The sequence below is a fragment of the Amphiprion ocellaris genome, chromosome 15, assembly GCF_022539595.1.
Source record: "Amphiprion ocellaris isolate individual 3 ecotype Okinawa chromosome 15, ASM2253959v1, whole genome shotgun sequence".
Taxonomy (NCBI): Eukaryota; Metazoa; Chordata; class Actinopteri; family Pomacentridae; genus Amphiprion; species Amphiprion ocellaris.
In genome coordinates, this window is record NC_072780.1 from 32386444 (window position 1) to 32508339 (window position 121896).

The 121896-nt window shown below is 37.8% G+C and overlaps 3 protein-coding genes across 3 annotated transcripts in view; all 3 read right to left on the minus strand.

Annotated features, from left to right (window-relative positions):
- The window catches only part of LOC111586496 (zymogen granule membrane protein 16-like), a 7149-nt gene extending 1390 nt beyond the window's left edge, over positions 1-5759 (minus strand). Inside the window, exons 1-4 of the mRNA XM_023296224.3 lie at positions 5674-5759; positions 5536-5573; positions 2906-2958; positions 491-611 (exon numbers count right to left, since the gene is read on the minus strand). Coding sequence (XP_023151992.2) covers positions 491-611; positions 2906-2958; positions 5536-5543 — 182 coding nt within the window. The 5' untranslated portion in view covers positions 5544-5573; positions 5674-5759. The remainder of the gene's footprint in view (positions 1-490; positions 612-2905; positions 2959-5535; positions 5574-5673) is intronic.
- Positions 5760-13994: 8235 nt separating this feature from the next.
- abrab (actin binding Rho activating protein b) lies at positions 13995-17448 on the minus strand. The gene is made up of 2 exons (XM_035941997.2): positions 16524-17448; positions 13995-15848 (listed from the first exon to the last, which is right to left on the minus strand). The coding sequence occupies exons 1-2, from the start codon at positions 17300-17302 to the stop codon at positions 15365-15367; spliced, it is 1263 nt and encodes a 420-aa protein (XP_035797890.2). The 5' UTR covers positions 17303-17448; the 3' UTR covers positions 13995-15364.
- A 14869-nt stretch (positions 17449-32317) lies between these two features.
- angpt1 (angiopoietin 1) lies at positions 32318-121340 on the minus strand. Its single transcript, XM_023292824.3, has 9 exons — positions 120691-121340; positions 84589-84744; positions 83971-84092; positions 81279-81511; positions 73228-73355; positions 68946-69047; positions 62797-62963; positions 41559-41689; positions 32318-34925 (listed from the first exon to the last, which is right to left on the minus strand). Exons 1-9 carry the CDS (start codon positions 121081-121083, stop codon positions 34762-34764), a joined length of 1596 nt encoding a protein of 531 aa, XP_023148592.2. The 5' UTR covers positions 121084-121340; the 3' UTR covers positions 32318-34761.
- Between the last annotated feature and the right edge of the window lie 556 nt (positions 121341-121896).

Consider the following 121896-nt stretch of genomic DNA (forward strand, 5'->3'; position numbering starts at 1 on the left):
TAAAATATGGTTAAAAACCATTACCAGAAAAAGAGCCTTTAATAAATCAGCTCGAGTAGAAGAAATGTTGAAATCATAAATTTATGTCCAGATGCACATTTTAATTTCCAAACCACATAAAAGAACTTTAAATGATCCAAAATGTCACAGAACTAAAAATAAAGTTTGATAATGAACCTAAAAATGCAGTTAATTCACTAAAGCAGGGCTGGTTACCAGAGTATACTGGAGGAAATGCTGCTAGTAATTAAAAATATGTAACATAATAAAACCATCATTCATTGATTTTAGTGAAATATTATTGGAAAATCTAGTTGCCGTATTATACAGGTACATTCTCATGTTCAGTTATAATTTAATTAACTGTAAATTATAATACTAAAAATGAAAGTACCGAACAGTGTCACTATTTCACTGTAATAATTCCTCATTAGTATCTAGCAGTTGATAAAAATGTGAATATGAAATAATAAAATAACTAAATGTTCACCCGAAGATGAAGCTGTTGTACCCGGACCACATCCGGATCGCTGTGATTCGGCCTCTTCCTCTCAGAGTCGTCTCCTCGCCGAGGGTCGAGCCTCTAAAGGGAGAGTACGAGTATGGGGACACTGAAACCACAAAGAACACCAAGGTTCATCTCATGAACCTCAGAACCTCCTGCCTCCAAAAGCTGCCGAGCCACAACCAGAATCCACTGCAGAGCTCAAAAACAGCATGGTGAAGTTTTTAAGTCAACAAACCTTTTAAAAATCAACTTTCTTCAGTGGTTTTTGTTTTTGTTCATTGATCTGCTTTATATTTCAACACCTGCATCATATTTTAATCTCAAAAGCAAAAACAACACAATTTTAAAATTTTCCCCGCAAATGATAAACATGAAAACTCGATGAAAAGTAGATTTTTAACATGAAACTTTCTGAGTAAATAAAAACCAGATGCACTGTTTAAAAAAAAAGAAAAAAGAAAAGAAGTTATTTTTACGGTAAAATTTCAGCAGAATGCTGCCGTAATTTACTGTAAAACATTTTCTTCATTGAAGGTGAAGAAATGTCTTCATATTGTTGCTTTTAGGGTTAAAAAAATGTGCTTCATTCCATATTTTATTGTAAAAAAAAAAGTTTTAACTTGAAAAGAAATTTTACTTTTACTTTAAAATTTACATGAAAATGTCATATAAAATAAAGATTGTGGGACCTATTATAATATTACAGCTTTTTTACATCATCAGCCCAACAGTTAGTGGGTTTAGCATTTGAAATGTGTATTTTTAGCAAAAATATTACAGCATATGTCCATTAACGCAAAAGTACATCAATTTGACCGGGACAACCTGTATTTTTTACATGAAATAAATGCAAAAACTTTGCTTGTTATAAATATTACAGCCATTTCCACTATGAGCATAACAATATGTCCATTTAACTGGGAAAAATGGTGTTCTTTTCAAGACATAAATGCAATAATAACATTATTTGTTATATGTACTATGGCATTGTTTCATTAAATAACTGTGCAAGAGCAGGGAAATGTATTTTTTCAAGAAAAAAATTTAAAAATACAGTTTTCTCCTAATTAAATTATTTAGGGTGATGATGCTGCCACCACCGTGCTTCAAAAAATAATGCTGCCACGTCAATATGTCCATTCTTAACTCAAAAGGGCATCAATTTGACCCGTACACATTATATTTTACATGAAATACATGCAACAATCGCTACGTTGCTTGTTATAAATATTACATCGTGTTTCCACTATCCGTGCGTACATTAAACTGTGAAAACTGGCATTCTTTTTGAGAAATAAATACAAAAACTACAGTATTTATGTTTTATGTATTATGACATTTTTCCATGAAATAACTGTGCAAGAGTAGGGAAATGTATTTTTTGAAGAGAAAAAATGTGAAAAGTACAATTTTCTCCTGATTAACTTATTTACAGTGATGATGCTGCCACCACCGTGCTAAACGTCATGATGCTGCCACATCAGTATGTCCATTATTTACTCAAAAGTACATCAGTTTGACTGGTACAAACTTTATTTTTTACATGAAATAAATGCAAAAATGTTTTTTGTAATAAATATTATGGCATGTTTCTGGTTATCGGTACGTACATTAAACTGTGAAAACGGGTATTCTTTTCAAGAAATAAATGCAAAAATTACAGAATTTATGTGTCAAACTGTTTCAGAGTTTACATATTTTTACAGTCATGGTTTGACAGCTTTAGCATGTAACTTTTTTTTTTTTTACAGTATTTTAACATTTTAAAACGGTTTCAAAACTGTCATAAAAATGTCTTTTTAGCTGAGATTTTGATGGAACTGAGGAGAAACTCAGCCTGGGTTAGGCTTAGGTTTCTGATCAATTCAGGCTCAAATCAAGAGAACAAAAGCTCAATTTGTAGAAATAAAACTCCTATGTGCATTTTAATGTCAAATTATGTGCTTTTCGGGACCAATATGCACAATTTTGAGCAGGTTAAAGTTATTTTCTCATCTCAGAACAACATCAGTCACATGAAATCTTCAAAAAGCTGCAGAAAACCATGAGAAGCTAATATTCTTTAGCATCTTCTGCCCCAGTTGTGGCTGCATTAATGACATTGATGTGCTTTCTAATGCAGATTTGAAATATTTCTGTCTGAAATGCAGACAGAAGAAAATGGAAAAACAACAAAACAATAAAAATAATGAAACTAAACACGAGTGAAGCTGCTAAACCTGATTCAGGCTGAAAATGGAGCCGTTTATGCAAAATCTAGCAGTGATAATCTCATTTAAAACATTAATTTCCTGAGTTACGTGCTTTATCTGTAACACACATCCAAGAAACATGGTTCAAACTTAAAAAATCCACACATTAAAAATTATATTTACAACCTTTTTCATGCAAACTTACTATCAGCCAGGATGGAGGCAGTGAGCAGAGCAAAGATCACACAGGAAAACATTCTGTGGAGGAAATTAATTCATTAAAAAAAGCATCAGAGGTACTTAAGAACTAAAACTTTTCACCTGCAGTCACAAGTTTCTAAAATCTGTCCAGAATGACTCAAATGTGTCCAAAATGCATTAAAAATTGTCCAGAATGACCCAACATTAGTCCAAAACATGCAAACCAAAGAAAGAAGGTGCAAAAATAACAAAAATGGATCCAAAGTTACAGAAAAAAAGTCTAAAATGTTTCAAATGTGTCCAAAAAAAGTCAAATTGTGTCCTTAATGACTACAACGTTCTCAGAATGACTCAAAATGAGTCTAAATGACATAAATCTTGTCAGAAATATTTTTCTAAACGAATAAAATGTATCTAAAATTCCTAAAATTAATAAAATAAATCAGATGAAATCCATCCAAAATGACGTACATTTATCAAAAATTTGTTCAACACGAATAAAACTTGTCCAAAATGCTTAAAAAATTGTCCAAAATGACCAACACTCTTCTAAATTTCATAAAATGTTTCTAAAATTCTGTGAAATCTGTCCTAAATGACTAAAATGTCTACAAAATGCATAAAATATTTTCCAGAATGACTTAAAATTAGTCCAAAACATCCAGAAAGAAGAAAGTGCAAAAATAACATTTTCTTGTGTGACTATTCTGCTTCTAGTTGCACACATCATTGCAAAGACACAAAACTAGGCTCAGAATGTGTCCACAATGACATAAATCTGGTCAACAATTATCCAAAAATAGTCAAAATGACTAGAACTTTTCGGAAATTCCTAAAATTTGTATAATTTGTGTCAGAAAGAAGCTGAAGTCCAAATAAATGGTTGATGTTGATCTAAAATGACAGCTGACAATGACAGAAAATGACTCAAATGTGTCCAAAATAAAGTCAAATTGTGTCCTTCGTGACTACAACGTTCTCAGAATGACTCAAAAATGACATAAATCCTGTTAAAAATATTTTTTTCTAAATGTGCAAAATGACTAAAACTTCCAGTCCAGTCCAGAAGCAGAACAGTCACTGAAGGACGTGTTATTTTTACACCTTCTATCTTCTATTTGCACGTTTTGGACTAATTGTGAGTGATTGTGGATCTTTTTTGTACACTTTGTGTCAGGCCTGCCCTTTGTGTTTGGCTCAGAGGCAGGATCAGCAGAAACACTAGCAGGTGGATTCGAGCCACTCAGAGTCACTTCTGCTGCCCTAAAGACCGACTCCACTCATCCATGGCTGCTGGACTGTGAATGATACTCGGTTCTGTGCACCGTTCTCTCCAGCCTTTGTTTCTCCTGAACTCCTGGTAGCATTTGTTTGTTTTTCCCTAGTCTGGATGTCTGCCTGCTCGAGCACCTTCAGTCCCTGGTCTTCCTGGATGCTCTGCTTTGTTTCTGACAGTCCTCCGCTACTCCACACCTTCCAGACCTTCTGGAAATCCCTCACCTGATCCACCTCCAGATAACCTCCTTCCCTCAGCAGCAGAACACCATCCCTCTCTGCTGCTTCTACACGTTCCACCTCAGGGACAAGGTTCTCCGGTTCTGCTGCTCCTCTTGCCCAGGCTCTGTCAGCTACCGTAAGTTTCAGTCCTGACGTTCCAGACTACAGGTTGTTCACGTTTCATAGCATCAGTATTCTGACTATCTGCTTCTAGTGCTTTGTATTGCTTTGCTCTCAGGTTACTATATCTGAGTATTGTGCAATTCGAGTCACTCTTCAGAATTATAGTTCTGGTTTGGATGGTTCCGACTCAGTACTGAATTTGAATTTGCTGAAGGTTTTTATTGAGTGTTGACACTCTTCTGAATTATGGTGCCTGTTTAGTTGAGTCCTGCTTTGTTAGCTGCCTGCCTTGGTGCTTGCTATTACCTTCCATCGGTTCATTTATTCCCATATTCAGTTTCTCTGCCAGCCTATTAGGGGCTCTCCTGAGTATTCTATAGTTGAGGAAATTTGTTTCCACTTCTGGTTAGCATTGTACTTCTGAGTTTCTGTATTCTGTCCTGGCAAAATAAAAGCCTTTATTTTACAAACTCTGGTCTCATCTCTTTCCCTGCATCTGAGCCTCTTGAAACCATAACATTTTGGACAAGTTTTAGTCACTTAGGACTAATTTTGGATAAACGCTGGTCATACTAGACAGATTCCACCTAATTTTTGACATATTTTAGGAATTTTGGATGAGTTTTAGTCACTTGGAACATTTAGAAAAACATTTATGACAAGATTTATCTGATTTTTACACTCATTTTGGATAAATTCAGGTCATTTTTTATGGAGTTCACCTAATTTTGGACACGATTTAGATGAATTTTAGGAATTTCAGAAAAGCTCTAGTCATTTTGGACTATTTCTGGGTGATTCTTGACCAGATTTATGCCATTGTGGACACAGTTTGAGTCTAGTTTTGTGTATGCATTGTCCAAAATGCATAAACTGTCCGGAATGATCCAGTATTAGTCTAAAATGTGTGAATAGACGAAACAAATAACACGTCCTTGTGTGCAATGTTCACACATCGTTGCATTACTTTTCCAGCTGCAGTCAGTAGTTTCTATTTAAGAAATGAATTCTTACCTGTTCATCTTTTCTCTCGTACAAAAACGACAAGATACCTGCAGAAAGTGAAGAGAAAATAATGTGATTTCCGCTGAATATTTCTTCTCAAAGCTTCCAAATTCTCCACTGAGAGGATTAAAATGAGCAGAAACTTACAGGAGATGTTTGGAATAAGTCCAGAGTTTTAGCATTAGTGTATTCAGTTGGAGCCTGTGGTCTGTGAATGATGTTTACCTGCTGTTAACGTGCTTAAATAGTTCCATGATACATTCCTGACTGCGCCTCCCTCCCATCTATTATCACTGCAGCTTTAATCATTACATGAGCTTCGTGGCTGCTGCCTGCTCAAAGAAACGCTGGGGTTGATGTGGTTTTTATTCCAGTTACGTCCTCCTTTTTGTTTTTGTCATTTATTTCTTCTGATTATAACTAATAATGACATTTTAAAAGAATTTTATGCACCATGCTGTCTTTAAATTGTGATTTTCTGACTTTTTTTCTTTTAAATTTATTTTGCTGCCTTCTGAAGCGCTTTGGACTCTGAAAACATTTTCATAAATTAAGATTATTATTATTATTATTATTATTATCATCATCTGTGCACAGTGATCTTGTTAGTGGGTAAAACACAGAATATAGTTGAAATAGTTTGGTATTTTTCATTTAGAAATGACAGAATTCTCATGAGGGCTGCAGAAAGACTCAAAATATCACCACAAAAAGAGGTAAATATACCACAGAAAACACAAAATCTCCACTGAAAGATGCAACATTACCACAAAAAGGCCAACACTACTGCAAAAACAGACACAAAATCAGCACAAAAAGAGACAAAATCACCACAAACTGGGTCCAAACTACCACAAAATGACTCCAGATCACCACAGAAATGGGTGAATATTCCACAGAAAGACACAAAAACTCCACTAAAAGAAGCACAATTACCACAAAGAATCAGCAGATAGACACATGACATTTAAGGAGGAAAAGCACATCTGAGTTCTGGCAAAAACTGCTACTAAAATAACTACAAAAGCTGGAAAATTACCACAAAAAGAGACCAAACCACCAAAAAAAGGGCCAAAATTACCGCAAAGAAACACAAAATCAGCACAAAAAGAAGCAAAAATGAATCAAATCTGAGCTTGAATTTGAGATATTTCATCAAAATGGCTTTAAAGTACAAAAACAAACCATTTAAACTGAACAGATTCGACTCTGTTTTGACTTCTAGTTGGACTGTGAGGTATTTTACGGTTATTCTTAACCAGGAAACATTCTTTAACTCAACTGTTAAACTGGAACATGATGGATTTATTCACTGGAAGTCCCATCAATCCACCTGCTGTGATAGATATCACAGTTTTCAATCATTAAAACTATAGTTAGACACATTATTTTCACTTACAGATGTCAAATGCTCATGAAACAAACATTAAATCAACATTTTTATTCAAAAAACTTCTGTAATTACACAAGATTTCTCTCATTTGACAAACAAATCTGTGTAAAATTACAGAACCAGGACTTGTTTTCCTGTTGATCGTCACTAATTGTGTCTAATTTTTACCAATCTGATGTATTAAATAAAAAATAAAACATAGCTGAGTAAGTAGATGTGAAAATATGTTTTAATTTCTCTTTCAAAAATGCTAATTTATACAGTTTTTATGATGTTATTTGACATTTGAAGTGTAAATTCACTTTGTCTTTTTGCTTTCATTAACATTTCCCCCCTCTAAAAGCCAGCAGAAGGAAAAACTAGGATAAAAGTGCATTTTTAACTTGTTTTTATGTTATGCTCACATGCAGCAGCCATCAGGTCTGGCTGGATTGAGGAACGACACCTCCCTGGGTGGTGCTTCACATCAAAACATGTCAGGAATGTTTTCTGCACGTCAGCTCGTCAGTTTACAGAAAATTGTTTTGTCACGCGAACTTCAAACTTTACTGTACAACAGTAAAGTGTTCAGTGCAAACAATGAAGATAATGAACACGTAAAAGTGATAAAATTTAAATTATTTCATTAGCTGCAACTGAAAAGCCTGAGCTTTAACTTTTGTAGACACCAGTTTTACTTTCTTTGACCAAACACAAGCCACCAGTGAGCAGTTCTAGCTCATGTTTAAAACCATTTTTAGTATTTAACTGTGTTTTCAATGAGCAGATTTTGCTTCTTTAGTTTAGTAGTTTTAGATTTATGAGCTCCGTTTTTGTGCAGAAGCATGAAAAACCTCAAACGTTGCTTTTCCACCTTTTAATTTCGCTTCACTACAACGTGATGCTCAGCTGGCACCGAAGTGATCGTCATATAATCAGCACATAGCTCATCTGCATTTACTTCACGTCATGCACTATTTTTATTCAACTCTTCCTGGAACCAGTTCTTGCTACCGGAGAAACCAGTGATGGACAGTTTAACTCTCTAATAAACCATAATTTAGCTGAATTAGCTGTTAAGAAAAAGCATAAAATCTAAATTAACATGGAGTTGGTAACAGTCTGGAGCCAAATTTAACCAGAAAACAGCATCTGGAAGATCTACAAATGGAAAAACGCTGCAGTTTTTAGATCTGCTTGTGGCTAATCGAAAGCAAAAAAAACAACTTTTGCTTGGAAAAAGTTAAACTTGCCACATGACACATAGACAAAATACACCGACCAGACAGAACATTCTGACCAGTGACAGATGAAATGAATAACGCTGATTATCTCTTCCTCATGGCTCCTGTTCGTTGGCTGGATATATTAGACAGCAAGTGAACATTTTGTCCTGAAAGTTGATGTGTTAGAAACAGGAAGAATCGTGAAAAAAGAAACATTTTCTCAAAAATGACTCCAGACTCGTCCAAAATGACTAAAATCTTCTCAAAAATGACTCCAGACTCGTCCAAAATGACAAAAAAAATTGTCCGGAATGACTAAAAAATGGTTTTCAGTGTCTCAAAAAAACAGGGTTGCACCAAGCTCTACTTGTTTTTGTCAGATTTTAGTGGTGAGAATGATCCAAAATGGCTGAACATGTCTATAATGGCTAAATTGGTCAACAATGACTCAAATTTGTACAAAATGTGTCCAAAATTCTGTGAAATCTGTCCAAAATGACACAATCCTTGTGTGCACTGCTCTGTTTCTAGCTTCACACATCACTGCACATAAACAAAACTAGACTCATAATGTGTCAGCGACATAAATCTGGTCAGCGATTCCCAAAAATAGTCCAAAATCACTAGAACTTCTCTGATAGGTCTCTGGAAATGTAAATTCTTTTCATTTATCTTCTACTAAAACAAATATAAAATGATGATGAGATGTAATGTGACATTTTTGGCGGCTCTGTAGCATCACAATGCTTCAGTTAAATCTGTATTTTACAACACATTTTACTTTAATCCAACAGAATGCAGCGGTTTGAACTCTGCAGTTGGGATTCTGATAATATTCTGATCAGTTTCACTTCATTAGAGCCTGATCAGAGAAGCACCACACCCTCCTGATGCATCCAGATGGACTGAAAATGCTGCCAGGTAACTCGGTAACTGCGTGTTCGTGGGGATTCCTGCTGCAGCTGTTTCTAGAACATTCACACCTGATGGCAGACGAATGAAACACAACCAGCTACAGTCACAGCTGGTTGTGAACACGTTATTCTGCTGTAATCCTTAGCATAGCTTTGTTCATGACGGCATAATATTTGAATCTTAATTGCTACAGGAGACGTAAGTATGTTAATTAAACATACACTTATGTCCCTGAATCTAATCACATCTTCTGACAAATTGATTTTACACCTGGACTTGTCAAACTGCCCTAATAATGGCCACAATCATTTCACCTCTTGGGTTCCTTTGTGCTTTTTTTAATTCAATATAAATGGATTCTTGCTTGTTTTCATCTGACAGTTGCCACAAAATGTATTTCTAAAGTGTGAGAAAACAAGTAAATTAATAAGTAAATTACATGCTGCTATTTGACCACCTGTCTAATATTGTGTTGGTTCGCCTTATGCTACAAAAACAGCCCTGACTGCACACACACCCGGCCATCCATATTGATTTTGAGTCATTCTGGACAATTATTTATGGCAGAAAAAAGTCTAAAGTCACTCAAATGTGTCCTCAATGACTGCAATGTTCTCAAAATAAGTTTAAAATGACAGAAATCTCCTAAAAATATTTGCCTAAATGTCCCAAATGACGAAAAATTATCCAATATTCCTAAAATGTGTCACAAACTTGGTGAAATCCATCAAAAAAGACCTGTCTTTGTCCAAAATTACTCCGAAATGACCAAAACTTCTCTAAAATCCATTAAAAATTGTCCAGAATGGCCCAAAATTCAGGATGGTACATCATTTACCTGAGGAACACATGGCACCAGGATGCATTATGGGAAGAAGACAAGCTGGAGGCAGCGTGATGCTTTGGACAACGTTCTGCTGGGAAACCTTGGGTCCTCCAGGTGGTCAAATAGCAGCATGTAATTTACTTATTAATTTACTTGTTTTCTCACACTTTAGAAATACATTTTGTGGCAACTGTCAGATGAAAACAAGCAAGAATCCATTTATATTGAATTAAAAAAAAGCACAAAGGAACCCAAGAGGTGAAATGATTGTGGCCATTATTAGGGCAGTTTGACAAGTCCAGGTGTAAAATCAATTTGTCAGAAGATGTGATTAGATTCAGGGACATAAGTGTATGTTTAATTAACATACTTACGTCTCCTGTAGCAATTAAGATTCAAATATTATGCCGTCATGAACAAAGCTATGCTAAGGATTACAGCAGAATAACGTGTTCACAACCAGCTGTGACTGTAGCTGGTTGTGTTTCATTCGTCTGCCATCAGGTGTGAATGTTCTAGAAACAGCTGCAGCAGGAATCCCCACGAACACGCAGTTACCGAGTTACCTGGCAGCATTTTCAGTCCATCTGGATGCATCAGGAGGGTGTGGTGCTTCTCTGATCAGGCTCTAATGAAGTGAAACTGATCAGAATATTATCAGAATCCCAACTGCAGAGTTCAAACCGCTGCATTCTGTTGGATTAAAGTAAAATGTGTTGTAAAATACAGATTTAACTGAAGCATTGTGATGCTACAGAGCCGCCAAAAATGTCACATTACATCTCATCATCATTTTATATTTGTTTTAGTAGAAGATAAATGAAAAGAATTTACATTTCCAGAGACCTATCAGAGAAGTTCTGTTGATTTTGGACTATTTTCTCCTCCTACTTAAGTCTGACCTCAGGTTAGCCGTTCAGCATCAGTTACCATGGCGATGTACCAGGTAAGAGCTGAATCACCGTCATGGGAACAAAAACCCAGAGTTAAACCTAAAGTTAATCTGAAGTCAAACCTGAAGCCAGACTTGAAGTTAAACTGGAAGTTAATCTGAAGTCAAACCTGAAGCCAGACTTGAAGTTAAACTGGAAGTTAATCTGAAGTCAAACCTGAAGCCAGACTTGAAGTTAAACTGGAAGTTAATCTGAAGTCAACCCTGAAGTCGGCATTGAAATCAAACACTGAAGTCTAACCTGAAGTCAACCCTGAAGATAACTCTGAAATAGACCCTGAACTCTAACCCGAAGTCAACCTGAAATCAAACCTGAAGTGAAGCCTGAAGTACCCTAGATAACTTTAAATCTTGCTTTGTAGTTCAGAGCTCAGGAATCTGGGCGTCGTCATTAACTGGAATGAAGTTCTATAACTTCTGAAGATGAACGACGTCAGGGCAATACTGAGGAACGTCGCATCACTTAACCCTTGTGTGGTGTTCATATTTTTGTTCCTCAGCCAGTGTTCACGGGTCTGGTGGACCCGTCGCATTCTGGGGTTTTCAATTCAACAAAATTAAATAATTTTATGTTAAAATACTCAACAGATGTTTTCCTCAATCCAATTACAAGCAATATAAACAACATAAATGGTAAATATTTGCTCTTTGCCTTTGTTAGATCACATTCATGAATTAAAGTGCTGCTCGTTTTTTATGTTTCATTGATCAAATGTAGTAAAAAAGGAAATCAATTCTAGTCACGGTAAGAGTAGAAAAAATAAACATTTACAAATGAAGGACGGTTTTTCATAACTGCTGACTTTTGTTTTTTTGAACTTCATTAGAAATTTAACCCATTCAGGTCAATTTATGCAACACAAGCTGGACACACACAGTAACCATGTCAGTCAACACAACACATCAGCCCCATTGAACACATTGTCTTCAGCCTATACAACACATGAGGAGCAGAGTTATACTGTGTCTGCTGCATATGTACTTCTTGTACTTGATGCAAGTAGCATCACAAACAGCCCAGATCTTTGTACCATATTTTGCAGGTTTAGATGGTAAATACTGTCTGAAGGGGGAAGCAGCCCCAAAATGGCATCAGCTGCTCATCATAGTGACATTAGGGTTCATCATAGTGATATTAGGGTTGTAAAGCAGGGGAAGGCAGTTCATCCACTGGTCCCACACTGTCCTGATGGCAGCTAGCTTGTCTCTACTGTCCAGCTGGTCTGTCGTCTTGGTTATCTAACTGGAAGATCCTGGAAATTATGTGGAAGTTTTCCAGAAACATTGTCGCAAGGAAAAGTTCTCTGCCAGTTTCTGCATCCCACATTGATTCTGTGGATTCCTACTTGGACCTGAGAACTCCAGCAAGGATAAGAACCCCAAAATAAGCATGTAAATGGGTTTGGTCCATCTCCATCCACCTCTCTCCAAAAACATGTCTTCCTTCTGAATTAGTGCAATCCAGAATAATTTTCTGGATGGAATCCATGATGAAAAGCTCAAAAGAAGACTTGATATCCTCCACATGAGTAACTGCCATGTGTGTTGGCCCTGGTTACATCCTTGTCACCTTGGCAACCATGCAGGGTGGCTCATTTCAAGAAGGCAAGAAGACCGTTCAATGTTATCATTTACTGACATCCATATTTCTTCACTTGCTAGCTGCTGATGGGCTTGTTCTGGTCCTGGACTGGCTGCTGGTGGACTGGTCCTGTGGCTCGTCTTTGTTATGGAGCTGGCTGATGCTCACTCGCATTCTCTTCTTCAAAGTCACTGTCAGACCCTGACTTTTCAGAAATGTGTTCCTCAGATTCTGAAACCTCTTCCTCTATGTCGTTATCAAATGCTTCCCTCTCTTCCAAAACCAGTTGTAAGGCCCTCTGAGCAGAGAATCTTTTGGCCATCTTGATCAGTTGTAATAAGGAACCACACTGGCAAAGCTATATTTATTGTGTCCCGGCCCCAATCTGCAGCTGGGATAGAGTCTGAGAAAATACAGATTTGTTCCTGCAAGAGAGAGAGATTGGTGCTTGAATTTTGCAACAATGCTGCAACCTTATGTGGGAACGGTAGGACGGACAATTCCAATGTTGTCTCTCACACACACACACACACACACACACACACACACACACACACACACACACACACACACACACACACACACACACACACACACACACACACACACAGAGGAGGCCCAGAAAGGCGGAGGACAGAGTGAAGGTACACAGAACCTAAAACTTCCACACTTTCATTGGTCCCGAGTCCAGTAGATGTGTGTGTGTGTGTGTGTGTGTGTGTGTGTGTGTGTGTGTGTGTGTGTGTGTGTGTGTGTGTGTGTGTGTGTGTGTGGGGTGGGAGGGGGTGTACGGTGTGCGGTCATTGAAAATGTGTTGTGATATATGTTCTTCACAGGAAATGAGCCAAGGCCAATGAATCTGAGTTTGAAATAAAAAAAATATCGTATTACTTTTCTTTGATACAAAAATGAAAACGGGTCCCACAGACCTGAACACCATACAAGGGTTAATTACTTCCTGTCATCAGCACTTCTATGTCCTCAGGGTTGGATTCCTTCACCTCAGTACCTGGATATCAGCCAGACCTCCCTGTTTATCTGGTAAGTGCAGCAGTAATACTTTCAGTTCCTGACAACTGCAAGTGTTACTGCTGTACCTTCTCTGGGTACCTGTAAAGTACACAACTGATCTAAGGTTCTTTTATTTGTAAAGCTTTGTAAAGTACATGTGTTGGTTCCTGGGTCGGTTTTGAAGCTCTTCTAATACGGAGTTATATAAATTACACATTAGCATCTGGAGGCAAAAAAGGTCAATAATGTCCACATTAAAATCTGTATATTTTCAGAAATGTATGAGTGTAAAATAACACTTTTAATGTATTTATATTAATCATATAAATATCTTTTTTAAACAGATACTTGCAGTCGTTGTCAGCTTTATAGTTATGTCTTGTTTTTACAGTTGAAGTTTGAACATTATTGTATTTCATTTTTTTTACGATATTTTAGGCCCCTTGCAGCTAGATTTTTACTTTTAGAGATATTTTTAGAGTACAGTTTGTCCCAATCTGCAGACTTTCTGCCTAAATGGCTTCAAAACTGAATTCAGAAATTATCTCCAATTTATTTGATGCCAAAATAACACTAATCTTGCCTCAATCTTCAAATATTCAAACATTTATTTGGAAAAGAAAACTCTTTTTCCACCATTCTTTACATTCAAACAGCTTCAGTGTTTTAAAGCGCTGCTGCAGTTTAATGAACGCTGAACTGCAGATATTCAGGCAGTGAAACCGATTCCCCGTCTGAGTTACTGTCCTGCAGAATCCTGCAGGCTGCTGGTTATTTGGTACATTAACACGTAGTCAAGGATCTCATTAACAGAAGCCATAAAGAAAAGTGCCAAAGAGACACTTCTGAAAATCTGCAAACTGAAGGGAAACTGAAGGAGCCTGAAGCAGGAACTTTATCTCTGCAGCTTCAAAGTCTCAAAACGCTGAATTCAAACATCCACGACACAAAGAAACAATCTTCAAGTATCTACAGAACTAGCAGCAAAATATTCTCTGGATTCTAAACAAAGACTCCAAGTTCTGATGATGTTCTTCAACTGGAGACTCTCAGGTCAAACTAAAACCCTCTGGTGGTGTTTCAGGTCATTTACAGGCTCCAGAGTATCGTCCAATCAGCTGTGAGGATTCCAGAACATCGCCCAATCGGGTGTGAGAAGATCTGAGATGATTTCACAGGTTCCAGTGTCGTCCAATCAGGTGTGAGATCATTACAGGTGATTTACAGGTTTCAGAGTGCCGTCCAATCAGCTGTGAGGATTCCAGAGTTTTGTCCAATCAACTGTAAGAGGATTATAAGTGTACAGGTTCCCAAGTGTCATCCAGTCAGCTCTAAGAGGATTCCAGGTGTACAAGTCCAGCTGTGTCGTCCAATCAGCTGTGAGGATTCCTGAGTGCCGTCCAATCAGCTGTGAGGATTCCTGAGTGTCGTCCAATCAGCTGTGAGGATTCCTGAGTGTCGTCCAATCAGCTATGAGGATTCCTGAGTGTCGTCCAATCAGCTGTGAGGATTCCTGAGTGTCGTCCAATCAGCTGTGAGGATTCCTGAGTGTCGTCCAATCAGCTATGAGGATTCCTGAGTGTCTTCCAATCAGCTGTGAGGATTCCTGAGTGTCGTCCAATCAGCTGTGAGGATTCCTGAGTGTCGTCCAATCAGCTGTGAGGATTCCTGAGTGTCTTCCAATCAGCTGTGAGGATTCCTGAGTGTCGTCCAATCAGCTCTTAGAGGATTCCAGGTGTACAAGTCCAGCTGTGTCGTCCAATCAGCTGTGAGGATTCCTGAGTGTCGTCCAATCAGCTACGAGGATTCCTGAGTGTCGTCCAATCAGCTGTGAGGATTCCTGAGTGTCGTCCAATCAGCTGTGAGGATTCCTGAGCGTCGTCCAGTCAGCTGTGAGGATTCCTGAGCGTCGTCCAATCAGCTGTGAGGATCCAGGTGAGTCCAGGTGTGGCTCCTACACCAGCAGAGTGATGGTGACGGCATCGTCCTGACCCTGCCACAGCATCTCTCCTTCGAACGCCACCTTCCCGTGTTTCCGGGCTCTCATCAGGATCCCCACCACCTTGTCGGAGATCCGGACGTACCTGTCAAACAGCTGGCCGAAGGTGACCCTCGTCTTGCCGTCCGGATCCGGGTCGGCCATGGTCCTGATCACGTAGCACATGTCGTCGATCTCCCGGTGGATGTGCTGCTCGGCCCGTTTGGCCCGTTCTGCCGTCCTGGTTCCCTCTTTGGGCCGACCGTAGCCGTCCTGGCCCTTCTGCAGCCTCAGAGACATGGAGTAGTTGTAGTCGAAGTACTCGCTGAACGGGTTCAGCTTCTGGCCCACCGAGTGCTCCGAGGCCCAGGTCTGCCAGCGGCTCTTCAGGTTCCCCACGGCGCTGAACTTCTTGGAGAGAGCGTTGATCCTGTTGGCATCCTCGGCCTCCTTTTTGTACCTGCGAGGCAGAAACGGATCAGGTTACATGTAAACAGAAATGAAATTAGACGAACAAGAGCGTCGGTATCTGAACCTGCAGGAGCAAAGAGAAGTTCAGAAAGAAGGCAATGTTTAGATCAGAGGTGTCAAACTGGACATGTATAACCACAGCTAATGATCTATAAATAACCACAACGCTAAGTATTTCCTTTGTTTTAGTGCAAAAATGTTCACATTTATAGAATTCTCTTTTTACAAAACACCAGGAACAACCTGAAATTAAGAAAAACAAACTCAATTTCAACAACACAGAATCCAGCAAATTTCGCTGGATTTTGGTTGTTTTTTTGTGAATGTTTTTAAATATTAGAAATTTTACTAATTCATTTTAGATATTTTTAGAATTTTTTGTAAGATTTTTACTCGTTTTTGGAAAATATTTACAAGAATTTTCTTGCCAAATTTGAGGGATTTTAAAAAAAAAAATCTTACTTTTAAGGGAAACTTTTAAGGAATTATTGGAATTTTCTTCCTGAAGGTTTTTGCAAATTTTCAAAAATTTGGGGAATTTTTTTGCTAAATTTTGGGATTTTTTTCAGACAAGGAAACAATATTTTTTGGTGCCTGTAAATGAAGACAACAGGAGGGTTAAGGAAGTTTTAAGGATTTTCCAGATGAAATCATCTCTACTCACACTGGAGCTGAAGGTCTTTTTATCCTCACTGCAGATTCTTCTTCAGAGCTCATCTCTTCTTCTTCTTTATTAAAGTTCGTCTTTAGTTTGTCCGCCACGTCCAGCTTCTTCTCCACCTCCATCCATCCTCCATCCTCCGTCCTGCTGGTTCTTCCTCCTCCAGATCTTTCATCCTCTGTCCTGCTGGTTCTTCCTCCTCCAGATCTTTCATCCTCCATCCTGCTGGTTCTTCCTCCAGATCTTTCATCCTCCGTCCTGCTGGTTCTTCCTCCATCTTTTCCAACCTTCTGCTCGGTCTCCACCTGCTTCCAGCTCTTGGTCAGAGACGACACCATGTTGGAACACTTCCTCCTCCTCGTTGGAGAGCTCTTCTTCTTCAGCAGCTTGTCGATCTCCTCTCCGGACGGCGGGCGTTCCTTCTGGATCTTCTCGGTCAGCAGTCCGACGCCGGCGCTCTTCTCCTGGACGCCGCTGGTCACCGTCTTCACCACCTGCTTGGTCTTGATGCGAGACGGAGGCTCAGCTTTGGCCTCCTCAGCAGTTGGGGCCTCTTTGGGAGCTTCTGCAGGAGGTTTCTTGGGGACCCAGGTCTTCTTGGGCTTCTCCTCTGGTCCTCCCAGGGAAGCAGGCGACCAGCCGCTGGGCTCGCTGGCCTGCTTGGTCTCGTTGTCCGACACCCACTGCTGCCAGCTGCTGGTCAGGCTGCAGACGGCGCTGATGGCCCTCAGCTTCTTGATGTTCTTGTTGGCGGACGCCTTCCTGACCTGCTTCTCCGACATCTTGATCCGTCAGATTGACCACAACCAGCTCATCTTTTGAGCCGCTTCCTGCCTTCAAGCCTGCAGCTCTGAAACAGAACAAACCCGAGCGGCACGTGGAAAGTATTCGAGTCATCCCGAGCCGATCGTCTTTCTGCGACAGCCGTCAGCCCGAAGCACTCGAGTTTCACCACAGAGCCGTTTGTAACTGGAGGTGGACGGCAGCGAGAAGGAGCTCAGACACATTTACAGGGAAAATAAGAACACAGGAGGAGTGTTTACAGCCATTCATAGATTCAACTGTTTATAATCTGAAGCTAAATGCAACAAAAACTGCTGACAAGTTAGAAGAGCTGCAACATAAAGACACATGATCTTAAAACTTAAAAACTAGTAGTTCATTCCAGCTTCCTTAACTGGCAGTTTTGCAGTTTCTGCTTAAATCAACTTCATGTTTCTGGATATTAAACAGTTTGACCAGCTTTTTGTTTTTGAATTGTGCAGTTATTATATTTTTACATTTCCATTAAATACCATCTCGTCATTGTGGATCAACATTCTGGCTTCTAGTAAAATAATCAATAATAATACATAGTGGTGGAAGAAGTACTCATATTTTGTATTTAAGTAAAAAATAATCAATAATAATGATTAATTTTAAGATTTTATTTAGTTGAAAGCACAACCTATAAAATGCACCTAAACCGCAAAACAAAATAATAATAATAATAATAATAATAATAATAATAATAATAATAATAATAATAATAATAATAATAATAATAATAATAATAATTATAAATAATTTATTTTAAAAATTGTGCCAAGGCTGCTGGAATATAACTTATGCATCCTTAACTCAGATGCGTATTATTATTATTATTATTATTATTATTATTATTATTATTATTATTATTAACAATAATAACAATAATAGCAATTCTAAAATAAAAAATTAAACAAGATAAATACTTTTTGGGCCACAGCTGCTGGAATATAGCAGTTTATTATTATTAATGGCATTAATATTATTAATGCTATTACTAATACTACTAATAGTTGTATTCTAAAGTAGTTTTTTTGGGCCACAGCTACATTGTAATTTTATTTATTTATTTATTTATTTATATACTTATTTATTTATTACTTTGTTATTATTACTATTATTTATTATTATCACAATTATTTCTATTATTATCATTATATATTCCAGCCAAAAAAAACCCCAACAACTACACAATAAAAGAAAATAATCGTTCAATAATTCCTCATAGCTAAAGTAAATTAATTTTACTTGATGCATTTGTTTTGGCTTTTTAAATGCTTATTGAAGTATATTTGTACATTTAAGAACTGCAACATTACACCATTTTCTTTAGTAAAATCTGGAAAAAGAATTTCCTTTAAGATGAAAAAAGTTTGTCTAAACTGAATATGATTGAATATTTTTATAGTACAAATAATCAGGCTTCATAACAAAGGTAAGAACTATAATAGGTTAATTTTACTGCATTTAAAGCAGAAAAAAATACAATAACTTGACATGTATTTACTAATAATGAAGCTATTTGAGAGAAAAATTCTGGTATTATGGATTAATTTCTTTAAAAGTAAATTTACAGATTGTTCTTGCTTTGTGAAAATTCAAAATAACTGGAAAAAAATCTGGAAAAAAGTATTAATTTATAGATTGAATGCATAATCAGAAAAAAGAAACAGTGTGAGGCACTATACATTATATATTTTTTTTAAAAATGTGTTGAATTTGAATCCAAATATTTTAATTATTCAGCTAAATTCACATCATAAATAACATTTTAGGGTCTTAGTCTTATTTCTGTACTATAAAATTTTTTTAATTTAATAACTTGACTCTGAATCTGCCACTGTATTCTTCCCTTCCCATGTCAAAATTATCATATTTTATATCATGCATTATGATAGAAATGAGATTTTCTCAGATAGAAGCCTTTAATGTTCAGCTGAGGACCTAAACAGAGAAACATAAAGTTAAACCTGCAGCTTTAGTTTCGATCTGAGCTCAGTTATTTAAGTCCTCAGCGGTTTGTTTTGTGGCATACAGACTCTTAACGGAACTCCAACACGGTGTTGAGTTCTGCGTTTATGTAGCGACTCTTAAAGCACTTTGTGTGTTTTCATTTCTCATGTTTGCAGGAGGATCTTTATAAATAGAATCAGCTGCTGCAGTCAGTCAGAGAAAAATGAGTCACAGCATCAGGACTGAAAGCAGCCAGTAGAAGAAACCGGTTTATGCTGAGAGGAGGACGCAGCGCCACCAGCAGGACAAACAGGAGCACTGCACTCTGAGAAGAAAATTAGATGAATATTACTTTATTTAATGATCAGAGTTCTACCTTCATCCTGTGAATATTTCCAGAGTTCCAGGTCCTTGAAGTCCATAGAGGTGGATCCAGATTTACCACTTTTTAATGGACTTTTTCCATCATTTCTGAGCCTCAGAACTTCATCAGTCCAGCAGATAGAACCATGAGATTTAGGAGGAAAAACACATCTGAGTTCTGGTAAAAACTGACACTACAGTAACTGAAAAGCTGAAAAATTACCACAAAAAGAGATGAAATTGCCTCTGAAAGACGCAAAATGGCCACAAGTCATGGAAAAACTCTATCGAAAGGGGATAAATATGAAGCATTTTCCTCAGTGATTTGGAAGTTTTTTGTGACGATTTTGAGATGTTCAGCTATTTTGTGGTGATTTTGTGTCTCTTTGTGGTAATTTTGGTCCATTTTGTGGTGATTTTGCTTTTTTTGGTTTTTGACCATTTTGAGTTTTTCACCTGTTTTGTGGTGATGCTTTTGCTGACAAATTTGAACTTTTCAGAATAGCTTTAGCTCTTCTGGGGCTGGTTCTGTGTCTTTTTGTGATAATTTTGGCTTTTTTTGTGGTGATTTTGTATGTTTTTGTGACAAATTTGAATCTTTGGGGTAGTTTTGCCATCCGTCTATCTGCTGGACTGATGAAATTCTGAGAAATGATGGAAAAAGTCCATTAAAAAGTGATAAATCTGGATCCACCTCTATGGACTTGAAGGACCTGGAACTCTGGAAATATTCACAGGATGAAGGTAGAACTCTGATCATTGATAAAGTTACTGGAGATTAAAAGGAGTCTGATGGGTTTTTAATGGAGTTATCTTAGAACTACTGCTGCGTGTAGAACAGTAGTCACAAATGTAAATGTGTTTATTGTTTCCGTCATATCTGTCATTTCTTTCAACCACCGGTATTTTATTTTAGAGCTTCCTGCTGTCAGAGTGTTTCCTGATTGTTCAGATTCCCACACAGTAAAGAGACATTTAAAAAGTCCCGTCAGCTTCCTTCTGTCATTTTTAGCTGCAGGTGTGTTCAGAATCTCTGATGCAACCAGATCCACATGACTTCCTTGTTTTCTAATCACACGAACTTAATGAACGTTATGCAAGTAAACACTCAAACTGGGTTTCTTTTCTGCAGAAAAATGTGGATTTTTCCTGAAGTTTGCATTTTCCCAGCATGGATAGAGGATATTTCACACTTCTGTTGAGTCAGATGGTTAAAAAATGTCAGTGATGGAGGAAATTCTCTTTTCTTGAGGTCAAAATAACAAGAAGTGTCAGAAATTGAAAGTACAAGCAGCAAATCGTCCCTAAACAAAAGACAAACCCTTTAAAAATATGATATTCTAATTTATATCTGCACTGTAAAAGAAAAAATGTAAATATTCCAGCAGCTCAGACACCAAAATCTACTGTAAAATAAGAAAATCCTCATCATCTCATAAGAATACAACAATTCCTTCAACTACAGCACATTTTCTGGTTTTAAACTGGAAATGACTAATAAAAAGGAACTGCATTTATTATATAATTTAGTTTTTTCTGAGTAATATCTTGCAATTGAATTTCTTTCAGTAATATTTAAGTTTTATTTTATCCTTTTCTCATCCTAAATATGGTTGAATATTGTTCTAATGCAAATAATCAGGCTTCATACTGCAAAAAAGTGGCATTATTAATATCTTTATTGTATTTAAACTTGCAAAAGTGAAAGAAAATAGTATTAATTTTAATGTTAAATGCAAAATAAGTCAACTTTACACCTCATCTGGACATAAAGAATCAGTATTTTATACATTTTTGTTGGGTTTTTACCAGAATTTTTGAACTGTTCAGGTAAATTTGCATCATAAATACCACTGTAGGGTCTTACATTTTCAAAAAAATGTCTGTTCTTGATGAACTGCATGACAAAAAGTGAAGTTTTTTTAACCATGTGGGGTGAATGTGAGGCTGGTGGTGGACCAGCGGAGGGCGCTGTGACTCCAGCAGTGGAGGATTCAGCAGCAGGAAACTGATTTCTAAACTCTTTATTCAGTATTTTCACTCAGAATAAACCTTTCTATTGATAAATGCGCTGTATGTTGAATTAAAGCTGCTATAATCTGCAGTTTTCTGTGGTAATATGGATAAAATAGTGCAGCTAAAAACAGTATTTTCTGATATAATGCATGAAAAACAGCAGGATTTCTTTCTAAATAGCAACACATGAGCTCTTTTTGTCTCTGAACAGATGAATGCTGCAGGTATGAAACCAGATTTCCTGCATTAAATGATTAGAGTTAAACTGAAGCTGAGTTTCCTGCTGCAGTTTGTTCTCAGGCGGTTTTATTTGGCTTCACATCTGAATAAATGTTCAGTAACTGCAGAGGAATCCATCAGCGACGACCTCAGGCTATAAACTGACAGCTTTGTTGTTCTTGAACATAGTTTGAATGTTAAAGAAGGGTGGAAGAACCAAACAGATTGTATAAAAGTCCAGGTCAGAAGGTGGGTTTGGCCTTTTCTCCTCATCACTTCTGTCTTTTGGACACATTTATAATCTTCTTTCCTGCAGATTTTGTGTTTTCACCTTCAAGGTACACCTTTAAAGCCATTTAAAGGTTCAACATCTCCAAAAATAAAACTCCAGCAGCCATAAAATGGATTGAAGACTCAGACAGAATAATTTCATCAGATCTGAATGATTGAATGGATCCAACAGAGGACACAGTTTGAATTATTGAAAATGGAAAACAGTGCAAAAATCTTCAAACCAGGCTGGTATCGTGTCTCCATAAAGTTCCTTTTAAGTGTATTTATCTGCATGGATCCATATTCCTCCTAAAATACAGTCTTTGGTCAACATTTCACCAACTTTCGAGGCTCTAACATCAGTAGAATCTGATGTGAGGAAAGTTTGACCAGACAAGGTTAGAGGTCTAGGTGTTGATTTCAGATGTGCAGAGTTGTGTTTCTTTTAAAACATTTTGTCTCTCTGTGGTCATTTTATTTCTCCTTTTTGTGTTTTGAGTCTCATTTCTGTTGATTTGTTTCAGCTTTTTGCTTTTATTTTGTATCCATTCTGTCATTTCATGTCAGTTTTGTCTCATTTTTCTCATTTTTTGTCATCTCGTATCTTATTTTTGTCTCATATGTATTTAAACATAAAATTTCAAGTAGTTTATGAACACATTTGCTTGTTTCAAGACTTTTTGATAACAGCATGATGTTCATGTTGTAAATTATGGTCCCATTTAGAAGAGAATGCATGACGATGCAGGGTTCTTATTCTCATCATTTCAACATGGTGACAGATAAATGCCAAACTTGCTGCTTAAAACTGGTCCTCCAAGATTCAAGAGTTCCTTTAAGATTTACAAAAAATACAATAAGGCTAAAAATATAATAATATTTTCAATAATAATTTTAATAACAATTCTAATTCAAATAATTCTAATAATGCAAATAATAATTCTAATTCTAATAATTGTAAATAATTCAGATAATTCTATAATAATAATTTTCCTCCTCAGACAATACATCAGGCATGATTAATCTACATGGATGGAGAGAATTTACACTTTTTTCCCCAAAAAATCCCCCAAAACTCCAATAATGATTGAAGTCATTGTAGAAGTCAGCAGTTGACAGTTAACTGTGTAATAGTTGGAGCTCAACAGGCAAACTACACATAGAAGCAAATGTTAGCATGTAAAATAAACACTCTGAACCCCAAAACCAGCAGGTTTAAAAGATGACTTAACGTTAAAAAAAAAAAAAAAAAAAGCCAAAATGGTGACTATTATCAGCCAGCAACAGTAAAAACAGACATATTTTCAACTTTGAATGCATCTTGTGACATCACCTTCCATCAGGGAAAAAAGTCGGAAGTGAAATTAAAATTGTGATAATTCCTTTTGGTTGTATAGGAGCAAACTTTGATTGTTTACGAAGAGCTGTAGATGAAAAAAAGAAGTGATTCAAGAGGATATTCATACTTTTAGTGCAATAAAATGCAAAGTCGACAGTTCTCCAGGCTGTGCAATGACAACAAGACATTATAAAACAAAATTATTTTAAAAATACAACAGAAATTAGAAAAAAAGTCCACAAAACTACAAACATCCATCTTTTATAAACCGACTACCAGGTTCCTGACGTCCTTTAAAGCCATAATCATTGATCAGTGACACTCAGACGTCTCATTTAAAAGCTCCTGTTTTCTCTTTTATCACATTTCTTCTTCTTCTTCATATGAATCTCTGCCTTTTAAATCCAAACCAGAGGCCTCCTAATGGACGGATTCGTCTCCAGCAGCTTCCCTCTGCTGGACTCACTTTAATTTACCGTCTCTCCATCTTTATTTATCAGAACTAAGAGGCTGAACAGAACAATAACATCCAGCCTCGTCTGCAGGAAGCTTCAGTGGATTCCATGCTGGTTTATTCTTCCTGTGCCAGAACACGTTCATGCAGCTGCTTCAGTCAGGAGATTCTGCAGGATTTGTTTTCACTCTGTTTATTGGTCTGGAAATTAAAATATTAAAGTCTTCAGATGAGAAACAACCAGCTGCTTCATTCAACTTACTGATGCAATCGAGATCGTAGTTTATTTCCTACATGCTGAGATGTAGGTCAGATAATAGCGCTGTTTACTTATTTGTTCAGTTCTGTGAGATGTTTTGGGGAAATTTTGAGTTTCATGTTTTCAGACCTTCTATTCATCCTTAGAAAAACATCTGTGAAGCCATTTTCGGGGTTTAAATGAGGCATATGAGATAGAAAATAAGAAAAATGAGACTGAAAATGACCACAATGAGACACAGAATGAGACAAAGCTGACATGAAATGGCAAAAAAGTTGTGAATAAAGGCACAAAACGAAAAAAAATCAACAGAAATAAGACACAAAACATGAAAAACGAGACACAAAATGACCAGAGACAAAATTTTCTGAAAGAGACACGAACAAACACCGAGACACAACTCTGTACATCTAACACCAACATCTAGACCTCTATGAACATCTAGACCTCTATGAACATCTAGACCTCTATGAACATATAGACCTCTATGAACATCAACATCTAGACCTCTATGAACATATAGACCTCTATGAACATCTAGACCTCTATGAACATCTAGACCTCTATGAACATCTAGACCTCTATGAACATCTAGACCTCGATGAACACCTAGACCTCTATAAACATCTAGACCTCTATGAACATCTAGACCTCTATGAACATCTAGACCTCTATGAACATCTAGACCTCTATGAACATCTAGACCTCTATGAACACCAACATCTAGACCTCTATGAACATCTAGACCTCTATGAACACCTAGACCTCTATGAACATCTAGACCTCTATGAACACCAGGTTCTGGTTCCTACCAATGAATCCACATCGACATTTCATCTAAATATCCAAAAACTGGAACCCTGTCTGGTCAAACTTTCCACACATCAGATTCTACTGATGTTAGAGCCTCAACAGTTGGTGAAATGTCGACCAGAGATTATATTTTAGTCCTTTGAGTCCTTTCAAACAGGGTTTTAATGAATTTTGGATATTTTTGAGTAACTTTGGACATGTTTCAAGTCATTTTGGACACATTTTGCTAAATTACAGGCAGCTTTTGTTAATTTTGGACAGGTCTTTAGTTGTTTTGGGACAACCTGGACAAATTTTGGAAAAACTGGAACCACACATCAGATTCTACTGATGTTAGAGCCTCAGAAGTTGGTGAAATGTGGACCAAAGACTGTATTTTAGTATGAATATGGATCCATCCATATATAGACACTTACAGGAACTTTATGGAGACGCTATACCAGCATGGATTGAACATTTTGTACTTTCCTTCTATTTTTAGGAGCCAATAAGTGTTTATTTTGACATTTTGTAACGCTTTAAGTCATTTTTAGACAAGTTTAAAGTAATTTTGGACACATTTTCAGTTGTTTGGGACAAAATGTTGGTGGTTTTGGACAGAGATCAAGTTAAAATCATAAAAAAAACTAGAACATTGTCATACTTCATTTCAGATTCTACTGATGTTAGAGCCTCAAAAGTTGGTGAAATGTCAACTATATTTTAGTAGAAACATGGATCCATCCATATATAGACACTTACAGGAACTTTATGGAGACACTAAACCAGCCTGGATTGAATAATTTGCCCTTTTTTTTTTTTCCATTTTCAAGATCCAATAATTTAAACTATGTCCTCTGTTAGATGCATTCAATCATTCTGATCTGATGAAACTATTTTGTCTGAGTCCTCAACACATTTAATGTCTGTTGGAGTTTTATTATTGGAGATATTAAACCATTAAAATGGCTTCACAGGTTGTTTTTTGTTTATTTTCTGGTCTGAAAACATGAAATTCTCAAAATTCTGCCAAAATATTTGAAAAAAACTTAGTTTCGGGTCCCAAAAACCAAATGTATTGACCCTGATGTGGCTGCAGCTGATCTGTTCTGTGAAATAGAGGAACTTGGATTATAATGAGCTCAATGAACTGTGAAAATCAACCATGAATCCAGCTCCAGTTTGCACAAACTACCAGCTAAAATAGTCGAGTTTTGGCACACAATGGTTGACCCTCCAGCATAACTGAACATTAGCATATGTGCAACCAGATATGTGAGTTTATCCTCCTTGTATTTGAGTTAAAAGGCCCTTTGCATGCTTTTCTGAGGTAAAATTAACCCACTTAAGATTGGAAATAAATGTGCTTTCTGCAGGAATTAGACATATCTCTGTATTTAATGTTGACTTTAGTTGTAGCAGCAGTTCTGTTTTTAGGTTTCGGTGCACAAATAAGAGATAAATGTGAGTTTTCTGATACAGAGACTCTGACTGTGAACCCTGCAGATTGTGATAAAATGTTTATGTGCAGATTATGATAAATCCGGCAGGTTTTCTCAGTATTCCTGCCGCTCCTTTCTGTGTATTTCAGAGCACCGGTGAAGCCTGCGAGCTGTTATTCCTGCGACAGGCTCTTGTTACCAGATATCTTGCGAAAACATGTTGCTTTTGGCTGGCATCGGCCTGTTCGCTCTCACACTTCATTATTTCTGACCGCAGCAGCCTCCAGAGCATCGACCGACCGCACAATCCTCACTTCTTACAGCGGCTCCACTGGAAACCGAGCTGAGAAATCAAAAGCCTCAAATAGACTCTTTATCCAGAGTGTCACGTTTTCTCACATCCAAAATACTTTCCCAGGTTTTCTTTTGTTTCTTCTTCAGATTTTCCAGCATAATAAATTAATAAATGTCACATGAGGGAATTAAAACAGCCAAACACTGTAAAAAATAATCAGTTAAACATTTTTTAAAAAAAAAAACAACTTAATGTCATTTTACAGATTTTCCCTGTTTTGTTAAATCACTGGTAATATCTAGTAAAATCATGGAAAAAAATGAAAAGATGAAATTATGTGTACTAAATTTAAATCTATTAACAACAACATTATTTTATAGATATTTGCCATAATTTGGAAGAAAAATTCTGTTTATTAAAGACTGAAAAAAAGTCTGTATTTTTACAAATGGAATCAATTCTCTGACAGCAAATTATTTTTGTTTTACTGTATTTAAATCCCTTAATAACATTTTTTAAAAAAATGTATGTATGCATGTATGCGTGTGTGTGTGTGTGTGTGTGTGTGTGTGTGTGTGTGTGTGTGTGTGTGTGTGTGTGTGTATATATATGATTAATGGGTCGTTGTGTAACAACGTGGGAGGTTTTGAACACAGGTCTTGTTAGGAAATACTGCTGCTCCTTTTCTCAGGTTTTATAAGGAATTGTTCCATAGTTTGTTAGCTTAGCGGCGGCTAACTGGTTAGCAAACAACAGTTCAACACCAACCTCTGATCACTGATGCTGTGTCCTACCACGTTAGCTGGTGTAGCCTTCATAATATTAATGTGGGACTACTGTAGCTGGTGTATTCATAGCGGGCTAACAGCAGGGTGTTGGAGAAATAAAACTTACCAGGATCAGGATCGCTGGTCTGCATGGCAGACTCGTAGTGCATCAAGTCCAGCACGACTGTTGCGTTCAGGGCCCCGGCTGGAATCACAGAATGCAGCCGGTCAAAGCGGGATTGTTTTGGCTGATAACTGCTGCGTCCCCAGGAGCCGGTGGTTAGTTGGTGGAAACACAAGGAACTGGTGCTCAGTCAGACACTGGCTCCGAACTTGCACTGGAACCAGCTTGCTCGAAAAGCAGTATCGTTTATGTGAAAACTGTGCCTCTTGTTAAGCACTGCTTGAATGTCTTTGTGTTTTAGGCCGATTTCAAAATAAACCTCAATAAAACTCTCGTACAGGTGAGTGTCCTCTATTGTCGTTTCGCCATACCGACATGTCCCTTCCGGGGCTCGGTAGGAAAAAAAGTCGGAATATATGGAATGAAACTCTGACATATATATATATATATATATATATATATATATATATATATATATATATATATATATATATATAGTACTGCAGGTTTCTCTGATTCCTCGTCTGTTTTCTCCCACCATCACTCAGACTCCCTCAGACCATCAATCAGTCGGTCAGTTTCTCTCCATGAGGGAATCTTTCACCTCAACACGTTTACATTCTCATTCTACTCCATTTATTTTCTTAAACACACCAGTCTGCGCTCCAAACCAGCTTCATACAACCCAGATTACTTTATAATTGCCAGTAAAATAATCTTTTTGCTCTCCACAGTCGGACATCAGATCTGTTAATTTCAACGTGTGCCAACAGAAACTATTCTATGAAGTCAGAACAATGCCGATAAAATGCGGAAATCTGAGATATGACAACATGGAAATGTCCAAAATACATTAACTTAAATGGAGATAAAATGTTTGACAAATTCAAAGTAACACTGAGAAATCCAGTGTTCAGTCTGTAATGAAAACTTTAACAGCTCTATAGAGACTCATTATATATTCTACAGACACTTTATAATAATTTCAGAATGATTTTCTTCTGTTAAATGTATAAGTTTAGTTTTAGGACCAAGTTCTGCAGCTTTTTAAAACTTTTTGTAACACTGAAGATGTTTAAGACTGAGTTATATAAAACAAAATGTCACAGAAGTAGAAAGAAAAACTGTTGGGATTTCTTCTAAGAGATGATGGTATTAAATAAGAGAAGGTGAGCTTTAATAATAAAAGAAAATACCTGTTTCTATTAGAAACTATAGTCCAGATAAATCAAAACACACAGAGGTGGAAAAGACGAACCAAAAATCCAAAAACACAACAAAAGCACAAGAAAACGGAAAGGTTCAAAAAATCTAAACATACAAACCACAGACAGATGATGGACACGAGGAGGACGTCAGGCAGGTGGACAGGAAGTCTAAGAGAAAGTTAGGCAGGTGGACAGGAAGTTACACAGGAAGTCATTAAGATAAACAGGAAGTCAGACAGGAAGTCAGGTAAGTGGACAGGAAGTCTAAGAGAAAGTTAGGCAAGTGACCAAGAAGTCAAACAGGTAAAGAGGACGTCTAAGAGGCAGGCAGGTGAACAGGAAGTCATTAAGGTAAACAGGAAGTCAAACAGGTGAACAAGAAGTCAGACAGGAAGTCAAGCAGATGAACAGTAAGTCAAAGAAGAAGTCAGGCAGGTAAACAGGAAGTTGGGAAAATGAACAGGAAGTCAGAAAAGAAAGTCAGCTAGGTCAACAAGAAGCCGAACAGGAAATCGAACAGATGAACAGGAAGTCCATCCATCCATCCATCCATCCATCCATCCATCCATCCATCCATCCATCCATCCATCCATTTTCTTCCATTTATCCAGGGTCAGGTCCCAGAGGCAGCAGATGAAGCAGGTGATTCCAGACATCCCTCCACCCAGCAACGCTTTCCAGCTCTTCCTGGAGGATCACGAGGTGTTCCCAGGCCAGATGAGATATATAATCCCTCCAGTGAGTTCTGGGTCTACCCTAGGGTCTCCTCTCAGGTGGACGTGTTTGGAAAACCTCCATAGGAAGTCTCCTTGGAGGCATCCGAATCAGACGTCCAAACCACCTCAACTGGTTCCTTTAGAGGTGAAGGAGCAGCAGTTCTACTCCGAGCTCCCTCTGGACGTCAGAGTTTCTCACCCTATCTCTAAGGCTGAGCCCAGACACCCTGCGAAGGAAGCTCACTGCAGCCGCTTGTATCCGCAATCTTGTTCTTTCGGTCACTACCCAGAGCTCACGACCATAGGTGAGGGTTGGAATGTAGATGGACGATGGTTCGGTACAACACCTTCATTACTGTTGATGCCGTACCAATCCGCTTGTCCATCACTTGCTCCATTTTCCCGTCACTCGTGAACAAGATCCCGAGATACTTGAACTCTTTTGCTTGGGGTAGCAACTCCCCCCCAATTAGGAGGGAGCAATCCACCGGTTTCCGGCAGAGAATCACGGCCTCGGATTTGGAGGTACTGATCCAATCCTCTTCACACACGGCTGCAAACTGCTCCAGGAACAGGAAGTAAAACAGGTAAACAAAAAATTTACAGAAAGTCGGACAGATGAACAAGAATTCAAACAGGAAGTCAAGAAGGCAAACAGGAAGTCTAATAGGAAGTCAGGCAGGTGAACAGGAAGTCACACAGGAGGTCAGGAAAGTGAACTAGAAGTCAAACAGGAAGTCCAACAGGTGAACAAAAAGTCACAGGAAGTCAATAGAAGACAAGATCATTTACACACAGAAGAAATGTAGAAAACGAGCACGAAGTGAAAGTAATGACGGAAATCAAAGCAGGAGGGAAACATAGACAGGGGGAAGAAGTAAAACTGAAGGAGACACACGAGGACAGGGATCTTGTCAAATTAAAGCAGGAAATAAACCAAACAAAACCTAAGATAATGACAAGAAACCAAGGAAAAATAAGCCTTGTTGTGTCATTGCTGTCCTTTCGCATCTCTTTGTGGGATCTTCGACGTCCTTTCACTGAGTTGAACCTCAATGAGGCAGAATTCCAGTTTGAGATCCTCCAGCTTCATTCTGAGCAGTTCAAGCTTCATAAAAACATCGAAAATGGACGCTGTAGATGAATTAAACTATCGATGTCTGTAATGAGAAACACATGAAGGTCAAAGTGACATCATTAGTCCTGGAAGAATGACAGAGTTGATATGTGAAATGCTGTTTCTGACGATTAAATTACAGATACAGTCCAGATATTAAGAGTCTTTCATATCAAGCGCTACATGGACACGAGGACACGCCTCTGACAGCCGTCGTTCCACAGATGGAGGTTTCCAGCAGATCTTTGGGGTGTGGTTGTGCTTTCAGACAGATTTGTGGTCTCCATTACATCCAGACTCAATCTAAACTTCCTCTCAGCCAACATGTGACAAACCACGTTAGATCTGGGAGTCCAGGACCTTTTATTTCTTCTATTTCACATGAGAGCGTTTAGCCTCGTTGTCATTTGCGGTGATTAACAGCTGCTTTGGATTTGGGTGAACGTCGTCTACTGACATCACTCAATTAGTGCTCGCTTATAATAACGGAGGTAAAGTGAAGCTGTTTGTTCAGGTTGTTGTTTCAGTTAATGTCATGTACAAATTACTGGTGATGTCACACTTAATTAGAAGCTGCTGTTTGATACGAAGCTCACAGTGACGGACTGTTGAAGGTCTCACCGACAGGGTCTTTGTGGTTGTTTTGTGGATTTTTTTGCAGTTGTTTTACATCTTTTTGCCATTGTTTTGCAACTGTTTGTGGTCGTTTTATGTCTATTTGTAGTCATTTTGTCTCTTTGTAGTTGTTTTGTGTCTCTTTATGCTTGTTTTGCATGTTTTTGTGGTTGTTTTGTGTCTCTTTTTGGTTGTTTTACATGTCTTTGAGGTCTTTTTGTCTCTTTGTGGTCGATGTGTTGTTTTTGCAGTTGTTTTACATGTTTTTACCATTGTTTTGCAACTGTTTGTGACTGTCTCCATACTTGTTATGTACATCTTTGTTCAACGTTCAACCTTCACCAAGGACACGAGCAGCACATTCACAACATTTTTTGGGAAAATTTTTGAACATTTTTTGGTGGAAAAAAAGAAATGCTAAAAAAAAAAAATTTCTTTCACATTCACATAAAAATCAACCAAAATCCAGCAAAATTTGCTGGATTTTGGTTGATTTTTTTGTTAATGTTCTGAAAGAAAATATTAGAAGTTTTACTGATATATATGGAATCACTTTAGATATTTTTGGGATTTTTTGGGGAAAATTTTTACTCCTTTTTGGAAAATATTTACAAGAATTTTCTTGCCAAATTTGGGGGATTTTTTTAAAATAAAACTTTTAAGGGAAACTTGTAAGGAATTATTGGAATTTTCTTCCCGAAGGTTTTGCAAATTTTCAGAGATTTGAGGAATTTTTTTGGATGAATTTTTGGATTTTTTGCAGACAAGGAAACAATATTTTTTGGTGCCTGTAAATGAAGACAACAGGAGGGTTAAAGTGAAACACGAGGAGACGTTGCAGCTCCTGATAGTTGATGAAGGAACGTCTGAACCTCTGGACAGTTTTATCTCTGCACTATCTTGGGTTGGACCTGAATACGACGGAAGAGTTGCTTTATCTCCGATTTATCGCATGTCTTCCTGAGCCAGCGAGCTTCAGACACACAGTAAACGAAGATGTTATCATGTAAACTTTTAAAGAGTTGATTCTGAGGCAGGTTGAAAACATTAGTGCATCTCATGCTCCTTTATTCAATCCAGCAACACAACACTGACCACATGTTAGGAAAGAGGTTTAAATAAATCTGCACAACGTAATGAGGTAAAAGCAGAGTTATCGGAGGCACATTTTTCCAGGGTTATTACTCCAACTTCCACATTTTCTTCTTCTTTTTCTCCTATGAGCTGCTTCCCTCCTGTTAAATTACAGCCTTTAGTGTGATAATAAACACGTCAATTGTACTTTTACAGGCTCCAGATACACTTTATCTCGTATCTCCACAGTAGATTGTGTTGTTGTGAAATACGTGTTCACATGGATCAGTCGGTGGAATCGTTAATTTCATGCCTCGTGTCCAAACTTCTTTTTTTCCCCTCTTTCTAGGCTGATGAGAAACAGAAACTGGATTCATAATGTTCTGGATGTGATTAATGATGTGGAAACACGATGAATCCGACACGACGAAACGACCCCCAACCTCATTTTTTGCGAGACGTCGGCTTAATATAAGCATTTAATGAAGCACAAAGCACAAAAATGTGCTAAAATGACAAAATATGACACAAAAGAGGTGAAGAAGATGGTAATATGACAAAAAAGACACAGAAATTACACAGAGAGACACAAAAAGACACAAAGAGAAGCCAAAATGACACAAAAAGAAGCCAAAATGACACCATTCGTCAGAGCCAGAGACCAGTAAAACATAAAGAATCACTTGATTTCCAACCCTCCTTGAACTGCTCATCTGTGAGGTACAAAAATTACAGTAAAAATGACACACAAAGACACAAAAAGAAGCAAAAATGACACAGAAGAATGATAAAATGACATGAAATGACACAAAAACAAGCAAAAAAAGACAAAAAAAGAAGTACAAATGACACAAAAGAGACACAAAATATGCTAAAATGACATGAAAATGGCACAAGACGAAGCAAAACTGATACAAACGAAACACAAAAAATGCTAAAAATGACGTGAAAATGGCACAAAAAGAAGCAAAAATGGCACAAAAAGACAGAAATCACACAGACGCAAAAATGACATGGAAAAATGCTAAAATGACTCAAAAAGAAGCAAAAATGGTACAAAAGAAGCAAAAATGACACAAAAAGACACAAAAAGAAGCAAAATTGACACAAAAGATGCTAAAATGACATGAAAATGTCAGAAAAAGACACAAAAATGAACCAAAAGCGACACAAACAAAACACAAAAGATGCTAAAATGACATGAAAATGACATGGCAAGACATAAAAGTGACAGAAATGATGCTAACATGAAATAAAGACAAGAAAAAACACACAAAATGACACAAAAATGTGTTAAAATAATGCAAAACGACACAAAAAAGGCATAAAACAGGCACAGAAGATGCTAAAATGACAAAAAAAGAAGCAGAAACTGCACAGACACAAAAATGACCCGGAAAAATGCTAAACTGATATGAAAATGTCAGAAAAAGACACAAAAAAGAAGCAAAAATGACAAACAAAAACACAAAAGATGCTAAAATGACATGAAAATGACACGACAAAAAAGTGACAGAAATTATGCTAACATGACACAAAAAGACAAGAAACAACACACAAAATGACTTGAAAATGTGCTAAAATAACGCAAAAAGACACAACAAGGCATAAAACAGGCACAAAAGATGCTAAAATGACAAAAAAGAAGCAGAAATCGCACAAACAGACACAAAAACGACCCAGAAAGATGCTAAGCTGATGTGAAAATGACACAAAGAGGAACAAAACTTTGACCACAATAGGTTTTACTGCATCTGTACACAGTAAACGTGCTGCCTGTGGGGTGGAAACACTCGCAGATCTGAGTTTTCTACGTCCTGCTGCCGTCACACCATTAATCTGAATGAATGTCCTCGTCTTTTTGGGAGGTAAAACGATCGCTCACCGTCTGAAGTTTGGCAGGTTTGAGTCGTTTCTCGGCCAGGAGACAAAGAGAGTCCAATAACAAGCTCACATGTGGAGCTCCAGAAACAATAATCACTCCGTCTGAAGAGAAAGTGTGTAATTGGTGTAATTCTTACCGAGTGCAGGAGCGTTTCTGTTCAGTACAAAACCATTCATTCACTTTGGATACTGCTGGGATAACAAAACAACAAAACGTTACACAAAATATAACACAGTCGCAGCATTTATGCTTCTGCAACGTTTGAGTAAAAAAAATCTTTCTGTCCTGCAGGTTTTCAGTCTCTGCTGCTCAAAGAGTTCAGTTGAAAATGGAAAAGTATCGGCGCCGCTGGTTGCCCCGGCAACGCCTCCAACCTGAGCTCAGTTTAATCAGTTCAGGTGCTTCACGTCTTTGTCCTCACAGCTGCTTTGTCTCAGTCCGGTGAGTTTAAAAGGTAAAAGCTCCATAAAGCGCCGGCTGGACGCCTCCAGGTGAGGGTGGAACAGGAAGTGGAAGGTCAGGACTAGGAGAAGTCCAGTGGGCGGAGCATCATGGCCGTGGCCTTCAGGGAGTAGCTTGGTCCTTTAAAGTAGTGCCACTTGATGCCGTTGAGCTTCCCCACATGTTGGCCGTGAGTGAAATACATCCCGTTGAGGTTGGACGGACCGCAGGCGTCGAACCACCAACCTGAGCACGAGAACATGAGGAACGTTAACATGGAACTTAATGACGTCTGACAACAATATCAATGTCATCTGCACAAGGAACAAAACAACAGCTGGTTAAAGATCTGTTTCAGTTCATGTCCAATATTTATTTATCATGTGAAAGACTTCAGTTGGATGTGTAACATTTTATTACAATTAAATGTGTAATATTTCAATTTAATATGCAATATTTCATTTTAATGTGAAATATTAGTTGCATGTGTCATTACTGGGTTCACTTTTTAAATTTCATGTGCAATATTCTAGTTTCATGTGCAATATATTTTAATGAAGACTATTTTCATGTGCAGCATCTCAACTTCACATGCAATATTTCACTATCATGTAGAATATTTCATTTTCACGTGCAACATCTCAGTATCGTGCAATATTTTATTTTAACCCTCGTCTCGTCCTGCGGGTCAAAATTGACCCATTTAAAGCTTGAAAATGTGGAAATAATATGTACATTTTCACAGTGAAACTTCTGATGTCCACATTTTCAACATTTTTGGGAAATCTTTGAACATTTTTTGGTGGAAATAAAGAAATGTTAAAAATGTTCTTCAAGAAAATATGAGAAGTTTTACTGATAAAAATTGAATCACTTTAGATATTTTTAGGATTTTTTTGGAAGATTTTTTACTCATTTTTGAAAATATTTACAATAATTTTCTTGCCAAATTTGGCGGATTTTTTAAATCCAAATTTTCAGGGAAACTTTGAAGGAATTATTGGAATTTTCTTCCTGAAGGTTTTGCAAATTTTCAGAAATTTAGGGAATTCTTTGCTGAATTTTTAAATATTTTTTCAGACAAGGAAACACTGTTGTTTGGTGCCTGTAAATGAGGACAACAGGAGGGTTAAAGAACCTGCAGAGTTCTGATGTGTTTAATCAGAACCTTCCAGTCTTTGTGTTGTTGTTGTTGTTGTTGTTTTTAAAAACACCTGCTGATCTCCTGCTCATGTCCTTGGTGAAGGTTGAATGTTTCCAGACACATTTCTCTGCTATCTGCTGTCAGGACGAGGTTCTACCTGCTGCTGGACGCTTCGTCTATTTAAAGCTCAGTAACGAGAAGCTTTTATTCTGCTCACAGGACGACACATTTCCTGACCTCCCTGAACTGTCCCCACCTCCAGCCAAACACCAAACCTCATTCAGAGTTTCACACAAACCTGATCTGTTGAGACATAAAAACTTGAATGGTTTAAATCCTTCATACTGAGCTGAATGTTGAGACAAAGACAAGAGAAATGTTGTATTATTCTGCAACAACCTGCTCAGAAATATCTTCTACATCCTTTTATTGAATGTTTGTGCAAATCCATTTTTATTTATTCTTGTATTTGTTACTTCAATTATAATAATTAAATACTAAATTTACATAAAATAAACAAATCAAATAACATTTAAAAGAAAAAATATAAAAAGAAATTAACAAATACAATAGAATAAAATACAAATATAAACTAAAATAACCAAAAATAAAACAAATGAAACTATTATGTCATATTTGCACTAGTATGTTACTAAGTTGTGTTTTTTCTTTTCTTTTCTTGTCATTCTATTTATATTCTTATTATATTACTTGTTCTACATTTGTATATACATTTATCCCTATTTGTTTGATATAGGTTACTTATCTCTAATTTCTTGTTTTTTACTCAATTTCTTACGTCATTGTTGCTCACATGCCTCTTTTTTTTATTGCCCCCTGGGAACAAATAAAGTTTTCTGAATCTGAAATTAATAATAAAATGCACTTCCTTGCATTGACCACCAGGCGGAGCAGTTTATTTATTATACTGATTCACGTACATGAAGAAGCGCTATGTGGAAATGAGTCATATCGACATAATCATGTTGGTTTCAACACCAACTTAATATTTAGTGGACTTTAAACTAAAATTTGTGCGTTTCATGATTGAAAACAAACGTGAGGTTGTTGTAAATTCATTAAACTGGCTCGATAACTCCAGTTTTCTCAATCTTGAGACTTTCAAAACTTCAAAAACTACCAATCATTAAATAAGTTTAATAAACAATAAATTCTAGTATTAATAGTCATTAAAAACACCTCAGACTGCAAAGAAAAAGCAAATTCCTCTAATTCAGTGTCGCTTGTTGGTCGAAAATAATTTTATTAGAAATTATCTGAACTCAAAATACTGACACGAACTTTTTATTTAGTATTTTATTATCCTAAACCTGTTGAGTTGTGCTTTGTTTTGTTGCCTCTTTGTTTTTAGTTAAAGCCCTGCAGCTTTAACTGGACACGACATTTAGTTATTCAGGTGTTAAATGTGAATTATCTGTAATAAACCTCGGTGTCTCAGATACAGAACATGTTGAGAACGTGTTGAGAACGTGTTGCCGTCACTCCGACAGGTTTAAATACCAAACAGCTCTGACATTGCAGCAGCACCGGCCGCTAATCAGCAACAAAATTCTGTCCTTGTAGCCGAACACACGGATGAATTTACAGTCTGATTACGGCTGAACACACGTGACCAACTACACGGAAACTAGAGGACAGCTGGGGACAGTTTCAGGTCAGAAAGACAGGAGGACGGAAAATATAAATTCATTCAGTATAACTGCTTTTTTAAACTTCACATTCAGTGAGGAAGTCTCATTAAACAGAATAAATAAAATAATAGTAAAATAAACAATATCACATAAACATTAAGAAAAAAATAAGACAATAATTATAGAAGAAAAGATTAATAATTATAAATACATTAACTAATAAATAAAATACAAAAATTTGGGAAAAAAGAAAATAACAACAAAATCAAACATAAATAATTAAAAATAAAAATTAGCAAATAAATAAAATACAAAAAGTATGACAAAAAAATAAACAAAAAAGAAAAGAAAAATAGACAAAATCATGAATAATTTAAAATAAAGTTAACAAATAAATTGAATACAAAAATTAGGAAATAAAATAAAAAATAATAACAAAAGAAAACATAATTCAAAATAAAAATCAGCAAATAAATAAAATGCAAAAAGCATGAAATAAAATAAACAACAATAAAGTAAATAGTAATAGAAGAAATCAAAAAAATTAAAGTTATCAAATAAATTTAAAAAATTATTAAATAAAATAAATAAAAAATAAGGAAATTAATAATAAAACAAAACACAAATAACTTAAAATAAATTTAACAACTAAATAAAATCAAATTAAACACAAATAATATGACATAAAGTTATGAAATTAATACAATGATTATAAAATGCTAATTCTACATAAAAATAACAAATAAAATAATGATAAAATAAATATAAAACGAAAATAACTAATAAACAAAATAGAATAAAATACAAAAATGAACTTAATAAGCAAAAAAATAAAGGAAATAATAAGAAAATAAAAGAAACATTATACAAAACTAAATCAACAAATTAAAAAAATGTAATAAATTACAAATATTCTAAAATAAAAAATAATAAAAATAAATACAGTAAAAAAGATTAAAATACAAATAATAAAAAAGAAAGCAAACAATAAACACAAAATAATCCAAATAAAATAAAAACGAATTTGGATTAGTTGGATTTGCATGTGTGTTTTTAAAAGGATGTAATTTTAATTCAAAATTAGTCAGAATAATCTCTGTGATTATTATTATTAGGGTCTTAGTCTTTGTATTTAAATAATCGGATTAAACTTAGTAAACATTTACACCATTCGATTTAATTTACTCAGCTAAAATATTGTTTTATATATTTTTGTAGAGTTTTAATAATCAGATAAATTCACATCATAAGTACATCTGTAGAGTCTTAACCTCAATATTTAAACTTGTCAGATTCATTTTTATAAAGTGATTATATATATTTTAAATAATGTATTTTATTTGAAGATACTGATAAGTTTATTACCTCACGTTCAACCAGTTTTGCACTTTTCTGTCTTGTTTTTGGCTGCAGCTTCTTTTTTTCAGCTTTTATTATACTTTTAAACTCTGCATGTTTATTTAGGATTACAGTCTATTCTTCTGAGAAATACGAGGCTCCTGTCCATGTTTTTCATTGAAAATCTTCTGCTCGGAGCCACATTCATAAACCCTGGTTGATGCCAGAAATACAGCTGAACGTAAGCGAGAGAATTAATCATAACAACCCCGTAAAGAGACGATTTATAACTCAGCTACAGTCAGGGTGACAAGAAAAGCACAATATTTACTTTATTAATGTTTGGAAATCAGAGTTTCTTCGTATGTTTTGTCTCAGAGTTCATCTTGTGCAACCTGCTGCTTTATTTTATTAATATTATAAGTTTTTTTTTTTCAAACTTCATGGACAAAGCAGAAAACAGGAAGTTGTGAAGTCTGTACCACACAGTCGCTGTTTAACGGAGCCGTAAAATCACTGAATGTGACGTTCTGCAGTTTGTAGACAGGATGAAGCGATTCCTGCTGGTTGATGTATATGTTCTATTTATATATATGTGTGTGTTTTGATATGTTGTTCATGTTCTCGGTTCTGATCCGGGTTCTTAAAAAGCCTCGCTGTGCTCGTCCTCTTAAAGTATTTTCCTCTTGTACATTTCAGATGCTTGCATCAGCCCGTGTCAGCTCTGCTCTTGTAAATAAATCACATGATAAACGGCGAAAGCTCCGGGTCAGAACCAGCCTGGTGTTGTCCCGGTTCTGCTGCTCGTCTGAATCAGGCCCGGCAGAGCGTTGACGGGCGGTGGGTTCGCCAGCTGCCTTCAGCCGGCGGAGTGACATCAGAGCTAACGCCGATCTTAAATCTGCTCTCGGAGATGCTTGATTAGAACCAGGTCAGAACCTCGGAGGTCAGCGGCTCCGTTTACAGTCACTTTAAATCTCTCTGACACTTCTTGGTGCGTCGCCCGGAGCTTTCCCGCCGCCGTCCAACTGGACCGGCCGCTCAGAAAGACTAATAGGTGCAGATAGATGTTAAAGTGGCCCGTTTGTCCTGGAAGACGCAGCAGGTTCTGATCACACCGACCCAAACTAATGAACGCTGTGGTTTTGGTGATGAAGAAAAGGAGAAAATTGCCTTTGGAGCAGTTAAGTCTCCGCATTTCTTTCTCATAAATGTAATTGTTTTTTCTGCCTGGTGCCATGCAGAGACGGATGACGAATCACTTCCCGGGTTTTTTGTAGTTTTAGTAATTTCCTGCTTCTCAAAGTAACACTCCAGTTTACAAAGTAATTTGTTGAGATCTGGCAACGTAGCAACGTTACTAAAAACACGTCAGAAAGGAAACAAAACACAAGTTGGAACGGCTAAAACTGCAAAACAAAGTCTGATGATGTTTGCTTTGACTGCACCAAACTTAAAAACTGACTAAGCGAACACGTTCCTAACACCAAGTCCACCTAATTAATCAACTTGTTGGAGCGTTTAGAAGCTAAAGAGTCAATTATTTGTCTCTGGACTGGATGAGACGAAGGTATTAGAATGCAAAAACACAACTCGGACTTCGAAGATGAAGGCATTAGGACACAAAAACACAAGGACCAAGAAGATGACGTTATAATGACGTAAAAACACAACAAGGACCTGGAAGATGAAGATGTTAGGACGTAAAAACACAAGTAGGACTAGAAAGATGAAGATATTTGGACACATAAACACAACCAGGACCAGGAAAACAAAGATATTGGGACGTAAAAACGCAACTAGGACCAGGAAGATGAAGTTATAAAGACGTAAAAACACAACTAGGAACAGAAGAATGAAGTTATAAACATGTAAAAACACAACAAGGACCAGGAAGATGACGATATTTGGACATAAAAACACAGCGAGGATGACAAAGATGAAGGTATCTGGACATAAAAACACAACTAGGACCAGGAAAGTCTATTATTCGTCTCTGGAGCTGGATGAGAACAAAAATGGAGCTAAAAGAAAGAAAACACTGGACTCTATGGCTCTAAATAATTGTTATTGTTGCTCTCTGTGTTTGCTGGATGTGAAAAAGCAACTGTTTTTTCAGAGTTTAACTGTAAATGTGTTGGTTTTATTTCTGCACATGTGGAATTTAATCTGAAACTCCTCGTAGTTCTGGTGAATTCAGACCATCCAGAGCCTGAAGATCCTCCATCGTTATTAAAATCTGCTGTTTGGGAACAAAACGGTTCCTCAGTGAACTACAGTGATGATGGATAAAGTTATATGTAGTTACAGTGAGTTTAATACAAACCGTAGCAGGCTTTTACTAAAAATTCAGACCAAATTAGCGTGATAATAAACTCCACAGTTGTTTTTAAAGCAGCAGATTTGCGACCAAAATCTTCTTCTGTTGACTTTTAAACACCCAGTAAAATGAAACAAAGCTCAGTAAGTCAGTAAGTTGCACTTTTGATGTTTGATAATATATGAGATGAGCTACATTTCAGGTTTACCTCCAAATAAATGTTTTCATAAAATGATAAAAATGTTGGTTTGTTGCCTGAGTTGTTGGACTTTACTGCAAAAATGTTCCAGTAATATCACCTTTCATTCAGGCCAGCAGCATATTGTCAGTGTTTGCATGGTGCAGAATTACATTAAGGTTGGTCGTTGTTGAAGAAGGACATAACAAGGATGAATTTACGACTATCTGAAGTGAAATGTTCTTACCGCCGGTTAGCATGAGGGCGCACTTGCACATGCAGTTGTCGTTGTCCATGTCCTTGGTGCTGAAATCGGCTCCGTGGATCACCAGACTGCTCTGTCGGCCAGCAGTCCCACTGTGGCTCTTCAGAAACAGCCTGAAACACAGCAGGAGGAGGAAGACGAAGGTATTAGGATGTAAAAACACAACCAGGAGGAAGAAGACGAAGGTATTAGGATGTAAAAACACAACCAGGAGGAGGAAGACGAAGGTATTAGGATGTAAAAACACAACCAGGACCAGGAAGACGAAGGTATTAGGATGTAAAAACACAACCAGGACCAGGAAGACGAAGGTATGAGGACGGAAAAACACACCATCGAGGAAGACAAAGCCATGAAGACATTAAAACACAACTAGGACCAGGAAGTCGAAGGTATGATGAAGTAAAAACACATCAAGGAGGAAGATGAAGGCATAAAGGCAAAAAAACACAACTAGGACCTCGAAGATGAAGGTATTAGGATGTAAAAACACAACCCTGACCAGGAAGACGAAGGTATTAGGATGTAAGAACACAACCAGGACCAGGAAGACGAAGGTATTAGGATGTAAAAACACAACCAGGACCAGGAAGACGAAGGTATTAGGACGTAAAACACACCAAGGAGAAAGATGAAAGTATGAGGACTTAAAAACACAACCAGGACCAGGAAGATGAAGGTATTAGGATGTAAAAACACAACTAGGACTTTGAAGATGAAGGTATGAGGATGTAAAATCACGCCAAGGAGGAAGACAAAGGTATTAGTACATAAAGACACAACCAGGAGCAGGAAGACGAAGGTATTAGGATGTAAAAACACAACTAGGACTTTGAAGATGAAGGTATGAGGACGTAAAATCACGCCAAGGAGGAAGACGAAGGTATTAGTACATAAAGACACAACCAGGAGCAGGAAGACGAAGGTATTAAGATGTAAGAAGAGTGTATAGACGCAGCATTTTAAAGCAATAAAGGCAGAAGGATGGCATAACAAGCTGCGGAAACGTCTCCTGAGACATATTTATTTAGCTGTGGTGATGGAGTTCATGTCCAAAACCTGGAGCAACATTAACAGAGATCAGAACATGAAGAATGAAAGAAGGAGCGAGTGAAGGACCAGCAGACGGAGTGAGGAATGTCTGGGAATCACATTTCCGTCTGCAGGAGGTTAATTTAAAGCATGACAACAGACCGAACCGTCAAATGCTCTAAGAAGCTGGTTAACTTATCATCTGCTCGCTGAACAAACTCTCCAAGGATCTCTGGAGTGAAACTACGTAATATTTCTCTTTGTCTTGACTCCTGGTGTTTATGAACCGACCTCCTGCTCTTCAGCCTCTTTTCATGATGCCACATTCTTGTCTCGTGAGACATTTTTGCTGCCCGTCTAGAGATATTTTACCCCTAAATCTGAAGGATTTTACATTAAACCAGGCAGGTTTGGAAGTTACAAAAAATGACTAAAATCAAACCTTTTTATTAAAGCTAGAAACTGTCATTTGTTAATTGTTGTTTTATCAGGAAATGTCACCAAATCTAAGCTTAAAATCACAATATTTCATCAAAAATGTAAAAAAAATTTGACAGAAATAAACAGTTTCCACCACAGTCCATTTCACAGTCCTCACTGTATCCAGAAATCCATCAGAGATTCAGCTGTGATCAACAATCATCTGACAAAAAATCTGGGATTTTTCAACTGAACTGGACTTTGATGTGATTGTTCAGCAACAAAACATGCTGCTGTTTGCTAATTAGCACGAAAAACTAAATATTTAACCCTCATGTCGTCCTGTGGGTCAAAATTGACCTGTTTTAAAGTTTGAAAATATGGAAGAAAAAAATATTTTCTCAGTGAAACTTCTGATGTCCACATTTTCAACATTTTTGGGAAATCTTTGAACATTTTTTGGTGGAAAAAAAGAAATGTTAAAAATGTTTCTGAAGAACATTCACATAAAAATCAACCAAAATCCAGCTGTATTTTAGTTGATTTTTATGTGAATATTCTTAAAGAAAATATTAGAAAATGTGTGACTGTAAAATTACACTATACTTATTTTTCATTTACAGATATTTACTGTTTACTGTTACTCATTATTTTTGGTACCGTTGCTGCCAGATTTTCTTTTCTTATTTTTACAGATTTTTTTTTTTTTACAATGTGGTAACTATCCAGAAACTGTAACAGGAAGTGAAAGCTTTAGGACTAAACTGTATTCATGTTATTAAAACATTATTAAAGTGTCTCTCCTGAGCTGAATCTCTTCAAACACTCGATGCTCGGTGACATAAATTTAAAACTAATATTCGGTCTGGAAGCAGATTTTCTGGGTGTGTTTTACTGGGAATCACTGCTGGTGTGATTCAGATGAGCTGACAGTCCTGGAGGAAACACCAGAAAACATCTTCCTTCTTTCTTCCTTCCTTTGTTCTGCTGAAATATATGTTCTCTCAGGGCGGTTCTGACCTCTGGAGCCACGTCCAGCTTTCCGATGAGAAACGAACAAACGCACCAGAAACATTCAGCGTTTTTCAGGCGATGCTGAGACGCTGGTAGCTGGGAGACGTCAGGTTGAAAATCTCAGAGAAAGAGACTCTGAGGACAGAAAGCCTCAGAAAGCTGAAGGACTCCTGTATTTGGACAGCTGTGTAAATGTCTGAGGGAGACTCGGGTCGCTGAGGGGAAAATCACGGCAGCAGAAAACACCAAACTGAGTGAGTCATGAGTCCAGTTTGGACAAAAGTCGTGTGGTTAATTTTATCTGGTGTCTACGAGGCAGCAGATGTTTGAGACTCTGAGTCACTGACAAACAACAAGACCTCCATCAGATAATTCTGATTCTGAGGAATAAAACATGAAGCGTCTCAGTCGAGGCTGCAAGAGTAGAAAAACCCGCAAAGACATATATTTATGATTTATGGTTTTGTCATTTTTTTTGTTTTGTTTTTGTGATTTTTTTTACTTATTATCTGTGATTTAACTAAACAGGGAGATTCTGTAAAATAAGTTAATTTTTAAAATATTTTCTGATCCTTAATACACATAAAATTTGTGTGAAATAACGTTAATGATATAAAAACAGTACAACAGTGTAATTTTATATTTCACACACTGTAAAAGTATGAAATACTATTTGCAGAAATATATATTTTATTTACAGTTTTGTTCATTCACATCATTCAGTCAAACATATAAATAAATACTGTTTTGTGATTTTTTTTCTGGTTATTAGCCTTAATTTTTTAAACCATTTTTCACTCTTTAATAAACATAAATTTCCCTTCAAACAACAGCAAATTTTTGAAAATTTTTCAGATTGTGATTTTTCTAGATATTGTCTGTAATTCAACAAAATTTTTTGTCAAATAACAGCTTTTTAATCCTACATAAATATATTTTTATATACAATTTTTGCTGACAAAATAAAAAAATAAAAGAACAAATTACTATTTGTAAAATTATAGATCATTAATGTGGATATTATTTACAGTTTTGCCTCTTGTCTTACTTTGAACATCTAAATTAACGCTAATAATTTTTTATTTATATATATATATATATATATATATATATATATATATATATATATATATATATATATATATATATATATATATATATATATTTACAGTCAACATGTAAATTAATACATTTGAAATGATTTTCAGACTGATTGTCATTTAACACATTTTAAAACCATTTCTCTGTCATTAATTTACATGATTTTTCCCTTCAAATAACAGCTAATTCCTGTAAAAAAACGATTTTTTTTTTTGGTGACTTCCTGTAATTTAACAAAAACAGGGAGAGTCTGCAATAAAAAAATGTGTAAATTTTTTTTTTTTTTAAATTGCAGTTAAAAACTTTCATTTTTTACAGTTTAGGACTGACTTTTATTCACGTTATTAAGTGACCACTGGACTGGTTTAACGAGGTTCTTTGAGGACTTTACAGACTCGAGTAAATGAAAGGTGGTTATCTGACCTACATGCTGCCGTTTATCTGGACTCCACGAGGCAGCAGATGTCCTGAGATGTTTTCCAGCTCAGAGTAAACTCACTTCCCTAAAACACACAACATGACCTCCATCAGCGACTTCCTGATTCAGAGGTCGAGACCCGCTGCTCTGAGGAAGAACAGACGTTACTCTAAAACATCTCTGCTCTCTGATTAATGTCCAGGACGCATCATCTGGACGGATCTTCTCTCTGACAGGCGGCTTTAAATAGTCTGCGGCTGTGTTTACCGGCCGCCGTGCATATTTACCAGACCAACAACTGACAGCTGCAGTTTTTCCTGTCCGGGTCCATTATGTACTCAGATGATGAGTGGAGTAATTCAGATATGAGCCAAGTAATGAAGTCAAGAGGAAGAGACGCTTTTACCGAAGCCAGAGAGAAAAAAACCTTCAACGGGATGACGCCATCGACTCATTCATGGACACGAAAAGTATCTGAGGACAAACTTCTAAAAGAGTCACTCCGTATAAAATCAAACTAAACTGAGAAAATTTCCCCAAAGAATCATCTGGTTCTTCATCTCCAGTAACTTTATTAATGATCAGAGTTCTACCTTCATCCTGTGAATATTTCCACAGTTCCAGGTCCTTCAAGTCCATAGAGGTGGATCCAGATTTATCACTTTTTAATGGACTTTTTCCATCATTTCTGAGCCTCAGAACTTCATCAGTACAGCAGATAGAACCATGACATTTAGGAGGAGAAACACATCTGAGTTCTGATAAGAACTGCAACTAAAATAACTAAAAATCTGGAAAATTACCACAAAACAGACCAAACTGCCAAGCATCAAAATTACCACAAAGAAACACAAAAAGACCCCAAATCACCACAAAAAGAGGTAAATATATCACAAACAGACACCAAATTTCCACTGAAAGATGCAAAATTACCACAAAAATGTCCAAACTACCACAGACAGATTAAAAATTACCACAAAAAGACCCAAAACCATCACAAAAAGGGTCCAAAATATCACAAAAAAAATCACCACAGAAATACATGTATATATCCCAAAATGTCATGGTTCTATCTGCTGGACTGATGAAGTTCTGAGTCTCAGAAATGATGGAAAAAATCCATTAAAATGTGATAAATCTGGACCCACCTCTATGGACTTCAAGGACCTGGAACTCTGGAAATATTCACAGTATCAAAGTAAACCTGAGATTATTAAATATTGTAGGAAGGTGGGCTGATTGATTTTCACAGAACGACTTTAAAGGAATTTACTTTTATGTCGCGCCACCTCTGCAGAAGAAGTTTGCTGTTGTGTGTCATTATGTCTCTAATATCTGCTGTTGCTGCCGGATCGTTTCTGGTCTTTCAAAAAGTTGGAAAAGTCAAAGTTGCAACAGTGCATGTCACTATTGGCTTCCAAACATTTTCCCATTTACCCCCGGCTGTTTTTAGTGTTAATTTTATCTCCACCGCTATAATTCCTCCCCAATTAACTGACATTTATAAGTTTCCTGACCTTTTCACAGGCGGCTAACATTAGCTATCCCTGCTGCCGGGTGTGATTTAGGACAAACACAGCAGTCACTGAGCAGCAGGCTGGACAGCAGCACACAGCAGGTGCTGAAATAACACGAGTGAAAGGCAGCATATTGTTGCTAAAGTTAGCAAGCTATGCTCAGCCTGGTTGTCAAGCTTCACCTTTAGAACTGCAACACAGACCTAACATCATGAAGGAGAAACTACTAAAAAATGATTCATGTCAAAATGCAAACAGATTTCTGCAAAGTAATGTCAAGGATTAAATTCAGGTGCAGCCAGTTGGTGCTAGACGTCAACAGTTAGTAAGTGGATGATCTGAGGTCAGTGAATGTGTCTCAGTGATTGTAGTCTAAAGATTCCTGGATCTGGAAGGTCCAGTCTCTGGTGGATCAGTTCTCCTGGATAGAACTACACCATGAAGACTAAAGAACCAAGAAACTCTGAGAAAAGGTTGTTGAAAAGCATCAGTCAGGATGATACAAGAACATTTAAAGTTCCTGAAGATCTCCTGGAGTCCAGTTAAATCCATCATTAAGAAATGGAAGGAAGATGGAACATGAATAAATCTGACTAGAGCAGGACGTCCTCAAAAAGTGAGAGACCGAGAAGAAAGAGACTAGAGAGGGAGGCCACCAAGACACCTATGACTACTCTGAAGGAGTTAGAAGCTTCAGCAGCTGAGATGTTAGAGACTGTTCATCCAACAAGCTTTATGGAGACAAACAGAAAGACTCTGATGGAAAAAGTTCAAATTAAATCTGGACTAGAGTTCACCAGAAGACATGTGGAGACTCTGAAGACACCTGGAAGAAGGTTCTTTGGTCTGAGGAGACCAGGATGGAGCTTTTTGACCATCAGACAAGACACTATGTTTAGACAACGAACTCTGCGCATCATCACAAACAAGCCATCCACACCGTGAAGCATGGTGGTGGAAGCATCATGATGTGAAACACGGTGGTGGCAGCATCATGATGTGAAGCATGGAGGTGGCAGCATCATTATGTGAAGCATGGAGGTAGCAGCATCATGATGTGAAACATGGTGGTGGCAGCATCATAACATGAAACATGGAGGTGGCAGCATCATGACATTGTAGGATTTGGGTATAAACAAATATTTTTTATATTCATAGGTATAATTCATGTGAATTGGATGCATGTTATGGCCCTGGGCTGCTGCGCTCCTCCTCCTATCTTGATTTTTACTGTGAACAGCTGTGAGCAGTCTGACGTCAATCCTTCTGTCTGTGGTTCTGTAGTTGTGCCAGCCTGCAGTCCAAGGAGCGACCGGATTGGTTCAGGACGGGTGGACTCCTCCTACCGAGCTGTCAGGGAGAACTGTCAAAAGGCTCATCCATTCAGTTTGTCGCTGGCAGCTCATAGGTGAAGGTGAGCTGCCTGATATTGTGCATTTGTACTCATGATCATAGTGTTCGTGGGGGAGCAATTAGTTCAGTGACAATCAGATTCCCTGTTAGTTTAGATCAGAGTGCTACAGTGTTGTACTTTTGGGTTACATAATTTCTGTACATTAGTTTCCCTTATATTTTTCTTTCACTCGTTTAACAACTTCTAGGAAAGTTCGCTTTTGGTTATGTTTGGTTCTTTTATTTCTGTAGCAGCCATTTTCTTTTGCATTTAACTTCCCCACTGTTTGTTATCTCCATGTACTCCCTTTTCTTTCAAAATTAAATCACAGCTCGTCACTCTACAATTCAGTTCACTGCTACGTTCTTTCTTTTTCTTTTTTTACCACCCGACTACCCTAGACAGCCGGGTTGTAACAATGCAATATGCGCCTACCCAAACAACAGATTTAGGATTCCACAAACAGCAACACTTCAAAAGTAGAACAATTCTGCAAATAAACTACAGACCTGGCAACCCTGATCTAAACTAACAGATGTTGGTTAACTGCAGCTCAGTTAAAGGTAAAACCACGTGCTTGAAGTGTGGATTTCTATCCTCAAGAACATGTAAAAACCGGATTTTATGTTATTTGGCGCTGGGATAATATAAATAATATGAACTGAATTTAAAGATACAGTGTTCACATTAGCTGCAGCACCATTTCCAAATTCTATTTAATTTAAACTGCTCAGAGATCAGATTCTACAGAACTGGAACAGAGTTTCTGCAAAGACAAAGAGCTGTTGGGTTTTCAGAAGTAATTATCCTAAATGTTCGTCTCAGAGGGAGATACATCAAAACCTGAACTTTTTACATGATTAAACCCCACTGAGGGTAAATTAGATTTCTTTGTGTGTGTGTGTGTGTGTGTGTGATCTGTGTGAACTTTAATGAGCTTTAAAGCCTCGGTACAGATTCAGTTTCAGTCGTATCGAGTCTTTGCTTCTGAGAATTACAAACTGAAACCTGGGAAATGAGCTTGGTCGGGATCAGGTGAGCTATCGGATGACCCTAATATGTTTATCTGAGGAGGACTCCAAGTTAAACTGGGTTACGCCGACCGACAACACGGCGATCTAACAACATTTAACGCCGAAGGTTTCACACTTTAGTGAGAAACTTTCTGTACACCCGTTATTCTTTATGTCCCTGCAACAATATAAGCACAGCTTCACATACAGAAGATTAACTGTTCTCCCCAGAAATCATGTTGGACATCTAAGCGGACGTAAATCTGTCTTTATGTACGTAGAAATGCAGTTAATTTAAAGCAGAGAAGGAGCCCACACATACGACACATTTGTTGCATTACAGATGTATGTTTTTAGTTCTTCTTTCTGCACGACTTTCATGCGGAGAAATTCCTTGGAGGCTGTTTGTGAAACAACGGCAGGAATAAAATGAGATTACAAGAGAGTAAGATCTTTAAAGTGAAGTGGTTTTTCATCTCCAGCAGCCGAGTCGACTGAGCGCGTGCAGACCCACACCTGGCAGCCATTAGCCCCTGAACTGCCGTCTGATTGGCCCATTGCAGAGGTTAATCGCCCTGACCAATGGCTGGCTTCCTACCATGAGGCCTCTGAGGTGTCTCTGCTGCTTCTGGGTGTCAAATAGCTTCAGATGGACACACAGTCGTACGTAAAAGGAGAATATACCATTAATTCTCGTTGCTTTCTGCAGTCACAGTCACATTCTTTATGCTTTGAGCTCGTTGACGGAACAATAAAGGCTAAACCGGGTTAAAGCCCTCCGCTATAATTCCCCTCCTGACCACTAATTCCAGACATTTTAGGTCTTTTCTCGTCTTTAGATTTAAAATCATTTTACTGATGGGAGGAAATTCCCAAAAAGTGGTTTGAAGTGGAAAACAAAATCTGCCGCTGTGTTGTTTGATAAGAAAATGTATACAAAATGATATAAACAAAGTGCATAATGATAAATATTTATGAAATACTGCACTATTTTTGAAGTGTTGCTGTGTGTGGAACCTTCATATTTACTTTGGGTTGGCATACTCTACATCCATCTCACATGAATAATACCTATGAAATAGAAAACTAATTTATTTATACCTAAACCCTACAACATCATGATGATGCCACCACCATGCTCCACATCATGATGCTGCCACCACCATGCTTCACATCATGATGCTGCCACCACCATGCTTCACATCATGATGCTGCCACCACCATGCTTCACATATTGATGCTGCCACCTCCATGCTTCACATCATGATGCTGCCACCTCCATGCTTCACATCATGATGCTGCCACCACCGTGCTTCACATCATGATGCTGCCACCACCGTGCTTCACATCATGATGCTGCCACCACCATGCTTCACATCATGATGCTGCCACCACCGTGCTTCACATGATGATGCTGCCACCACCATGTTTCACATCATGATGCTGCCACCACAGTGCTTCACATCATGATGCTGCCACCACAGTGCTTCACATCATGATGCTGCCACCACCATGCTTCACATCATGATGTTGCCACCACCATGTTTCACATCATGATGCTGCCACCACAGTGCTTCACATCATGATGCTGCCACCACAGTGCTTCACATCATGATGCTGCCACCACCATGCTTCACATCATGATGCTGCCACCACCGTGCTTCACATCATGATGATGCCACCACCGTGCTTCACATTTTTTTATTGTTTACATGAAAGTTTTATAGAGGGTCACCCAGCAAAAATGTACAAATATTTGTTTTTCTGTAATATGTAAAAATGGGATAAGAAACATCTGATTGACATAATTTACTGATTTTGATAAACCGTTGAAGTTTCAAACATCATTTGGTGACTTGTGTTGAAGTAATAATGTTAATAATTGCATCAACTTAACATTGTGTGCAATTTCCAGCCACCACAGTGTTGAAACTGTAGTTTTTGAGCTCTTTAGAATCAGGAACTTGAGGATTTGAAGTTTGCAGAGATCAATTTTAAGATTATCTCAGTGAGAGTTTTGGAAAAGAAAGAGGACACCATGTTTTGGAACTTAAATCTCTGCCAGTATCTTCCCCAAATCCCAACACAAAACACATCTAAATGAGAATCTGTGCGGTTCCAGTGGGACCTCGGGTCATAACCATATGAAGAAATCACCGGATTTAACAACTTGGCTGTTCGCACAAAGAAGGATATTGAATAAAGATGTAATGGCTCGATCAGAAATAAACCCTCTAAGTCTTTTCTTCCAGCTGGGAGGCTTTGAACGATCACAGATCTGTGTCTGTGCATAAATTCAACCACTGAGAAGGTTTCTATCGGGAATGATTTTGGAAATGGTTCTTCTGGTCAGTGCCCAAAGTGCTTCTCTGCATCTTTACATGTGCATTAATGTTAAAAAATGCCTGAAACACAGTCAGGAATTCAATCATCCACATTCTACACCGCAGAAGGAATTACATCAAATTCTTATTTCTGGCAAAAAATATAGAGACTATAGAGACACAGCCATGCTCCAACATAACGTACACACCATGGTGAATTAATGGATGATGTGATATTCAGTGCTAATATAAAATATTCACCCTTTTTTGGAAGTTTTTCCCTTTCATTGCTTTTCAGCACTGAATTATTTCCAATTTAATTTAGCTTTTTTGACAAGAATTTACAGAAAAGGACTCAAAGTCAAAGAGTCAAAGTGAAAACAGATTTCTGTAAATTAATGTCAATTGATTGACATTACCCTCTGCTGAGAAGCATCCCTACGTCGTGATGCTGCCACCACCGTGCTTCACATCATGATGCTGCCACCACCGTGCTTCACATCATGATGCTGCCACCACCATGCTTCACATCATGATGCTGCCACCACCGTGCTTCACATCATGATGCTGCCACCACCGTGCTTCACATCATGATGCTGCCACCACCGTGCTTCACATCATGATGCTGCCACCACCGTGCTTCACATCATGATGCTGCCACCACCATGCTTCACATCATGATGCTTCCACCACCATGCTTCACATCATGATGCTGCCACCACCGTGCTTCACATCATGATGCTGCCACCACCGTGCTTCACATCATGATGCTGCCACCACCGTGCTTCACATCATGATGCTGCCACCACCGTGCTTCACATCATGATGCTGCCACCACCGTGCTTCACATCATGATGCTGCCACCACCGTGCTTCACATCATGATGCTGCCACCACCATGCTTCACATCATGATGCTTCCACCACCATTCTTCACATCATGATGCTATGTACTACAATGACTGAGACACATTCACTTACCTTAGATGATCCACTTCACTAACTGTGCAATTTATCCTATCAGCTGGCTGCACTGAGTTCAATTGTTGAGCTACTTTAAAGGGGGTGAATATTTCTGCAGTTATTTTCATTTCACATTGTATCTCTTTGATTAATTGACATTACTTTCCAGAAACTAATTTCCACTCTGACACCAAAGAGTCTTTTTTCACAAATTCTAATCAAACAAGCCAAATTAAATTGACCATTATTCAATGTTAAAGGGCAATACAAGGGTAAAACTTCTGAGGGGGTGAATATTTTTTTATGAGGACTGATTGCAATAAGACTTATGCTTAATCCACGTGGGTGCAAAATTTGTTGAAAATGGCATATTTTGTAAAACATTAGCAATCAGCTTCAGCAAATAAGAAATTATTTGTCATTATGCACTTTGTTTTTATGCCAAAGTAATGGTAGTCTACCCGACCCCAACTCTATCACTTAATGAATTTAACATGTATTTATTAAATGATCTTGCTTAAGGAGCTCTCGAAACAATTATGATCTTTATTTGCAAGATCAATTACTCTGAAAACTACTATAATCTTTTCTGACCCTGTCGCCATTAAAATGTTATTATGCACATTTATTCTGTAGCTGACAGTTTAAGTGTCCAGTTACAGTAAATAATCCAGTGGAAGCCCACCAACATTGTGAGTATCCTGGTTCTTATCAGTTTTCTGATTTGTTTCATCAACGATTGTCAGACACACCTTTATGCAGATGATGCTGTTTTGTACTAATATAATTCTGTTCAATTTGGGAAATTTTAACTCCCCTCTGATGCACTGCAAACTGTTTTTCTTCACTCTGAGGCTCTTAGATTATCTTCTCCATTTCACTTCTAGGATTCTTGCTACATTGCTACATTTTGCATGCTAAGTTTAGATGTTCTCTCCTGGCTAAGTGGTGCGACAGTAATTACTGGGATTTATTTATTCACAAAGGTATCGTCAAAAAGTTGCACAATGGCAAAATGCACAAAACCACTTAAAAATCCATCTGATCTCTTCTCTGTAATTTCAAGACAATTATTATCATGTATCTGCTCCCATCTGTTTATCTGAGCTGACACTGTTTATCATCCAGTTCTGTATTTCCTTGTTACACAATTTTGTTTTGCGCAACATGTAATTTTCATCCATAATTTTCTCTCTGACTCACATGTATTTTATTTTTGTTCTCTCCATCTCTATTTTCTTTAATTAGTCTCTGAGCTTTTTTCATCTCTTTCCTGTTTTTCTTTCTACATTATCTTTTGATAATGAAAATTAAAGGCCAATTTTTGCAGCAAACAAACGTTGACAAATGAGAGCGATTAACTAAATGTGTTGATCTGATAGCTGCAGTTACAAAAACATTTGCAGGTCGTCAAATTACATCTGACTTTATTATTTTCTTTGGTGCAGCACCACAGCAGCCAAATGAGTTGTGATGATAGGGGCCTTTTCCAGCTGTTTATAAAGACAGTAACCTCTGTAATTATGGAGACCCCAGCAAACAACACAAAGAGCTCATTTCACAATAGCATGTGGGTCAGCAGGAACACTATAGGTCTGTTTAACTCACATTTACTGCCTGAGATACGTTCATTTAACACTAAAACTACATTTCTGTTGTCAGATTATACTGTGCAGATATAGACTGAGCCGATTTCTCACTTTTTTGGCTGTTAAAGCTGATCTCTATTATCATCCATTAAAGTGCAGTTTGTTTTCTTCCTCAAATATATGTTTGGTTTATTTACTGTAATGACATGAAACCGAAAATGTGCATTGTGTTTAAAAGATGTAAAGAGGCTGAAACATACTGGGAACCATTTTAAAGAGGCTGAAGTATTCTGGGATCCAGTTTAAAGAAGTTGTAACATACTGAGAACCAGTTTAAAGAGGATGAAACATACTGGGAACCAGTTTAAAGAAACTGAAACATACTGGGGCAGTTTAAAGAAGCTGAAACATACTGGGAACCAGTTAATGGAGGCTAAAACATACTGGGAATGAATTTCAAGAGGCTTATATATGCTGAGAACCAGTTTAAAGAAACTGAAACATATTGGGAACCAGTTTAAAGAAACTGAAACATGCTGGGAACCAGTTTAAAGAGGCGGAAACATACTGGGAACCAATTTAAAGAGGTCAAGCTTTGCATTGTCTTCACTTAAACAATAGATTTTTGGTTCAGGATGGTAAAAAGACAGTTGTATTAATCCAAACATGATGAAATAAAAGTGTGTCAAAGTGTCTCAGTGTATGTAAAGGTTAAAGTAGACATTATTTTTGAAATATTTTTAAGATGAGAAACCATGGTTGTACAAGCTTTGTGGTGTGTAATCAGCTGTCAGCTTATAACTTGTTCGTGGAATCACACTCTCTCTGGACAGAACTGCATTACTCAACATTCAGCGCTGGCATGCAAACAATTCAACAGTCTAATAATATTCACTGAGAGGAATAATCATTTTTCTCAGTGCAGCTGAATCGTCAAAGACGGCTGCTTAGCGTTGCTTAACTGGGTTTCCTGGGACATGAAGCAATGAAACTTTTCACATCCTTTCATTCTCTCCTTTAGCTTCTATTAACACCACCAGACATTTACCAAGCAGCCAAATGAAACCTAAAGACGCTCTGTGATACCAGCTTTTTCCACAAATGCTGCTCTATTTATTCAAATCCTCTGATTGTTAATGATATACAGGTTTATTGTGGTGGGCAAAGCCAGCAAGGATTAGACGCCTGAGCAAAGATTAATGGCAGGTCCGAGCTTTTGGAGTAATAAATGTGACGTTTATTCCATATACATGATTTCATCTATGGAGATTAGAACCTCATATTTTATACAGGAATAATTTCACAGCTCACTCCCTCTCTGCAGGCTGAGTAATTCTCAGTACGAGTAGATGAAACCAGAACGCTGGCAGCAGGACAAACATTTCCTGGCTGGTGAAGCCTAATATTGTTTATGATAAATGGTGAGTCGTGTGCATTGTTGGACTTCAACACCGGACGGCTTCCAAGTGGAGCACATCCATGTTGTCGAGCCTCTGCATGTGTTTTAGAGGAACAGATTGACTTTACAGTGTGAAATCTTTAGAAATGTTTGTCTGGCTCGCGCTGATGTAGACTTTATTCCAGTAAACCGCTTCAGATGACAGAAAACACTCCAAAAGCAACAGAAAGACAGGAACCATCACTTACAGCTATCTGTTTGGCTTCAACGACATAAATGGGATCTGGAGAGAGTTTTGACATTTAAAAGCAGAAAAAGTGCCAAAGCAGAGAGAGCAGAATGTGGCCGTCTGTTTTTGGGAACAGCCATTTGGTTTGATTTGGCAGTGACGTGTGATTATCACACCACAATGCTCTTTCAGAACAGATCTATTTATAGAGCGGCATGGCGGCCGAGCTGGACTGGATGGGGATGCCCTTTATCTGCCCCAGTGGGACCAAAACAAGACCACAAAAGGTCAAGAGTGGGCTGTTGAAAATATGTGAGGGACAGAGAAAAAGATGATGCAAAGATAAATATAACTGTTTGTGAAGCAGAGTTACAGAAGGTGTAAGATGGCGTTAAAGTTCTTAGTATTTCTATCTTTTACATCCAGTGAAGTCGATTAGGCTGCTATAAGATGCCTCCCATCCTGACAGCTAGTTATAGATGATGGTCAATGTTATTTATCAGAAATCTAGCCTTGAAGCTGAAAAGTATTGACATCTATGGAGTGCATCTTCCCTCAAAAGTCCTCCTCTGACACTCAAAGGAAAACTCAGAGATTAGTTTTTATTTGAGCTAACGAAGAACCCTTCATCTGACTCTGAAGTTTGGATGTGTATATTCCTACTAAAAAACACAGATTCTTATTTTGCACTGTTGAAATACATCAAAATACTTCAAAACCACAAAAATCCTTTCCATGCTATTTAAAGGTTAGCATTGTCAATATCATGCAAGAAAAGACCTGAAATTAAAGCTAACACAATAACATAAAAGCTCACCTGCACTAAAAAGTGTATTATTATCTGTTTAAAAGGCTACTTGGCTGACTTGTTTGAAACTAATAATGTTATGCTATTAGCTTCTGTAGCACTATCTAACTACCTAGCTGATTCCAAGTTAAACTAATAGCATAGTACTCTGCTATATTAGCTTCCTGTAGCACTAACTAACTACCTGGCTGACCCTATGTTAAACTAACCACTTTATGCTATATTAGACTGCTGTAGTACTAGTTACCTAGCTAACTAGCATAGTCTGTGTTAGATTAATGAAGCTATGCTATATTAGCTTGCTGCTGCACTAGCTACCTAGTTAACTAGCTGAATCTATATTAAACTAACAACTTTATGCTATATTAGATTGCTGTAGTACTCGCTATTTAGCTAACTAGCTTACTTTATGTTAGAATAATGAAGTTATGCTATACAATCCTGCTGTTGCTCTAGCTACCTACAAGACTTGATGTTAAACTAATAATGTTCTGCTCTATAGCTTGCTGTAGCACTAGCTACCAAGCTAACTAGCAGACTTTACATAAAACTAATAATATGATATTTTAGCTTGCTACAGCAGTTTGCTACTGAGCTGACTAGCAGACTTCATCTTAAATTAATAATGTTATGTTAAAGGTGCTTGCTGAAGCACTAGCTACCTAGCTAACTAGCTTACTTTATGTTAGATTAATAAAGTTATGCTATATTAGCCTGCTGCTTAACTAACTACCTAGCAGACTTGATGTTAAATTAATAATGTTATGGTATATATTAGATTGCTGTAGTGCTAGCTACTTAGCAGACTCTGGACTAAACTAATAATATTATGCTATATTTTCCTGCTGTAGCATTGGCTAACAAGCTAGCTAGCAGACTTTATGTTAAACTAATAATATTATGACATATTAGCTTGCTATGACACTTGCAACTGAGTTGACTAGCAGACTTCATGATAAATTAAAAATGTTATGTTATAGTAGCCTGCTGAAGGACTAACTACTTCGCAGAAGGACTAGCTACTCTGGACTAAACTAACAACGTTATGCTATATTTGCTTGCTGTTGCACTAGCTAGCGAGCAGACTTTATGTTAAACCAATGATATGCTCTATTTGCTTGCTGTACCACTAACTACCAAGCTAACTAGCAGACTTTGTGTTAAATTAATAATACTGTGCTGCATTAGCTTGCTGTAGCATTTCCTACATAGCTATGGTTGAGCATTACTGCTAGTTTGTGATTTGACATTTTTTCTTAAGAACTTATACGTGTAAAAGTACACCTTTAACAAAATTTACGTTTTTGTGCTTTTGGCTCGTCAATTCTAAACTAACTGTCAATAATAGAAGAGTTTTTCTTTAAATTTACAATAATTTCTTTGTTAATTAAACAAAATGTGGTTAAAATCAGAGTAACATAAAATATTGATCAAAATGGCTCATGAGGTAAGAAGATGCCAGGTTTTATAATAACAAAGTTGTAGTATTTTTCATTTGAATTAACTTCTGATTGCATTTTAATATTTGTAAAAGAAAATAGACATTTTTTTTCCTAAGGGTGGGATCTTTCCTTGGTTTACCCTCCATGTTGAGATCTGATATATAATCATACAAGCACTGACCTCTACTTCACATATCTGAGTCAGAAGTCACTTAATGTTCTTTCACACCACAGTTGGAAACAAAGACTGAAGGTAACAGGAGATGCAGCTTCACTCAAAACCTCAACTATGCATCAAATTCAAAGCTACAAACCAACTCGATCTCTTCCGGCTGATTGAAATCCATACCGCAGTGCCTCAGAGGAACCTCAGGGCCCATTTCAGGTACGAACTCTCAGCAGAACAACCTCATGAAGTCAAACGCCTGTCATCGCTAGACAATTCCGAAAATTAGATGTGGCACGAGGCCTACTGGCCGCCGCTGAGGGGAAACACTTCAAACCTCTTCTCAGAGCATCGAGGCATGGGAGAACTGAGGTAAACGCGTTTAGGCTACGAATCTTGTTCATCAGATGTTTCACAACTGAAGCTTATCGGACAGAACCGGCCGCCCAGTGGAAATGGCAGAATTGGAGGTGTCAGACGGAGCCTCTGAAACCAGCGATTCCTTGGAACTCGGAGGAATTTGCTGTAGTTTTCCACATCTGAGAGGCCAAGCATCTGCCACAGTTTGAGGCCTGTTATCATTAACCCCCCACTAAAGAAAACAGAAACCTTCGGCCCGAAACACACGAGGACGAAGCATCAATCATGACGACAGCGATACGTTTGGGTTGGAAGGAATCTGCAATGAGACGAAGCTTCACCAAAGACTTATATAACATTCAGGGTTAGAATCTTAACACTTTCTGCCTGTCCGGCGTGTTCTAGATAGACATTCCTTCCTCCTGCCTTCATCTGTGACTCACAGTTTTCTGAAGAACAAAACAAACTCTTCACGCGGGACACGTTTCCGACACGCCGGCTCAGACTTTCATTTCACGGCCATTTGACGGAACAAATGCACTTCGGTTCTAATCAATACGGTCCTCGTTTGTCTCGCAGAAACCTGTAACAGTTTAACACGTGGTGCAAAATATGTAGCTCAAGTTGCAGCCAAATTCTGTAAAAAACTAAAAATTCTGCATTCTTTGTCAGAACCGTGAAGATATTAGCAACTCGGCTGCGACCAACAGGTACACGATGAAAATTCAGGGACTTTTCGGTTGAATTGCAGGCAGTGTTTCCACAAAATATGGAAATAAATCAAAAATGGAAATTGTGAAATATTTTTAGAAACTCGGAAAAATTTTGCATATTTTGATTCTACATTGGAGACTCTAAAAAACAAACACAAAAAACCCCATTAAAACCAAAAACGATTTTCAACAAACTCCAACAAGATCCACATGTTCAGCCCTCCAGCTGGTTTATAAGGCGAGTTATGGAACAAAAAATACTCTTATCATAGGAAAAACACATAAAACCATAATAAAAAATTATGTCGGGAAGTTTGTTATCGCTGCCTGCATCTTAGTTGAAGTCTTCAAGGTTTTTATAAAGTTTTAAAATAGAAATGCAAAAAAACCTTTTTTACTTGTCTACTTATTTGTTGGAAAACTGATCCAAATCTGAGCCTAAATTAATAATAATTAATCAAAAAAATTTCCAAAAATGAACCACTTGCTTCAACCAAATTCTGTTAAAAAAAAAACAAACAAAAAACGTCTGCATTATTTGGCAGAACCATGAAGATATTAGTGACTCAGCTGTGACCAACAGTCACGTGATGAAAATTCTTGGACTTCTCGGTTGAACTACAGGCAGTGTTTCCACAGAACGAAAGTAGATAAATATGGAAATAAATGAAAAATGTAAATCGTGAAATATTTGTGGAATTTGATTCCACATGTGGAGACTGTTAAAATAAAAAAAAATAACCCATTAAATCCAAAAAACTGTTTCCAACAAACCCTAAACAATACACACGTTCCACCCTCCGGCCAGTTTGTATGGCACACTATTAAATAAAAAAAAAACTTGATCATAGAAAAAACATGTAAAACCATCATTAAAAATGGTCGACTTTTAATTTCCAACTGTTTGTGAACTACTCATCTACTTATTTTTTTGGAAAAATAATCCAAATCTTAGCCTAAATTAATCAAATTCTCTTTATTCTGTCTTTTTTATGTAAAAATTTTCCAAAAATGAACCATTTGATTTAACCAAATACTGTAAAAAAAATGTTTAAAAAAATCTTCTTGGTGCAACTAAGAAGCTATTACTAACTCAGCTGTGACCAACAGTTATGTGAGGAATAATTCTGGGACCTCTCGGCTGAACTGCAGGCAGTGTTTCCACAGAACGACGTGAGGCGAGTGCGGAAACTGATAAAAAATGCAGGAAAATATCTGTAACATGTAGAGTTTTTTTTTTCTCCCAGTTTGACAACACCTGTTTTCTGATCCGCAGCAGAAGAACAAAACAAACTCTTCACGCTGGACACGTTTCCGACACGCCGGCTCAGACTTTCATTTCACGGCTGTTCCACGGAACAAATACACTTCGATTCCAATCAATGTGGTCCAAACAGGCTGCGTAATAGCTTCCATTCACGCTGCTGTCCGTGAGGAACCGTCAACTCAAGCATGTTTTTATGCTTTTAGCAACAACAGCGACTGTGTTGGACCTCAGTCATACTCTAGTCAATGCTTGGACTGTGCAGAATGAGTCAACACTAGCTGTGTTTTCGTATAATTATCAAGAGGATTTGAAGCAAACTTTAAAAACTGTGCAAAAAATAATTAGATCAGCTGCCTTGGAGTGAATAAATTGAATAAATCAAAAGGTGGCGCTTCGGGCTACAGTACAAATGGCTGCAGAAAACAGAGCAGCAGACGCCAAAAACAAAACCTCTGTTTTGCAAATACTTTAAATAAGAAGAAACATGTGGATAAAGTCTGCGGGAATTGTTCTCAGTGGGGAAAGCTGCAGTTATTATCCCATGTTTCATGCTGTCAAGACAACAAAAGAAACAGCTTAACAGTAATGAAAATGTCAATAAATCAAAAAACTTATTTGAAAAGGTGCTTCAATGTCCCATGAAGTGCATTAACTCTCTATTGAAAAAGTTAAAAAACCACCCCAGGTGACCATAAAAGCTTGTTTCCATTAACTTTTTCTAGTGCAAGGCTACTTAAAATACATTATAGACACATGGCGACTGTTTACAGCCTCCTTATACGGACTACGCCCCCTAGTGTCCAATGAAAGGAAATGCACAGGAGAGATGCTAAATTTAGCCATTTTCACCATCCAGTTTTTTGAAATATCCAAACAGACTATTACTGCAACAGAAACAGGACCAATAATTCATCATGAGAAATAAACAAGGAAGCATTTCTGCCACATTTGGAGCCAGTTTAGTGAAATATTTAGTTACAGAACGTATAAACCTCTATTCCTTTTTTTAGTAATGTTGCTAACAGACAGACGGACGGACGGACTCCGATCGGTACATAACTCCGCCATTCCTTGGCAGAGTAATAAATCAAAGATTTGGCCCGAAGGTGCTAAAATATTCATCTCAAACCCTAAAACCTGCTGGTGGGCTTTTATGTCTCCACTTGACACACTTTTTAAACCTTGGACCCTGTAAACCTGCCAGTGAGATTGAAAGGTGTGTTATATTTTCTTAAAAATTGCCAAAATTACACATTTTATCAGAACAAGAAACCGTTAAAACAGAAAAAATGTCAGATTTTCACCTTTCTGTTGGTTCATGAACTAATCGTGTGTCAAACTGTCAGGAAAAATCGGAAAATCTAAGGTTAAAAACACGTTATTTTATCAAAATCCCTTTATTCTACATCTCTCATTTTAAAGTAGTTTTCACCAACCAGATTCTGTAAGAAAACAAATGATACTGCAGTTTTTGGTGCAACTGTGAAGCCATAAATGATTCAGAATCAAAAAATGTGGTACTTTTCGGCTGAACTGCAGGCAGTGTTGAAGAGACAAGCATGGAAAGAAATCTTAAAAATTAAGTCATTACATATCTATAAAATACACACTTTGGAAAAATGTTGGACATGTTTAATTCCAGTGCTTCTTTGAATTTTCTCAAAATTAATAAAGAAATTCAACTTTTTTTTCTTATTTCTATCATTCTAACGGTGTCATTGTACACTTTTCTGACATTTCTGAGTTCTCTTTCCTTCTTCGTGGTTGTTCTGTTTCCACAGAATGAAAAATTACAAACGTTTCTACCAAAATGTTGAGTCAAATCCATCCGGTAGTAATTTAGATATTTAAATCTGCACCAGCATGCTGGATTCATTAACTGACTATAAATAAAGTGCCAGGAAACTGCTGAATTATTTGCAGATTCCGTCATTTTTCTTGCAAAAATCTGGAACTTCTGGTGCAAATTTGCCTCTCTAATCATCATAATTTACCAGCAACGATGGATTTCCTTTGACCACTGTGTGTGATAACGGCAGTATGTTCAGTTTTACCTGTAGTTCTGCTTCTCGCTGCCGATCTGGAAGCGGTCGTACAGGGAGAAGGCCTGGTGTCCGTCCCAGTCGGTCAGCTCTACTCGGAGGGCGTACTGCCTCTGGCTGGTCAGCTGGTAAACATACTCATTACCCAACCAGTGCTCTGCAGACGTGCTCCCAAAACCCTGCAGGACGGAGCAGAAAATCAATAATCAGCACGGAAATACCAGATAACGATACAATCTCAACACTAGAGGATTGTGCAATGATAGGAAGGAATTGTCTAATTTATTTATTGATTTATGTTTCATGGTTTGTTTTTGGTAATTGTACATCTTTTTTTGGTAATTTTGCATTTTTATGATAATTTTGCATCTTTTTATGATGATTTTACATCTTATGGAGATTTTACATCTTTTTGTGGTAATTTTGCATCTTTTTATGGTCATTTTGCATATTTTGAGGTAATTTTGCATCTTTTTGTGGTAATTTTGCGTCTTTTTTGTAATTCTGTGCGTTATTGTGGCTTTTCATATTTTTGTGGTAATTTTGCATCTTTTTATGGTCATTTTGCATCTTTTTGTGGTGATTTTGCTTCTTTTCTTTTTAGTAATTCTGTGTGTTATTGTAGCTTTTCATATTTTTGTGGTAATTTTGTGTAGTTTTGTTGTGATTTTGCAAAGAATTTTTTTTCTTGATAAACTTTTTCCAGTCTAGGATCTGCACACATTACTCACATTTTCTAACATTTTTTAGCTTTTTTTTCAGCATGTTTCTGGACAAACGCACCACCTCCGTCTATGAAAGTGTGTAAATTGCTACCAGCTGACGGAGACACACACCTTTTTTCCATTTCTGTCCTCCACTCCGGTCACACATGTTTAACTCGTTATTACCTAAAGATGACTTTCCCAAAATACACTCGGCCTCCTTCAAACAGTGATCAGAGCGGCTCCTGGTCGCAGCCAAAGTGCTTCTGACAGCGCTGGATACCGCGAAGCCTGGATGACATTTCAGCCCCGACAGGAGGGTCCGGACCGGCTCCGTTAGAACCGGGGAGGCGCTGTGTTTGCCGAGGAAGGAGGGAAAGTAAATACGGGGCATTCCTCGGGCCTGAGGCATGTCCTGCCGAGTGGGTGGAAGAACATTACAACTTTCTCTTCTTTCTTTCCCCACCGCTGATCTCACTGCTGATGAGATGTTCCCCCCTGACCGGCTTCCTGCTCGGTCCAAAGCCTCCTACTATGACCGGGTTTATCTCAGGTTTTGGACCGCAGCTCTGTTGACAGATTCTACAGGTTCATTTCTGACGTTCTGCGATTCTTCACACGCAAACCTGATCCACATCACTCAGCTCAGAAGAGATGAGGAGACGGTTAGTCACATTGTTGGACCGAGCGCCCGGCCTGCATGTCAGCCACACTTGCTAAGAACCGAGCTAAATTCGCTGGTAGGACGGAAACGCAAATGTTGAACGCCATAAATCTGAGATGAACTCAAGTCAGAGGCCAACAGTTGATGAACGCGGAGATTCATCATGGGGGTGGATGATATTTAACACTGTTAATTACACTCAACTATTAGGTAATAATGTGAAATCTAATGCAACCCAATGCAACAGCTCTGCCATTAATTCTACCTAAAACAAATTTAAGTTTAAAGTGTGTTTATAACTGAGGTCATGGAGCATTACATCATAGAGTTTTGCTAAAATTTTCCCCTGATTGTGTATGTTAATGAGATGAATAAATTATGACCTCAGTATAAACACAAAGCCACATTTTGGACTGAAAGGTGTACCTAATAAAGCAACAGCTATTGGAACAGCTTTTTATGCATTTAAATCACCAATGTTTAGGTTGCTCCAGTCAGCAATTTCTTCTTTACTTTTGGAGAGTTCATTTGCTTTTTCATCATTTCATTTCAATTGTTGTAAGCAAACTACAGGGGGTCCTCAACTTACATCAGAGTTCTGCTCCTACGGCCCAACATTAGTCGAGTTTTGCTGTAAGTCAGAACTCCAAAATGTAAACAAAGCTGTTACATGCATCACGATATCAATCAGTTCTTTGGAAAAGTCATTTTTCGAGCATTTTATTCTATCTAATTTCACTTCCATGGAGACGGCTTTCCTTTTCTCCGAAGCATCAGAAGAGTCTGACTGATGCTTGGGAGCCATAACGAAGGACAAAAACTTCGTGAATGTAGCACAATCCAAGGTGACGTACAACCGGAGAATGGAAACAAAGCTGTTTTATAGCACCACGTGACGACGTATTCATCCGCTCTGCTCGCCAACTAGTTCCACGTAACCAGTTCCAACATAGCAACGAAATGCTGTAGGTCGAGGACCAAGTTTTCTTTTCAATACTTCTCGCTGACCATTCAAGCTATCCTTAGTTAACTATGAACTATTAGTAACTAATTTTTTAAATCATGTCTAGCTAGCTATATCAACAGTTTGTCATTACTCGTAGCTAAATATTTAAACTATTTTTCAGCAAATTCTTATAACTATCTTCAGGTAACTAAACTGCTTTTCATGACTTTTAGCCAACTATTTAAATCAAGTTTAGTTACCTATTTAAACATTCTTTTAATTACTTTTAGCTAACTTTTTGAACAGTGTTTCATTACTTTAAACTAACCATTTAAACCAGTTTCAACTCTCTTTTAGGTTACTTTTAGCTAATGTTTTCAACAGATTTTTTTTCTTGCTAACTATTTTAACTATTTATTCCTTTTTTAGCTATCTTTTATAAGAGGTTATTAGTTTAGCTAGCTTTTTTAACAACTTATTACTTCTGGCTAACTATTTCAACTGATTATAAAGACTGCTACCAAATTATTTCAACTATTTATCAGTTTGTCAAACTATTTAAACAGTTTACTCATCTTAGCTAACCTTTTCAACAATTTTTTCCATTATTTTTAGCTAAGTTTAAAAAAAAGTTTTTAGTTTACTATTTCAACTATCTTTAGTTAACTATTTAAGGTGTTTTTTTTTATAACTGTTAGCTAACTATTTAAACTTTTGAGCTCACTGCTTCAATGTTTTTGTTGCTATTAGTTAACTATTTAAATTTTTTTAGTAACCGTTTCAATGTTTTTGTTGCCGTTAGCTAACTATTCAACTTTTTAAGGTAACTATTTCAATGTTTTTGTTGCTGCTAGCTAACGATTTAATTTTTTGTGTTATCTGTTTCAATGTTTTTCTCACTGTTAGCTAACTATTATTTCAATGTTTTTGTTGCTGTTTGCTAACTATTTTGACATTCATTACTTTTGGCTAACTTTTGCAACAGCTTATTTCTTTTATCCAAGTATTTCAACTGATTTTGCAGACTTTTAACCAACTATTTCAATAATTTATAATTTTGGCAAACTTTTTTGTATTGCTTTCAGCTAACCTTTTCAACAGTTTTTCCATTACTTTTAGCTAAATTTTTAAAAACTGTTTTAGCTAACTATTATGACTATCCCTATTTAAACAGTTTCTAATTGTTTTAAGCTCACTCTTTCAACAGTTTATTATTTTCAGATGTTTATTATTTTTAGCAAATTTAGCAATTTAGCAAACAGCTACGGTTACCTAACCTTTTCAACAGCTTATTTCTACTAGCCAACTGTCTAAACTGATTATACAGACTTTTACCCAACTATTCCAGTAATTTATTACTTTTGGCAAACTATTTCGTATTGCTTTCAGCTAACCTTTTCAACCGTTTATTACTTTTTAACCAACTATTTCAACAGTTCATTAGTTTTAGCCGTCTATTTCACCAGTTGTTCCACTACAAACAGCTCCAGTGACTGATTTTTTAAACCATTTCTAGCACTTTGAACTCTCTCAGCTCCTCGGCTCTCGTGCTAACATTAATCGCTCTGAATTGCGTGATGTGATGATAATGCGTTACACCTGATTCGGACTGATTTTCAGCTGAGCGGCTGTTATAAATAATGATGTGTGGTCACCTGGCAATGGAAGCTACAAACATGGACTTGAGAACACATCTTAATATCAGCTCTGTATCCCTGCTGCCAAACTTCCCTCAGTGGTCCCACAAAGAAACAGAGCTTCAGCTTCATGTGAAAGATTAACTAATCCCTCAAGTCCTTTAAATGTGTGAGTACAAGCCTTAGGAGAGCAAGACTGAGGAAATTCATAACACGATAAAAAACTATCAATCACATTCTTTTCAAGGAGGCCGGTGTTTGTCTCATGTCCTGGACTCTGACTGTACACCTGTTCAGAGCTGGTATTGTTACACATCAGCTTTATTTTTTATTCTCCGTTGTTTGCTGTTTTATTTACTTCCTGTCTGTGCATTTTTGTCCTCCTGACTTTTCACCTTCCTCCCAGATTGGACCAAAAGTTTCTGTCCTGTTCTGAAAGGCTGACAAGCTGTTTGGGTTGACTTTTATCCAAAACCTCTGCTCAGAACTTTCTTTAAAGCAGCCAGTATGAGAATTTCTCATTAAAATGACTTTGTAATTAACCATGCAAGTGTAATAAATATCCCAGATATGGAGCCTCAGTCTGTTCTCTGTGGGAGTTCTTTGGCTTGTAACGTCCCACAATGTCCTTGAAATCTCTTCCTAGCGACTGATACATCGAGGGCAGAGAAGGGAAGGTAGGAAGAGAACACGGGCTTATTGCACCTTATTTTATGATAATTTTGCATCTTTTTGTGGTGATTTTGCATTTTTCTATGGTAATTTGCATCTTTTGGTGGTCATTTTGCACGTTCTTGTGGTCATTTTGTAATCTTTCTATGGTAACTTTGCATCTTTTTATAGTGATTTTGCACCTTTTATAGCAATTTTACATCTTTCTATGGTAATTTTGCATTTTTTTGTGGTAATTTTGCATCCTTTTATGGTGACTGCATCTTTTTGTGGTAATTTTGCATCCTTTTATGGTGACTTTGCATCTTTTTGTGGTAATTTTGCATCTTTTATGGTGATTTTGCATCTTTTTGTGATAATTGTACATATTTTTATGGTGATTTTGCATCTTTTTGTGGTTATTTGCATCTTTTTGTGGTAATTTTCCACCCTTTTATGGTGATTTTGCATCTTTTGGTGGTAATTTTGTATCTTTTTATGGTAATTTTGCATCTTTTTGTGATAATTGTACATATTTTATGGTGATTTTGCATCTGTTTATGGTGATTAAGCATCTTTTGGTGGTAATTTTGTATCTTTTTACAGTAATTTCGCATCTTTTTTCTGGTGATATTGCGTCTTTTTGTGGTAATTTTGAATCTTTTTATGGTGATTTTGCACTTTTTTATGGTGATTTTGCACCTTGTTGTGGAGATTTTGCATCTTTTTATGGTAATTCAGTTTGGTCATTAGGGTGATAGGACAAGATAGAAATGGCATTTTATGGGGGACTCCAGACTTATTTTACATTTTTAAAAATATTTTCATTGTCTCATGAGTTTTTCTAAGTTTTTCTTTTCTCCTCAGTCTCAGAACAAGTAAATTAACACAACAACTGCATGTTTTAATATTTTGTACATAGATTATTTGAAATATGACACGTGGGACGTAAAATGTCCTCCAATCCTGGAATGACCCATAAACAGCGACTTTTACAGCGACGCAACCGCCAGCAATAACATCTAATTTACCGTCCAAACACGACCGAGGTTGGAAATGTTAACACCCTCAACGCAAATATGCATAGATTAGCGCTCGATGACAAACACATGAAACACCTGGCAGAGCGCTACTGAGACTAAACAACCGCCTTGTTTTCACATTTAGGTAGTAATTTCCTGTTGGAGGGGAGGAAGAATAACAGCGTATCAGCGAGGCCTCGGACACCCAGGACAATACCGCTAATGCAGAGCTGACGGGGGAGCCGTTCCTGAGGAGGGATGACATCTGGATGGAGCCTTCCAAATGGTCTCGGATCACTGGTTCCTGAACTCTCAACAATGGAGGCCAAAATGTGTGGAGTATTTGTCATAATTCGGCTGTGGAAGTGTGTTTTTTTTCCCCTTTACAGCAGGATGTTTTGCTCATCGCGCAGTTACGAAATTTAATGGATATGGATGGAGTGCTTTATTTCTGAGTGTGTTTCCTCTCACTGTCTGCTGCTTAAAGAACCGATGCTATCTGTGTTAATGGATATGGATGGATGTGTCTCGTCTCACCATCTTATACTCCTTCCACGTCCTCTGGAAGTCCACGCTGCCGTCCTCCCGCCGCTGGATCACCGTCCACCCACCGCCGGCTGTTTCCATGTTGCAATACACCTACGCAAATGAAAACACAAAGAGAGGGACGATGGGAAACAGCCCTCGAGTATGAACTTAATGGAACTTTGAAAGCACCCAAAGGTCTTTGTTAGAGACGTTCCAATCAGATTTAGGGCCAATCAAGGCATTTTTAAACCGATCGCTATCAGCCCCAGTCTTTGTTTACATCTGCTGTCACACAGTTGTAAAGTGAGACCACAAGTTTTTGCAGGGACACTGGGGATGCAAACTTTGGAATCAATAACTGGCAGTATTTTTCCTCCACAGTGGATCAATCAATAACATAAACTGACACCAGTGGATGTTGGTATTTTAGTCTGCAGACATGTAATTTAGGCCACTGTTAGATATACAACCAGAAAATAGAAACACTGTCCGAGATGATCCAAGGTTTTTTTAAACATGAACTCTGGTTGGAGGTCATTAACATCCACAGAAGTCTTTGTCATGGTGCCTGTTGCTAGCTAAACCCCAATAATGCTCTCTGCTTGCCAACGCAAAACTGGCTGAAGTCTGGATGAAACAACAACAACATCCTCTGAGCTGCATCACAGTACGTCGAAAATTTGAAAGCTTTTCCAAGGATTTGGATAATGGAGGAAGGCTTCGTCAATTTTTCTGTGAATCATCCATTTAAATGATAATTCTCGTCTCCCTGCATGCAAATATTCCACTGAAACAATGCCACCCCACACAGAAAGCTGGAGAGGCAAGACTATTACAATCTTACACAGCAAGATCAGTCAATAACTGGTTGATTGATGACACAAACTGCTCATAGTGCTGTTTTAGTAAACAGACATAACATGAGCCTCAAAGCTCATCAGTTCAGACACTTAAATGCTGCTTAATTCAACTCTGAAAGCTCATCAGTGCTGATTGGAGGCCATTAACCTCCACAGAAGGCTTTGCCATGGTACCCGTTGCTAGCTAAACTCCCACAATGCTCTTTGCTTTCCATCATGAACTGCCTATAGTCTGAGTGACGCCTCCTCTGGTCTCTTCAGCATTAAACAGTAAGAAGCTCCACCTGATGGAACAACCAGGTACAGTCAGTACATCCTACCCTCTAATACTACATTTACCTTTTAACACTACATTTACCCTCTAAAGCTACATTTACCCTCTAATACTACATTTACCCTTTAACATTACATTTCAGACAGTTTCTTGAACATCTACAGAACATCAAGGAACAGACTGGAGTCAGAAATGCATTTTTTTCTTAATTAATTGCAGAGATATTTGGTTTTGTACATACACTGGATTGATTTTAATAACTTTTTTGTAGTTGAATTCCATATTTTATAAGATAAATGTGGGCCACATCCCTTGTCTTTGCATGTTCAGAAGATGTAATTCCTCTCCCATGTCAATGAATTTGACGTCCAATGTGACTCCCAGCAGCTTTAACTAACAATAAGGGTCACTTGGACAGTCGTTTGGTGTCAGACGCTCCCTTTTCCCAGCCTTCGCCATGAATCATCTTCGGGAATGCGACGTATCTGTGTCCTCCTCAGACCTAATCAGCGTCTCCTTATCCCTCAGCAGCTCCCAGGAGATGTTCCTCATCAGCCCGCCTTGTTTCTGCAGATCAAAGCGGAGGTCCGGCCTGGACACATACCAGCCGACACCTGGGCGTAGTGTGGCCCTTAACCTCCACCTCGGAGTGTATAAACCGATAACGGCGAGCCGGAGCTCTATCTGCAGCGCTGCTCTTTGTTTTGAGGAGGAGACCCTGGGGTGGAGCCTCACCTCAGCCGGCCCTGCAGCTGAACACACATGACCACAGCCTGGTATAATTAGAGGAGCAGCCCCCATCATTCATGCCATACGTGCACTAAAGCATGAGCACAAACATGCGAGCCGCTGCCCTTCGACCTTGAACGAGTGTGAATGTATTCTTGCAGCATTTGCTCTGAGATCTTCGATGCACAAATAGGAAATGTGCTTAAAAACTGCTTTTAAAGACCCCACAGGTGCTTAAATCACAAAAAGGAATCGGTGCTGATACCGCTAATGGCTTTGAAGAGCGCTGACATGGAAACTGACAGGACTTCTTCTTCGTCAATCAACTGCTGCTATGAGAAACATCCATCTAGAGGCTTGAAGCTGAGATGCTGTTTCAGAAAAATGCTCCAAAAATTCACCCGCTTCTTCTGCAGATTGGAAAAACATCTAGGTGTCTAGATGGAATCAGATTTGTAGAGAGCTGATGATAAAGCACAATGGAACCTGACAGGACGTCTTCTTGTAAAACAGATGTCAAAGCTGAGATGCTGTTAATCAAATATCCTCAAAAGATTCTTTTTGAGATTTTTTCCCCACAATTTCAGGTTGAGTCTCTGTTTGCTGGAGTCTGAGAGGTCGAAATCCAGACTCAAACCTTCTGCTAACTTCTGAACTCACCATCAAGAACAGCTCATCATTCATACCATACAAAGTGCGCGCACAAACGTGCACGCTGCTGACCTTCCATCTTGAACGAGGGTGAATATTTTCTTGCAGCATTTCCTCTAAGATCTTTGATCAAATTGAAAATGTGCTCAAAAACGGGTGGTTGTGGACACATCAAATGACTCAACAGGTGCTTAAATCCCAAAAAGGAATCAGTGCTGATAGCACTAATGGATTTGTAGAGCGCTAACATTGAAACTGACAGGACTTCTTGTAAAACAGACGTCAATCAGCTGCTGCTGTGAGAAACATCCATCTAGAGGCTTGAAGTTGAGGCAATCTTCCACATCTTTTCTGGAGACTGGAAAAAAAAGTACAAAACATCGATGGAAACACAAATTTCTTTTCACAAATTTCAGTTCACTCACAAACCTTCTGCCAAACAGATCAGAAACATCTACTGTGAGGTTCGAAGCTTAGACGCTGTTTCACAAACATGATCAAAAGCTTCTTCCTGTAAATTCTGAGATGGAATTCCAGACAAACAAACCTTCTGCTACCTTCTGAACTCCTCAAATCATCAGTTCCATCACTCTTTCCTGCATTTTTGCAACATTTTCTCTAGAATCTTTCATGCACAGATTGAAAATGTGCATAAAAACAGCTGGTTGTGAACGCACCTGAAGACCCAACAGAACCGAAAAGAATATCTAGTGGGAATCACTGTTGATGCTCTTTAGCAAATATGCTCAAAAGCTCCTTTTTGAGATTGAAAAAATATGCACAAATGCTTAATTAGCATTGTATTGTAGATTCCTTTCCTATAAATTTCTTTTTGTTGGTATCTAAGAGCTAGAAATCCAGACAAACAAACCTTCTACTACCTTCTGAACTCATGAAATCATCAGTTCCATCAATCTTAGCCGAGCGTAAATCCATTTTTGCAGCATTTCCTCTCAAACCTCCAATGCAGAAATTGAAAATGTGCATAAAAACGGGTGGTTGTGAACGCACCTGAAGCTGTAACAGGGATTCTGCTTAACAGATATGCTCAAAAGCTTCTTCATCCTCTTTTTGATATTGCATAAATGCTTGGTTATCATAATATTTTAGATTTCTTTCCATAAATTTATGTTCTCTGGAGTCTGACAGACAGAAATCCACACTTACAAACCTTCTGCTACCTTCTGAACTCACCAGATCGTTGGTTCCATCAATCTAACATGCATTTTTGCAAAGTTTTCTGTCAAATCTTTGAAGCACAAATTGAAAACCTGCATAAAAGCAGCTGGCTGTGAACATACCTAAAGACCCAACAGGGACTCTGCTCAACAAATACACTCCAACCTTCCTCATCCTCTTTTTGATGCTGCATAAATGCTTGGCTATCATCATATTTTAGATTACTCTCCACACATTTCTGTTCTCTGGAGTCTGACAGGCAGAAATCCAGACTCAAACCTCCTGAACTCACCACATCATCGGTTCTATCCATCACAGTTTACTGAACCACCTCGAGCACCATCATCGCCATCCGACCAACCGAAGTGTCCCGTTTCACACCTCGCCTCCCGCTAAACTCTCAGCGCTGCCAGGCGTATTTTTAGCTTCCACATTTCCACAGCAGCCTGAGCTCATCATTCACACTCATCAGCAGCTCGAGGCTGAGCTGGAAAAGAAACTCCACCGTTACAGACTCCAAACCCTGTAAATCCACCTTAAAGTGCTGCTTAGGAGTGATGAAAGCTGGGATGTTTTCACGTCTGTGGAGCTTTTTCACCTTCTTGGTGTCCTGCTGGTTGATTTGGATGGTGTAGACGCCGTTCTTATGGAAACCGTCCTGGTAGAGGTCGGCACAGTCTCTGAACTTCTTCTCTTCGTCCACGACCTTCGTGCTGTTTGGAACAACTGTGGACACACAAGAGAAAAACAGAAATAATGTGAAGCTGTAGATTTTATAAACCAAACCACATGTTCAGGCTGCAGGAAGTGATCATTTAGCGCCAATTAGACCGAAAATAATCTTTGCTTTTTGCTGCAAAGCTGTAAAGGAAAAGCTTGAAATTTTAATAAACAGTTTATTCGCCAGTTTCCTGAGAGTTTAATGAGAATATCGATGGCACATCTACGTATGTGCATTTGATTTTGTGAAAAATAAAGGAACATAATCATCATTTTACTTTCTGTGGCCAAATATTAAACTTCTCTGAGCAGGACCTTTGAACGGTATAAAAGCAAAGTCTTCTATAGGATTTTACAGCAGTAAAACTGGTTTCTTCATGCTAAACTAATCACTTCATGACTCCAGATCCATACAAGTGACCGTTTTTGGGTGATGATGGGATATTTTTATTCCTTATAAGTGGATGTAAATCTGGTCTGGTTATAGTTTTTACCAGAAATCAAATGTGTTTTTCATCAACACTTGGTCAAATTACATGAAAGTTGTCAAAATCACACAAAAATTGTCCAAAATGACAAAAATCTGTCAAAATAATTCAATATTTTCTCAACTTCCTGAAAAACTGTTCAAATCAGACCTAAAATTTGTCCCAAATGACTCAAAAGTGACACAAAAGCTAACCAGAATTACACACTGATTACCCAAAATCACTTCAATTCTGATTACGTTTACACTGCAACACCTGAAGGGATGTAAAACTGATCTGGTGTCAGTTTTTAACAGAACTCAGATGTGTTTCTCCTCCTAAATGTCATGGTTCTATCTGCTGGACTGATGAAGTTCTGAGGATCAGAAATGATGGAAAAAGTCCATTAAAAAGTGATAAATCTGGAGCCACCTCTATGGACTTCAAGGACCTGGAACTCTGGAAATATTTATAATATGAAGGCCAAACTTTGATCATTAAATAACCTAAATGTTTTGTACACTGTTGATTCTTAAGAAGTCAGAGGGAGGAGTATTTTATTCCAGATTTGCCAGCCGTCTGCCAGATATACGACAGGAATAAATCTGGACATTAGCCGGTAAGAGAGCAACTATATCTGGTGATAACAGACGGGATCAACAAACCACAGACACCAGAATATGACTGTAAATGAAGCTGGTGCTATTAAAAACTGCTGTCATTTATACAACCTGTTATGTCAGACGAGCCTTACAGTGTTTATTAAAACCACAAGTTGGGAAAAAAACATCAAAACTTGTGCACATCTACAAGACAATACATAAAATTAAAGACTTAACTGTGAGAATTAACCACCAGGTAAAGTTTCCATCTGCTGATAATTACGGCGCCACTATTTTGAAACCAAGCAAAACACTACAAGCTATAAATTTCCACTTCCTGTTGTAACAAGTGGTTTATATTGACCTTATTTCTGATTTCCTCTTTTTGTTTTTTAAGGTTTCATCTCAGTTTTCACACCAGTGTTTGTATTGTTGGGTTGAAGCAGTGATTCTCCGTTAGGGTGAAGCTTTCTGATGGAGTATTGGGTGTCGTCGACAAGAGTCTCCAGCTGTGGAGGTCGACTGATGGGACCTTCGCTCTGCAGACTCTAATGCAACAAAGATCGTCCCGTCAGGTGGTCATTTACCCCGAACTAGCCAACAGGAATGCCCCGCTATCGTCGTTTCACAGCTTTCTCTGACGTTCTGCACCAACCAGCTCTGCAAATATTATTTATGTCCCAATATTTATTTACAGAACGATATTTGGCGGTTCAGCGGGGACTGGAGTCTGGCGGGGGGTTCATGTGAAAGCAGCAGCGGGGGCTCGGCTGTTTGCATAAATCAGGGCTGCTGCCAAACCAGCCCAAGTACTGGGACCGAGGAGGAAGAAGGATGGAGCTAAATGGACTGTTGTGGACATCAGAGTGATTAAATAAACCGGTTCCACGCAAGAACCACTGATGGAGGAAACAGATTTATGGATGCGGTGCTAAAACCAGAACATGTAAAGAAAAAATAACCAATCATTTTGAATTTTTTGCATCTTACCAATTGGGAAAATATTAGAATCATCTCCGCTTCCTTTGACACAAACTGGACTGAATAAAAGATGATGTTGCTGATATTTACAGTAAATTAAATCCTACTTATTGGACCTCATCATATGAACAAAATCCAGAAACAGATAGAATATTAAAATAATTAAACTGGTGTCCACACCGTAAAAAAAAATACAGTTTTTGCATTGTAATTTTTCTATAAATTTACTGTTAATTTACAGATCTCCCTACTTTGCTAAATTACAGATACTGATAATTGCAGACACCTTCAATATGACTGACCGATTGATTTATTGATTGATTATAGGCTGTCTACATGCACAAAACAAGAAAAGCATTCAGAAAGCGCAGTCCTCCTCCAAGGCTGCTCATTCCCCCATATGGCATTGTCAGAAATGCAGCATTGTACTGAGCACAGGCGTGTGTTATGCATGTGTATGTTATGTATGGATACTGAATCATGTGACCTAAATATGTAGCAGGCGGCAGGAATTGATGGGACTCAGAAACACCCCCACAATTTAATCAGTTGTTCCTTGGATCATTTCTGACAGATAAGTCCTGATAAGTCCTCAGCGGTGGATTTGTAGTAGGATCACAATCATGTGATCGTGAGCAGTCAGCTGATGTAGTGTTCACTTGTTGTCATGGTTACAGTGACACTGTGCCGCAATCTGGCAATGATACAGAAATCTTTAACAAATAAGCCGCATCACTGCCAAAATCTAATCACTTGGTCCTTGTGTCATTTCTGACCTTCCATGAAAATTTCATCCAAATCTGTTAGTCCATTTTTGAGTAATGTTACAGACAGACAGACAGACAGACAGACAGACAGACAGACAGACAGACAGACAGACAAAAACGTACTCCGATTGTCACATAACTCTGCTGCTACTTGGCAGAGTAATAAACCAAAGATCTGGGCCAAAGGTGCTAAATTATTCATCTAAAACCCCAAAAGGTACTGGTAGGTTTAAAAGACCCCACTTAACACAGTTTTTAAATGTTGGACCCTCTAAACCTACCAGTGAGATTGAAAGGTGTGTTATGTTTCTTAAACATCTCCGAAATTACACAATTTATCAGCAAAAGAAACTGTTAAAACAGAAAAAAAGAAATCTGATTCACAACTTTCTGTTGGTTATGTAATATGTAGTAATAAAACTTTCTAAGCTTAAGAATTCAGGTAAATTCAGTTCTTACGTTCGAACTTATGTGGCTGAAACTGGAAACCACTGCAGATTTAATGGCAGCATGAAACAATATTTACAGTTTACGGAGTTTTAATGCTATAAAAAATACAAATAGTTTCGTTCCTCCTGTGCAAAACAAGGTTTGAGGTACAAACTACCTTCAGAAAGGTTTTCAGAAGGTGTCAAACTCATTCTGCTGCTCAGTGAAGCATAAAAATATTCCAGAACGGCAGTTTAGCCACATTAATGAAGTGGGTTTTATTGTTCTGTCGCTCCAGTTTTGAGGCTTCGCGTGGAACCTCAAAGCGATTCGACTTTGACTGAGCAGCTGTAAAAATGATGAACGTCATTCATCGAAGCGGGATCTCTGTAAAACAAAATCACCTTTAGCAGCCAGAAGAAGCTTTTTTTTTCAGCACTGTGTTCCAAAGCTGAGATCAATTACTGCTGGTAATGAGGCTTTAATAACAAACCAAACATCTGCAGCAGCTCAAACACAAAACCGTAGACGGGAAATACATGTGTAGAGATTCAGTGATAAACTCTGGCTTTTAAAAACCTTCCAGGAGACGAAGCGAGTCCGAGCCAAGGAGGAAACACTCCGGATCGGGTTTCAAAACACACTCGGTGGAACTGAACAAACAACCTGAGCAGCTTTAACTGAAGAGAGGAGGAGCTTCACATGCGAGATCTTCGTCCTCGACTCCCCCAGGAGCTGTTAGACCAGGAAATGACCTCTGACCTGCAGCCTGACTCGCCCTTCAACACCAGCCGGGAGGTTTGAAGGACCAACCACAGAGCGAAACATCTCCTCTGGTTAGAGCCGCCACCAATCATGAGGAGGGATGAGGAGCACTAAAGCTGTCAGACGACTAAAGTGGGAATTTAATCAAACAAAACCATCGAAATGTGGACCCAAAAGTGTTTGAATCTCACCTGGATAATCTGCAGATGCTACAAAACGCCAAAAAGACGTCCAGTAGATAAAAGCTACACATAAATCCAGAACAGACGAATGTGCCGAGCTGCCGGTGACCTTTATTTTATGGAGCACTAAAACTAGAAAAGGCAACAGTGTAATAAATACAGAACGCGTTAATCATGTGCAGCAACTTGTGACAGAATGGTGGTTTCTTTATGCTATGCTAAGCTAATCACTCTCTGACTCCAGGACCATATGAGCACGCTGACATCTAACTCTCTAACAAGAAAACTAATTAGGTGAGAAAAGGAACATAGGCACGTTAAGTTGGCACATAAAACAAGCAGCAGTTAGCTTAGCATAACATAAGGCCTAGAAGAAGGTGTAAACTGTTCCAGATTTTTAAAATTCACCAATCAACACATTTAAGGCTCAACAATTAACACATTTCTCATCTGTTCATTGCGTACACAAGCAGAAATTATTTTTTTTTAAAAAACAGTTGCTCATTGTTACAGCTCTGTCTACTTCATGGTGAAAAGTGGTTTCTTCATGCTAAGCTAAGCTAATCACTCCCTGTCTCCAAGTTCACATCCCATCTAACTCCATGCAAGAAAACTAAGAATGTGAGAAAACTAATAAAAAGTGTGTTAAATTTGTGGTCAAAAAAAGGCATTAGCTTAGCTTAAGAAGTAGAAGAAGGTGAGGAGCAGTTCCAAATTTTAAAACTACAACAATGAGCATCTTTATGCTCATCAATTAACATGTATCTCATCTGCTTATTGTGTGCACAAACTGAAAACTAAAAAACAACAAGCTGTTGAATGTTATGACTTTAACTGTTGAGTGAACGGTGCTTTCTTCATGCTAAGCTACGCTAATCACTCCTTGACTCCAGTTTCATATAAGCACGCTGACATCTAACTCTATGTGTGAAAATTATAAACAAGAGCAAATTAATAAAGAGTGTTTTAGGTTTGTAGACAAAAGAAGCAGCATTTAGCTTAGCTTTGCTTCATTTAGCATAAGGAGTAGAAGAAGGTGGGAAGCAGTTTCAAATTTAAGAATTAGAACCATCAGCATCTTTAAAGTTAGTCAATAAACACATATATCATCTATCTATTGTGTGCACAAACTTAAAACAAAAAATCAAGCTGTTGAAAGTTATGGTTTTAGTTCCTGAGTGAAAAGTGTTTTTCCATGCTAGGCTAAGCTAATCACTCCCCGACTCTGAGTTCAAACAAGCACAATGACACTGAAATCTATGCAAGACAACTACGAATGTGAGAAAACTAATAAAGGATACGTTTAGCTAGCAGATAAAAAAGAAAAGGCACCAGTTTAGCTTAGCATAAAGAGAAGAAGAAGGTTGAAACTGTCCTAGATTCAAGCAAAAATATACACAAGCAACAAGTTGTAGGAAGTCTATTAACTCTATGCAAGTAAACTATGAAATATTTTTGCTGAACTATTTATTTTGTCCACATTGCGAACTAGAAATTTGGCAGAATGCAGTTCTGAAATCTCAACACACCATAGATGCAAGAACATTTGTGGGAAATTACAGCTCTGTAGTGTTTAATTAAATCACAAGTTGGGTTCAGACCCATAAATGACGCATTTATCATATTTCAGATGCACATCCCATAGAAGAAGATCTAAAAGTAGTCTGATGGTAATTAGAAGCAGGTAAAATTCAACTTTAACACCAACAAAAGGCAGCAGTGTGATCATCATGTGCAGCATCATGATGCCAAAACGCAGAGAGAAACTATCAAATCTTCTCTGACCGACGAGATTTCAGGATCAAGTGGGTGTTTGAACGTCTGAGAAAAGAGGTAAATGAGTTCGCTGAGTTTGACCGAACAAGAAGGTCGCATTGCTGCCGGGTCAATCTCCGGGCCGGGAGGGAAATCCCTGGTGTCGTATTAACAGGGAGGGACCCAGAGGAATGGAATAAGGAGATTACTTCATGCTGCCTCCACAGAGTTCGTAAAACCAAAGCGTGACGAGCGATTGTTGCGAAGGAAAGCATCACACAGCTTTATGGGAACTTCCTTCTTCATGCTGGAGGTCTAAAGAATCATCATAACTCCACAAAGATCCTGAAATCAAAGCTGAACCAGAGGAAGGAAGGAGGCAAAAAAGCAAAACAACTTCATTCACCAACTCCGAGGTCTGGAAAAGTTCAGCAGGGTTCATCTCTGGTTCGGGTCATCACTGGTGAAGGTCGACAGTCTGAAGACGATGACTGACGGGTCAAACGCAAATATAAACCTTCTCAGGATGGACCTGATTTAGTCCAACGAACAGAAAGTGAAAACAAAAGTTTGAAACTGTCAGAGGCCGTTTTCAGAGAATCCAGAGACGAAAACTGATGTCGGCAGGCTCAAAACAACAATGCTAATGCGCTAATGGTAGCATGGAAAATCCAAGAAGCTAATTATCAGGAAGAACAGAAGAACAGCAAAGAAGAATAAAAGTTTAAAGGATCCAAAAAGAAATGAAAGTTGTTCTGACGGGGAACATGAATAGTTCTGATTGGATGTTTTCCTCAAAATCATTGTAGTTCAACATCTGGGAACCGTGAATTCCATGAATTATATCAGTTAAAAAACAAAAAAAGTTGTCTTTATGCTATGTGTAATGTCATGGCAACACATGGTTTTAGCATTTATTCTTATTTATTTATCTAATTATATATTATTTTTAAAATATTTATTTTTATATTTTTTATTTCATTAGCGATTTTTTCTTATTTTTTTAGCATTTATTCTTATTTTATTCATTTATTTTTATATTAATTTTATTCAATATTATTAATTAATCTATTTTATTATTTTTATTTGACCTTTTATTATTTTTATTTTTTTCATCCAGTAAATTTTATTTATTTTACTACTTTTTTATTTTATTATTTATTATCTTTGTATTGTGGTTTTAGCATTTATTCTTATTTGTTTATTGACTTTTTATTTTTATTCTTTTCATATTTATTATTTAATTTAATTTTTATTATTTCTTATTTTTCATCCAGTTAATTTTAGTTTGGTTTTAGCAATTATTCTTATTTTATTATAAAAAAATTTTGTCAACAATATTGAATATTATATTTTATTGACATTTTACTGTTTAAACACAAGCAACTGATTTAATGTAATATTTCACAATTTTGGGTCATTTTTAATTAATTTTAATACAATGTATTTATCTTGTTGACTGTACAACCTTTCGTCTCAACTATTCATCAGATATTTCATCTTATTGTTGTTGTTTCCTGTGCATTCATCTCTAAATCTACTTTTATTGTGAATTCCTTTGATCTGCATGGATCTAGGTGGACATTCCATGTAAATAAAATTTGACTGAACAGATCAGGAGACTCTCGTTAAGGCCATCGTGATGCTAACGTGGCTAAAAGCTGAGCCGCTGGTTTGGCAGCTTCCTCTCAATCTATCGTCGGTAATCAGACACCGAGTCGTGAGTTTTCTTCTCTGTTGTCTCTTAGTTTCTGGCTCTCTGTGGAGCTTCAAAACGCAGCACTGCCTGTTGCTGTCATCGTCTAAACTGTTCCCTGATTGGTCCTGCTGAGCTCAACGCTATCAGAAATCTCAATTAGCTTCAACTTTCACTTCTAATACCGTCTCCGTCTCCCTGCTTCGTCCAGATTCTGCTCTGAGGTGATTGTGTAGGTCGATCTTTCCACTGACGGAGCTCCAGACTGGGCTGCTTCCAGCTTACCTCCGTCCTTGGAGCAGAGGTTGAGGAGGTTGTGGACGGTGTCCATCATCTCCTGCTGCTGCCTCTGCAGGGCCGTGCTGTTCCCCGTGGCCCGGCTCAGCTGGGCCTCCAGCTCCCGGATCACTCCGCTCTGTCGGCCCACCAGAGTCTGCAGGCTTCCCTTCTCCTGCCTCAGGGTCTCCAGCTCCTCCCGGTGACGGACCTCCATGTCCAGCATCTTCTGCTCCAGCAGGCTGGAAGAAGAACGACAGGTCAGAGAGAGTTTGGTGATTATCAGCCAAATCCTCTGGAATGAGAATTATTTCCTCAGGATTTAACCGGATTGAAAATATTCGTTATAATAGCAATTATTAGATGGTTGTGTAATAGGAATGAAAAGAGCTCAGGTGATAACATCAAAATTAATTTTTTAAAAATTCCTTCTACTTTTAGTTCCTGCTGCTTCTTTGTGATGGAAACCTGAAATAAAAAATAATTAAAAGAACCTTTTCAGCCCACATGATCAGCAAATTGCTGATTTTATTGATTTGGGTTATTAATTGTTTGTCCAACTTGGTAGCAGAAAGAGAACTTTACTGGAGTTTGGATTCAGAACCTAAAGAAATGACAGGCTGATTAACATAACTTCATTAAAAGTTGTCTGAACTCAAAAGTATTGATGCAAACTGGTCATTTTTGGCGTTGAGCCCAGTAAATACCATCAGAATGTATGAAAACTCTCTTTACTTCACAGCTACCTCCCAATCAGTGATTTGCAGTAACTTTCCACATGCCAGGAACCCAGATAAAGATGTTTCTGTAGGTTTAGTTGCCATGAGTTCCTCACACAACATAAACAAAACTGTCCAGACTGGAGTCCTCACAGTATCTGGGCTTCACCATGACACAATCTAATACCTGAAAGATGATATGAGCTGACATCCAGGTCACTCTCTAATCACATGGTTCCCTCTGTCACCGGGAAAAACAAAAGACAAGATGGAATAATATCATAATTGCTCAGGCTCAGGAAAATTGCCCTCAGAAATCTAAATCCATAATCCTCAAGCTTGACTTAAAATGCTGTGTTTTAAATTGTTTTTTTTTCTAAGTGATTACAGGAGTCTCTATGGGGACCAAGTGCAATGAGAGATGTGGACCAAACCCCTTTAAACACTACATCATCTGAGAGCATCCCAGCGGACCAATCACTGTTCAGATTTGGAAGACATGCAAACTTTTCCAAAAGCCACATTTTAATTGCCTGATTTTGCCACAAACGCACACAGTGGTCCAGCAAGGATACCATAATACGCTGCTGTTTATACAACGGCATGGTATGGAAAATGAAACTGTATGTTGGTCTATGAGAGCTGGTAGCAGCTTTAGGTTCTGTTTATGTAAACTGGCAGAGAACGGCAGCACTCAGTGATAAACGTTCCTACAGTCGCCTGTCCAATGCTTCTTCTTTGCTTTCGCTTTGGTTGCCAGCCTATATGATGCATGTACGTCTACTTGTTCTGGTCAAGCAGTTTGTTGATTTCATTGGTTTGGACCATTAATCATAACTTGTTAGTGGAAAGAAACAGCAGGCTGATACATGAAGTCTACAACCAGTTAGACTACAAATGCTGATGTTCTATTAGTAGAAAAAGATCATTTATGACGTATTTGTAGGTTTAACCAATCAATCCACAACTGTCCAGACTTGACCTACATATGAAAATCCTTTCAACAGTTTATCCTGTTGGATATTTATGTGAAATTTTGTCATAATTAGCATAAATATTCTTGGATTCTGACTAGAAACTTGTTTTGAATATACACCACCATTCAAAAGTTTGGGGTCACGATTTTTTGAAAGAAAAGCAGTTTTGTCAATGGAGATAACATTAAATGAATGATAAATCCAGTGTAGACTTTAATTATTAATGTGGTAAATGACTATTGTAGCTGGAAACAGCTGATTTTTAATGGAACATCTCCATAGAGGTACAGAGGAACATTTCCAGCAACCATCACTCCTGTGTTCTAATGCTACATTGTGTTAGCTAATGGTGTTGAAAGGCTCATTGATGATTAGAAAACCCTTGTGCAGTTATGTTAGCACATGGATAAAAGTGGGAGTTTTCATGGAAAACATGAAATTGCCAGTGTGACCCCAAACTTTTGAATAGTAGTGTATGTAGAATGATCTGACTGCATCTTATCATTATGTTGCATTTGTTCAGATTTCCATTGTTTTGATTTCCAGCCAATGCGATAAATGTGTGTTTTTACCTGTTCTTCTCATGGAATTTGCTGATTTCATTGGTTTGGATCATAAGTAGTTTCTCCAACTTGGTAGCAGAAAAAGAATTTGCCTCAACGTTTATTTAGGAACTTGCAGAAACAGCAGACTGACACCTGAAATCTACATCCAGTTAGTCAGATTACAAATAATGCTGTCACATTAGCAGAAACATTTTCTGATGAAGCTGTTGTTGACCAAAGTTAGCAGTCGCTCTCATGTACTGAAACTAATTATCAAAAAACGTTCTATTACTATTTGTTTTGCAGGAATGGTGGAAGGCGAGAACTATGATTAAAATGGGCAATTCACATGCATTCACTGCACATTTCAAACCTTTGGCAAACAAGACATTTTACACTGGTTGCTTGTGGAATATATCATCTTTACTTTCTCCATTTTGTGTAATAAATGTGTTTTTACCTGTTCTTGTCATGCAGTTTGCTGATTTCATTGGTTTGGACCATCAATTCTTTCTCCAACTTGTTGGTGGAAAGAGAATTTTCAAGGAGCTGGATTTCAAGTCTGGACGTTTGATTCAGAACCTGTCACAAAACAAATTCACATATAGAGAACATAAAAATACTACTGATTTCATATCATGCACCAAACCTTAAGAAGGAACAAAAAACACAGGGAATATTTAGACTCTGTGCATTGGAGCTGCATATAGAACTTGAACTCTGTTTTCATTTTGTCAACTTCTCACCTCACACATGGCAACACTTATATTCATCTCTGGCACCTAGTTTTAAAAACCTCTGAAAACAGTTATCTTTTTAGTGCTTTCACAGAAATTACCCACCGCCAGCTTCACAAGTTTTCCATCACCTCCTACTCAAGCTCCATATAAACCTTCAGCCAAATAAATCAAAGGAGGAAAAGACATGTATTTAGCAGCGCCATCATCCTTGGGAAGTTCTCAGTAACTTTTTTGGATCTCAGAGTAGATCCACTCAGTTATAGTTATGATATCTATGCTGTTTTACAGATACAGGTGTGTTTGGAGGCTTCAGCACGAGTGTGTTTTTAAGATCTCACCTGAGTTTCGACGTCCGTTAGCTTCCGTGTTTGTTCGGCCGTCTGAGAAAGAAGGTTGGTTCCCATTTCCAACATGGCAGCTGTGTGGTTGTGGACGGCGCTCTGCTGCAGCTGAGCCATCTCCGTCTTCATGCTCTCCTTGATGTAGTTCTCGATCTGCACCAAGACCGAATGCAAAAGGTTGATTGAGGGTACATGCCAAAAGTCTCTTGACATTAAATACTCTTTTTTTGAAGGAGACCTGGCCAAGAAGGCACACTATAACATTGCAAAGAGTAGAAACTTGAGCACAACAACAACAGCTGACATAGGACAAAAGTAAAGCACACTGGAGCAACCAGGCTATAAAAGACGCACAAAACTAAATCCAACTTGGCAATATCCGTTATACGTCTTCTGATCAAAATTTTGAACGCTCACAGAGAAACAAACGGATGAAGCTGTAATCTTTCTGAAGGTTATTCCAGGACCAGGGAGCAAAATAGGAAATAGAAAACCAAGTTCAGAGCAAATCCTGTACTCCCTGTAGAGCTGCTGTTTAGAAGAATGAAAATTCTAACAGTTGATGAGTGAGAAAATTACACAATAAGAAGGGAATTTACCGAGTATGGCTGTCTCCATAGACATAACAAAGGCCAAGAAACCAGATTATAAAATATGCAAAATGTTCCCTGTACATTAAGTTTGATATAAAACATAGGCAGAGTCCACGTAATGAAAAGATATGGTAGCAGCGTGCATATAGATAATGTCTCAACAGTCTAAAACACCTGAAACATAGCCTCTATTGGTGTTTTCCTCACTGCTATATCAAAGCAAGATGTACTTCAATGATAAAAAAGAGCCTAACTTCAGTTTTTTCAGTAAGTGCTCAATATGTACTTTAAAACAGAGTCTGTCATCCGTCCAGATCTTCAAGTATTCATAGGAAGATACTTGTTCAGTTAAGTCTCCATCTAAAGTCTGATTGTTAGCAGTATGTGAGATTTGGGAGCGAACCAGGCAAAAGATCATAAATTTGGTTTTCTTGGCAGAATCAGTCGTAAATCTTGCAATGAGGCCTGCAGCTGTTAAAAACAGTCTGGAGTTAATCAGTAGTTTGGCTCAGAGAAGATTCAGCTGAATACACTATTGTGTCATCCGCATAAAGACGCACCTTAACTATAGGCATGCTGTGAACTCGTAATGCTGAAATTTTCAGATGGTGTTTTGAAGGGTTTACACTCACAATCATACTGGCAGTTTTACAACATTCATGTGTAAATGTAGAAATGTTGACTTTTAGTTAAACTCTTAATTCTACATCAACATCTGAGTGGATTCCATTAACCTGATAAATCTGCCATTAGATTAAACTGATTTCAGGTCTTTGTTTTTGATTACAATGGGCTAAAATAGCAAAAACATGAATATATATTTACAACTAACATCAGGAAGAAAACCATTATCCTCTTGAAGTTCTCAATGATTTCCTTGTGTCCAAGACTTTCATATTAATACTAGATATGACTAAGTATTGCCTTTCATCATGCCTCGCAAAGATCCTAGAATTTCAGGTAATTAAGGAAATGAAATCATTTCTTGCAGCACAAACACTGAATCAGTAAGGGTTTAGAGTAAAGCACAGCACTGTTACTGCCGCTGCTTTTTGTTACATGATTTTATTACAGATTTGGTTAGAAATAAGCAATGTACAGCTCGTTTTATTGTCCTCTCAAAAGCATTCGCGACAATTGGTTTTTATGAAAATGCTTCTAAATGGTGTCAGAGTTACCTCATGAACCAACAGCAGTGTGAGGCGATCAAAAATTTTAAGTCAAAAATGCAAAAGGTGTCCCACAGGGCTCAATCCCAGGGCCTCTGTTGTTTTATCTGTATTAATGCCGGTATAATGTACATCTTTGTGCTGACGATACCATGCGCTACATTCTGCTGTCAAAGACATTCAGCACTGCTTTGCTCAGGTTTAAGTTTTACTAAATAAGCACAAATGTGATCTCATGTGCAGGTAAAACTAAATATATGATCTTCATCAAACCAGAAACATCACTTATGGCAATCTGATCAATCTGAAAGAGCTACAAATGTCTGGTGAGTTGGACTGATGAGAAATTCACTGTTAAACATCACGTCTCCACCCTGGTGACTAAACTATGTAATTTTATTTTAAATCCTGCCATTCTTGTCTTAGTTAATTCATTTGTTTTTAAAACTTACATTCTCCAATTGATGCTTTAATTATTTTACTATTTTTTTTGATATTTTAATTTATAAGTTTCTTATTTGAATGTCTTCATCTTTTATTTTCTTACTTAGATACACTGTAAATGAGGCCTCCATAGTTCAGTGTACGCAAATGAATCAATGTATGGAGGTCACATGCTGGAAATGCATTCTTCTGTCCATCTGAAAACATACAAAAACATGTTTTCCATCATTTGAGTGGCACTCATGTGGAGAATGACTTTAGAGGATATGGGTGGAACAGATGTGGGTGGTTAGTTTGGATGGAAGAGATGAACAGATATTCACTGAAGCTTGTCTGCAAAGAACTCTTTCATCCTTATCTCCAACCAGTCGACGCTCCAAACAAATGACAAGCTGGAGATAAAGCTTCAGGTTGGATGGATTAACTATATGGACCATCTGTGTATAGAGCCTGGATTCAATTAAAAATTGAGTCAAAATCAAAATCTATTCAGAACAGACTGTATTTTCTTTTTATCTTGTGCTTTTACGTCCTCGTTCCTTCTTTGCTTGTACAGCGAATTACATCATTTTGCGGCCTTGATTGTTGACTTATTAGATGTCGAAGGATTTGTCTGTGTTTGGTTATAGATGGGCTTTGGTTTGACAAATAAACCCAACTTGATTGGATTTTGAGTGTCTACTTGTTGATCTGGTTGCTGCAGTCTGAACACACGCTGAGACGATTCAACAGTCAGCCGGAGAAGAGATTCTCAAACACTCGATCTGGAAAAGCTGTTCTCTGGGTTCTGTTTTGGTTTATTGATGTATCATAAAAGCATCTTTTAGCAACACATCAGCCAAGACAAATCAGTCACATGTGTCCTTTGTGTCATTTCCCATTTATTCTGCAGCAGCTGTGGGTTTTACAGACGGAGAAAGAAGGCTGGGCGCCACAGCATTCACCACTCTGTGTTAGCTAGAAGACATTCTAGAAATGCTTTAGATTTCAGCCTTTTTCTTTTGCATGGGGTAAAAGAATATTTGGGTGATACATGCACATACTTAAGGAGCACAACTTTGTACTTATGGAGCTCTTTAGTAGCCTAAGTTGGTACAGGTTTATAAGGATGTACCGCGTTGTACTAAATAAAGAATGGTCTGACAGCAACATTTCACTTTTCTATTATGGGGGAAAGGACATTCTGGCTAATTTATACTTATTTAAACCAAATACAATGGTTTTGGATGAAGCTAAGCCGAGGATGCTGCCGCAAAATAGTGAAATATTTGCATGCAGGGAGGCGAGAACTGTCATTAAAATGGATATTTGACTGCAGAAAACCAGCAGGTTGATGCTAATGATGTTGCCATTATAAAGTAGAATTACATCCTTGTGGTTGTACGTTTACATCCATGTCTGTCTAGAGTTGACTTTTCAACTTTTAGACAATAAATTTAGAGATGATTTATTGTCATCTCTTAGCCTATTAGAGATTTGTGAGTATAATTAGCATATAAAATCTTGAGTTCTAACTGAAAAATTCTATTCTAATCCTAGCCAGATCACCCTATAGTCCAAACAAATATCTGTACCAAACTGGAATAAATTTCCTCAAAGTGTTTCTGCAACATCGTATTCACTGGACAGACATATGGACAGATAGAACCTGAAAACATAAAACCTCTGGTCTCGGCTAGAACATGTACAGAGGTGTAATGAAGCTGAAAATTAAAGGTGTTCGTCTTGGAGCCAAAATAGTGGTAGAAGATCTTTGGTTTTTGTCACAGTTTTACACCAACATACCCACCTTTACTGACAATCATTCTACAACATCAATATTAATATACAAGTTATACCAAAACTTTCAATCCCAACCCTCTTCAGTAACCTACAAAATTTCCAAACCACTTCAACTTTTATCCAACACTGAGCAAACCTCAGACAAAAACCTAAGACGGTTGTGTCTCCTCAAATATTGATCAAATACCAATCTGTCCACTGCCAGTAGAAAAGTCCAAAATATGTTAGATATGTCCTTGTAGGAGCCTTGTCAATTGACCTGTCTGTTGTACACTTGGTTGCATCCATGTACCAACAGCGACTCAACATCTATTGGGTTTATCAGCTTGTATCCAGAAAGTGCCAAATCATCCATAAGTATCTCAACTACTGCATAAAATACTGACTGATGTCTATTAAGATACACCTAATGATGTGGCTCAGGAAGACCTAGAACAAATCTGAATCTTTCAGATGAAGTTGAATGTAATTTGGGTTTGGACTTACACCGCCATTCAAAAGTTTGGGGTCATTTAGAAATGTCTTATTTTAGAAAGAAAAGCAGTTTTATCAATGAAGATAGCATTAAATTAATCATAAATCCAGTCTAGACATTGTTCATGTGGTAAATGACTATTCTAGCTGGAAACAGTTGATTTTTAATAGAATATCTACATGGGGTACTTTTTCTTCCCCAACATACATATGCATACCTACAATCCTGGTATATTTTTACTACAAAATGTACTGCAAATTGGAAAAAAACTAAGCTGCACCGTACTTTGCAGGCTGTAATCTAAAGGCTTTATGGTTTAAGAAGCAGTTGGCAATATCATATAGGACTAGCAGGCATGAAAACCTTGGAAATCTTGTGTAATTTTGTGCTATGGCATCCTGTCAACCAATTCATTTACAAATCTAATTATTGGATTGAATGTGACCAATGTACAGCTGTGAAAATGCAAAGCACTGCTTGTGTAAATTCATTCTTTCTCATGATTAGAATTGTAAATGAATCGGTTGATAAAATGTCAAAGCACACCAAAAGACAAATTACAATGCAAATAGCAAATGTATATATTGGTTTTTGGTTTTGTGTTGGTGGCCAAAAAGGTTCTAAAGCAAACAGTAAAATCAATCTGTGTGTGTCTGTTGGCACAATTAAATCCTGATAATATTTATGCTGCACATGTTTCCAGTAAAATATTCATTCTCAGTAGAAGTATTGCTTTTTTCAGTAGAGAATAGATGAATTTCAACATTTCAATCAACTGCAGCCTGGTGGATAATAAAAAGAAACAGAGGTGGATCTTTGCTTGTCAACAGGAACAGTTCTCAGCCCTCTGCTCAGCTCTGCCAAGTGGAATTAGCCTCTCAGTGTAATATTCTTTCTTGGCACTGATGCAAAAGTCAAATGTAACATTTTTTTCAGGCCGGATTTCAGACATAATACAGCTTCCCCTAACTGTGAACTACATGAGGCTGATATAAGTGTCACTTTCCATATAACCTCCAATGGTCTGGGCCTCAGGAATTGGAAAGAAAACAGCGAGTCTGGAATCCACAAAGCTCCAGTAATGATGGATTACCACGCCTGATAATGAACCGTAGAATATGAGTGTGTTTGGGAATGGCGGTCAGATTATCTAGAAAAGTAAAATCTGTGAGCTGTGCGATTGTTTTCACTCCCTTGTAGGTCTGGGTTGAAAAACTGCAGTTTAAAAAGCTGCAGGAATCACTGCATCCATAGAGTATAAGTCACCTTGAGGAAAGGTAGGAAGGGACGGATGTCTGACGGAAACTAAACCCAGCTCGACTTGGCGGCCCCTGGGAGGGAATGTGTCTGACTCATGGCTGGATCTGGAGGGGTCATAAATGGAAAGTACCAAGGAGAAACAAGATTACACAAACACGCCCAATCACGTAAAATCACCGCTCGGGAAGCCATAAAATAGGCCAGTGTGGGTGTTGGGTTATTTAGGCGCTTTCTAACCTCGACTCCACTTAAAGTCATTCCAGTCATCGACCATCAATCGAATCGCTGTTGGCAGCGAGTCTGACCGAGCTGAAATGCAAATTTGTGTCAGTCAGGACAAAGGTTTGGATGGTGAAATACATCTGAGTGCATAATGAGAATGCGAAGGTTATGGAGATTTATTTTCTGCTAAGATGTGATGTTCTGATGCCAGTGACTGATTTACTGCAGAACATACGTAACTTAACCATTTTAACTTAACCTGAAACTGGAATCATTTCATTCACTGTGATGTTTTTTGTGTATTCTCATCAGATACCAATTTAATTCTTATTCTCAGAGGAGAAAAGCAGGTTTCAGATCAGTAAACTTTGATTAAAAGCTTAACGTTTGATAAGCTTCTGTGTGAGGTTCACTGACTGAGGGTTAACCAGATAAAAAGGAGGCTCTGGTAACTGTTCAGACAGGAATAACCATCTAAAAAAGAATATCAGCACTTAGAAACCGTAGGGTAAACTGGACAAAGACACTTTAAGAAGAACATGTATGTACACATGGAGAAGGCTTAACTAAAGCTACAACTTCATTATTATAAAACTTGATCTAAAACCCTAAAAGGAACATCTTTCTGGGGGATTCTTATTCACAAGTACAAATGTTAATCATTTTAATCAAGAAAAATTTGTTACTTGCAGCAAGCTAGTGTTTTAGATGCAGTTAGCTAGCTATCTAGTGCTACAGCAAGCCAATATGGCCAAAATTTTTAGACTGCCTAAACACAAATACAGCTAGTTAGACAGTGCTACAGCAAGCTAATGTGGCCTAACTTTATTAGATAAATGCAAAGTCACACACTTAATTTCATCTATAGAAAGCTAATATTTTAGACAGAGTCAGCTAGTTAGCTGGTGCAACAGCAGGCCAATATGGAAATACTTTTTTCGATAAATGTAAATACAGCTAGTGAGTCTGTGCTACAGCAAGCTAGTATGGTCTAACATTATTAAATAAATGTAAAGTCACTTATTTAGCTAGTTCTACAGTGAGCTCATATAGCAAAAATGTTATTAGTTTAACATAAAGTCAGCTAGTTAGCTGATTCCAAAGCAAGCTAGAGTCTTACACAGAGTCAGCTAGATAACGAGTGCTACAACCAGCTAATATGACACACATTTCCAGCTAAAAATAAAATCAACTAGTTAGCCAGTGCTAGAGCAAGCTAATATAGCATAAAATTATTAGATAAACACAAAATCAGCTAGTTAGCAAGTGTTAGAGCAAGCTAATGTGGCCTAAAATTATTAGTTTGACATAAAGTCAGCTAGTGGCATAATGCTATTAGCTTAATATAAATTCAGCTAGTAGGCTAGGTAGGTTGTGGTACCGCATGCTAATATGGCCTGTTGTTATTAGCTCAATATAGATTCAGATAGTAGCTCGGTAGCTTGTGGTACAGCATGCTAATATGGAATATCGTTATTAGCTTTACATGGGCAGCTAGTTAGCTAGTGCTACAGTAAGCTAATGTGGCTTCAAATTATCAGCTTAACATTGATTCCATTTGTTATTTGTGTTATGACAAAGCCATAATAATTCCACATTTTAATGCTGGCTAGCTTTATGTTATTGTATTTGATGATGGTGAGCATAATTTATCACCACATTACCAGGACCAGAGTATGAAAATTATTCATGTCAACAGAGGCTTCTTGCCCCACATCAGGGGAACATCTTCCCTCCAAAGTCCTCTTCTTACACTTTCACATATCACTAAACAGTATGTGTTATTTTGTTGTTCAAACTAATGGTTGCCTCTCCATATGAGTCATTTAAACAGTAAGAAAAAAGTATTTTTTGCTGTCAAAATATTATATCAAAGTACCACAAAACCGCTTTATAAATTTCATTCTACCACTAAAATAACTTTAATATTATTTATAGCAAACCCATTGTCATCCAAACAAAGGAATACAATGAAGACTGACTTTATCCGGTGGTCAGGAGGGGAATTATAGTTTGGGAATAGTAAACTATCATATTATCTTTCAACTGCATCTTTAAACTGTGTAGGTTTTGCTGAGCAGCAGCCACTTCAGATACAAGTGAACATTTTATTATCACACTTATAGTAACAGTAGCACCAGCAGACCAAAGTCATAATGTGGGTAAACTGACTCCGTAGTGTCTGTTATACAGTGTTTATCTAGAATTAGCTTCACCATAATCCACCGGTGGAACCAGACCAAATAAGGCTGCAGCTCTAAAGCCCCTGAGTGTATTTAACTGAGCATGGCTGGTTTTACTGCTCCTAAATTCAACCTTCACAGCTTTACTTTATATTCTGAAGTTAAAAACCTTCATCGGTTCTGAACATTTTGTACTAGAATTCACACCACTGTCATCAAAATAAAAATAAATGTGGTTTGTAGCATTTATTCCAGGAGGCATAATAAGACTAGTTCCTTTTTTATACAAATCTACCCTCCGGCTTCACAAAATCACTGTTTGCTAAGTGAGAGCCACATAAACACAAGTTTACGTTTCCCTAAGTGCTACTTTACACAGAGGCATAAAGGTTTTAAGGTGCTGTGTTTGGCACAGTTCGGCTTCATGTAGCCTGGATCTGGCTTTACTAATGGTGCTGTCTGACATCCCGACTGTGGAGATCCATTAGTGCCTTAACTGCACCCTTCAACGTGTACAGACTGGTCTGTTTAGACACTTTATGAGACACAATTGCATGTTAACCACTAAACAAACTGTCTGGGCAGTCTGGAATGACATGAACATGAAACAGGATGCAGATCTTAAAAGCTAAAGGCTTGTGTTACTGATTGAACCACACAGATCCATCAGATCCCCAACATGCCTCCTCTGTACATTATCATCTAGAGCTGCTAAATTGCCGTCGCTTGAGAGCCAAGAACAGGATAATCCCTCAAGATGATACTCCCTGCTATCACTGCTACAGATTACTGCTAAAGTTTACCACTTTTCTGACATTTCCCATTTAGCAGAACTTCCAGCGCAAATAGACACATGCCATATATGCACCTGTGTTCCATCTCTGGTCGAACGTCATTAATCGTCTCATAAATCTTTGACATAGTGCCTGTTGCTAGCTAAATGGCCTCTGCTGGCCAGTATGAACTGTCCATAGTCCGAGTGAGCAGCTAGCTTTTCCAGCTCACATACACTCCAAAAAATTAACTATGTGTAGTTTTGGATGAGTTAAGCAATATAAAAGTTTAGCAATATTTTGGGTGAAATAAACCTTTCAAACCACAACACATTCATTAGAAAGTATTCTTTGGAGGAGACAAACCTTAAAAACCATAAATCAGACACTTTAGCAATCATCCAACCTACCAGGATCCAACAAAAATCAGTCTTAGCATTACAGTCCTAAAAGTGAATCATAGGTCGGAAGTCATTAACCTCCACAAGTGTCTATGTCATGGTGACCGCTGATACAATGCTCTCAGTTTGCCAGTATAAACTGTCTGTAGTTCGAGTGAGTGACCGGATAGCTTTTCCAGCCCACAGACACTCCAAAAACATTTAACTCTGTACAGTCTTGGGTGGATTTACTCTTTAAATCTATAACTTTTTAGTTAGAAATTAGCATTTTTATGGAATAAACCTGAAGTACCTGGACAGCAAGTAATATCTTGGGTCACATAAACCTTTCAAACCATAACACATTCTTTAAAAATGACTATATATGTGAGAAAAACCTTTAAAAGCCATAAATCAGATGCCTTAGCAGCCATCCAATCAAGCAGCATTCAACAAGTATCAGTCTTAGAAGTGCAGTACTGAAAATACATTCTGACATATAATACTGTAGGTTGGAAGTCATTATCCTCCACAGAAGTCTATGTCATGGTGACTGCTGATACAATGCTACCTTTAAAACCACAAGTCAGATACTTTAGCAATCATGCAACCTGATGGGATGCGATAAATATCACTCTTAGAAGTAAAGTCCTTAAAGTGCAGCCTTTTCTGTTGTAGACATAATATTTTATGTGGCACAGTTGGCTGTTGATCACTAAACAAGCTGTTCTGACTGTCTGGAATGACATGAACATGAAACAGGATGCAGATTTTAAAAGCAAAGGCTTGTGTTACTGATTGAACCACACAGATCCATCAGATCCCCAACATGGCTCCTCTGTACATTATCAGCTGCTAAATTGCCCTCGCTTGGGAGCCAAGAACAGGATAATCCCTCAAGATGATCCTCCCTGCTATCACTGCTACAGAAAGTTTACCACTTTTCTGATGTTTCCCATTTAGCAGAACTTCCAGTGCAAAAAGGGGTTTTGATTTTTTTCTAAACTGTGGCAGCGCTGTGAGAGACAGAGATCTGTGGGTCTGGACTGTATAAAACACCTCCAGCAGAGCTCTGTCACAGCTCTGCTTATCAGTGCAGCGTGGGGAGGTGATGCCGACAGTGTTACTGGGACGCTCTGGCTTCTGGGACGCATCTGGATCCATTACAGGCCACTTTAATAGACAGCAGCGATGGGGGGCTGTTACCCACTGTCACCTACCCCCTAAATCATCACCTCCCGATGCATCACAAGCCACCTCGGGACCAACACCAGCGAACACACTCACGCCTTCTTATCACACAGCGACAGTGGAAGGTGAATTTGACACCCCTCTTTGAAACAGAGCCCAATAATTCACCCCGGCAGGCGTTCAGAGGCGTTATCCCGACACTCTCCACGGTGTCTAATATAGATACAGGAACAACTTCTGCACCTATATCTCAGGAAGCTGTCTCACTCAGTCACTGGGCTGTTTGTCTTTAAATCCACCTTGAAACACTTTGAGGCTCTTGGTCTTAAACTCTGTCAAGATTAGGTGAGTAACTACCCTCAGCTGACCTCTGTGACCTTCACCTCACCGCCCAATATCCAGGCCTTTACTCAGCGGCTGACAGATTTTCTTTAGTCCCACAGAATGAGACTGAATGACATTTTAAAAAAAACTGAAACAAACACATCTAACCTGTCTGGATGTACGCATTGTCCTTTAAGTTTAGGTGAAACTTGCTGCAACTGTACATTCAGGAATAACCCTCTAATAATGGATATCAACAGTAGGGAACCATAGTATAAACCAGACAAAGAAGATTGTATTTTTCTTTTTAAATATATATCTATCAGTATAATATGTACATAAGAAGAGTGCTTCAGCAAACAAATGACATCATGCTACAACTTTTTTATTTTAAAATTTGGTGTGAAACCCTGAAAATGGGCATCTTCTGGGGGTTCTTAAGAGTGGTTTACTGCACCCATCCTAAACAGCACTTCTTGTCTTTTTTAAGTACCATAAAGTCAACCATTGGTTTGCTAAACATTCAGGATCTCAAAGAGATTTGGGGTCAATGAAGGCATTTGCTTAAATGATCTATATCTGCTTGACCCAAAGTTCGATCATTTGCTTACATCTGCTGTCACACAGGTGTCATAAAGGGAGAGCACAGTGTGTGGCAGGACTGTAGGAATCAGTAATCAGCAGCATCATCAACCAGTAATCTATTAAATCAGGCAGTTGTCCTCTTCTGATTATGTTTGTCAATAAACACATGGCACTGAGTTATATTAATGCTTTTCTAGGTAATTCCTGCTTCTCCAAAACACACGAACTCGGTTCAGAGGTCATTAAGTCTCACAAAAGTCTTTGTCATGGTGCCTGTTGCCAGCTAAATTCCCACAATGCTCTCTGCTTGCCAACATGAACTGTCCATCGTCCAAGTGACCATCTCCTCTGGTTGTTTTTACTGTGTGGAAACTGATCCTAGATATGAGTAGAGTTAATGCTAACATTAACCACTAGCTTCTGTTCCATTAGCTTCAATCCACTCCATCATTGTGAAAATTTGAAGCATGTTCCTGGGGAGTACTTTACAAATTTTAAGGTCTTTTCTACAATAATATAATATTTTTCTAGTCGCATGCCGTTCCTTTGTCCACACAGCCATTGTTTTACAAAATACCATTGCACACATATGCTCTAATAAGCAGCTGATGTCAACAATGCACCTAATGCCAGAGAAAAATGTTCTGTCATTTTGTTGTTTCTATGGATTTTAAACTGTGAATGCAGATGGAGAGGCTTTAGCATGCTGGTGAAGTGGTGCTGTTGTGCCATAATTAAGTCCCAAACTTGCGATTGCTAATGCTATCCGAACGTTGTGGTTGTGATTTCAGAAGCATGCTCACAATGCAAAGCCACAATGTGCAAATTCAGATGTGACATTATCACCTCTGAAACTCCCTATTTGACATCTCCACACAGGGCTTTTAAATCTGCAGAGTGCAATTAGAAGTTGTTTGAAAAATCTTGGTCTGAGCAACCAGAAACACTGTTTGTATGTGGACAAGAGGTCCAAATGTAGAGGACAATGTTTGTTTAGCAAAATAATCACTTTACTGTGGACAAATCATCATACACTACAAGACACATCATAAAAATGTGGAATCTTTGTGATTTTGATGAAGTTAAACAAACATTACTTTGTGAGCACAGAAAAAAACAGAAATTGCATAAAGAAATGACACTATGGCAGTGCAGGTTCTTCATTTAAATCTATTAAAGTCACCAGTTGTTCCTTTCTGGAGTTGTTTTTTCAACCCCATGGCTATAATCTAATAATGTCTAAGTAATTTCCTCAGTGTTCACACCTTCCTTTGCTGCTGTTATTACCAATATGTTTGAAGTAGCTGCTACGTCCAGACTCATTCAGACTCGTTTCTTCTGTTGAGCTGTGATGTTTAGTCAGTAAACTCTGAGGGTTTATGGGAAATGGTGTTTGTTAAAGGCCGGTGAAAACACAGTGAGGGACACATGTTGAAAAAGACTCTGTACCAAAGCTGTATTTTCACTTTTGAGTGCAGCTGTAAATTTCAGAGACATTTTGAGTGAGGTTTTATGACGCAAAGTGCCCCGAGATGATTTATTTTATGATTTGGCGCTATGGAAATAAAAATTCAATTGAGCTGAATTGAATATTCAGACTTCTGGAGCAGAACCCAGAGTTCTGGTTTCACTTTGGCTCCATTTGGTTTAAACATTGCCTGGAAGACACTCTAGAAACTGTAAACAAAAGGTAGTGTAGTTTAGAGGAAGAAAGAGAAGCTGAACTGCACAATCAATTACATTTTCATGGATTATTAGTTTTGTTGCTTTAATGTCTCCTTTTCAGCCTCGCTACCCAGAAAATAAAGATGAAGCTACAAACATGTTGTAAGAGAACCCAAAGCACGACATTTTCCAAACCAAACCAAGTAGCTTTGCTGGAAAACCGTAACCAAGCTTCTAAGATGTAATTAAAGGTCTGAAAAGGTTCATTTTAACCCAAACTGTGGTATTTTAAAAACCAAAGGTAGTAGTTATGGTGGCTGAACTCAACCAAGTTTCCGGCATCTAGTTAAAGCTATAAAAGGGTCAATTTTAACCAAAAATATGATATTTTCTGATTTTAACCAAGCCTTTAACATTCAGTCAAAAGGTGAAAGGAATCAAGAAGAGATATATTCTAAATCTAACTGCAAAGTTTTGATGCTTAAAAGTAACCAAGGTGCTAACATGTAGTTAAAGACGTAGAAGGCTCAACCCAAATAGGATATTTTCCAAAATCTAACCACTTTTTTTTGGCACCTAAACTTTACCAAGCTTGTAAACATGCAGTTAAATATGTTAAAGGGACAATTTTAAAATAATGCATGATATTTTGTGAAGCTTAACCAGGTATGTTTGGTGTCCAACACTAACCAAGCTGCTAGCATTTAATTAAAGCTGTGAGAGGATTAATTTTCACTCAAACTGTGATATTTTCTAAACCAAACCAAACTCCTTACATGTAGTTAAATATGTAAACGGCACAATTTTAACCAAAAGCATGGTATTTTCCTCAGTTTAACCAGGTAGTATTGTAGCCTAAAACAAACTAAGCTGCTAACATGTAGCTAAAGGAGTGGAATGGCTAATTTTAACCCAACCTGTGATATGTTCATAACCTCACCAAGTAGTTTTGGTGCTTGAACTGAACCAAGAGTCCAGCGTGAAGTAAAGGGGTCAATTTTAACCCAACTTATGATATTTTCTAGCTTCCATCATGTATTTAGAGGGTAAAAAGAACTGTTTTAACCTAAAACATTAGCTTTTCCCAAACTTGACCACATAGTTTTGGTGCCTAACCCAAGCCAAGCTTCTAACATTTAATTAAAGGTGTAAATGAGCCAGTTTTAATCCAAAGCATGATAGTTTTTTTTTTTAACCTTAACTGAGCTTCCAGCATGTATTTAGAAGGTAAAAGGACTATTTTAACCTAAAACATTAGATTTCCCCAAACCTGACCACATAGTTTTGGTGCCTAATACTAACCAACCTTCCAACATGTATTAAAGGTATAAAATAACTCTTTTAACCCAATACATGGTATTTTCATCAACCTAACCAAGTAATTCTGGTGGATGAACTGAACCACGACTCCAGCATGTAATAAAAATGTCAGTTTTAACCCAAAGCATGATATCTTCTAACCTTAACTGAGCCTCCAACACGTAGTCACAGTTATTCTTCCACTCTATAACAAGGGCTCTGTGGCTCTTTCGTCTTCCTCAGTTTTACTTTTTGAGGATTAAATGCCTCTGCAACCAGAATGCAGTTTAATCGTACAGGATTGAGATTTTTGCACTGCAGGGTTGCAGTGATGTGGGTGGTCCAGTGAATTCATACTGTTGATCTCAGTTTGCATCTGAAAAACAACCCAACTGCTGCCAACATTCGCCATCCAAGACTCCTCTCTCCTCGCTTTGCATCTTTTCTTCCCCTTTGTTTGTCCTTCAAGACACTGTTGTGTTGATCTCATTGCGTTTCGGTTCTGCATCTCCAAGGACATAATGAAGCTTGTGTACACAACCTGAAAACCAGCCGACCGTTGCTCTGTATATATCATTAGCTAACTCCTGGTGCGTCGAGTCTGAGGTCCGATCCACCATTTTTCACCCTTCAAAGGTTTTTCTGTCAAACTGGTTTGTCAACAGGGCAGAGTATAAAAGAAAGTGAGAATATCTGGCTGGTCCGGTTCTCAAGGCTGAGTGATGATCTTGTGGAGAAACAAGCCAGAACTTCTAATGGGAGGGTACAAGACTGAGGCCAAACTGATTTTCATATTTTCCACATTTTGTCAAATATTCTTCAGCTTGTACGACACAAGCGGTTCACTAAAAACAGTGCGATAATGAAATTTGATCGTGCAGATTTTTGAAATGCAAACGAGCTTTGCATCTGGCCAGTTTGCTTCTTACAACACAAGAAAACCACAACAGAATACGGCTCGAGTCTGGACGAAATGTCAAGAATGTTGCGCTAAATCGGGATTTTGAAACCCAAACCGGCAGAAATGTGGCTCGAGGTGAGTCATATTTCAGATTTAAAGGTTTATTTATGAGTCAAATGTACAAAAACAGGAAAAGCCTGAGAATTTCAAAAAGAGACTGAATGTTCTGTTGCTGTTTTTAGCTTTTTACCGTCATTTGTGAGTCTGTCTGTTACATAAAGTCTGATGTAGCATCGCTAACACGAACCAGTCTGAGAGGACTTTCTAAATCTAAACTGCGACAGTGTTTTGTCTACAGGACAAACCTTCAGTGATTAACTGAACCCCAGAGCAGAATAAATCAACCAGAGTGTTCTTTCTGTCCATCTGTCATGTGTAAGATTAAAGCCAATTCATCTGAAAAGCCAAATGAGGAATGCAAATTACAGTTCTGACAGTGTGTTATGAGAAGCTTTTTGACTTTAGAAAAAGAGAGATGGAACAAATGTTTAATTTCTGCAGCGCTGTGGAGCATGTGTGAGAACGTCCAACAGAAATGTTTGCTTTTCTTTTTATTGATATTGGTTCAGTTGCATGCACTGGGATTGCTTTTTCACCATCAGAATTTGAAATTAATTTTCAGAGTTGGTCCAGACGGGGATAATTTGGCCTCTTTGTCAGAATAAATGCAACACACATAACTCGAGTCACTGACTACAAATGTGAAAACATTTTGGAAAACAGTCTGATAAAGCATGCAAAGAGGAAATAAAAGTATATCATGCAGAGTTTGAGCTACTGTAGGGTGCACGATTACAAGCAGAACAAAAGCCTTTAATTATTACATTTTTTAAGGTGTAAATCTGTCTAGATTTCAAGATAAACATTATGTTGAAATTAAATGCCGATAAATTATTTGTGGAGATTTGCGAACAGGAGTATTTTTTCACTTTTGCAATCATTCATGATATTAGAACTTACTAAAAATTCTAATTCCATAAATAAAATGGGTGATTATGTCTAACATATAGTGAAATGTCTAATATAAATTCTGGAAGTACCTCTCCAGGCCTGGATTAAATACAAAAACACTCAAATCTTTTCATCAAATTAACATATTTGGAGACTTTTTTTCCCATTAAAATAATCCTTCCATGCATTACAATAGCTTAGATCCCGGATGAGGCCCCAAATCTTGTTATGCACCATCTACGAGTAACTGAGGTCTGATATTTATTTACAATATTAAAGAGTTAAAGAGTCACATTTCACTTTCAGAATGAACAAAGGCCAAAATAACTACCAAAACGATCCATCAAACAATAAAATAATCTAGATAAACAAACCAAGATGAAATAAACAACCCTAAAACTAGCCAAGCGTCTAACATTTCATTAAATGTGTAAATGGGCTAATTTTAACCCATTTTTAAATTTTTTTTTTTTTTTTTTTTTAGAAGTTCTGGCATGATAATTTTTAACTCAACAGACCTTCTAACATGTAGTTAAAGATGGGAAAATGCCAATTTTACCCCAAACTGAGGTATTTTCTAAACCTAACCAAGCTTCCAACATGTATTAAAGGGACTATTTTAACCCAACACATGGTATTTTCCTCTACCTAACTCAGTAATTTTGGTGCTTGAACTGAAACAAGACTCCAGCATGAAATAAAAGGGTCATTTTGAACCCAACATATGATGTTTTTTAACCTTAACCGAGTTTCCAATATGTATTTAGAGGGTAGAAAGGACTATTTTAACCTAAAACAATAGACTTTTCCAAACCTAACCACATAATTTGGTGCCTAACACTGACCAAGCTGCTATTACGTAGCTAAAGGAGTGAAAAGGCTCATTTTAAGCCAACCTGAAGTATTTTCTAAACCTAACCAAGTTTCCAACATGTATTAATCCAACATAAGGTATTTTCCTAAAACTAATCATGCACTTCTGGTACCTGAGCTGGACCAAGACTCCAGCATGTAATAAAAAGGTCATTTTTAACCCAAAGTGTGATAATTTTTAACCCTAACTGAGCTTTCAACATGCAGTTAGAGAGTGAAAAGGACCATTTAACCACCCAAACCATGATATTTTCCCAAACCTAACCACACAGTTTTGGTGCCTAACCCAAGCCAAGCTTCTAACATTTAATTAAAGGTGTGAGAAGGTTAATTATAAACCCAACTGTGATATTTTCTAAACCTAACCAAGCTTGTAGTTAGAGGGTGAAAAGGTCAATTTTATTTCAACACATATTTTTCTCAACCTTACTTGGTAGTTTTGGTGCCTAAACCTGACCAAGCAACGTGTAGTTAAAAAATGCGAAATAGCCAATCATAAGATGTAATAAACAATCCTAAAAACTCCTATAGATGAACAAAAAATCCACTTCTCCTCGATGTATCTTCTAGCTTATTTCTTCCAGCATATTAAAAACACAGTACAAATATACTAACAAGGTAGAAAAACAAAATTTTCAGCCTTGAGCTGCTCAGTTTCTTGTAATTTCCGAGGTCTTTGTTTATTGTCTTCCTGTATGAAGGAGGAAGACACTCTACAAAAACACTAATTTGTCCAATTCCCTCAAATATTGTAGGCTTTTACTTTAAATGTGTAACTGTATCTCCAGCACATGCAACAACAGACGCTATCAGAGACGTTCTGTGGTTTCTTTTGGTGATAAATGAATGCAAACCCAGCGAAGTGAAGCTCACGCACCGGTGTATATTTTCACTAATCCTCCAGTTACACTGCTGCTCTCTAATGTCAAAGTGGGCCCAAAAATTACTCCAATTAATTACGCTTATCTGGCTGTATGGGAGAGGAAGTACTCGCATTCACCCAAGACGTGGGAACGCATGAAGCCAAACAAGCAAACAAAGCGGGACCTGCTGCTTCATGTGGAGGCCTGAACTGCCGAGCAGCCGTCCGGAGATGTCGAGACCCAATGTGGGAATCTCTCCTCGGGGACGCATCGGAGCAGGAATGTGGCCGACGACGGCTTTTTCATGCCGTGTCAGTCTGCCCCCATTACTGAAGCACCAAACCACCGTCCCACGGAGGAGGGCTTCATCATACAAATATTTGAGATAGCATTCCTGCGTACCCTCTAAACATCGCAGCATGGGGCTCGACTGCCAAGAAAAGTTGCGGAAAGAGATGCGAAAGTTTGGTTTCAGAAACTTTACTACGTTTGTATGTTAACCCTCCCAGTCAAGGGGAAGAAATGTTCCAGTCCGAGTGCCAGCAGCTCCATCTATCACGCCGTATGTCTCTTCTAATCAAAATGAATGTGCATTTAATGACAAAGGCTGTTTCCTTCAACGTCACGTCGGTGTTTATCTTCCATCCTAACATCCCATTAAGCAGCGCTGCAGGCTTTATAAACCATCCCGGAGCTGAGCAGGGTTACGGTCCAACCACAGCTTTACAGCTTTTCTCACTTTCTCCATCCACATCTCTTCATCTTCATGTGTTTGCTCTTCCAGCACCATAGACGGCTATCACATCGGCTCCAGATAAAGTTACTCATGAGTCATTTTGTGCTCTTCCACTGTTGCTTTAGACACACCCCGAGCTATATATCAAATCTGTGAGTGCACAAGGCCTTTTTTTAAGTGCTGTAGGTGGTATTTTCAGGCGGTTCGCTGCATTTTTGTGCATAAATTTGGGTCTGAATTTCCCTTAAATGAGGCAGGAAGATGAAGATCCTCATGTAAAACAGTTTCAGTCTGACCTGCAGTTCAACACGGCTGTTAGAGAGAAAATAAACGGTGCTATTAAGGATGACGTGCATCCATTTACTGCAGCTTGTGATGGATGAAAATGCTGATAAGCTACATGAATATAATTGTGAGTCATGCATTTAACAGCACAATTCATCAGGTTTAGATTTTCGATATCTTATTTCTGCTGCGTGGTGATGTTAAACTAGATAGCAGAAGAGAGGAGGAATTAGCACCAAGGACGCTGTGACCTGTAGATATGATCCTTGGCTTTTTATCTGTCCAGGTTTCTGCTCATTTCTGAATTTCTTACAGGGATAAAGTGCACAAGATAAGTTTATCAAATGATCAAAACCTCACAATTAAACTGAGATCAGTACGTTCAGAGAGGAACACTAGAAACGTCCTCTGCTCAAGTTTTGACTTCATCGTCTTTAAAATTCCAGATGCTAAATGGACCTGGAAATATGGCAGATATGGAGACATTCTTTTTTCCTTTCTGGAAAAGAGTTTTTCTAAGATCAAAATATGAACTTTGAGACTCAAAGTGTTGCATTTCTGCCTCCAAGATGCTCCTTAATGTTCTGTAGCATAGTGGAGTTTTAGCTAGCAGCAGGCAACATGACAAAGACTTACGTGATGATTAATGACCTCCAACCACAGCTCATGTGTTTAAGACAAACTGAGTCTAACCACCTTATGATCCAGGTTTGTTGTCAGTCAGTCAGTTATTGATTGACAATGTTGTTGACAGTAGAAAAAAACAACAGAATCAGGCTGAGGTTCATACCAATACCGTTCAGTTACAGAACACCTCGACGGGTTCTGATCCATCCCTGGTTTGAACTTTTACTCTTCCATTACAACTTGTAAGCAAACTCCATCTGCTGTATAAGATTACATGATGTGACTGAAATCTTCAGAACAACTATAAATAGATTTTGAGGTGTTAAAGAACGTTATCTGACCTTAAAGTCATTCTCCGGACATTGATTAAAAGCTTAAAATCTCATTGCTGTGAATCAAAATGTCAGTTTTTTTCCATGAACATAATCCCTTCCTGCCCTAAAATGACTTCAACATATTGGAGTAATTCAGACATAGATGTTAGAACTGGAGACAGATCCTGAAGAAGCAGAACGAAACTGAAAGTTCCACCCTGTGACCAGACAGGATTGGTTCTTTAGGTTACGTATGACATCCAAGAGGCCTGAATCTGTGGTTTTAAGGATTTCATTGGTACACTGCAGCTTTGAGATGGAAATTATCACTCTGTGTTAACTGTTGGATTTGTTTAAGAAGTAGCATATGAGGAAACACCATAAAAGCACTTTATTAAGGAAAAACAAAAAGGCTTTTATAGATGTGACGTTAGAAATCTCAGCTTATTATGATTAATAACATTTTCAAGGTAAATTGTTGTACACAGGATCTGTCACTTCAACAGTGATAACACTTCCAATTTATGCAAGACTTTCCAGTAGCTATGCCTCATATCTCATAAATGCATGTTGTTGGTCATTCTTCACGTCTATAAAGTCGAGCTTTGAGGCTACTTTATGCTAATCATGGCCACAACTCGACACCTTTACGAACTCTCAAGAACTTTTAAAGCAACTGTTGTTGATCTACAACCGAAACACTCTGCAGCTGCATAAATTATTTCAGAAACACTGAACTGTTCTCAAGATATAACTAAAGGTTTCCAAATGAGCCTCCATGTTGGTTCAGAGACAACCTACAAGGGAAGTGTTCGTCCAACCAATGTAGGTGGATAAAAGACGTGTTGATGTTTTAACTGGGAGCAATTTGTCAAGGAAAACATGAAATTACCAAAAACCAACGCTTAGATATTCCTGTAAAGACATTTTATGAAGACAACTTGGACTTCTGTCAATCATCCATCATTACTGTCTCATCTTACACCCAGCAAATGTCCAATGTTGGGAAATGGTGCAACTCCTCGTCCAAAAACACCTCTTTGGTCTCAAACTACTGCTTCTATCTTTAACTAATTCATCATAATACGGCTGTTGATGTTATAATTTCTCATTAGACATCCTTTATCAACATGATTTATACCTCTACATGCATTTACACTAGTGCTGTTTGACAGCCACTGATTAAATATAAAATCCTCTCTTCTGTCCAGGCGTCACCAAAAGGCGGTTCGAGTCCACAGAAGTGAAATTTCTGATTCATCTCAGGCTGATCTGAAGGTCGTCTCGTCCAAACACAGACTCGTGTTCAGATCAGACAAACAGAAGAACGGACCTGCACTCACAGCTCTGGAGGATTAACTCCTCCATCCCAGGACATTTAAATAAACGGCAGCAGCCATTTGTAGCCGTCTGTTCGATCGGCGACAGATTTACGGGCTGGTTCCTGTTTGGCCTCCGAGCAGCAGAAGAAGAAGCTTTTAGAGTCGACTTTCACTGCTGCTGCTGGGAATAAAGAGTGATGTTTAACTGGGAAACCTGGGAAACTGGGAGCAACTTCTCAAGGAATACATGAAATAAGCCCAGAACATGCTTGTATGTTGCTAAAAAGGCAGTTTATGGAGAAAAACCAAGAACTAGGATGGTGTTTCTATCTCAGCACCAGATAAATGTCCACTGTGGTCATGTTATACAATATAATTAATTGACATTGTTGTGTTTATTAAAAATATTATTGAAAATCTGCATCCCTAGTGTCCTGAAACATCATGTGTTTTCCCTTTGTGACAGAAAAGATCAGGCTTAATTTCATGCTGATACCGATCAGTTATGAAATGCTTTGATCAGAATATCTTCAGCTGATGAAACGACTAAACAGATTAGATTTCTTTATAAATATCATTACAGGAAAATGCAAACATGTCATTTTATTAATTATAGCCCACATGAGTGGATTGCAAAGGAAACATGACATACTTAAAGTTAATTTGGTGCAATTAACCAATAACAGTCCAATTCCACTTAACATCTGGAAAGTTTGCCTGTTTGTTTTTCAAAAGCATTCAAATTTTGACAATTTTGGGAAGAAAACTTGTACCAAAAATGAATGTAAGTATGCAAAATCAGTCGCGCAGTTTCTCTGCACAATAAGCACGTTAGAGCTTCATGTTAGCATATTTGCTTTGAGACTTTGACTTGATGCATTGATGTTAAATTGAAAAATGAATAGTCATTTACCACATTAACAATGTCTAGACTGGATTTCTGATTCATTTCATGCTATCTTCATTAAAAAAACAGCTTTTCTTTCAAAAATAAGTGCATTTTTAAGTGACCCCAAACTTTTTTATCGGCTAAAGTTGATATTATTAAAGTTGATCAACATTAGTAAAAGTTGCTCCATATTAGTTGAAGTTGCTCTGAAATGAGTCAAAGTTGCTCTATATTTGTTAAAGTTGACCTCCACTATCGTTCAAAATTTTGGGGTCTCTCAGACAATTTCATGTTTTCCATGAAAACTCCCACTTTTATTCATGTGCTAACATAACTGCACAAGGGTTTTCTAATCATCAATGAGCCTTTCAACACCATTAGCTAACACAATGTAGCATTAGAACACAGGAGTGATGGTTGCTGGAAATGTTCCTCTGTACCCCTATGGAGATATTCCATTAAAAATCAGCTGTTTCCAGCTAGAATAGTCATTTACCACATTAACAATGTCTACACTGGATTTATCATTCATTTAATGTTATCTTCAAGGAAAAAAAACAGCTTTTCTTTCAGAAATAAGGACATTTCTAAGTGACGCCAAACTTTGAACGGTAGTGTACATGAATTAAAGCTGCTCTATATTATTTAAAGTTGATCTAAAATGAGCTTAAGTTCCTCTATATCCATTAAAGTTGCTCCATATTAATCAAAGTAAAGGAGTTGATCTACACTACCATCATTTACCACATTAACAATGTCTAGACTGGATTTCTGATTCATTTAATGTTATCTTCATCGGGAAAAAAATGCTTTTCTTTCAAAAAATAAGGACATTTCGAAGTGACACCAAACTTTTGAACTGTAGTGTACATGAACTACATTAATTGTGTAGTTTAGGTATTGAAATTGTTATGAGGCAAGAAAAACCCAGATTGATGCATCCATAGTTTTGATCTTAATCCAAGTTTGCAGTGTAAGTGTGCAGCAGAAGTGTAAATTGTGCAAATTGCTGAGGACCAATGAAAAGAAACGTGTTGAAAGTTCAGTAACGTGGATGATTTTATGAGGACTTTACTGGACTAAGGATTGAGGGCGTTGTTGCTGAGCAGGAGGAAGACCAGAAAACTGTGAATTGAACCCATTTTACTGTGTTTCTCTTCAGGTCTGCAGCCAGTTTGCCAACTCCGTCCTGGTATTATGTGGAATGAGAGAAGTCTGGCTCTGGTTCAACACGACTCTGCAGAGCTATGACTGTTTCTGATGTCAAAACACTCAGTTAATGCAGATCTGTGGCTGCAGAAGTCTTTATCTTTGCGTTCATACGTGCGGCTCAGTGAGGCGTCGCAACAATCACAACAACGAACCGATAAACCGAAACCGAACGGACTCGAGTGTCCAAACGACAGACTGTCTTCCACTAAAATGTGCATGTGAAGAACAAAACAAGATTAACTTAATACGTTTATGGGTTTGTGGAACAGTTCAGGGTTTAAGAACAAGTTGTTCACCGCAGGAACAAAACAAAACCTGATCCACAGCTCATTCTTTTCATACTCAAGCATCTGATTATGATTCTTTTGTTTCTTCGGTTTGAAACGAGTCGACCTCTGAGGCTGAACTTCAATGAGGAGCCTCTAAAGGACAAAGACGTCCAGTCAGACGCAAACATCTGTCTGGGAGAACGAAGAGCCGCTGTGGGGAGAGTCGGCCTCCGAGGCAGCAGGAATCCCCACTTCAAACCCTCCACAGAATCCACTCTGGGGTTAATAATTATCAGATACATGACTTCATGATTGGACGGACATAAAATGAGACACGAGAGCTTTAAAGCTCAGAGTGAATCCCCATTTTTCACGATCTTTTCTTGGAATCGAAGCAGCTGTAAGGGAAAGACGCTGTTACTGTAAATTCACACTGTCAGACGTCCTGCGAGCAGCTCAAATATCCAAACACGCTTTGTTTTCTAACGCCGTCCCAGCTCCCCCTGACCTCCATCATTCTCTGATTTACGGCTAAACGGAGCGAAGTCTGGAGGAAAATAAATAGCAGCAGATATGGGTGAGTGATATTATCATCTGCTGGGTTTATCGGGAGTCATTATGAAACAAAAATACAGATAACGGCGGTTCAAACGCAGCAGAAACAACACGGTTCTCGCGCGCTAACCGAGTCTCCGATCGAGTCCAATGTTCCGCTCTGTCGGAGCCGTTATTATCTCATCCGTGGCTCGTAATCAGTCAGCAGTGGCAGATACAACATGAACCTTTTGGCAGCTCTTCTGACCAGAACTCTCTCTCGGTAATAATGACATCCACCGGCCTGCCCAGAATAACATTATTTATGCTTGTTCTTTTGGAAATAAAGTGATTTTATAAGAAAATATTTAAATGCCGCAGTAGAATTAAACTTTCCAGCAATGTTTATACACTAGCAATGATTTAAACGACCACGTAAAAGTGAAAGGTGACATACCAACAAGTAATTATCAGTTAAATTAAGCTCTACGGAGCATTTTTGTTGCTTTAAACTCATTATTTGGGTTTTACTGCCCAACCTTTAATGTCACTGCTCTGATAAGGACTGTTTTAATCCCAATAAACCCATTTTATATGAAGTAACAAGCAGCAAACAACAGCCACACAAAGCTAGGAAGTGTAGAAACTAAACAAAAAAGAAGTTGTTAGCAATTACAGAATGAGATATCTTCATCTGAGGTTGGTGGAGACCAAATCAGAGCTACAACAAGAGTAAATATAGGCCTCAGATTCACCACTTGTCCAAAGACTAGACTCCATATCGAGGCTCATGTTGCTCAGTGTCTGTACTAACTTAAAAATTATGGATTTCTGGATTTTTTTGGTGTTTCTCATCTGACTAGTCATTTAACATATAGTATTTGCTGATATCCAGTCCCAATCTGATCCCATTTTCCGGATAGTTTAGCTAGCAACAGGCACCATGACAAAGACTTATGTCGAGATTAATGACGTTGAATGTCTTGTTTAAGCCGTTTTATTTCTCATTTATCTCATTTTGCTAATTTTGCGTGTGGTTTTTTATAATTTCTTGTCTCCACTTTGTGTCTTGTTTTTGTAATTTGGTGTCTAGTTTATTTTAATTTTGTCTTTTACATCTCATTTGCCTCATTTCGTGTCTAATTTTTGCCACTTTGGGTCACAGGCAGTTCATGTTGAAAAGCAGAGAGCATTGTGGGAGTTTAGCTAGCAACAGGCACCATGACAAAGACTTCTGTGAAGGTTAATGACCTCAATAACCTGCTATCTCATGTGTCTACAACAGAAAAGGCTACACTTTTAGGACTAATGTTTCATCCCAACCTGATAGGATGATTTTGAAAGGTTTTAAAAGTTCATCCTTCTTAAATAGTAATTTCTAATGGACATGTCATGGTTTGAAAGATTTATGTGACCCAAAATATTACTTTCTCTTCAGGTATTGAAAGGTTTTCTCCATACAATTACTACTTTCTAACTCAAAAGTTATAAATGTAAAGGGTTAAATCACCCAAAACTGTACATCGTTCACTTTTTTTGGCTGGATATCTAGCTCCCCTTTGGAGTAAACAAATGGTTGTCATGATGTCTGGCCAAGAAACAGAGTTAATTTAAAAAAAAGGTCCATGAAACAGTGCAGACAAATGCAGCTCTTATTAAAAATAATCTAGTTTCAACAAGAAGAGTGTCACTATATCTGACTAACAGAGGTCAGCTCTGTTTGTGGCCAAAATCTGAGATCGCATCGGGACATCCCTGATAATAATATATCAGTTTTGTGTTCATAGCTTGTTTCATTGCCTCCAAGCGACCTCGAAAATTCAATTATTCAGGTTTAAACAGATTACTCCCATATCGGAGTAACATGCTGCAGAGCCACCGTGTCCAGGGAACCAAATGAAGAAAAATTAGCACCGTTACAGAAGTGAATATACTCGGGGGCGACTGGAAACACAAGCCTATCGGACGAAACTCTCAATTTATTCCACAGATGCATCAGCGGGTGCCAAGCTACAAGAAAGCGACGCCATTTTCAGCGGGGATGTCGTAAATCCTGCGAACGTTTAGCCAAACGTATAACCTCGTAATTAAAACAAAATAAATCCGCTGCGAAGCCGCCGTGGGAGAGCAATTTGCTAAAATGAATGATGGAAAAGAAACCAAACTGTTGCTTTACGGCCTCGAGACGCCTTCAAGACAACCGGAGAAATCACCGGGAGATTTACTGCCTCATTCATGGAGCTTTAAAGGAGACGGAGGTGTCCAGTACCTGTCTGAACAGAATCAGTGTTTTAGGAAAGTTTGGGGCCACCAGCTGGAAGATAAACTACTAAATGTCCTCCATTTTCACACCTAAGTACAGATGCAAGGCTGTAATGTTTTTCTTTATTCCCGTCTCTCTTTCTTTTTCACTATTAGTAACCATGACAACTCCTCTGTTATTGCAGTGTCCTTTAATAGTTTCCATGGTTTCCCTTTTACAAGTTACGGAGGATGAAGCTCTTTATTCCTCCGAGCATTTCTTCTCTTTTAAGTATCATCCAATTGTTATTTTTGGCCAGTTTGTTGGCAAAAATAAACTCCAGCGGAGGAAGTCCCCACTAAAACAGATAGTTTCTGCTTGGCACTGAGCTGTGTGGCCTCCGATTAAGTGGAGAAACACATTCAGCCTTTCTCATGTGAGCTCCTAGTGTGGAAGGGAAACAAGCTGCTGGCCACATGTCGCCTTTTAGAGCAGAAAGATGGACATTTCACAGGATACGACGCATCAGAAAGCTTCGAAGGCTCAGTTTGACTTAGAGTCCTGAACCCTTACTAGCATCTCCACAAGGAGAGAAGAAACCAGAAGATCTATGACTCCCAACTCCCAGAGCAGATTCACAATCTGGCTCAGTGGACTTCAGCTGGAGCCAAAGATTTCCATCGTCTCTGAATTATTCCAGAAGCTAGAGGGAGGTTTTGAGAAGGTGCTGCGAGATGCATGTTTCAGAAACATGAAAGGTTCACAGCTACTTTCAGCTCAAGTTTGCAAATGAAAAGAAGCCTGGAAATATGTAAAACTAAGTTCTTCATCATCTGTTCTTGAGGTTAGCAGCTCGACGCTACTTTAGCCACTAATAGCTTGGAAGCAGGAAGAAGCCAAGGAAAAGAAAGCGTGTCATGAAAAGACAACATCTCAGCTTCTGCTGCAGTGATCTGGATCCTTCTTTAAGTCCTTTCTGATGGTTTTTTTTTGCTTTTTGTCTATTTTTTCTTCACTGTCGGTTCATTTTTGAATCTAAACTCATGCAGCTCTATAGAAACAGATGAAGAAAGAGAGAACTGAGAAATGTCTTCTGTCTGTAGAACTCACTTAGAATTGATGGAAATCAGGAAAAAAGAAAAACGGAAGCTGAATTCTTTCATTATTTTGGACAAAAAGTGCTCAGTTGTTACCAACACTGGAAAACTGATGACTGTACATACCATATATATATATATGTATATATATATATATGTATATATATATATATATATATATATATATATATATATATATATATATATATATATATATATATATAGTTTTTTTTTTTTTTTTTAATTTATTTATTTTTTTTAACCATTTCTATACTCATCTCCTCTCCATATTTTGTAGAAACACTGTCTGCAGTTCAGCCCAAAACTCCTTGAATTTTTGTCATATGACTGTTGGTCACGACTGAGACACTGATGACCTCCAGGATTGTGATGAGAAACACTTAATTTTTTGTTTTTTACAGAATCTTGTTAGAGCAAACTGTCTATTTTTGGCAAATTTTTAAATGATCATGCAAAACAAAGTGATTGTGGTGAAACATCACGATTTTAAGATTAGATTTGGCCACAACAGGTCATAAACTTCATGTTAATGACTGTCTGAAAGTAGAAAGTCTGACTATTCTTCATGTTTTTACAGTTTCTGGCTGATAAACGGTGTAACTTTGGTGATTTTTTAAAAGATAACATGGATCGCATCAGTGAGTTTTAAGGTTCAGAGGGATAAATATTGTTCATTGTGAATCTGACAAAGTTACAGGAGTGAAATATTAAATTGGTGAAGACTTCCATCCACACATTTAAACCCCCCAAAACAACTAAACTTCCAGCCGTGGCAACTTTGCGTGTAATTTTGTAATTTCTGAATCTTCTTTGTGTGATTCTGTGTCTTGTTTTAGCAGTTTTGTTTGTTGTTTATCTTATTTATTTTTTGTTTTGGGTGCCATTTAGAACTACAGGCAGTTCATGTTGGCAAGCAGAGAGCATTGTGGGAGTTTATCTAGCTAGCAATGGGCACCATGACAAAGACTTCTGTGGCGGTTAATGGCTATCATTGACGGAATTGTGGATAAAAATGTCTCAGATTTGTGCCAAAAGTTGGTCCTTAATTCTTCAGATTCATCTTTAATTTGTTTGGTCAGTTCAACTTTTTATATATATATATATATATATATATATATATATATATATATATATATATATATATATATATATATATATATATATATATATATATATATATATATATTTTTTTTTTATATTTTATTTTATTTTTTTTTTTTGGAAGTTGCCTTTTTCCCTGACATTGAAGAAGTTTAGGTTATTTTTCCTGGTTTCCCAATGAGCTTCGGTAAAAAAAAATCAACTTCTATTTTGGGTTCTTTAACACGTTCTACCTTCAACCGAGAGACATCTGCGACTCTGAATCAGTCGGTTTGAACTGAAGAAGTTTCTTGGATGAAGGTGGAACATCCTCAAGAACCACAAAGAAGAGAAGTCCAGCTGCTTTTTATTGAAGCTCTGAGGATCTAAACGGACACAAACAGGAAGAAATGTTGAACCTAACCGTCTTTCATGCACTACTTTGGCTCCTGGTTACAGTTCTGATCTTCTCACTTCCTCTTTTCTACACTCAGGAAGCCCAACAGTTGTGGGTGTTGTAAAGACTGAAAGACGCTCTTTGAACAAACTGCCCAAAGCCGACTTCCAAACAACATCATCAGAATGATGGATTATAAAGAGACAAACACGTGGAACAAGTTTCTCTAAACCAAAACTGCATGAACTTCAAAAGAAACAAACAGAAAAAGGTTTTACAACCAGGAAACCTCAGAATTAGCCGTTAGCTACAGAAATCTGGTCACAGTTCTGGATTTTATAACAGCAGTGGATGGGTTTAAACTAAAACTAAACATCTGTTTTAAGCTCATCGTGTTACTAAATGTGTAATGATTATTGATAGCTTCATGTTTGACCTGCTGTTGGAGGTAAAGAGTGGAACTTGGCAGCATAATGGAGGTGAAGGAATCATGTTTTTAAGCTAGCATTGTTCTGAGAAAGAAACAGGATCTCAGAGTCTCTTTAAAAGATAACTGAATTGTTATTTGTTACAGTTAATTATTTTGCATTATTATAATGAGCTGATCTGGTGTATTTCCATGAGCACGACACAGAAACCAAATATGTCTCAAATAGTGGGAATTTCATGCAAAAATGACTTCATATTTTCATGCTAACATGTATTTTGTGAAGCGACTTTTAATCCGAACTTGATATTTGCGGATATTTCTCTCTACCTGCAGCTAACTTTGTGTAGAATCGCTATGCTAGCAAACGTCAGGACAACTCAAGAAAAGTCATTTTACTGGATTCTAGCTGCTTTTTTTGCTGTAAATGCTTGAAAATATTAGCATGTAAGCTGCCATAACATTGTGGAAACTTGTTGCCCAACTTCCTGGTTCAGATGCAGCTAATTGTCTATAGCTTTAATGCTAACAACAATCGAGTTTCTCTGTCAGACTGCACAAAATATTTTGTCAGATGATGCCACTGACGCCAGGAAAAGAAAAATAGGACATGAAATGCAGGTTTTGCCACGAGTTTGAGGTAAATTTTACTTTCTGCCTCTACTTTTGTTTACTTACCAAGAATTTATTTATCTTTTCTCTTTTTTTCTATTGTAGTCAGTTGGTTTCAATTTTAATAAAATCTGTGCACTTTATTCAGCTTTCTCTACTGTGTTTTTTCCATGTTTTTTTTTTTTTTTTTTTAAACTTTTGCCAGTAAAGAACTTTGAATAATCTCCATGTGTGATGAGGTGCTGCAGAAATAAACCTGCTTACGTTTTGCTATCTGATATATTTTGCATGATTTCATTCTGAGAGCTGATGTGCAGGTTGAAGCAGTGAACACGTTGTTGGAATTCAGTCCTGAAAATCTTCACTGTCAGATCTACGACCTGCTGTTGGTCGATGAGACGTTCTCCTGGAGGTGTTTTTGATTTATTGCTCTACTTCTGATAAACCAGATTAAAAACAGCCTGCTTTTTTAAAATTTTTGTTTCTCCTCTCTGTTCTGTGGGAACACTGCCAGCAGTTCAGCTGAAAAATCCCAGAATTTTTGTCATGTGACTTGTGGTTGCTGCCGTGTCATTAATGACGTCTTCAGTTGCACAAAAGAACACAGAATTTTTAAGTTTTTTTTTACATAATTAAGTTCAAGCAAACTGTGTATTTCTGGCAATTTTTTTAAAAATGAGATGCTGAATAAAGTGATTTTAATGAAATATCACGATTCTAAGATTAAATTTGATAAAGAAACAGCAACAATTAGCAGTTTTAAAGATAAAAATCTGGTAGTTGTTTCTGTTTTTAAAGCTTCTGGCTGATAAATAGGGAAATGTGTTTTTTTTTTAAGGAGAATATGAATTCCATACCCACCAATAATTATCTTTGTCTTCTGCTGAGATCACATCAAATGTTTCTGAATAATCGCTCAACTTCTGATAAAACAGATTTCAAAAACACTGCCTGCAATTTATCCTAATATTCCCTGAATTTTTGTCATGTCACTTTTGGTCGCAGCTGAGTCACTAATGATGTCTTAAGTTGCATAAAAGAACACAGAATTTTTTCTTTTTTACAGAATTAAGTTTGAGTAAACTGTGTTTTTGGCAAATCTTTAAAAGAGAAAAAGTGATTTTAATGAAATGACATGATTTTAAGATGAGATTAAGATCAGTTTTAAAGATAAAAATCCAGCAGTTGTTTCTGTTTTTAAACTTTCTGGCTGATAAATAGTTTAACTTTGGTGATTTTTTTAAAGGACAGCATGAATTCCAAACCCACCAGTGACTTTTTTCTCTTCTGGTGAAATCACATCAAATGTTTTTGATTTAACTTCTAATAAACTAGATTTCATAAACCCTGCCTGTAGTTAGGACAGAAAATCCCAGAATTTTTGTCATGTGATTGTTGGTTGCTGGTGAGTCACTAATGACGTCTTCAGTTGCATAAAAGAACACAGAATTTTTTGTTTTTTACAGAATCAGGTTCTAGTAAACGATGGAGTTTTGGCAAATTTTTAAATAGGACGAAAAATAAAACGATTCTGATGAAATATCACGATTTAAAGATTAGATTTGATTAAAAATCCAGCAGTTGTTTCTGTTTTTATAGTTTCTGGCTGATGAATAGTTTAACTTTGGTGTTTGTTTTTTTTTAAGGGGAAGCATGAATTTCTAACCCATCAGTGACGTTCATTCTCCTCTGGTACGATCACATCAGATGTGTTTGATTAATCGCTCAACAGATCTCTAAAACTAAACCCATTCTGCTGTTTTATGTCGACTTTTGGTTTCCTTTTCTTGCCTTTATTCCTGCAGACTTGCAGCTCGTCGGAGGCTCCTCACCTGGCAGCAGTAATCCCTGAACAAACACCGGCCACCTTTGACTGGTCAGGAATGTTATCAGGGTCCGTAAACTTTAACTCGGCTGGGTGGAGGACAGCTGTTTGCTGCATCACTCGGCCTGCTATCGGCCTCGTCTTTCATCAGGTGGTTAAAAAATGTCGGCGTGATGAAGACGGATAGAAGGACTTAATCTTCTGACCAATGAAAAATGTTAACTGCATCCCGATGTTCCCCCACGCAGTGCAATTAGCCTCTGAAATACCTTCTCCCGCTCCTTTCCGCCCCCAGTTTTACTGCAGTATCACAGTTTCTACCTGCACTGCCAGATAGAGGCTTTAGATTTTTAGGAATTAAGTCATTTGAGCTGCACAGGTCGACGTTTTCACTGCACAAAGTCATCCCAGAGGCTCATTAGTCAAAACTTCAGCTGTTTTCTTAGTATCACTTGTACTATCGCAGAGCGATGAGGTCTGCTGAGCAAACATAGAGCCTCCTTTATTCACCTCCAGCCTTCCCTGACGCTCCCGTTGCTTTTGGAAGACGAGAAGTTTTCATCAGTTAACCCTCGTGTCGTCCTGCAGGTCAGAATTGTCCCGTTTTAAAGTTTGAAAATGTGGGGGAAAAAATATTTTCACAGTGAAACATTTTCAACATTTTTGGGAAATCTTTGAACATTTTTTGGTGGAAAAAAGAAATGTTAAAAATGTTTCTTAAGAACAGTCACAAAAAAATCAGCCAAAATCCAGTGAATTTCAGTGAATGTTCTTAAAGAAAATAGAAATTTTACTGATATATATGGAATCACTTTCGATATTTTTAGGATTTTTTTTGGAAGATTTTTACTCATTTTTGGAAAATATTTACAAGAATTTTCTTGAAAAATTTGGGGGATTTCTTAAAATAAAACTTTTAAGGGAAACTTTTAAGGAATTATTGGAATTTTCTTCCTGAAGGTTTTGCAAATTTTCAGAAATTTGGGGATTTTTTTTTGAATTTTTGGATTTTTTCTGACAAGGAAAGAATGTTTTTTAGTGCTTGTAAATGAAGACAACAGGAGGATTAAAGGTGTTTTAAATGAGTCAAAATGTAAAATCTGCACCGTTAAACCTTGAATTCCTGAGATGAAGTCGCCAACGATAAGCTGATGTTGCACAGATTCCGTCCCTGTAATCTCAAACTCCCTCCTGGTCCAGACGCATTTCTCTCCGCGATGCTCTGAATTCGCCTCCATCGCTCCCTAATTAGCAGCTCAGTCAACATCTCACAGCCAGAGCCGCTTCGTTGGTGAGAAATGAGCGTTTCCGCCAAGTCGAGGAGTGAAAAGTTGACTTTGTGGGAGTAAATGAGAAGCAGACGCTGAGTTGTAGGACTGATTGACTGGAAGTGGCTCGTTCCAGAGCTGGAGGACATTTCAGATAATCCACGTTCAAAATAATAAAACATGCAGTTGTTGTGTAAATGTGCTCGTCCTGAGACCAAATCTAAGAAAAAAAATTAGGAGAAAAGAACGTTTTGGACAAATTCCAAGTGGATTTGAACGAGTTTCGGGTCATTTTGGACTAATTTTGAGTCATTTCACATGTATTTTAGACAAATTTAGATGCATTTTGAGTCATTTTGGATGAATCTGAAGTAATTTAGGACAAATTTCAAGTTATTTAGATCAAGTATCAGCTCATGATGGAAATATTTAAATCAATTTAGGACAATTGGGTGTGTTTGGGACAAATTTTAAGTGGTTTTGGATGAGTTTCAAGTCATTTTGGACTAATTTTAACTCATTTCACATGTATTTTAGACAGATTTTGAGTCGTTTTGGATGAATTTGGAGTTATTTAGGACAAATTCTAAGTAGATTTGGATGAGTTTCGAGTCATTTTGGACTAATTTTGACTAATTTCGTATGTATTTTAGACAAATTCTTAATCATCTTGGATGGATTTTGAGTAATTCTGGACTTCAGAATTTCAAGTAATTTGGAACAAGTATCAGCTCATGATGGAAATATTTCAAGGGATTTAGGATGATGGGATGTATTCTGGGCAAATTCCAAGTAGATTTGGATGGGTTTCCAGTCATTTGGACTAATTTCAAATCATTTCACAAGTATTTCAGACAGATTTAGACACATTTTGAGTCATTTAGGATTAATGTTGAGTTATTTAGGACAATTTTCAAGTGGACTTGGACTAGTTTTAAGTCATTTTGGACTAATTTCGACTCATTTCACGCGCCCAAATGTCCTCCAATTCTGGAATGACTCAAGTATCGATGAAGCTCAGGTCATCCATCAGCTGTTATCTGAGTTTCAAATGTTTCAGAGACTAAATAAACCAAAAGCTTTGAGCTATTAATCACAGACTGGAGCTGCTAATCTGATTTTACAGCGAGCAGCAATCTGGAGGTTTGTTTGTTTGATTGGAATTCCTCTGAGAAAGTCTCGCTTTTATTTGGAGACTCGAAGTTTAAAAAAACTCTGCCAAATAATATCAAGAGTCAACAGAAGAACCATATCTGAAGTCAGTAAACACCTCTGAGGATCTCAGTCCATTTAGCTGCTCAGGAGGATTTTAACAGGAATTTTACAACAACAATAACAAAACAAAACTGTTATGTTAGTCTGGATTTTCCAGTTAAACTGCAGGACTTGAATAAATAAAGACAGCGTTCCGTCTTTTCCTTCTCTCTGCGTCTCCTGGGAATCTCTCACTTCCGGCCATTAAAGAGAAGCCTGCTGGAGAAAAGGGTGACTGACATGAAAATACCTCAGTGAGCGACGAGCAGCGCTGCTCGACTGGACATCTGTAGGGTTTACTCAAGAAAAAATGTAGAGAAAGCGGCAGGAAATAGAAAGAAAATACCAAAAAATAGAAAGAAAGCTGCAGAAAATAGAAAGCTGCAAGAAAATAGAAAGAAAGCTGCAGAAAATAAAAGAAAGGTGCATAGAATAGAAAGAAAGCTGCAACATCAGAAATAAAGCAGAAAAGAACAGAAAAAAGCTGCAATAAACAGAAAGGGAAGCTACAACAACTAGAAAAATTGCAGAAAATTTTTAAAAATTGCAAAAAAAAGAAAGAAGGCATCAAAAATAGAAAGCAAGCTGCAAAAAAAGAAAGCTGAAGAAAATGAAAAGAAATTCACAAAAAACAGGATGAAAGGACAAAAAATAGAAAGAATTCAGCAGAAAATAGTAAGAAAATGAAAGAAAGCAACAGAAAATATAAAAAAAAAACTGAAAAAATTTGAAAGAAAGCAGTAAAATTGACAGACAGCTGCAAAAACAGAAATAGCAGCAAAAAATATAAAGGAAGCTTCAGAAAATAGTAGGAAATCAGCAGAAAATAGAAAGAAAACTGCAAAAAAAGAGAGAAAGCTGCAGAAAATAGTCAGAAAACTACAAAAATAGAAAGAAAATAGTGAAAAACTGAGAGAAAGCAACAGAAAACAGAAAGAAAGCACCAAAAAATAGAAAGAAAGCTGCAGAAAATAGGAAGAAAGCTGCAGAGAATAGGAAGAAAGCTGCAGAAAATAGGAAGAAAGCTGCAGAAAATAGGAAGAAAGCTGCAGAGAATAGGAAGAAAGCTGCAGAAAATAGAAAGCTGCAGAAAATAGGAAGAAAGCTGCAGAAAATAGGAAGAAAGCTGCAGGAAATAAAAGATGCAAGAAATAGAAAGCTGCAGAAAATAGACAAAGTAGTAGAAAGTAGGAAGAAACCAGCAGAAAATAGCAACAAAACAGCAAAAAATAGAAATAAAGATGCAGAAAATAGAAAGAAATGCAGAAAAACTAGAAAGGAAGCAGCAGAAATAGAAAGTGTCTGACAGAATGACTAGATGTCCCTGGAATCCACTAACTCTGTGTGACACAGTGAACAGAAAGTCCAGAGTTACGTAACAAATCAGAGAGAATTCTCGTCTCTAAATGCTTTTTTTGTTTTTCCAGAAGCTTCTTTCTAAAATGATCACATTATCAGGAGCGAAGCAGCGACAGCAGCTTGAGCAACTCTTCATTTCCAAACACGTTCTCCACTTTTAGCATCTCGCAGAAAAAACACACAAACATCTCGAACCAAAAACAGAAGGGACCACACAGCCTGGGAAACACAAACATCCCAACAAACACGCCGCTTCAAAGACACACTCGTGCAGCAGAGCGTTCACGTAAAGTTCCTCGGTGACGTCAGGACGCCGGCCGATCACCTGGCTCTTACCTTCTGCAGCCACTGGGTGTAGTTCTCCATGATGTGCTCCAGCTGCTGGATCTTCTGGTTGGGGAAGTCGGGTTCCGGGGGAGCGTCTCTCTGCAGAGAGTTGGCGTCGTACTGGGAGCTGCTGCTGCTGCTGCTGCTGCTGCTGCTGCTGCTGCTGCTGCTGGCGGCGGCTTTGGCCTCCCTGCAGGACCCGGCAGCTCCATCAGCCTCAGGCAGGATGAAGGTGTAGGTGCACTGGCCATGCTGGATCTTATGGAAGCGCCTGTTGCTGTAGTTGTTGCTGCTGCTGCTGCTGCTGCTGCTTTCTCTCCGCTGATCTCCTCCACAGTTTACAATCACCAGAAGAGCCGCCAGCGACAGCAGCTGCCGACCAAAGTGGCTCCACGGCATCATATCAGAATCAGAACCCACAGGTGAACTAAGTCCTCAGATGTGCTCCTCTTGTGTGAGCTAGAACACCGTGGACCTGAAGCCCTCCATCCTGGACCTCCTGGACGTTCCTGCCATGCTGTGTTTGCAGACTTTCAGAGTGAGGCTGTGGTTGCAGACGGAGCTGAGCTGCTGTGGTCAGACCTCCCCTGGTCCGTCTGGCTGCAGCTCTGCAGCTCTGCTCTGCTCTGCGCTGCTCTTATTGCTCTGCAGCTGAACCAGCCCCTCGCAGCGCTGCAGGAATGCCACTGAGTGATCTGGAGGATGTGCTCGGCTCGGGGGGATCGGCTTACAGGCATGTGGGCGACCGGCCGGCCGGCCGGCCTTCCAATCGACGCTGAAAACTCGTCCAAACGTGTGCGTTTAATTTATCTGCCGCACGGCGACAGGTGCTACGTTACTTCTCAGGGTTTCTGGGTGTTTTTATGGCCTCATTCAACTTCATTAAGGCAGATAAGATGTTTATAGAGACCTCAAATCATCCAAGAACTTAAAATTAGGATTATAGTTTAACATATTACTGCCAATATTTCAAAGTACATGTGGTTAGCATGTATTTTATTGCATAGATTAAATGTATTTGTACAGACATTATAAAGAGACAACTTAATTAGCATTAGTATTTGGGTCACTAGGATTAAAAAAAATGGCTGCTCTGGTTGATCCAAGTTGGTTTTGAGCACATTAGCTCAGGTTGGAGGTCATTAATCATCACAGAAGTCTATGTCATGGTGCCCATTGCTAACTAAACTCTCACAATGCTCTCTGCTTGCCAAC

Excerpts from the sequence above, each read along its gene's own strand:
- angpt1 (XM_023292824.3), bottom strand. The coding sequence starts at position 121,083 with ATGATGCCGTGGAGCCACTTTGGTCGGCAGCTGCTGTCGCTGGCGGCT. Across the intron at positions 84,745-120,690 it reads ACACCCAGTGGCTGCAGAAG|ATCGAGAACTACATCAAGGA; the intron begins GTAAGAGCCAGG and ends GTCTTGGTGCAG. Across the intron at positions 41,690-62,796 it reads AGCGAGAAGCAGAACTACAG|GCTGTTTCTGAAGAGCCACA; the intron begins GTAAAACTGAAC and ends GCTGTGTTTCAG.
- abrab (XM_035941997.2), bottom strand. The coding sequence starts at position 17,302 with ATGTCGGAGAAGCAGGTCAGGAAGGCGTCCGCCAACAAGAACATCAAG. Across the intron at positions 15,849-16,523 it reads AAAAGACCTTCAGCTCCAGT|GTACAAAAAGGAGGCCGAGG; the intron begins GTGAGTAGAGAT and ends TCTGCCTCGCAG.